The sequence below is a fragment of the Rana temporaria genome, chromosome 7 (genome assembly GCF_905171775.1).
Source record: "Rana temporaria chromosome 7, aRanTem1.1, whole genome shotgun sequence".
NCBI lineage: Eukaryota > Metazoa > Chordata > Amphibia > Anura > Ranidae > Rana > Rana temporaria.
Genome location: NC_053495.1, coordinates 209,231,698 through 209,375,128, shown reverse-complemented (window position 1 = coordinate 209,375,128; position 143,431 = coordinate 209,231,698). Strand labels below are relative to the sequence as shown.

Genomic DNA, 143,431 nt, shown 5'->3' with positions numbered 1-143,431 from the left:
GCAGGCAGTGTGAAGCCGTCACTCTCTCTGTGCAGGCAGTGTAGAGCCGTCACTCTCTCTGTGCAGGCAGTGTGAAGCCGTCACTCTCTCTGTGCAGGCAGTGTAGAGCCGTCACTCTCTCTGTGCAGGCAGTGTGAAGTCGTCACTCTCTCTGTGCAGGCAGTGTAGAGCCGTCACTCTCTCTGTGCAGGCAGTGTGAAGCCGTCACTCTCTCTGTGCAGGCAGTGTGAAGTCGTCACTCTCTCTGTGCAGGCAGTGTGAAGCCGTCACTCTCTCTGTGCAGGCAGTGTGAAGCCGTCACTCTCTCTGTGCAGGCAGTGTAGAGCCGTCACTCTCTCTGTGCAGGCAGTGTGAAGCCGTCACTCTCTCTGTGCAGGCAGTGTGAAGCCGTCACTCTCTCTGTGCAGGCAGTGTGAAGTCGTCACTCTCTCTGTGCAGGCAGTGTAGAGCCGTCACTCTCTCTGTGCAGGCAGCGTGAAGCCGTCACTCTCTCTGTGCAGGCAGTGTGAAGTCGTCACTCTCTCTGTGCAGGCAGTGTGAAGCCGTCACTCTCTCTGTGCAGGCAGTGTGAAGCCGTCACTCTCTCTGTGCAGGCAGTTTGAAGCCGTCACCCTCTCTGTGCAGGCAGTGTGAAGCCGTCACTCTCTGTGCAGGCAGTGTAGAGCCGTCACTCTCTCTGTGCAGGCAGTGTGAAGCCGTCACTCTCGCTCTGTGCAGGCAGTGTGAAGCCGTCACCCTCTCTGTGCAGGCAGTGTGAAGCCGTCACTCTCTCTGTGCAGGCAGTGTAGAGCCGTCACTCTCTCTGTGCAGGCAGTGTGAAGCCGTCACTCTCTCTGTGCAGGCAGTGTGAAGCCGTCACTCTCTTGTGCAGGCAGTGTGAAGCCGTCACTCTCTCTGTGCAGGCAGTGTGAAGCCGTCTCTCTGTGCAGGCAGTGTGAAGCCGTCACTCTCGCTCTGTGCAGGCAGTGTGAAGCCGTCACCCTCTCTGTGCAGGCAGTGTGAAGCCGTCACTCTCTCTGTGCAGGCAGTGTAGAGCCGTCACTCTCTCTGTGCAGGCAGTGTGAAGCCGTCACTCTCTCTGTGCAGGCAGTGTGAAGCCGTCACTCTCTCTGTGCAGGCAGTGTGAAGCCGTCACTCTCTCTGTGCAGGCAGTGTGAAGCCGTCACTCTCTCTGTGCAGGCAGTGTGAAGCCGTCACTCTCTCTGTGCAGGCAGTGTGAAGCCGTCACTCTCTCTGTGCAGGCAGTGTAGAGCCGTCACTCTCTCTGTGCAGGCAGTGTGAAGCCGTCTCTCTGTGCAGGCAGTGTGAAGCCGTCACCCTCTCTGTGCAGGCAGTGTGAAGCCGTCACTCTCTCTGTGCAGGCAGTGTAGAGCCATCACTCTCTCTGTGCAGGCAGTGTGAAGCCGTCACCCTCTCTGTGCAGGCAGTGTGATCCTGTCACTCTCTCTGTGCAGGCAGTGTGAAGCCGTCACTCTCTCTGTGCAGGCAGTGTGAAGCCGTCTCTCTGTGCAGGCAGTGTGAAGCCGTCACTCTCTCTGTGCAGGCAGTGTGAAGCCGTCACCCTCTCTGTGCAGGCAGTGTGATCCTGTCACTCTCTCTGTGCAGGCAGTGTGAAGCCGTCACTCTCTCTGTGCAGGCAGTGTGAAGCCGTCACTCTCTCTGTGCAGGCAGTGTAGAGCCGTCACTCTCTCTGTGCAGGCAGTGTGAAGCCGTCTCTCTGTGCAGGCAGTGTGAAGCCGTCACTCTCTCTGTGCAGGCAGTGTGAAGCCGTCACTCTCTCTGTGCAGGCAGTGTGAAGCCGTCACTCTCTCTGTGCAGGCAGTGTGAAGCCGTCACTCTCTCTGTGCAGGCAGTGTAGAGCCGTCACTCTCTCTGTGCAGGCAGTGTGAAGCCGTCACTCTCTCTGTGCAGGCAGTGTGAAGCCGTCACTCTCTCTGTGCAGGCAGTGTAGAGCCGTCACTCTCTCTGTGCAGGCAGTGTGAAGCCGTCACTCTCTCTGTGCCATGTCCCTGCACAGAGAGAGTGACGGCTTTGCCGATATCGATTACCGATACTTTTTTTTAAATGCAGCCATGTCCCTAGATGCAGCCATGTCCTTAGATGCAGCCATGTTCCTAATGCAGCCATGTCCCTAGATGCAGCCATGTCCCTAATGCAGCCATGTCCCTAGATGCAGCCATGTCCCTATATTTAGCCATGTCCCTAGATTTAGCCATGTCCCTAATGCAGCCATGTCCCTAGATGCAGCCACGTCCCTGATGCAGCCATGTCCATAGATGCAGCCATGTCCCTAGATGCAGCCATGTCCCTAGATGCAGCCATGTCCCTGATGCAGCCATGTCCCTAGATTTAGCCATGTCCCTAGATTTAGCCATGTCCCTAGATTTAGCCATGTCCCTAGATGCAGCCATGTCCCTAGATTTAGCCATGTCCCAAGATTTAGCCATGTCCCTGATGCAGCCATGTCCCTAGATGCAGCAATGTCCCTAGATTTAGCCATGTCCCTAGATGCAGCCATGTCCCTAGATTTAGCCATGTCCCAAGATTTAGCCATGTCCCTAGATTTAGCCATGTCCCCTAAGAGAAAGCCGCCCCCCCCCCCCCCCCACCGACATCTAGTTGATCAGCGCTGGGGGAACATAACAGCTTTCATTTGAATAGCTGTGTGTTCCCCGCCGCGCCTCGTCATGTATAGACACAAGTACTCGCGCAAAGGCTCAGTATCGGTATCGGGACAACCCTAATCATAATGTAAGCGCCGGTAACAGCGTGCTATCCCACGGCTCTCCTCTTCCTCCATGCTCCCGATCAACCCTGCCGGTGGTGCTCCCCCCCCCCCCCCCTCCCAGACAGGCAGCCCAGCTCGCAAGACCTCATTTTCCACTCGCAAAATACGAGTATGGTATACAGTATCTTACAAAAGTAAGTACACCTCTCACAAATAGACGTATGAGTGCTGCCAGCATTGCTGCAGAGGTTTAAGGGGTGGGGGAGGGGTCAGCCTGTCAGTGCTCAGACCATACGCCGCACACTGCATCAAATTGGTCTGCATGGCTGTCGTCCCAGAAGGAAGCCTCTTCTAAAGATGATGCACAAGAAAGAGCCGCAAACAGTTTTCTGAAGACAAGCAGACTAAGGACATGGATTACTGGAACCGCGTCCTGTGGTCTGATGAGACCAAGATAAAGGTATTTGGTGTCAGATGGTGTCAGGCGTGTGTGGGGGGGAGGGGCCAGGTGAGGAGGACAAAGACAAGTGTGTCTTGTCTACAGTCAGGCATGGTGGGGGGGAGGGTCATGGTCTGGGGCTGCATGAGTGCTGCCGGCACTGGGGGGCTACAGATCATTGAGGGGACCATGAATGCCAACATGTACTGAGGCAGAGCATGATCCCCTCCCTTCAGAGACTGGGCCGCAGGGTAGTATTCCAACACGATAACCACCCCAAACCCACCTCCAAGACCACCACTGCCTAGCTCAAGAAGCTGAGGGTAAAGGTGATGGACTGGCCAAGCATGTCTCCAGACCTAAACCCTATTGATCATCTGTGGGGGGGGGAAGGGGGAGGAGCGCAAGATCTCCAACATCCACCAGCTCCGTGATGTCATCATGGAGGAGGGGAAGAGGACTCCAGTGGCAACCTGTGAAGCTCTGGTGATCTCCATGCCCAAGAGGTGTGATTAATGATCGGTGTGATATTTTCTTGCCATAGACAGAGATGTCCATTCTGGATACAATGTAATCCTTTTCACCTACAGGGAGAGTTTCATCGCCGACTTACCCCTAAAAGAATGCTGGGGGTAGGGATGGCAGCCCCAGAATCACGTCAGGGTGGGGGTGACAGTTCCAGAGTCATACCTGGGTGGGGATGACAGCTCTAGAGTCAAGCCAGGGTGGCAGCTCCAGAGTTATGCCAGGGTGGGGGTGGGGATGGCAGCTCCAGAGACATTCTAGGGTGGGGGTAGGGATGGCAGCTCCAGAGTCATGCCAGGGTGGGGGTGGAAGCTCCAATCATGCCAGAGTGGGGATGACAGCTCCAGAGACATGCCAGGGTGGGGATGAGGATGGCAGCTCCAGAGTCATGCCAGGGTGGGGGTTGGGATGGCAGCTCCAGAATCACACCAGAGTGGGGGTGGCAGCCTCAGAATCATGCCAGGGTGGGGATGACAGCCCAAGAATTACGCCAGGGTGGGGGTGACAGTTCCAGAGTCAAGCCAGGGTGGCAGCTCCAGAGTTATGCTAGGGTGAGGATGACAGCTCCAGAGTCAAGCCAGGGTGGCAGCTCCAGAGTTATGCCAGGGTGAGGATGGAAGCTCCAGAGTCATGCCAGGGTGGGGATGGCAGCTCCAGAGTCATGCCAGGGTGGGGTAGGGATGGCAGCTCCAGAGTCATGCCAGGGTGGAGATTGGGGGTGACAGTCCTAGAGTCATGCCAGGGTGGGGGTAGCAGCTTCAGTCATGCCAGGGTGGGGGTAGCAGCTCCAGAGTCATGCCAGGGTGGGGGTAGGGATGGCAGCTCCAGAGTCATGCCAGGGTGGAGAGTGGGGGCGACAAGCCTAGAGTCATGCCAGGGTGGAGAGTGGGGGCGACAGGCCTAGAGTCATGCCAGGGTGGAGAGTGGGGGCGACAGGCCTAGAGTCATGCCAGGGTGGGGGTGGCAGCTCCAGTCATGCCAGGGTGGGGATGAAAGCTCCAGAATCACGCCAGGGTGGGGATGGCAGCCCCAGAATCACGCCAGGGTGGCGATAACAGCTTCAGAGTCATGCCAGGGTGGGGGGGTGGGGATGGCAGCCCGGCTGTCTCCAGAGACGACCCGCACCCGAGGTAATAAAACATTTCCAGCAATCCTCGAAAAAACAAGAAATCCGAATCAGAAATACCAAAATAAACGTTTATTTCATGAATGTCACCCGGGGTTGTCAGAGGAGTCACAGAGCCTGTCCTCGGGGGCGGGGTTCCCCTTTAGGGTGGTGGTGGGGGGGTGGGGTTCCCCTTTAGGGTGGTGGGGATCGGAGTTCTTCCTTAGGTTTGGTGAGCCGCTTTCCCCAGGCCGCTCTGCTCCAGCGCCGACACCACAGACATGTACTTGAAGTTGTCTGGGGTGTGATTGAAGCTTTCCACCAGATGAAACCACTCCCCTCCATAGAAAAGCTGCACCTGATTGGCCAGACATTGCGCCTCCGGAACACTCTGCAGGAAACAAATAGAAACCATCAGATCAGGAAAATAGGAGGAGGAGCCAAACATCCCCCCCCCCCCCTGTATTGTGACCACAGAGGTGACCCCTATGTATAACAGGAGGAGGAGCCAAATATCCCCCCGCCCCCCAGTATACAGACCCCAATGTATGATAATAGGAGGAGGAGCCAAATATACCCCCGCCCCCCCCCCCCAGTATACAGATCACAGAGGTGACCCCAATGTATGATAATAGGAGGAGGAGCCAAATATCCCCCCCCCCCCCCCCCCAGTATACAGACCCCAATGTATGACAGGGAAATCTCCAGTCCAGGCCACACCCACATCCCCTCATTCACATATTGTGACAACCAGTGAAGTGACAGACCACACCCACATTTCTACATATGGCGGCCCCGTACCAGGAATGTGGAGTCCATTTCCGAGTTCATCAGAACGATTCCCTTCTCCTTCTGGAGGTCGGTGTAATGATGGAAGATCAGCTGACTGGGCGCCGCGTCCCCCGCACTCTGCACCGGAGAGAGAACACCAATTATCATTCCATGTGCATCCAATCAGGTAACAGCGCACAGTGTGAGGTCTGGTGGGGATCATCCAATCAGATTACGGTGCACAGTGGGAGGTCTGTTAGAAGTGCAGGGTTGTCCAATCAGGTGGCAGTGCACAGTGGCAGGTCTGGTAATGGGCGAGGGGTCATCCATCAGGTGGAAGTGCAATGTCTGTTGGGGGGGTCATCCAATCAGGTGAAGAGTAATGTCTGTTGGGCAGGGGGGGGGGGAATCCAATCAGGTGACAGCGCACAGTGTGAGGTCTGGTGGGGATGAGGGGGATCATCCAATCAGATTACGGTGCACAGTGTTAGAAGTGCGGGGTTGTCCAATCAGGTGGCAGGTCTGGTAATGGGCGAGGGATCATCCAATCAGGTGGAAGTGCAATGTCTGGTGGGGAGGAGGGGTCGTCCAATCAGATGACCTCACCTGGATATTGATCAGAGAGGTGAAGTGGAGCGCCGTTCCTGACCACTGACCCACATAGAACTCGTAGCCCTCCGCCCGCGGCACCGCATACAGGAACTGGAAGAGACAAGAAGACGAAAGTAAAAGAAGGCGATCCCAGAACACGGGAGCCAATCACATCAATCTCTGGGAGTGGCAGTCCACGAATGGGGGCGGAACGGCCTCACAGATTAGGACAACTCACCGCAGGGCAGCTCTGGGCCCTCGTCCAGATCACGTCGAAGGTTTCCCCCTGGAGAAAAATAAAAAGGAGGTCAAAGCAGTTCCACTGCAGGAAGGAGACCACCAGAGAAATGAGGCCATCGGGGGAAGCTCTGAAGACTAGAGCTTTACAAGCTGCAGGACTTCAATCTCACCTGCAGGTGGAGCCGTTTTATCTACCAGTAAATACTGACTCCGAGGTCTACACAATGATGGCGGAGATGGAGTCCATGGACTGACCCTATTGGTCGATGTGCAGAGGAGGATGCTGGGAAGGGACAGACCAACACACCAATAGGAGGAGTCACTTTGTTTTTGCTCAATGAAAATACGGATCCCGAATCCCCCACACAGACCTTCGACATGGTGTCACTGCCCCTCCCATACACACCCCATGGAGTGTCACTGCCCCTCCCATACACACCCCATGGAGTGTCACTGCCCCTCCCATACACACCCCATGGAGTGTCACTGCCCCTCCCATACACACCCTATGGAGTGTCACTGCCCCTCCCATACACACCCCATGGAGTGTCACTGCCCCTCCCATACACACCCTATGGAGTGTCACTGCCCCTCCCATACACACCCCATGGAGTGTCACTGCCCCTCCCATACACACCCCATGGAGTGTCACTGCCCCTCCCATACACACCCTATGGAGTGTCACTGCCCCTCCCATACACACCCCATGGAGTGTCACTGCCCCTCCCATACACACCCCATGGAGTGTCACTGCCCCTCCCATACACACCCCATGGAGTGTCACTGCCCCTCCCATACACACCCCATGGAGTGTCACTGCCCCTCCCATACACACCCTATGGAGTGTCACTGCCCCTCCCATACACACCCCATGGAGTGTCACTGCCCCTCCCATACACACCCTATGGAGTGTCACTGCCCCTCCCATACACACCCCATGGAGTGTCACTGCCCCTCCCATACACACCCCATGGAGTGTCACTGCCCCTCCCATACACACCCTATGGAGTGTCACTGCCCCTCCCATACACACCCCATGGAGTGTCACTGCCCCTCCCATACACACCCCATGGAGTGTCACTGCCCCTCCCATACACACCCTATGGAGTGTCACTGCCCCTCCCATACACACCCTATGGAGTGTCACTGCCCCTCCCATACACACCCTATGGAGTGTCACTGCCCCTCCCATACACACCCCATGGAGTGTCACTGCCCCTCCCATACACACCCCATGGAGTGTCACCGCCCCTCCCATACACACCCCATGGAGTGTCACTGCCCCTCCCATACACACCCCATGGAGTGTCACTGCCCCTCCCATACACACCCCATGGAGTGTCACTGCCCCTCCCATACACACCCCATGGAGTGTCACCGCCCCTCCCATACACACCCCATGGAGTGTCACTGCCCCTCCCATACACACCCCATGGAGTGTCACTGCCCCTCCCATACACACCCTATGGTGTCACTGCCCCTCCCATACACACCCTATGGAGTGTCACTGCCCCTCCCATACACACCCCATGGAGTGTCACTGCCCCTCCCATACACACCCCATGGAGTGTCACTGCCCCTCCCATACACACCCTATGGTGTCACTGCCCCTCCCATACACACCCTATGGTGTCACTGCCCCTCCCATACACACCCTATGGAGTGTCACTGCCCCTCCCATACACACCCTATGGAGTGTCACTGCCCCTCCCATACACACCCCATGGAGTGTCACTGCCCCTCCCATACACACCCCATGGAGTGTCACTGCCCCTCCCATACACACCCCATGGAGTGTCACAGCCCCTCCCATACACACCCCATGGAGTGTCACTGCCCCTCCCATACACACCCCATGGAGTGTCACTGCCCCTCCCATACACACCCCATGGAGTGTCACCGCCCCTCCCATACACACCCCATGGAGTGTCACTGCCCCTCCCATACACACCCTATGGAGTGTCACTGCCCCTCCCATACACACCCCATGGAGTGTCACTGCCCCTCCCATACACACCCTATGGAGTGTCACTGCCCCTCCCATACACACCCCATGGAGTGTCACCGCCCCTCCCATACACACCCCATGGAGTGTCACTGCCCCTCCCATACACACCCCATGGAGTGTCACTGCCCCTCCCATACACACCCCATGGAGTGTCACTGCCCCTCCCATACACACCCCATGGAGTGTCACTGCCCCTCCCATACACACCCCATGGAGTGTCACTGCCCCTCCCATACACACCCCATGGAGTGTCACCGCCCCTCCCATACACACCCCATGGAGTGTCACTGCCCCTCCCATACACACCCCATGGAGTGTCACTGCCCCTCCCATACACACCCCATGGAGTGTCACTGCCCCTCCCATACACACCCTATGGAGTGTCACTGCCCCTCCCATACACACCCCATGGAGTGTCACTGCCCCTCCCATACACACCCCATGGAGTGTCACTGCCCCTCCCATACACACCCCAGGGAGTGTCACCAGATATGTGCACTGCCAAAAAAAGATTTTTTGTTTTCGTTTTATTCATTTTTTTTATTTTTCGGGTCATTTGTTATTTCGAATAAATTCGTAAATTCTATATTCGAAAAATCAAAAAATCTGAAAATAATAACTATAAAATTCTAGGTATTGGAATTTCCTTAGAAATTTGGCTGTTAGTGAACGCAACGAATACGAATTTATCCGAAATAACGAATGGCGCATTTTAAACGCATGGAACTGAACAAATTTATAATGAATAATAATAATAAACGTTTTTATTATTATTAATTTGTTACATTCCATGCGTTAAAATGCGCCATTCATTGTTTTGGATAAATTCGTATTTGTTACTTTTACGAACAGCCAAATTTCAAAGGAAATTCCAATACCTAAAATTGTATAGTTATTATTAGCTAGTTCGTTATTATTTCAGATTTTTTCATTTTCGGGTGTTCTTACTTTCGTTCTTTTGAATAATCGAATTTCCAAATCTTTTTTGAATTAACGAATGTTTCGATTTTCGGATTTTAGAAATTAAAAATTTCCGAAACTTTGAACTTCAGAATTTTTGATTTTCGGATCCGGGGATTAAACGGTCACACCTCGTGTATATATATTGGGGATCCCCTCACCTACAATCATTCCAGATACATGATCGGCGCTGGGCTCCGCTATGTACTAAGACTTCTGTATTGGGGGGGGGGGGGGGGGAGAAGATCACCAACAATAAAAGATGGAACTCACCGGAATGACGGCGTACACCGCGTCCTTCACCGAGAAAAACTCCTTCCAAATCTGAGGACAAAACAATCGTATGAAAATGAGACTCCTCCTCCCTGCATGCCCCGCCTTCTTTTGTGCGACTATAGACTCCCCCTTGCATGTCCTCTCCTTACCCATATGACTACAGACTCCTCCCTCCTGTGTCCCTGCCTTCTTCAAGTGACTATAGACTCCTGAGTGTCCACGCCTTCTTTGTGACTATAGACCCCTCCCTGCCTTCTCCATGTGACTATAGACCCCTCCCCTATGTTCTTCGTGTGACTACAGACTCCTCCCCCCGTGTGTCCCCCGCCTTCTTAATGTGACTATAAACCCCTCCCCACCTGTCCCTGCCTTTTCCATGTGACTATAGACCCCTCCCCTGCCTTCTCCATGTGACTATAGACCCCTCCCCCGCCTTCTCCATGGGACTAAAGACCCCTCCCCCGCCTTCTCCATGGGACTAAAGACCCCTCCCCCTGCCTTCTCCATGTGACTTTAGACCCCTCCCCTATCTTATTCGTGTAAATATAGACTCCTCCCCCTGTGTGTGTCCCACTTCTTCATGTGACTATAAACCCCTCCCCGCCTGTCCCTGCCTTCTCCATGTGACTATAGACCTCTCCCCTATGTTCTTCGTGTAACTACAGACTCCTCCCCCCGTGTGTCCCACGCCTTCTGTGTGACTATAGACCCCTCCCTGCCTGTCCCTGCCTTCTCCATGTGACTATAGACCCCTCCCCTATCTTCTTTGTGTAACTACAGACTCCTCCCCCCGTGTGTCCCCGCCTTCTTAATGTGACTATAAACCCCTCCCCATCTGTCCCTGCCTTCTCCATGTGACTATAGACCCCTCCCCTGCCTTCTCCATGTGACTATAGACCCCTCCCCTGCCTTCTCCCTGTGACTATAGACCCCTCCCCTGCCTTCTCCATGGGACTATAGACCCCTCCCCTGCCTTCTCCATGTGACTATAGATTCCTCCCCTATCTTATTCGTGTAAATATAGACTCCTCCCCCTGTGTGTGTCCCACGCCTTCTGTGTGACTATAGACCCCTCCCCTGCCTTCTCCCTGTGACTATAGACCCCTCCCCTGCCTTCTCCATGGGACTATAGACCCCTCCCCTGCCTTCTCCATGTGACTATAGACCCCTCCCCTGCCTTCTCCCTGTGACTATAGACCCCTCCCCCGCCTTCTCCATGGGACTAAAGACCCCTCCCCCTGCCTTCTCCATGTGACTTTAGACCCCTCCCCTATCTTATTCGTGTAAATATAGACTCCTCCCCCTGTGTGTGTCCCACGCCTTCTGTGTGACTATAGACCCCTCCCTGCCTGTCCCTGCCTTCTCCATGTGACTATAGACCCCTCCCCTATCTTCTTTGTGTAACTACAGACTCCTCCCCCCGTGTGTCCCCGCCTTCTTAATGTGACTATAAACCCCTCCCCATCTGTCCCTGCCTTCTCCATGTGACTATAGACCCCTCCCCTGCCTTCTCCATGTGACTATAGACCCCTCCCCTGCCTTCTCCCTGTGACTATAGACCCCTCCCCTGCCTTCTCCATGGGACTATAGACCCCTCCCCTGCCTTCTCCATGTGACTATAGACCCCTCCCCTGCCTTCTCCCTGTGACTATAGACCCCTCCCCTGCCTTCTCCATGGGACTATAGACCCCTCCCCTGCCTTCTCCATGTGACTATAGATTCCTCCCCCTGTGTGTCCCCCACCTTCTTTATCCAATTATAGACCCCTCCGCTCCGCCCGTCCCCTCCGTATCCATGTGACAATAAGCCCCTCCTCCCGCATGTCCCATGCTCATCCATGTGACAATAGGCCCCTCCTCCTGCATGTCCTCTCCTTACACATATGACTGCAGACTGCTCCCCCCCCCCCCCCAGAGTGTTCTCCTCCAAACAGGTCTCCTCCTCCACATGGCTGCAGACCCTCCTACCATGTGCCCCCTATAACCACAGACTCCTCCCCCTTTGTGTCATCACCTGATTTATCTCTTCAGCACTTCTCTCTCTCACCAGATCCAGATTCAGGACGGAGTTCAGAGTCTGCAAAGGAAATACACCATCAATCCATCTGGGGCAGTACATTCCATCCAGCCGGGGGGGGGGGGGGGGAGTACATTCCAGTCTGGGGGGTAAGTACATTTCATTCCGGGGGAGGGGGGCAGTACATTCCAGTCTGGGGGGGGGGTCAGTACATTCCATTCCGGGGGGGGGGGGGACAGTACATTCCAGTCCTGGGGGGGGGGGGCAGTACATTCCATCCAGCCTGGGGGGGGGGGGGGGGGAGTACATTCCAGTCTGGGGGGGGGGGGGGGGGGGGGGGAGTACATTCCAGTCTGGGGGGTAAGTACATTTCATTCCGGGGGAGGGGGGCAGTACATTCCATTCCGGGGGGCAGTACATTCCAGTCTGGGGGGTAAGTACATTTCATTCCGGGGGGGGGGGAGTACATTCCAGTCTGGGGGGTAAGTACATTTCATTCCGGGGGAGGGGGGCAGTACATTCCAGTCTGGGGGGGGGTCAGTACATTCCAGTCCTGGGGGGGGGACAGTACATTCCATTCCAGGGGGGGGGGGGGGAACAGTACATTCCAGTCTGGGGGGGGTGACAGTACATTCCAGTCTGGGGGGGTAAGTACATTCCATTCCGGGGGGGTAGTACATACCAGTCTGGGGGGTGGTACTCACAGTTGAGAGCACAAGCAACTCAATGAAGGAGCCAACCCGTGTGCCAGGGCCGACGGGGAGGAGCCAGCGGGGAGGAGGGGGCGGGTTATTCTATGATATGATTAGTGACGGTCACATGACGGGGGGCGGGGTTATCATCTTATACGGTGAGTGACGGTCACATGACGGGGGGGGCGGGGTTATCCTCTTATACGGTGAGTGACGGTCACATGACGGGGGGCGGGGTTATCATCTTATACGGTGAGTGACGGTCACATGACGGGGGGCGGGGTTATCATCTTATACGGTGAGTGACGGTCACATGACGGGGGCGGGGTTATCTTATACGGTGAGTGACGGTCACATGACGGGGGGCGGGGTTATCTTATACGGTGAGTGACGGTCACATGACCGGGGGGGCGGGGTTATCTTATACGGTGAGTGACGGTCACATGACGGGGGGCGGGGTTATCTTATACGGTGAGTGACGGTCACATGACGGGGGGCGGGGTTATCATCGTATACGGTGAGTGACGGTCACATGACGGGGGGCGGGGTTATCATCTTATACGGTGAGTGGCGGTCACATGACTTACCTTATTCCTTGTGAAGTTTCCTCGGGGTGATCCCACCTGCGGGGGAGGGACAGACACAGATTGTTACATAGAAACACTCACACCCGCGCCACCATCTAGGGAGGTGATATTGGAGGACGCACCCTCTCCTCCACCCTGCGGGCAAACTCAGCTTGTCTGGAGGCGCCCAGGGGCCGCGACGTCACCTCCGCCCTCTTCTCCATCCGAGTCTCATACACATCCGGGTCCGACCTGAGAGGAGAAACAAACATCTCATTCTGGATGTGCCGGGACTCCGCCCACAACTAAGGAGGCTGGAGAACCCCGCCCATAACTAAGGAGGCTGGAGGACTCCGCCCATAACTAAGGAGGCTGGAGGACCCCGCCCATAACTAAGGAGGCTGGAGGACTCCGCCCATAACTAAGGAGGCTGGAGGACTCCGCCCATAACTAAGGAGGCTGGAGGACCCCGCCCATAACTAAGGAGGCTGGAGGACTCCGCCCATAACTAAGGAGGCTGGAGAACCCTGCCCATAACTAAGGAGGTTGGAAGACTCCGCCCATAACTAAGGAGGCTGGAGGACCCCGCCCATAACTAAAGGAGGCTGGAGAACTCCGCCCATAACTAAGGAGGCTGGAGGACTCCGCCCATAACTAAGGAGGCTGGAGGACTCCGCCCACAACTAAGGAGGCTGGAGAACCCCGCCCATAACTAAGGAGGCTGGAGGACTCCGCCCATAACTAAGGAGGCTGGAGGACTCCGCCCACAACTAAGGAGGCTGGAGGACTCCGCCCACAACTAAGGAGGCTGGAAGACTCCGCCCATAACTAAGGAGGCTGGAGGACCCCGCCCAAAACTAAGGAGGCTGGAGGACCCCGCCCCTAAGGAGGCTGGAGGACTCCGCCCCTAAGGAGGCTGGAGGACTCCGCCCATAACTAAGGAGGCTGGAGGACTCCGCCCATAACTAAGGAGCCTGGAGGACTCCGCCCATAACTAAGGAGCCTGGAGGACTCCGCCCATAACTAAGGAGCCTGGAGGACTCCGCCCATAACTAAGGAGGCTGGAGGACTCCGCCCATAACTAAGGAGGCTGGAGGACTCCGCCCATAACTAAGGAGGCTGGAGGACTCCGCCCATAACTAAGGAGGCTGGAGGACTCCGCCCATAACTAAGGAGGCTGGAGGACTCCGCCCATAACTAAGGAGGCTGGAGGACTCCGCCCATAACTAAGGAGGCTGGAGGACTCCGCCCATAACTAAGGAGGCTGGAGAACCCTGCCCATAACTAAGGAGGCTGGAAGACTCCGCCCATAACTAAGGAGGCTGGAGGACCCCGCCCATAACTAAGGAGGCTGGAGGACTCCGCCCATAACTAAGGAGGCTGGAGGACCCCGCCCATAACTAAGGAGGCTGGAGGACTCCGCCCATAACTAAGGAGGCTGGAGGACTCCGCCCATAACTAAGGAGGCTGGAGGACCCCGCCCATAACTAAGGAGGCTGGAGAACCCTGCCCATAACTAAGGAGGTTGGAAGACTCCGCCCATAACTAAGGAGGCTGGAGGACCCCGCCCATAACTAAAGGAGGCTGGAGAACTCCGCCCATAACTAAGGAGGCTGGAGGACTCCGCCCATAACTAAGGAGGCTGGAGAACCCTGCCCATAACTAAGGAGGCTGGAAGACTCCGCCCATAACTAAGGAGGCTGGAGGACCCCGCCCATAACTAAGGAGGCTGGAGGACTCCGCCCATAACTAAGGAGGCTGGAGGACCCCGCCCATAACTAAGGAGGCTGGAGGAACCCGCCCATAACTAAGGAGGCTGGAGGACTCCGCCCATAACTAAAGGAGGCTGGAGAACTCCGCCCATAACTAAGGAGGCTGGAGGACCCCGCCCATAACTGAGGAGGCTGGAGGACCCCGCCCATAACTGAGGAGGCTGGAGGACCCCGCCCATAACTAAGGAGGCTGGAGGACCCCGCCCATAACTAAGGAGGCTGGAGGACTCCACCCATAACTAAGGAGGCTGGAGGACTCCACCCATAACTAAGGAGGCTGGAGGACTCCGCCCATAACTAAGGAGGCTGGAGGACTCCGCCCATAACTAAGGAGGCTGGAGGACTCCGCCCATAACTAAGGAGGCTGGAGAACCCCGCCCAAAACTAAGGAGGCTGGAGGACTCCGCCCATAACTAAGGAGGCTGGAGGACCCCGCCCATAACTGAGGAGGCTGGAGGACCCCGCCCATAACTGAGGCTGGAGGACTCTGCCCATAACTAAAGGAGGCTGGAGGACCCCGCCCATAACTAAGGAGGCTGGAGGACCCCGCCCATAACTAAGGAGGCTGGAGGACTCCGCCCATAACTAAGGAGGCTGGAGGACCCCGCCCATAACTAAGGAGGCTGGAGGACTCCGCCCATAACTAAGGAGGCTGGAGGACTCCGCCCATAACTAAGGAGGCTGGAGGACTCCGCCCATAACTAAGGAGGCTGGAGGACTCCGCCCATAACTAAGGAGGCTGGAGGACTCCGCCCATAACTAAGGAGGCTGGAGGACTCCGCCCATAACTAAGGAGGCTGGAGGACTCCGCCCATAACTAAGGAGGCTGGAGGACTCCGCCCATAACTAAGGAGGCTGGAGGACCCCGCCCATAACTAAGGAGGCTGGAGGACCCCGCCCATAACTAAGGAGGCTGGAGGACCCCGCCCATAACTAAGGAGGCTGGAGGACTCCGCCCATAACTAAGGAGGCTGGAGGACTCCGCCCATAACTAAGGAGGCTGGAAGACTCCGCCCATAACTAAGGAGGCTGGAGGACTCCGCCCATAACTAAAGGAGGCTGGAAGACTCCGCCCACAACTAAAGGAGGCTGGAAGACTCCGCCCCATAACAAAAGGAGGCTGGAAGACTCCGCCCCATAACTAAAGAAGGACTTTGCAGCTCCTCCCCTGATCCCGGGTGCAAAGCTTCACCGCGACCCCCCGAGTGACGCTCTGCAGACCTTCCCCCGATCCCGAGTGCGACGCTCCGCAGATCCTCCCCTGATCCCGGGTGCTACGCTCCGCAGATCCTCCCGTGATCACGGGTGCTACGCTCCGCAGATCCTCCCGTGATCCCGGGTGCTACGCTCCGCAGATCCTCCCGTGATCACGGGTGCTACGCTCCGCAGATCCTCCTCTGATTTTGGGTCCAACGCTCCGCAGATCCTCCCCCGATCCCGGGTGCGACGCTCAGCAGATCCTCCCCTGATCCCGGGTGCTACGCTCCGCAGATCCTCCCGTGATCCCGGGTGCTACGCTCCGCAGATCCTCCCGTGATCCCGGGTGCTACGCTCCGCAGATCCTCCCGTGATCCCGGGTGCTACGCTCCGCAGATCCTCCCCTGATTCGGGGGGGGGAACGCTCCGCAGATCCTCCCCTGATTTCGGGTCCAACGCTCCGCAGATCCTCCCCTGATCCCGGGTGCTACGCTCCGCAGATCCTCCCCCGATCCCGAGTGCTACGCTCCGCAGATCCTCCACCGATCCCGAGTGCTACGCTCCGCAGATCCTCCCCCGAGTGCAACGCTCCGCAGATCCTCCCCTGATCCCAGGTGCTACGCTCCGCAGATCCTCCCCCGATCCCGACGCTCCGCAGATCCTCCCCCGATCCCGGGTGCGACGCTCAGCAGATCCTCCCCTGATCCCGGGTGCTACGCTCCGCAGATCCTCCCGTGATCCCGGGTGCTACGCTCCGCAGATCCTCCCGTGATCCCGGGTGCTACGCTCCGCAGATCCTCCCCAGATCCCGGGGCCACGCTCCGTAGATCCTACCCTGATCCTGGGTGCTACGCTCCGCAGATCCTCCACTGATCCCGAGTGCTACGCTCCACAGATCCTCCCCTGATCCCGGGTGCAACGCTCCGCAGATCCTCCCCTGATCCCAGGTGCTACGCTCCGCAGATCCTCCCCTGATTTTGGGTCCAACTCTCCGCAGATCCTCCCGTGATCCCAGGTGCTACGCTCCGCAGATCCTCCCCTGATTTTGGGTCCAACTCTCCGCAGATCCTCCCGTGATCCCAGGGGCCCCGCTCCGCAGGAAATAAATGCTGATTTATTTTACCAGCAATGGGCCAGATTCAAGAAGCAATTGCGCCCGTGTAACCATAGGTTACACGGCGCAATTGCTTACTTGCTCCAGGGTAATGCGAATGCTCCTGATTCAGGAACATCGCTATGCCGACTGCAGCCTAAAATCTGCGCGGCATAAGGCTCTTGTTTTAGGCTGCATTCTAGCGAAAACCGCTAGGGGGCGCTCCCATTGTGATCTGTGTATAGTATGCAAATTGCATACTAACACCGATTCACAAACTTGCGCGGGCCCTGCGTACGCAAATTACGTAATTTGCGTACGTCGGGTTTCGCGTAACGTTACACATCCTAATAGCAGGCGCAGCCAATGCTATAGATGGCCACGTTCCCGCGTTGCGACGTTCAAATTTTACGTTGTTTGTGTAAGTGGATCGTGAATGGCGCTGGACGCCATTCACGTTCACTTTGAAGCAAATGACGTCCTTGCGACGTCATTTGCCGCAATGCACGTCGGGAAAGTTTCCCGACGGAGCATGCGCTCTACGCTTGGCGTGGGAGCGCGCCTAATTTAAATGATCCCCCGGCGGGATCATTTACATTAGGCGCCCTTACGCCGGGCAAGTTAACACAGCGCCCCCGCAATTTACAGAGCTTCTGCTCCGTGAATCGCGGGCAGCGCAGAAAATTTGCGCGGGCGCAGGGCAAAAACGCTGCCCTGTGCCTGCGTAAGAAAGGCGCAGATTCTTACTGAATCTGGGCCAATGAAGACAGAATTGATTATCATTTGTGTATAAAGGTGACTTTCTCCTTCATCTCTACATTGGGAAGATTTATCTAGCGCCCCCTTGTGGAGGATTCCGTGTACTGCACCCCACACACCTTCTCAGATCTTCGATCTTCCGCCGATATTTGTTGTAAAACGGATTTTCGTCTACCGAGAAGACCCTCATCTGTTGCCACAGACCCCCCAGGGGCCCCGGACCCCCAGCCCGGCTCCTCACTGCCAGGAAACCCCGGAACCCCAGGCTCATCTGCACCAAGGCCGCCGCCATTTCCCCCTCCCGCCACATCCGGTCCGACCGGAAACAGCAGAGGGTGCACAAACGTTCCGCTTCCAGCCTGTCCCTGCCTGTACTTCCCCTGCCGGCCACCGGGGGCGCTGAGATCTCTGTGTACTTCCACTGCCGGCCGCCGGGGGCGCTGAGATCTCTGTGTACTTCCACTGCCGGCCGCCGGGGGCGCTGAGATCTCTGTGTACTTCCCCTGTCAGCCACAGGGGGCGCTGAGATCTCTGTGTACTTCCACTGCCGGCCGCCGGGGGCGCTGAGATCTCTGTGTACTTCCCCTGTCAGCCACAGGGGGCGCTGAGATCTCTGTGTACTTCCACTGCCGGCCGCCGGGGGCGCTGAGATCTCTGTGTACTTCCACTGCCGGCCACAGGGGGCGCTGAGATCTCTGTGTACTTCCCCTGTCAGCCACAGGGGGCGCTGAGATCTCTGTGTACTTCCCCTGTCAGCCAAAGGGGGCGCTGAGATCTCTGTGTACTTCCACTGCCGGCCGCCGGGGGCGCTGAGATCTCTGTGTACTTCCCCTGCCGGCCACAGGGGGCGCTGAGATCTCTGTGTACTTCCCCTGCCGGCCACAGGGGGCGCTGAGATCTCTGTGTACTTCCCCTGTCAGCCAAAGGGGGCGCTGAGGTCTCTGTGTACTTCCACTGCCGGCCGCCGGGGGCGCTGAGATCTCAGTGTAACTCCACTGCCGGCCGCCGGGGGCGTTGTGTTCTCAGTGTATTTCCACTGCCGGCCGCCGGGGGCGCGGAGATATCAGTGTCATTCCCCTGCCGGCCGCCGGAGGCGCTGAGATCTCAGTGTATTTCCACTGCCGGCCGCCGGGGGCGCTGTGTGATCTCAGCGTTACGGGGACGCACAACTCTGTTGTCTAGACGCTGTGAACCCCCCCCCCCCCCCCCCCGCCGTTTCCAGGGCAATGCATTCCGCTAGTTGCAAATAGCCAATCAGAAGCCGCCGAGGAATCCGAACTGACCAATAGGAGCCGCCGCCGGGAGACTTAAACTGGGAACCGGAAACTGATGACCAAACATTCATTGCCTGAGATCCGGAGCGTAACGGCCGAGAGACATCGAGCAGAACCCGAACTAGCGAGACGATACCGAATTTTTCCCGAGATAATACCGAACTACCACCGAGCTGATACAGAACCGACACCGAGCCATGTCTCTCCGCATCACCCGGGTGAGTCCATCCGGCACAGCCTGCCAATGATGTGTATATCCCTCTATATACTGTGTCTCCTCCATGTATCCTCCTATATACAGTGTGTATAATCTCTATACTGTGTGTCCCTCTCCTCCTATATACACTGAGGTGTGACGTGTATAATATAAATCCTTCTATATCTTAAAGTTCCCACCTCGTCCCTTTAAACCCGAACACATAATAATAATGACACCGGTTCCGGGGCTGATTAGGTTGCTGATTTAAAGCGGGAGTTCACCCATTTAAAAAAAAAAATCTCCCCTTAGCTTCCTGCTCGTTCGGTCTAGGGGAATCGGCTATTTATATTAAAATATGATCCGTACTTACCGTTTTCGAGCTGCATCTTCTTCCGTCGCTTCCGGGTATGGGTCTTCTGGAGCGGGCGTTCCTTCTTGATTGACAGTCTTCCGAGAGGCTTCCGACGGTCGCATCCATCGCGTCACTAGTAGCCGAAAGAAGCCGAACGTCGGTGCGGCTCTATACTGCGCCTGCGCACCGACGTTCGGCTTTCGGAAAAATCGTGACGCGATGGATGCGACCGTCGGAAGCCTCTCGGAAACCTGTCAATCAAGAAGGAACGCGCATTCCCGCAGCCCATACCCGGAAGCGACGGAGAGGATGCGTCTCGTAAACGGGTAAGTACTGCACATATTTTAAAATAAATAGCCGATTCCCCTAGTAATAACGAGCAGGAATCTAAGGGGGAAAAGTGCCCTCTAAGGGTGAACCCCGCTTTAACTCGGTGTCCTCATTATTTATCCTCAGAACCGGGTAATTCGTGTTTTTGGTTTAAAGGGATGAGCTCTCCCTCCCCCCCCCCTGTGTACATGTGATGTATGTTCTGCACATGGGGGGTAAATTGCAGAATCTCCCCCCCCCCCCCCCCCCCCATATGATATGTAGAGTAACTGCACCCTGTATACAATACAGTATGTACACCCCCCCTACAGATCACATGGGGTGGGGGGTTTCCATAAAAGAAATCCCCCCCCCTTACTATACAGTGTATTCATGTCTATATGATGTGTTTTCCTCCCCCAATATACAATGTTTGTACCCCCCCCCCCCCATAGAAATAGGATGTTTACATCCCCTCTTCTATAGTGTGTGTGTCCCACCTACAGATCACATGGGGGTATCCAGAGACATCACCCCCACTATACAATGTGTCTATATCCCCCTGACCTTATAGACATATGATTTATACACATCTCCCCCCCCACACAGATCACATGGGGTTGTCCAGAGGAGGCTTCACCCCCATGTAGACATATGGTGTACCCCTCCCCCACTATACTTATCTCCACCCCACCCATATAGACATATGATGTATACACCTTCTCCAGATCACATGGGGTGTCCATAGCCATCACCCCCACTATACAATGTGTCTATACCCTCCCCACCTTATAGACATGATTTATACACCTTCTCCCCCCTACAGATCAAATGGGGTTGTCCATAGAGAAGGCTTCACCCCCATATAGACATATGTGTACCCCTCCCCCACTATACAGTGTATCTCTCCACCCATATAGACATAGATGATGCATACCTCCCCACTATACAGTGTATACCCCCCCACTCATAGACATATATGATGTGTACTCCTGATTCTGATCCCTCCCCAACTATAAAATGTGTACCCCCCCCTAGACATATATGATGTGTACTCCTTCTGATCCCTTCCCAAGTATACAATGTGTATCTCCCCCCTCCCTACAGATCACATGGGGTGTCGATAGAGGAGAAATCACCCCCCCACTATACAGTGTATATATGATGCATACACCTCACCCTACAGATCACATGGGGGTGTCCATGAAGGAGACATCACCCCCATAGACATATGATGTGTCCGCCTCCCCCACTATACAGTGTGTATCTCTCCCACCCATATAAACATATGATGTATACACCTTCCTACAGATCACATGAGGGTGTCCATAGAGGACACATCACCCCACTATACTTATGTGTACACCCTCCCCTTACAGATCACATGGGGGTCCATATAGGAGCAATTGCACCCCCATATACAATGTGTACACTTCCCCCTCCAATACATCAGAGGAGAAATCGCCCCACAAAGTATATACACCTCCCATATAGATCACATTGGGGGGGGGGGGGGGGGTCCATAGTTTAGGAAATGCTCTCACCCCCTACAGATCACATGGGGGTATTCATAGAGCAGATATCACCCCCATATAGACATGATGTGTACACCTCCCCCTACAGATCACATTGGGGGTCCATGGTGTAATCACACCCCCATGTACAATGTGTGCCCCACCCCCTTCCCCCATATCAAATGTATACCCTCTCCCTATAGATACATGAGGGTCTATAGATTAGAAAATACTGTAACCTCCCACTACAGATCACATTGGGGTTCATAGAGAAGGCTCCTACCCCCATACAGTGTACATCTTTTCCCCCACTGTACTTTAGCATTGTGCATACCTTTCCCTCCCCCTACAGTTTACATTGGGGGAGGTGTCCATGGACGCAAAAATCACCCCCCTATATAGACATGTGTACACCTTATTGCCTCTTCTCCACAGCCACCTAAACTATATACAATGAATATATTGCTCCCTCCAGATGACATTGGGGGGGTTCATAGAGTATTTGCACCCCCATTATACAACTTGTACACCTCTAGTAGCTCTCTGATGGTCGCTCTCTCTCTACAGAACATGCTGTCCAATGCAGAGAACAACGTGAAGAGTGGAGTTGTCGGGAAGATGGCAGCTAAGCCGGCACTGCGTTCCCGTGCTGCCCTGGGCGATATTGGGAACAAAGCGGAGACCAAGATGCCCCTAAAGAAGGTAATGTTTGGGGGATGGGGTGCATGTTCCTCCAGGGAATTGTGGAATCTCCTGATGGGGGTGATGGATCTTCTGCAGGACTCACCACAATCTCCTCTTTTCTAGGAACAAAAACCGGCTGTGAAACTTGTAAAGAAAGTGAAGCCGGCAGAGAAGATTCCGGAGCCAAAGAAAGCGAAGGAGGAAGCCGTCTGTATAAAGCCACAGCCTGTGCCGGTATGGTGGGGGTGTGGCCTGACACCTGACTTTTTGGGGGGGGGGTTCATGTCTACTTGCACTTGGGTACTTTGGGGGGTGTGACCTGACCATACCATTGGGGGTTCATGTCTACTTGCACTTGGGTACTTTGCTTGGGTGTGTGACCTGACCATTGGGGGTTCATGTCTACTTGCACTTGGGTACTTTGCTTGGGGGGGGGGGGGTGTGACCTGACCATTGGGGGAGATGTTCCCTGACCATTGGGGGTTCATGTCTACTTGCACTTGGGTACTTTGGGGGGTGTGACCTGACCATACCATTGGGGGTTCATGTCTACTTGCACTTGGGTATTTTGCTTGGGGGGGGGGGGGGATGTGACCTGACCATTGGGGGTTCATATCTACATGCACTTGGGTACTTTGGGGGGTGTGACCTGACCATACCATTGGGGGTTCATGTCTACTTGCACTTGGGTACTTTGCTTGGGGGTGTGTGACCTGACCATTGGGGGTTCATGTCTACTTGCACTTGGGTATTTTGCTTGGGGGGGGGGGATGTGACCTGACCATTGGGGGTTCATATCTACATGCACTTGCATGCACTTGGGTACTTTGCTTGGGACATTGGTGGGGGTGCAGTGTAAGGAGACCTCATGGGCACTCCAGCTGGCTTTAGATTGAATTGGGTCACCCCTAACCATCTTCTCCACTTGCAGGTAGAGGTCCCCAGCTCTCCCAGCCCCATGGAGACATCGGGCTGCCTCCCAGATGAGCTTTGCCAGGCCTTCTCAGATGTCCTCATCCAGGTGAAGGATGTTGATATCGATGACGATGGGAACCCCATGCTGTGCAGTGAATATGTGAAGGACATCTACTGCTACCTGAGGAGTCTGGAGGTGAGCTGGCTCTGTCGGCTGCAATGGCCATAAAGAAGAGTAGTTGGCCTGCAGGTTCCAGGAAGATGGGAATATGTATTGATGGTGTGACGGGAGTCACTTTGGGTGGGGGGTTTGTGGACCTCAATGTGACTCGGCTCTCCTCTTCTGTCTCCAGGAAGCTCTGGCGGTGAGGCCACATTATCTCCAAGGCCAGGAGGTGACAGGCAACATGCGGGCGATTCTCGTAGACTGGCTGGTCCAGGTGCAGATGAAGTTCCGCCTTCTGCAAGAAACCATGTTCATGACAGTTGGAATCATTGATCGGTTCTTGCAGGTGAGGACTCCTAGTGGGAGGAAGGGGGGGGGGGGGTGGAGATCAATGTGGAACTTCCAGGTGTCTAATTGCCCATTTCCTCTGCTCAGGATAACCCAGTTCCCAAGAACCAGCTCCAGCTGGTGGGGGTGTCGGCCATGTTTCTTGCTGCCAAGTACGAGGAGATGTATCCTCCAGAGATCGGAGACTTCACCTTTGTGACAGATCACACCTACACCAAGGCCCAGATCAGAGAGATGGAGATGAAGATTCTTCGCGCCCTGAATTTCGCCATGGGCCGGCCCCTCCCCCTGCACTTCCTCCGAAGGGCCTCCAAGATCGGCGAGGTAATTGGGTAATCTGGGTCGCTCTGTCAGTCCATTGGAGGTGGGAAATTGCAGGATGGAGCTGCTTTGGATTTTATTCAGTTGTCAAACTAGTCATTCCCGTGTCCTTGCATCACTTTAAAACCTTTTCAAATGGGCTACTTTGATCCCGGGCAGGGGGGGAAGGCATATTTGCCACTGCTGCCTGGCTATATCTACACAGTAAACTGGGGTTGGCAGCCCATCGCTCACAAGCTACAAGTCAATGGTTACCTCATGGAACGCGTGCAGTTTTGTTGACCCAGTCTTCACCTTAAAGCTCCAGTGCACTTAATCTTGGGTTCCCAAGAAAGCCCCCCACCAAAGCTCCAGTGCACTTAATCTTGGGTTCCCAAGAAAGCCCCCCACCAAAGCTCCAGTGCACTTAATCTTAGGTGGCCAAGAAAACCCCCTTGCATCCACTCGGCTGCAGGGGAAAGCCTTGAATTGCTTGGGCAGGTTCTTCTCCGGAGCTCTTGCTCTTCTGTGGTCATCCCCACTGACACCAGGAGATGCTGGGAATTTTACCACCGATCACTGTCATGTCGCAGACTTTGCGGTGATGACTGAATCACTGCAGTTACAGGCATCAGTGAGATCTTCTACAGCCGCTGATTCCCTTCACAAGAACAATCACAATGGCTGAGTTGCTTGATCGTTCTTACAGGCAGCTCGACACCACCCTTCAGTGCTTCTACCGGCTCGCCTGTGCAATCGGTGAGTTGGAAAAGGAATCGGCCGGCGCCAGAAGTTGACCATAGAGACTGGCAGGCCAGATCTTGCCCTGGAAGTCTCTATGACCTTTCGGAATCCAGGCCCAATGGTATGATGTCGCCTTGGCTGGGAACCCAAAATCATCATTCTAAAAAAATATTGGGCTTCCCAGCCTAGAGGAAAGATCCAGGGACTTGTAGACCCAAGATCTCACTGCAAAGAGGACCTGTCATGTTTGTTTCAAGGAATGATTATGTTCCTTGTAGATCACAAATTTTATTTTTGACCATATAGATTGCGCTCACATATGTAAACGGCATTCCAACCAAATGTTGTGTATCACTGAACGTTGACACGAGCAATAATGCATTAAACCTCTAACCCCCCCCCCCCCTTCCTGTTACACAACATTTCCCCCATTAAACCTCCCCAGAGAAACTAATACTAAACAGAACATTGGGGGGGGGGGGGGGGGAATTCATACTAAGTTTGGTACCATTCCACAACTGCGCAATTTTTAAGCATTATATGTTTGGTATCTTTTTACTCGGTGTAAAATCATTTGCATTGTGCAAAAAATGGGCTAACTTCTAATGCATGACACTTTTTACAAAATTTGCTGTGCAAGATTAAGTTGCATCGACCACCATTTATTCCCTAGGGCAGTGGTCATCAACCCTGTCCTGCAGGGCCCACTAACAGGCCAGGTTTGAAAGATAACTAAAATACATCACAGCTGATATCACTTGCTCCTCAGTGATTGCCGTATTCTAGTCTGCATCTCCCCAAGGTAATACATAAAACCTGGCCTGTTAGTGGGCCCTGAGGACAGGGTTGATGACCACTGCCCTAGGGTCTCTGCAAAAAAACGTTTGGGGGTTCTGAGTAATTTTATAGCAAAAATTATCTTTTTTTACATGGAGAGGTCAGAATTGGCCTGGGTGGTTTAAGGGTTCTGCATCTTTGATCTCAATGTTGTCCAGGTAGATCTTATCTCAAAGGCTGCCTAGCCCTGCTTTGTATGTAAATGAGATGATGGGGGAGGGGTGTTGTCTGGTTGGGCCTGTTTTTCCTTTCGGTGACCTTTCATGTTCATCTCCTCCAGGTTACAGCGGAGCAGCACAGTCTGGCCAAATATCTGATAGAACTGGTCATGGTGGACTATGAGATGGTGCATTATCCTCCCTCACAGATCGCAGCTGCTGCTTCCTGCCTGTCCATGAAGGTCCTGATTTCTGGGGACTGGGTAAGTACCTGCATCGGCCCCTGATGCGTAACGATCTAATATCGGTCATTCTGCTGCCTCGCGCTGAACAGAGAAATCTCTTCCAGACACCAACGCTGCAACACTACACCTTGTATTCCGAAGACTCTCTGCTTCCCATAATGCAGCACATGGCCAAGAACGTGGTGAAGGTCAACAAAGGACTCACAAAGCAATTGGTGAGCTTACTAATGCTGGATATTTGGGGGGGGGGGGGAGATGTACCCGTTGGGTTGACTGAATTGTGCATTGTGATAACATTTCTGTTAACCTGGTGGGTTTCCACGTCTTGGTTGGTCCCACCTGTAGTGACCATGGCTTTTCCCATGCAGCACAACATGGGCTGGGCCTTGTAGTTGCCTTCTAACCACCCCATTATTCACCTTGGAGGTGAGTACCAGTACTGGTATGTGGGGGTGGCTGCTTCCATGTCAGGGCTGGTGATTGGCTGGTTTCCATCTCTATATGGGAACATGGGTCTGCCATGCTCAAGATGGGCTCAGGGCCAGTCATTGGCCTTCATTACATGAGCTCACTGCCCTGGAACAAGCATATGTATAGCCACATTTAAAGGCAAAGTTCACTTTTTTTAACCTGTTGCACCCTAAATATGGGTGAATGTATTTTATGCAGACTCTTGGGGCAGCGCGCCCTCCCCATACCACCCCACTGCACACGGCCATGTCGTTCTGTCACCACAACGGGCAATCTTTAATCTTCATGGACTGGGCATTATGGTTGACAAATTCCTAGTGCATTCACACTTCCTCTGACCAGATACTCTGTACAGAGCCTGACATTGCACCCTAAGACTGGCCATACACCTATAGATTTTTCTATGGTTAGATGGAGCAGATTCCTCCATCTATATCAGGGATCTGCAATTGGCAGACCAGCTGCTGCAGAACTACAAGTCCCATGAGGCATTGCAAGACTCCGACATCCACAATCATGACACCCAGAGGCATGATGGGACTTGTAGTTTTGCAACAGCTGGAGGTCTGCTAATTGCATATCCCTGAACTGTGGATGGAATAATCTCCCACTGGCCCAAGCTTCCATATCTTGCTCGTTGGCCCCACTGGCCTTAATACCTGAACATTCTGGGTGCAGGCATTGATTAAATTGAGAGCCAGCAGGGCCAACTGCCAAGATACTGAAGCTTGGCCCAGTGGGAGATTCCTCCATCCACACAATTGGCGTACATGGAGAAATCTCGCACTTTTTCCACCTAACCTTAAACTGGATAATCTATAGGTTTATGGCCAGCTTAAGCCAGGGATGGCTCCTCTTTGCACCTTTCCAAAACTTTTACATAAAGGTGAACTTGCCCTTATTAATGGATCAATGCTGGTTTTGGGTTGGCAAAGGATATGAACTGTCCTGAGGCTGACCAATGCTGGCTCTCTCCAGTCCCATTCTGGGTCCTCAATCTGTATCTGCTGGGCATTGTATAGTGTAAACCCCTCCCCTGAGGTTCCATTGCTGTTTCTGAGATGAAGGTGATCTCTCTCTTCCTACAGACTGTGAAGAACAAGTATGGCAGCAGCAAACAGATGAAGATCAGCACCATTCCCCAGCTGAGGTCAGAGGTCCTTGCCGGTCTGGCGCGGGCTGTCATGCCATAGAACTCTCTGTACAGACGTTGACGTTTTTACTGTGTTGGCACTGTGTGCTTTTGTAAATAGTTTTTATTTTTAATAAAGTTGTTTTTTGATTTTATTGGTCATGGAGTTTGTAGCTTTTGTTCTATTGAAGCCTTGTAATGGCATGGGCAGACCTTGGCACCCACTATCATAGCACTGTGGTTGCTTTTCTTCCCTGGTTTGGGTTCTTGGGTGGCGGGAGAGAGATGTGTTTACATATTGAGGTATCATGGATGGAACCAAACCAGGAGAGAGGTGGGACTAAAGCCTCGTACACACAATCGGGTTTTCAGACGGGAACTGTCAGAAAATCCATCCGTTTTGTATGCTCCATTGGACAATTGTCTGCACAAAATCTGACAAATGTTGGCTTTGGAAAAACCCAGACTGTTTGTACACGATTAAAAAAAATCTTTAAACACGCAGGTAGGTGCCCAAAGGGTGGCGCTAAAGAGCTGAATGTACATATCTACATTCGTGTTTGTTAGACAATTGTGTGCTGTTTGTATGCAAGAGACAAGTTTTTTGGCAAATGCCCCTCAAGTCTGAGGAAAATCCAATTGTGTGTACGAGGCTTGGCAGTCTTTGTGCAGCATTGATGTCTTCTAATCCACTCCACCTGCCAGACAAGCAAGTGTCCCTGTCCCCCCCCCCCCCCCCCCCCATATTGCACCCATTGCCTGTAAATTCATTATCTTGGCATATAGGACGCTCCAGCTGGCGACTGCCATCTATCGCCTCCCATTTGTATCCTACCAAGTTGGGGGAAATCCTTGCTTGTTATGGAACATGGGCACTCTTGTAGAACCAAAGATTGTCTGAAATTCTCAAATTGGGGAATGGAACAGTTTCAAATGAGGCCCACATCCTCAGGATATCAAAAGAACCTCAACTTAACACAGATGGTGGCTGCAAGCGGTGCGGGGGAGGAGCTGGACGTCTGACCTCGGGTATATTCCTTCTAAGCTCTCGTCTCCTTTGCCCTATTATCTGATTTTTCTCCTTGACCTACTGACATTGAGAGACCTGGAGGCCCTGGCTGGTTGAACAGACTCGCTGCCAGGGGGCAGCCCGGCCATCTGGGGTTGGGCACTTGTTTTGCCACCCCGGGACGGATACATTGGCCACTGTGGGGGTCGGTTGGAGTTGTTGCGGGTGGGGAGGTAAGATGGAGAGGCCCCCTTCCCTCACAGGCACTCGGCCGACTTACCTTTTTATTTTGCACTATGTATACTGTTTTACTTGTTGTCCAATAGATTGGCTGGTTTGGCCTCCAGTCCTCGCCCCTCCTTCAGCAAGTATCTCTTTTTTTTTTTTTTTTTTTTTTTTTTAAATTATATTGCTGGAGATGTGTCGCCCCTATACTTAAAGTTCCAGTTTTTGTATGTTGGGGACATCTCCACTATACAGGAAAAGGCCACCAGTTTACAAACATGGCTGACAGGCAGAATCACTACCAAAAAGGCCACTTTGCTGGCGAGAACCTCCAGAGGGAATATCCCTGATGGGTTATTTCTGGAAGACAGAGATCCAAATTAGGATTTGGGGGGGAGCACAGGGTGCTGCAAGGGGGTCCTCATACAAGAGACACTTTGAATAAAGTAGTTTCAAAAGCCTCTGGCTTCACATCTTTGTAAAGGGGATACTTGCCATTTAACCACTTCCAATACTTTGTGCTATCACAATTGTGCGGTCATACAACACTGTACCCAATTTTTTTTCTTACAAATGGAGCCTTTTGTGGTATTTAATCACCACTGGGGTTTTTGCTTGCCAATACTTTTTTTTTTTTTTTTTTTTTTTTTTTTTTTCTTGGTGTCACTCATGAGGCTACACTGAATCGGTGTAAAAAATGTGCGTCAGCCTTGCCAGTTATCGCCTCTCCTTTGCGCACACAGACGGCGAGTGAGGAAAGGAATGCTGATGACTGACAAGTCTGTTTACATGAGATTGGATCCAGATGAGCACATGGTGAAAGGGCCGCTGTGGTTGGCCCTTTACCACAATCTGAGATCAGCTGTGTCCAAAAGATACATTGGTCACAGGGTGCACCAAAGGGGGCATGCAGGGCTCCAAGGATGCCCTCCCATAAGTGGACTGCTCCTGTAGCGCAAGTGGTTAAAGCGGAGTTCCACCCACCCGTTCTGGTTCTCATTTTATAAATTGTCAGTAAAACGCTGCTTTATTTCCTGTTTTGTTTTTTGTTTTTTCCTCAAACGAACCTTTGAGCGTTTCCATCTTGCTTCTGGGCATGTGAAGCGCGGTGGTCGCTTTTCTGGGATAAGGCGCATTACACACAAGGGCACAGCAAAGGGATTGTCTCTGGTTGCCATTGTGATGCTAAGAGGCTGTCTTCTATCAAAGCTTAGTCGAAGGTAGGGTTGTCCCGATACTAGTATCGGGACCGATTCCGAGTATTTGCGGGAGTACTCGTACTCCCGCAAATACCCCCGATACCAATATAGAATACTTGCACCCCCCCCCCCGTGACGCCGCATCCCCGCCGCCAATTCGTCGCATCCCCGCCGCCATTCGCCGCATCCCCGCTGCCGCCGACTGTGTAATACACCGGGAACATTAAAGCTTTGAATAGCTGTAATGATTTGCACCGCGCATAGACACTCCCCCTCGCTCGGGTGAACTGTCCAATCCCGAGCGAGGGGGAGTGTCTATACACGGCGCCAATCATTACAGCGATTCAAAGTTGTAATGTTCCCGGCGTATTACACAGTTGGCGGCAGCGGGGATGCAGGTAAGCGGGACATGGCTGCATGGGGGGGGAGACAATGGCTGCATGGGGGGAGACAATGGCTGGATCTGTGGACACATTTTAAAAAAAGTATCGGTATTCGGGATCGGCGACTACTTGAAAAAAAGTATCGGTACTTGTACTCAGTCCTAAAAAAGTGGTATCGGGACAACCCTAGTCGAAGGGTTCAGGGAACCCCCGTAGACCCTGAAACACCAACACAAAGGGGTGGGCGGGGAGGACTATAGCGATACTAGATAAAGTGAATCTACTCAAACCAGAGCTGTCACATAAGTAAATTTAGCAAACTGTATTGGCATGATGTACATAAATTAAAATCCTACATAGACCATTTAAAGAAAGAAACTCGAGATTTTCTGTTTCGTGGCTCCGAGTTTCGCGATTACTATCGCTTCGTCAGGAGACAATCTAAAGGCACAGTGTCCCAGAGAAATCCAAAGTGACCAGAGTTGATGACTCGCACAGAAGCCAAGATAAAGATCTTGACGAGCACCTGGTTACCCTATAGGTGAAACATATTGAAGTGATAGGGGGGTCCCAGGACCAATGGTCCCAATCAATAGGACTAGTAGGGTAAATTGCGTGATCCAACCATGGATAGTGAGCACCAAACTGCAGAATGCACTTGTCCTGGGACCTGGGCTCAATTGCAATTGAGCCCGGGTCCCAGGACAAGTGCACTCTGCAGTGCTAGCGCTGTGACCAGTAGTACTTTGGTAACTGATTATTTTTTTTATACCCACACTTTGGTGCTCACTATCCATGGTTGGATCACGCATATTACCCTACTAGTCCTATTGATTGGGACCATTGGTCCTGGGACCCTCCTATCACTTCGATATGTGCCTTTAGATTGTCTCCTGACGAAGCGATAGTAATCGAAACTTGTAGACTCGATTTTCTGTTTCGTGGGCAGGCTGCAATATAAGCCCTACCCCAAAAATAAGCCCTAGTTAATCTCATTAAAAACCCTTTTTAAATGTTGGCATAACAAATGTGTTTTACACCCACCGCTGACCTCTCCTCCTGGCTGATGTCTGCTTCCGCTGCACGTCAGCCGAGATCTCGGATAGTCTCTTGCCGCCCCTCCTCCCACCAGATATCTTTAGCATACTGACGTCAGCGGCAAGCTCGGTTCTTTTTCCTCCTCTCCTCGCGCTGACGTCTGCGCCCCTCCCTCTTTAGTGCACGGAGCGGGCTGACGTCACCACAATCACGGCACTTTACTTCTCATCACCTCAGAGAAGAATAAAATGGGTTAAACAGGTACTTTTTTTTTTTATATAAAACTGCACTGAACCTCATACTGTACCAGAAAAACATTACAATCGTTTCATGATGATGCAAAAAACGGACTCCTGACCAATGGAGGGGGGGAGAATTGATTGGCAGACAGAGGACACAGAATTTTTAGATTTTAACAGGTTTTTGAGAAAATAGAGAGGGATAAATGACACGGCACAAACACTGTGTTGTCTATTAGGGGGGATATGATCCACATGTACAAATATATAAGGGGTCCATATAGTGAACTTGGTGTTGAGTTATTCACTTTACAGTCATCACTGAGGACAAGGGGGCGCTCTTTACATCTAGAGGAAAAGAGATTTCATATCCAAATACGGAAAGGTTTCTTCACAGTAAGAGCTGTGAGAATGTGGAACAGACTCCCTCCAGAGGTGGTTCTGGCCAGATCAGTAGATTGCTTTAAGAAAGGTCTGGATACTTTCCTAAATGTACAGAATATAACTGAGTACTAAGATTTGTAGGTAAAGTTGATCCAGGGTAAATCCGATTGCCTCTCGGGGGATCAGGAAGGAATTTTTTCCCCTGCTGCAGCAAATTGGATCTCATGCTCTGCTGGTTTTTTTTTTTTTTGCCTTCCTCTGGATCAACTGTGGGTATGGAGTTGGGTGTATTGGGATTGTACTGTGTTTTTTTTATTTTGTTTGTTTATTTTTTGTGGTTGAACTGGATGGACTTGTGTCTTTTTTCAACCTGATTAACTATGTAACTAACTATGTAACTATTACGGTATGCTTTAATGTTTTTAAATGTTGTTTAACCACTTAAGCCCCGGACCAAAATGCCGCTAAAGGCCCAGGCCAGGTTTTGCGATTCGGCACTGCGTCGCTTTAACAGACAATTGCGCGGTCGTGCGACGTGGCTCCCAAACAAAATTGGCGTCCTTTTCCCCCCACAAATAGAGCTTTCATTTGGTAGTATTTGATCACCTCTGCGGTTTTTATTTTTTGCGCTATAAACAAAAATAGAGCGACAGTTTTGACAAAAATGCAATATTTTTTACTTTTTTCTATAATAAATATCCCCCAAAAATATATAAAAAAATTTAGGCCGATACGTATTCTTCTACCTATTTTTGGTAAAAAAAATCGCAATAACCGTTTATCAGTTAGTTTGTGCAAAATTTATAGCGTTTACAAAATAGGGGATAGTTTTATTGCATTTTTTTTTTTTTTACTACTAATGGCGGCGATCAGCGATTTTTTTCGTGACTGCGACATTATGACTTGCGGACACTTTTGACACATTTTTGGGACCAGTGTCATTTTCACAGCAAAAAATGCATTTAAATTGCATTGTTTATTGTGAAAATGACAGTTGCAGTTTGGGAGTTAACCACAGGGGGCGCTGTAGGATTTAATGTTCACTTAGTGTGTGTTTACAACTGTAGGGGGTGTGGCTGTAGGACTGACATCATCGATCGAGTCTCCCTATAAAAGGGATCACTCGATCGATACGCCGCCACAGTGAAGCACGGGGAAGCCGTGTTTACATACGGCTCTCCCTGTTCTTCAGCTCCAGGGGAGCGATCGCGAGGGGGTGGCTAGAAACTAATAGCCGCGCCGTCGTCCCGGATCGCTCCCAGACAATTTCCGACCGCCGCATGTACCGGGGGGGGGGGGGGTCCCGACAGGACCCCCGACCCACGTCTAGGCAGAGACGTACGGGTACGCCCATCTGCCTGTATGTGCCATTCTGTTGACGTATAGGTACATGCGGCGGTCGTTAAGTGGTTAATGTACATACCGTAAATAAGCCCTACCCTAAAAATAAGACCTAGTGTGTTTTTTGTGACTAAAATGAATATAAGACCCGGTCTTATTTTCGGGGAAACACGGTATATAAGCCGAGTTTACTTTTGAAAATGACTGTGAAAAAGCAAGACTGGGGTGTATAAAGATGTCCGCTTGCCAACATCGAACTCTAGGCTTACTGCGGACGAGTGCGGGTGTACCAAGATGGCTGTGACGCAATGTCACTTCTGTTGGATATAGCGGCGATGCCCACTGACTCCTGGGATTAATGACACATCCCCCCAGGAGCCAGTGCGCCTCAGGAGGTGACGTAAATCGCCACGGATGGGGGGAAACGGGAAGCTATCAATAAAGCCATGGAAACAAGGAAGAGAAAAAAAAAATGCCCAATGCTGTTTTTTTTGGTGAATTCTGAAGCTGATGGTGTTCAGATGAAAAAGTGGGTGCAACTCCACTTTAAGGTCTAAGATCTGGTTGAGGTTTCCAGGAAGGTCAGAATGCGGGGACGGAGTAATCTTTTTCGGAGTGAATTGATTGCCTTCACATCCGGCGCAATAAGATTTCCAGGTATGATAAAAGATCTTCCTGGAAGAGGCTTTTGATGCTTTTTAGTAAGGAAGGAGTCACCGAATCAGAATTTTCTCTACCCTTTAGGACCGGGGGTTACAACAGCCATGCCATTAAGCCAGACTGAGCAGCAGGATGGAAGAGAAGGCCATGAGATTGCAGATCTGACCAGAGGCGTTGCTAGGGGGGTGCGGTCCGCACCGGGTGACACCCGCTAGAGGGGTGACACCATCTCGTTTTTTTTTTTTAAGCTGACATGCCCAGCCTGCCCTGTGCAATCCCAGCCTGCCCTGTACCACCCCAGCCTGCCCTGTACCACCCCAGCCTGCCCTGTGCCACCACAGCCTGCCCTGTGCCACCCCAAACTTTCCCATGCCACCCCAACTTGCCCTGTGCCACCCTAACTTGCCCTGTACCACCCCAGTCTGCCCTATGCCACCATAACTTGCCCTATACCACCTCAACCTGCCCAATGCCACCCTAACTTGCCCTGTACCACCCCAACCTTTCCCATGCCATCCCAACTTGCCCTATGCCACCCTAACTTGCACTATACCACCCTAACTTGCCCTATACCACCCCAACCTACCCTATGCAACCCTAACTTGCCCTATACCACCCCAAACTACCCTATATCACCCCAACATGCCCTATACCACCTTAACCTGTCCTATACCACCCCACTACACCAATCTGCCACTATACCACTCTATACTACCCTAACCTGCCACTATACTATCATTTACAGAGGCTGGTTTGGGGTGTGCTGCCTGCTTGGTGCTGGGCAGCCTAGACAGAGGGGGGGGGGGTGACACCATGTTTTACCGCACCGGGTGACACCAACCCTAGTGACGCCACTGGATCTGACCCTTGGGGAAGGGGCCGGGATTGTCTGCTGGAAGTCGGAGTGTCCCAGTTTTGTACCCGCACAACCAACGCTTTACTCTCTTCCTCTATCTTGTGGAGCAGACAAAGCAGAATTCACACAAGGAAGCCAGAAATCGGCCTGACCTGAGACCTGGGGATTATCGGGGTATCTGAAGCCACAGCTAGAGGGTCCCCGTTTCCATCAGATTGAACACAGAGTCTTGTGAAAAGGCTTTCCCATTATTCTGACGGTCCAGACCGGCACAATGGGCACCTTGTACTCCTAACTAGATGATCTGTTTGCAGACACTCCATTACGCCGCTTCCTGTCCAACCAGATCCTCCATCCTGCTTCTCAGTCACAGGGCCGGATTCAGATACATTGGTGTATCTTTCTGCGGGGCGTAACGTATCTCAGATACGTTACGCCGCCGTAAATTAGGGCGCAAGTTCCGAATTAAAAAAAAAATTGAGCCCTATGTTACGGCGGCGTAACGTATGTGGTCCTGCGTAAGCCCGCCTAATTCAAATGTGGATGATGTGGGCGTGTTTTATTCAAATTTAGTGTGACCCCACGTATTTGCCTTTTTTTTTCGAACGGCGCATGTGCCGTTTGTGAAAGAATCCCAGTGCGCATGCTCGAAATTACGCCGCAAATCGTCAATGCTTTAGACGTGAACGTAACTTACGTACAACCCTATTCGCCCTGTGCCACCCCAGCCTGCCCTGTACCACCCCAGCCTGCCCTGTATCACCCCAGCCTGCCCTGTACCCCCCCCCAAACAGCCCTGTGCCACCCCAGCCTACCCTGTGCCACCCCAGCCTGCCCTGTACCACCCCAACCTTTCCCGTGCCACCCCAATCGCGAACGACTTACGCAAAATTTTCAAAATTCGACGCGGGAACGACGTCCATACTTAACATAGGATACGCCTCATATAGCAGGGGTAACATTATGCCGGAAAAAGCCCAACGTAAAAAAAAATGCGCCGGGCGGACGTACGTTTCTGAATCGGCGTAACTACCTAATTTGCATATTCCTCGCGGAAATATACAGAAGCGCCACCTAGCGGCCAGCGTAAGACACTTACGCTGGTCGGATCTTAGGGAAATCTTTGCGTAACTGATTCTATGAATCAGTCGCATAGATACGACCCCGCACACTCAGAGTTACGACGGTGTATCCAGAGATACGCCGTCGTAACTCCGTTCTGAATCCGGGCCATAGGCTTTAAAATATACCCAAATCCAAGAACAAAAATGTCACATAAGGCAGCTTATCAGCCCGTGGATGAATTCCTTTTATTTTTTAAGGCTATGGCCACTATATTCAAGAAAAGACAAAAAGTCCATCTAGTTCAGGGGTCTCCAAACGTTTCAAACAAAGGGCCAGCTTACTGTCCTTCACACTTTAGGAGGGCCGGATTGTGGCCAGCGAGGGCGGAAAATTTCCCAGGCCCGGCATCAGTGAGAATAAATATGGCCTCAGGGTCGGTGGTCAATAGGAAGAGGAGTAATGCCCCTATTAGTAGAATGAATGGTATCCCATCAATGGAGGAAATAGTGCCCTATTGTTGGTTTCAGTGGGAGGAATATTGCCCCAAGGGGCAGGTAAAAGGCAAGCAACGGGCCACAGTTTGGAGAACCCCCCCCCCCCCTGATTTAGTTCAACCCAAAAAATAGGATGAAGGGAAGGGAGTAACCGCTCCAGGTGGGTGTGTTGGGAAAATCTGCACCGGTTCAGGAAATCAAGGGTTCTGGCAATGCACGAAGCAATTGATATAAGGAAAGACGGGATGGACAGCCGCACTCCAAAAAAAGGTTGTCTTTATTGTAAAAAAAATGGATAAAAAATGCACTACAAAACAAGCAGAAAACGGCCTACGCGTTTCACACTCCGATTAGTGCTTAGTCATGGCTGAGCACTAATCGGAGTGTGAAACGCGTAGGCTGTTTTCCTTGTTTTGTAGTGCATTTTTTACAATAAAGACAACCTTATGTTTTTTTTTGGAGTGCGGCTGTCCATCCCGTCTTTCCTTATATAAAAAAAAATAGGATAGGGCAGTGATGGCGAACCTTGGCACCCCAGATGTTTTGGAACTACGTTTCCCATAATGCTCAGGCTATCCTGCAGTGTGCGTGAGAATCATGGGTTATGTAGTTACAAAACATCCGGGGTGCCAAGGTTCACCATCACTGGGATAGGACAACTCATTATGCAAGCTTATGATCTCAAGTATAAGCTACCTCCAGCGCTTCTGCGTGCTCACGCCATCTCTCCAAGTTCTACCGGGTGGATGGCCAGTACTCTGCGGATGCCCACTGAACTTTCAGTAGCACCCCAAGTTGGGTCTTTGACCCTCGTTATTGTTGGGCCTGTTGGCACAGTTCACTTTGCTTTGTTGTTGCCCACCCTTCTTTTGTTCATTGGTTGGAGATGTCCCGGGGCCTGTGTCCTGTACTATACTCCAAGAGACGGAGTAACTATCCGTATATACTCGAGTATAAGCCGAGTTTTTCAGCAAATTTTTTTTGTTCTAAAATTTCCCCCTCGGCTTATACTTGAGTCTTATTACCTCCTGGCGTTGTGATATATTCAGTCTAGTCCGCGGCTATGCAGTGTACCAAAGCCCCACCTCCTCCTCGTCCGTGATAGGCTGAACACTGACTCACGGCTGGGAAACCGAGTCAGTGTTCTGTCACGCAAGAGGAGGAGACGGGGCTTTGGTACACAGCATAGCCGCCAACTAGACTGAATATATCACAAAGCCGGGAGATCATAACACCGGCACAATGGCAGATGCCGATCAGGTACTTGAGGGCGAGGCTTTCTCCCTGGTGTGGAGTGTCGTGCTCGCCCCCTCCATTGGACTACAGGAGAGTCAGGACGCCCACTAACACACAGCTTCTTTCTCTATCTGCAAAGAAGAGAGCGTCCTGACTCTCCTGCTCGCCCCCTCAAGGGAGGGGGCGAGCACGACACTCCACACCAGGGAGAAAGCCTCGCCAGGGAGAAAGACAGAAGAACAGGAAGTGAGGATTTCTCAGAAGAAATAAGGACATTTAAAAGCAAAAATGGAAGGATGAGGTAAGTGAAGGAGGACGGCACTAAGGGAAAGGAAGATATTTAGGGAAAAAAAAAAAAAATTGTACCTTTAAAACACCTGAAAAGTGAATAAAACTACAAACATTCCCGGCAAATACTAATATACTGAAATTAATGGAGGTATTAAAGTGGAGGGTGCAATATTTAGGCTGGCCGCTAGGTGGCGCTCCCATTGCGTTTGGCGTAGAATATGTAAATCACTAGATACGCCTATTCACGAACGTACGTCCACCCGTCGCAGTAAAGATACGCCGTTTCCGTAAGAGATAGGCCGCCTAAAGATAAACATGCCCCCTAGGTGGCGTAGCCAATGTTAAGTATGGCCGTCGTTCCCGCGTCGAAATGTGAAAATTTTACGTTGTTTGCGTAAGTCGTCCGTGAATAGGGCTGGACGTAATTTACGTCCACAGCGAAACCAATACGTCCTTGCGGCGTACTTAGCCGCAATGCACACTGGGATATGTACAGGGACGGCGCATGCGCCGTTCTTAAAAAACGTCAATCACATCAAGTCACACTTTATATACATAAAACACGCCCCCCACATCCTCATTTGAATTACGCGCGCCTACGCCGTCCCCATTTACGCAACGCCACTGTAACTTTGCAGGCAAGTACTTTGTGAATACAGTACTTGCCTTGCAAACTTACGGCGGCGTAGTGTAAATGCCATATGCTACGCTGCCGCAACTATGCGCCCGCCATCCTGAATCCAGCTAACAGTATCTGTCCAAGGCTGCTGATCCCTGTAGGGCAGGAGTCTCCAAACGGCGGCCCTTATCTGGCCCTTGGGGGCACTATTCGTCCCACTGATGCCAACAACAGAGCGCTTTTTCTACTACCAATACCAATGATGGGATACTATTCCTGCTACTAATTAGGGGTACTCCTCCTCCTATTGACCACCAACTCTGGGGCCATATTTCTTTTCACTGATGCCGGGCCTGGACATTTTCTGCCCCCCCTGGGCACACTCCGGCCCTTCTAAAGTCTGAAGGACAATAAACTGTCCCTTTGTTTGAAAAGTTTGGAGACCCCTGCTGTAGGGTCCCAGGCTTTGCCCATCACAGTGGGCTCACTCCCGAAGGGTTCTGGGCTCCAAAGGGATGGAGAGCCAAGGTGAGCGCCCACTCGTGACCCAGTGCAACATTACATGGTGTGGGATCCAGCTATGGCACCCCCCCCAAAGGTTTTATCATGCTGTGTGGGGTGTACAGGACTGAAGCTGGCTCATGTACAGTTCATGGTGGCCTTCAGGAAAAGAACGCGTCACCAATGGGCCAAATTCCTTTCCTGAAGGCCAGAAATTCAGTTATCTGCAATTTTATTGAGTTGATACTAAAAAAATAAAAATTATAGCAGATGACTGAATTTCTGCAGACAGATCCTCAACTAACAACCCAGTTACTCCCCCGATCCCTCATTGCGTCGCCCGCTAGGATTACCAACCAGGGCTCGACAAATCCCGGTCGCCAGGTTGCAATGGCAACTAGAAATAGAGTCTTGGCGACTTGGCTTGGAAGGTGGGCAAAAAAAAAAAAAAAAAAAAAAAAAAAAAAAAATTTTTGTGAGCTGGCGCCATCTGGTGGTGGCCTTGGTATTACAAGTTAAGCATTACAAGTTAAACAGCAATTCTAATGTAATTTTTCAATATTTTTCACTATTTTCACTTCCATCTTCTTCCCTCTAATTAGAACCCCCAAACATTATATATTTTTTTTATCCTAACACCCTAGAGCATGGGTGCTCAACCTGTGGCTCTCCAGCTGTTGCAGAACTACAATTCCCATGAGGCATTGGAAGCCGCTGACAGTTACAAGCATGACTCTCGAAGGCAGAGGCATGATGGGACTTGTAGTTCTGCAACAGCTGGAGAGCCACAGGTTGAGCACCCATGCCCTAGAGAATAAAATGGCGATCGTTGCAATACTTTCTGTCACGCCGTATTTGCGCAGAGATCTTACAAGCGCGCTTTTTTGGGAAAAAATTAAAAAAAATTTAATTAAAAAATAAGACAACAGTAAAGTTATCCCCATTTTTTTTTTATATTGTGAAAGATAATGTTACGCCGAGTAAATTCATACCCAACATGTCACGCTTCAAAATTGCGTCCGCTCGTGGAATGCCGACAAACTTTTACCCTTTAAAATCTTCATAGGCGACGTTTAAGAAAATTCTACAGGTTGCATGTTTTGAGTTACAGAGAAGGTCTAGTGCTAGAATTATTGCTCTCGCTCTACCGATCGCGGCGATACCTCACATGTGTGGTTTGAACACCGTTTACATATGCTGGCGCTGCTCACGTATGTGTTCGCTTCTGCGCGCAAGCTCGTCGGGACGGGGCGCGTTTTCTGGCTCCTAGATTCCAAGCAAATTTGTCAAACCCTGTTACCAACAATCATCTAAATATTAGGAAACGGCATTATCCCCTCCCCCACAGAACACGTTTTATACAAATCTCTTTATTGGAGAAATTATTATTAATTCACATTTTTAGATTTCGGAAGTTTGGAAGACCAGAATCATCATTTTCGTTCCGCCCCGTTCTGAGGGCCGGGTCATGCTTCGGAGTTCTTCGCGTTCTGTAAAATATCCTCAAAAGCGTCGTTGGCCCAGAAAAGGCCGATTCAGTTCTCGCCGCCCACCCGGGTGCAGATCTTACAGATCATTAGTTCTATCAGGTTACAAAGTTACATCTAAAAGTTTTTAACTCTAAATTTAAAAATATTTTCTGAAATTAAGTCAGATTTTTTTTTTCTCTCCACTACTAGTGGGGTCACCGGCGCCTGGAAAACAAGACAAAGTAAAACTCCTCCGAGGACGGACGGTCGTGCCCCGACATGAAGGTCATCACTACATTCCATTCTAGGAGGATCGGTGCTCTTCGCAGTCCGCTCTTCACACTTGGTGCTCTTGGCAGTGCGCTCTTCGCAGTCCGCTCTTCACACCTGGCGCTCTTCGCAGTCCGCTTTTCACACCTGGTGCTCTTCGTAGTCCGCTTTTCACACTTGGAGCTCTTCACAGTCCGCTTTTTACACCTTGTGCTCTTCACAGTCCGCTTTTCACACCTGGTGCTCTTCACAGTCCGCTCTTCACACTTGGCGCTCTTCGCAGTCCGCTCTTCACACTTGGCGCTCTTCGCAGTCCGCTCTTCACACTTGGCGCTCTTCGCAGTCCGCTCTTCACACTTCCCGGCTGCTGCAAATTAAAAATAAACGAACCGCTCAGTCCTTCATTGAACCCTTTTCCTTCCAGGTAAGAAGCGTTGGTCCTGCACTCAGAAATCCACCATGACAGACCCTGAGAGGCTCCAGAAAGTTGTTGTCGTCTTCATTGGTGGCACCATTCTCTTCTTTCCTGGAGGGGTTCATGGTGGCTGGGATGGGGGGGGAGGGGTGCTACACACAACATAAAGTGCAATCCTCAAACTTAAGGCAAGCTCATGTAAAAACTACAAAACAACAAAACTTTAGTCTCTGACACAAAGGAGGAGGGGGGGAGTCGTCGCTGGATGTCGGGGCTCCAGAGGCTGCTCTGTCAGGTCTCTAGTGAATGATCCCCACTAGTGGGGGGAAGCCGGGAAGAATCTGCAGCAGAGAGGACGACGCAAGTCACAAAATTTAATGCGCTATACGCGAACCAGCGGACGCAGTTCTGTGAGAGAGAAAAGACCGTCTCCGTCTTCATCGTATTCCTCCAGCGAATGGAGACCCGGCAGACGAACGCCAAACTCCTCCTTCAAATCCTGAAATGTCAGTTTTCCACCGACGCCCTGAGAAGACTTCCGGAACGCTTCCTCCAGATCTAAAAAAAAAAAAAAGACAAAAAAATTACTGCGAGGAGGTCACATGGGATGTCAACACAGCTACTTCCTGTCTCAGCCCAACCCCCACAGTCACACATTATTATACATTTGTATAGCTCTGACATATACCGCAGCGCTGTACAGAGAGCACTGAAAGTCACATCAGTCTCTGTACCAGAGGAGCTTACACTCTAATGTCCCCTCCCCCACAGTCACACACTATTATTATATAGTATTGACACATACCGCAGTGCTGTACAGAGAACACTGAGCCAGTCCCATCAGTCTCTGTACCAGAGAAGCTTACACTCTAATATCCCCTCCCCCACAGTCACACACTATTACTATTAGAATACCTCTAGTGGGATGAGCACTTACCGTCCCTCCCTATTGTTGCGGAGGACAGTCGAGACCTTCGTTTCCTCTTCGGAGATCTCGGATACTTTTTCGGAGGAGAACTTTGGGTTATTATTGGATCTTTTCCATCTAGAATGGTAACAATAGAAAAAAAATAAAAAAGTTAAAAATGATGCAAGAAAAACATTTCAATAGTGAAATGAACCTGAATACTTCAGACACGTGAAGGTTCCACTAATCTTAGAAGAAGATGCGAGTTGGTTGCACAAGTATTCACCCCCTTGAGTCAGTATTGGTCCTGATGGGCCCCCCCCCTATGGTCCTGGAGGTGCATTCTGGGTATCACAGAGAGAGCTGATCTGCATATGATCCGCCCCTCCCTCCTATTCAGTGACCCAAAAAGCTCTGCCATTGGCCACCACCAATGGACACAACAAAACCCCTCTGCCATTGGGCACTATGGGACTGGGCCACCATTAGCCATGACAGAATGCCTCCACTATTGGATATTACAGAACAGCTCTTCCATTGGCCGTGAGAGAATGGCTTCGTCATTGGACACTATGGTAAAGGTCTGCCACTGGACAGACAGAATGGCTATCCTTTGGGCTGGGCCACCATTGGTCCTGGTAGAATGGCTCCAATATTGGATATCCATTGACCATGACAGAATGGCTCTTCCATTGGGCACCAAGGGAAGGGTCTGCCACCGGACAGAATGGCCCTTCCCTTGGGCACCAAGGGAAGGGTCTGCCACCGGACAGAATGGCCCTTCCCTTGGGCACCAAGGGAAGGGTCTGCCACCGGACAGAATGGCCCTTCCCTTGGGCACCAAGGGAAGGGTCTGCCACCGGACAGAATGGCCCTTCCCTTGGGCACCAAGGGAAGGGTCTGCCACCAGACAGAATGGCTCTTCCATTGGGCACCATGGGAAGGGTCTACCACCAGACAGAATGGCTCTTCCATTGGGCACCATGGGAAGGGTCTACCACCAGACAGAATGGCTCTTCCATTGGACACTAAGGGAAGGGTGTGCCATCGGACAGAATGGCCCTTCCATTGGACACTAAGGGAAAGGTCTGCCACCGGACAGAATGGCCCTTCCATTGGGCACCAAGAGAAGGGTCTGCCACCGGACAGAATGGCCCTTCCATTGGACACTAAGGGAAGGGTCTGCCACCGGACAGAATGGCCCTTCCATTGGACACTAAGGGAAGGGTGTGCCACCGGACAAATTGGCCCTTCCATTGGACACTAAGGGAAGGGTCTGCCACCGGACAGAATGGCCCTTCCATTGGACACCAAGGGAAGGGTCTGCCATTGGACACTATGGGAAGCAGGGTTTGACAAATTTGCTTGGAATCTAGGAGCCAGCTAAAAAAGTTAAGAGTCAAAAAAACGCACCCCGTCCCGCCGAGCTCGCGCGCAGAAAAGAAACGCATACGTGAGCGGCGCCCGCATATGTAAACGGTATTCAAACCACACATGTGAGGTATTGCCGCAATTGGTAGAGCGAGAGCAATAATTTTAGCACTAGACCTCCTCTGTAACTCAAAACATGCAACCTGTAGAATTTTTTTAAATGTCGTCTATGAAGATTTTAATGGGTAAAAGTTTGTTGCCATTCCACGAGCGGACGCAATTTTGAAGTGTGACATGTTGGGTATCAATTTACTTGGCGTAACATTATCTTTCACAATATATAACAAAAATTGGGCTAACTTTTTTTTTTTTTTATTAAAAAAATAAGACCAGTAAAGTGTATTTTTTCCCCAAAAAGTGCGCTTGTAAGACCGCTGCGCAAATACGGTGTGACAGAAAGTATTGCAACGACCGCCATTTTATTCTCTAGGTTGTTAGAATAAAAAATATATATAATGTTTGGGGGGTTCTAATTAGAGGGAAGGAGATGGCAGTGAAAACACACATTAGAACTGCTGTTTTTTTTTTGCTACTTGTAATGTAACCTGTAATGCCAACGGCCACCACAAGATGGCCACTCCTAGATTCCTTCTGCAGGCCTCAGCTTCCTTCTGTGAAGGCCGCAAAGCCGCGGCCTCAATTACTGGCCGGCACGGGCCCGCTGCGATCGCGCGCCGGCCGGTAATTGAGGCCGCTGCTTTGCGGCCTTCTGCAGCCCTAAGCTTCCCCAGGTCACAATTTCTTGTCGCAATTGCGACCGGGCGCCCGGATTTTGTCGAGGCCTGATGGGAAGGGTCTGCCACCGGACAGAATGGCTCTTCCATTGGGCACCATGGGAAGGGTCCAACACTGGACAGAATGGCTCTTCCATTGGGCACTATGGGAAGGGTCTACCACTGGACACCATGGGAAGGGTCTACCACCAGACAGAATGGCTCTTCCATTGGACACCATGGGAAGGGTCTGCCACTGGACATCATGGGAAGGGTCTACCACCAGACAGAATGGCTCTTCCATTGGACACTATGGGAAGGGTCTACCACCAGACAGAATGGCTCTTCCATTGGACACTATGGGAAGGGTCTACCACCAGACAGAATGGCTCTTCCATTGGACACTATGGGAAGGGTCTGCCACTGGACAGAATGGCTCTTCCATTGGACACCATGGGAAGGGTCTGCCACTGGACATCATGGGAAGGGTCTACCACCAGACAGAATGGCTCTTCCATTGGACACTATGGGAAGGGTCTACCACCAGACAGAATGGCTCTTCCATTGGACACTATGTGAAGGGATCTGCCACCAGACAGAATGGCTCTTCCATTGGTCACCATGGGAAGGGTCTGCCACCAGACAGATTGGCTCTTCCATTGGACACCATGGGAAGGGTCTACCACTGGACAGAATGGCTCTTCCATTGGACACTATGGGAAGGGTCTAACACTGGACAGAATGGCTCTTCCATTGGACACTATGGGAAGGGTCTAACACTGGACAGAATGGCTCTTCCATTGGACACCATGGGACGGGTCTGCCACCGGACAGAATGGCTCCTCCATTGGGCACCATGGGAAGGGTCTGCAACAGGACAGAATGGCTCTTCCATTGGACACCATGGGACGGGTCTGCCACCGGACAGAATGGCTCCTCCATTGGGCACCATGGGAAGGGTCTGCCACTGGACAGAATGGCTCTTCCATTGGGCACCATGGGAAGGGTCTGCCACTGGACAGAATGGCTCTTCCATTGGACACAACGGGACTTGTTCCACAATTGGCCCCTACAGAATGATGTCACTACTGGACACTCAGGAAAGACTCTCTCTGTAATACCCACCAGTATTTCTAGTGGAGGTCGCTTTATCGCCGTCTGGTTTCGTCGTCAAGGCGTGAATGAGTTGCAGCTGCTCCTGGATCTCGGCGACTTCTTTAGGATTCTAGATGAATAAATGAAGGAAATAAAATTGCTGTACAGCCCCCTCCCCCCCTTCATGTCCCACCACCAAACACAGATCAGCCAACCTATACAGAAATGGGAAGGACCCAAAGGCTCTCGGCTTATATGGATGACAAACCAAAAACAAGACCAAGCTGTAGATTGTGTGAACGCTAGGCTCCGCCCCAGAGGAGCTGCAACCAATGGCATCAGGTAGACCAGGGATATTCAATTAGTGGACCTCCAGCTGTTGCAAAACTACATGTCCCATCATGCCTCTGGGTGTCAGGCTTGTGGCTGTCAGAGTCTTGCTGTGCCTCATGGGACTTGTAGTTCTGCAACAGCTGGAGGTCCGCTAATTGCATATCCCTGAGGTAGACGATATCTTCTCGCTATTCAGACCAGCTCTTCAGGATTTCCAGACAATTGGCTTTCCTGAACCTGATCCACCTCTTCTACCGTCCCCATGAAGGGTTAAATCTGCGAGCCTCTATATAAGGCTCTGTCCACATCTAGGTGTTTTTCTGCTCCAAGCCCCAGACTCACCCACCCTCCACCTCTCTTCACCCATCCCCCCCCACAGACTCTTCTCTCTCACCCCCCCCCCCAGACTTTCCTCATCTCTCCTCTCCTACCCTCACCTGATCTCTCCTCTCTCTCACCCCCCCCCCCCATACTTTCCTCATCTCTCCTCTCCTACCCTCACCTGATCTCTCCTCTCTCTCACCCCCCCCCCATACTTTCCTCATCTCTCCTCTCTCACCCCCCCCCCCCCCACAGACTTTCCTCATCTCTCCTCTCCCACCCTCCAGACTCTCCTTTCCCTCCCTCTTCTCATACCAATGAGGTTCCAGCAATACAAGCGTGGCAGCACTGTGCATAGACAGTCATTAACCACTTAAAGGGGTTGTAAAAGGGTTCGTGCTTTTTTTCACCTTAACCACTTAAGACCCGGACCTTTAGGCAGCTAAAGGACCCGGCCAGGTTTTGCGATTCGGCACTGCGTCGCTTTAACAGACAATTGCGCGGTCGTGCGACGTGGCTCCCAAACAAAATTGGCGCCCTTTTTTCCCCACAAATAGAGCTTTCTTTTGGTGGTATTTGATCACCTCTGCGGTTTTTATTTTTTGCGCTATAAACAAAAATAGAGCGACAATTCTGAAAAAAAAAATTCAATATTTTTTACTTTTTGCTATAATAAATATCCCCCAAAAATATATATATAAAAAAAAAAAAAATTCCTCAGTTTAGGCCGATATGTATTATTCTACCTATTTTTTTGAAAAAAAAAAAAAAAAAATCGCAATAACATTTATAGCATTTACAAAAAAGGGGATAGTTTTATTGCATTTTTATTATTTTTTTTTTTACTACTAATGGCGGCAATCAGCGATTTTTTTTCATGACTGCGACATTATGGCGGACACTTCGGACAATTTTGACACATTTTTGGGACCATTGTCATTTTCACAATAAACAATGCATTTTAAATGCATTTTTTTGCTGTGAAAATGACAATTGCAGTTTGGGAGTTAACCACAAGGGGGCACTGAAGGGGTTATGTGTGACCTCATCTGTGTTTCTAACTGTAGGGGGGTGTGGCTGTAGGTGTGACATCATTGATTGTGATTCCCTATAAAAGGGATCACACGATCGATACGCCGCCACAGTGAAGAACGGGGAAGCTGTGTTTACACTCACCTCTCCCCGTTCTTCAGCTCCGGTGACCGATCGCGGGACTCCAGCGGTGATCGGGTCCGCGAGTCCCGCAGCCACGGAACTTCGGGTCGCGTGCACGACCCCACGGCTGGGCTTAAAGAGCCATGTACGTGGATGTGCCCAGCCGTGCCATTCTGCCGGCCTTAAGTGGTTAAAGGGGTTGTAAAGGTTCGTGTTTTTTCACCTTAATGCATCCCATTGGTAGCCGAGTAAAGAGGAAGTGACGTCGCTTCCGTGTTCACCGAGAGAAGACTGGAAAGAAGCCGTTTCCGCCTTCGTGCCAGTCTGTCTCTAGCCGCCGGAAGTGCAGAATCGCATCTCCCGGTGGAACAGGAGGCCCGGTAAGGGCGGCGGAAGAAGGGGGGGGGGGATGTCCCCTCCCGCTCCTCCGGGATAATTACCGAGAGGCTTTTTAGCCACATCGGTTGTTATCCTTGGAAAGCCGATCGCCCGCTCTTAAAAAAAAAAAAACACACAACAGTACTGGGGTGAGGCCTGCAGCTGCGGGTATCATCCCGGTATAACCTCTTAAAGCGGAGGACGCATGTATGCGTACGCTCGGCACGAAGGGGTTAATATTGCTTTAAATGATAACGAACTTCCGAGGCCAAAACTGAAGACGGATCTCATCTGCCAGCGTGGCGTCTGCCGACAACCTTTGTCCTGAAGCTTCCGTCTCCCCCCTCCCCCCCACCCATGAGATAACGGGACCGCTCTCCTCTCTTCTCTGAAGGCTCCTTCCCGGCGTTCTCCTACGTGGCATTTCAGAAGAGCGAGGATTACATTCCGATATCCTCCACCTCTCCTCTGACGTCTCAACACCAATAGGGTGCTCTATCATTTTTTTTTATCATAGGTGTATTTTATATGATATAAAGAAGATCAACCAAAAATCCAGAAAAAAACACAAATGTTATAAATGTTGCAGTTCAGCGAGTAAAATAAGTATTTGATCCCCAACCAACAATAATTCTCCCCTCACAGACTGGCTACAGGGGGCGCTCATGTGGTATATATATGGAGTATATAGAGAGTGTATATAGTATATATGGGGGGGTATATAGACTGGCTACAGGGGGCGCTCATGTGGTATATATATATATATATGGAGTATATAGAGAGTGTATATAGTATATATGGGGTGTATCTATGGGGGGTATATAGACTGGCTACAGGGGGCGCTCATGTGGTGTATATAGAGAGTGTATATAGTATATATGGAGTATACATATAGCTAGATTCAGAAAGAGTTAAGCCTGGGTATCAGTAGATACGCCGTCGTAACTCTGAATCTGCGCCGTCGTACATTTAAGTGTATTCTCAAAATTGAGATACACTTAAATGTAGCTAAGATACGACGGCCTGCGCCGTCGTATCTTAGCTGTCTAGTTCCGCTGGCCGCTAGGGGGCGCGAACGCTGATTTACGCCTAGAATGCGTAAATCAGCGAGATACGCCTATTCACGAACGTACGCTTGCCCGTCGCAGTAAAGATACGCCGTTTACGTAAGGCGTTTTCGGGCGTAAAGTTAGTCCAACAAAAAGCTGGCCTAGCCAATGTTAAGTATGGACGTCGTCCCCGCATCGAATTTTGAAAATTTTACGTTGTTTGCGTAAGTCATCCGTGAATGGGGCTGGACGTAACTTACGTTTACGTCGAAACCAATACGTCCTTGCGGGTACTTTGGAGCAATGCACAATGGGATATGTCCACGGACGGCGCATGCGCTGTTCGTTAAAAACGTCAATCACGTCGGGTCACGATTCATTAACATAAAACACCCCCCCCCCTGTTCCTCATTTGAATTAGGCGCGCTTAGGCCGGCACATTTACGCTACGCCGCCGTAACTTAGGAGGCAAGTGCTTTGTGAATACAGCACTTGCCTCTCTGACTTACGGCGACGTATCGTAAATACGATACGCTGCGCTGGCTGACACATACGCCGCCCTATGTGAATCCAGCTAATAGACTGGCAAAAGGTGGGGGAATCAGAACGCAGCCATTCCAGGGTGAACTGTACAGGGGGTCCCCCTACCCGATACCATTGCCCCTTCCTCCACCTCTCTGCACAGGCCTGTGTACCCCAAAGGGAGAGGAGCATCGGCCATGATCAGAACACCTGTGTGGCAAGGTATCCCCCCCAAAACAAGGGCACCCCAAACCTCTCTGTGCCCAGAGAAAGGTGACTGTGGCTGTAAAGAGTGGGAGGCAGAGTGGTGTAGAGGTAGGTTGGGTCGGTGTGTGCCGTCCAGGAGCTCAGGAAATAGACTGGAAACCAGAACAAAATGGCGCCCACCCAGACAAGTGTGATGATGTCATTGCATGCGTGGTGCTGGACCTCCCCTGCCCAATGGCAACGACTAGTTATAATCCACCTCAAAATGCCCCAATAGACCTCCAGGCCCCGGAACACCGCCAACCGGGGACCTGTCACATCCTTACTATATCCAATCTGCACCCATCATGGTGGGATTTCCCCCGCGGGTCCTTTAGGAAATACATTTTTGTACCAAATACATACTTCTGGATCGTTCTCCAAATGTAATGACCCCCAATTGTGAAATAATCGAACGTCGATTAATTTCTATAACTCCACCTTCAAGTTTCCTTCCGAAATCCCAACTATCAACAAATTACATCATCTACAGGGGGGCGGAGAACATCATACAAAGCCAAGCTCCTCGGGGGCGGGGCAGTACTCACCTGGGATGAATCAGCTTTTGTTGAATTGAGCGGCTGGTTACCATCTGCGGAGTTCTGTGAACAAAAAAAAACAGACAATAAGTACAGATCCTCCCCCAATGTCCGCCAACCCAGCTCACCAGCCAGGTGGCCAACATGGACAGATCTACACGCAGAGAGGTACGCACTGATCCGGAGACGTTCTCCCTCCTCTCGCTCTGGTTGAGGAGTAGAAGGTTGGACTCCAGGCTGGAGACTCTTTGGCTTATGTTGGAGACGGCGGAGTCAACGCTGAGAAAATGGAGGTCGGTCAGCTGCTGATGGTAGAGGATGGTGGAGTTCAGTTCCTCCAGGGAGTTCTCCACCTGCAGGACAGACAATTGTAGGGACTGGAAATTAAAGGAGGACTCCGATCATAAACTACAGTGACAACCTACAAACCTGAAGCCCAACGCTGGGATTGGCAGCTTTGTGGGGTCAGGTTAGTAAATCTTCATCAGTGAGAATAATGATCTCATTCTATTCCCCTGAATGATCATCAGTTCCTGTCCGCGTGAGACGTCAACTCACACAAATGTCACACAACCCCCCCCCCCCCCCCCCCATCATCATGTACAGCAGGACATCCAACAGCCACCCTACTTGTCAGTAGGTACAGGATGTGTCCCACCCCCCCCAACCAGTATGTACAGGACATCCCCCAACCCCACCCTCCCCTACTTATCAGTATGTACAAGACGTCCCTCAACCCCCCCCCCCCCCCATCAGTATATACAAGACGTCCCACAACCCCCCCCCCCCCATCAGTATGTACAGGACATCATACAACCCCCCCACTCATCGCTATAAAGTTAGCGGAAGCCTTACCTGTACAGTGCTGTGTGTCCCAGGAGCTGGAGAGGGGGATGGGGACAGCGCTGAGGTCACACCGGCCTGCAATACAAGACATTCTGCTGTAACCATCTGCAGGACCCGATACCCTTCATCCCATTCATTATTATACAGGGAGTGCAGAATTATTAGGCAAATGAGTATTTTGACCACATCATCCTCTTTATGCATGTTGTCTTACTCCAAGCTGTATAGGCTCGAAAGCCTACTACCAATTAAGCATATTAGGTGATGTGCATCTCTGTAATGAGAAGGTGTGTGGTCTAATGACATCAACACCCTATATCAGGTGTGCATAATTATTAGTCAACTTCCTTTCCTTTGGCAAAATGGGTCAAAAGAAGGACTTGACAGGCTCAGAAAAGTCAAAAATAGTGAGATATCTTGCAGAGGGATGCAGCACTCTTAAAATTGCAAAGCTTCTGAAGCGTGATCATCGAACAATCAAGCGTTTCATTCAAAATAGTCAACAGGGTCGCAAGAAGCGTGTGGAAAAACCAAGGCGCAAAATAACTGCCCATGAACTGAGAAAAGTCAAGCATGCAGCTGCCAAGATGCCACTTGCCACCAGTTTGGCCATATTTCAGAGCTGCAACATCACTGGAGTGCCCAAAAGCACAAGGTGTGCAATACCCAGAGACATGGCCAAGGTAAGAAAGGCTGAAAGACGACCACCACTGAACAAGACACACAAGCTGAAACGTCAAGACTGGGCCAAGAAATATCTCAAGACTGATTTTTCTAAGGTTTTATGGACTGATGAAATTAGAGTGAGTCTTGATGGGCCAGATGGATGGGCCCATGGCTGGATTGGTAAAGGGCAGAGAGCTCCAGTCCGACTCAGACGCCAGCAAGGTGGACGTGGAGTACTGGTTTGGGCTGGTATCATCAAAGATGAGCTTGTGGGGCCTTTTCGGGTTGAGGATAGAGTCAAGCTCAACTCCCAGTCCTACTGCCAGTTTCTGGAAGACACCTTCTTCAAGCAGTGGTACAGGAAGAAGTCTGCATCCTTCAAGAAAACCATGATTTTCATGCAGGACAATGCTCCATCACACGCGTCCAAGTACTCCACAGCGTGGCTGGCAAGAAAGGGTATAAAAGAAGAAAAACTAATGACATGGCCTCCTTGTTCACCTGATCTGAACCCCATTGAGAACCTGTGGTCCATCATCAAATGTGAGATTTACAAGGAGGGAAAACAGTACACCTCTCTGAACAGTGTCTGGGAGGCTGTGGTTGCTGCTGCACATTGCAATGTTGATGGTGAACAGATCAAAACACTGACAGAATCCATGGATGGCAGGCTTTTGAGTGTCCTTGCAAAGAAAGGTGGCTATATTGGTCACTGATTTGTTTTTGAATGTCAGAAATGTATATTTGTGAATGTTGAGATGTTATATTGGTTTCACTGGTAAAAATAAATAATTGAAATGGGTATATATATATATTTTTTGTTAAGTTGCCTAATAATTATGCACAGTAATAGTCACCTGCACACACAGATATCCCCCTAAAATAGCTAACACTAAAAACAAACTAAAAACTACTTCCAAAAATATTCAGCTTTGATATTAATGAGTTTTTTGGGTTCATTGAGAACATGGTTGTTGTTCAATAATAAAATTAATCCTCAAAAATACAACTTGCCTAATAATTCTGCACTCCCTGTATAGAGAAGATTAAGTTGCTGCATTTGAAGAATGTTGAACCCTTTCTCCGCGCCTCGATATCTGACACAATCCATATTTCAGAGCCCCCTGTCTGTCTGCTGTGATCCTGATCGGTGTGGGCCGGAGAACCCGTCACATCCTAGAGGACATCCCCCCAAAGAGCTGCTTCCCAATACTCATCCCACGTACCATCTGCCTGTCAGGGGTTCCCAAAATCTGGATATCTACCTCCACAATGATTCCTATAAGTAAGGGTTGGGGGTTGGAGCCTTCCTCCTATAAGGGTCAGGGTTAGAGGCTTCCTCCCATATGGGAGGAAGACCCCCAACCCTTACTTATGGGAGGAAGCCTCTAACCCTGACCCTTATTTATAGGAGGATCAACCCTTACTTATGGGAGGAAGCCTCCAAACTCCAACCCTTACTTATGGGAGGAAGCCTCCAACCCTTACTTAAATAAGGGTTGGAGTTTAGAGGCTTCCTCCCATAAGTAAGGGTTGGGGTTTGGAGGCTTCCTCCCATAAGTAAGAGTTGGGGTTTGGAGGCTTCCTCCCATAAGGGTTGGAGCCTTCCGCCTATAAGCAAGGGTTGGTCCGCCCATAAGCAAGGGTTGGGGTTTGGAGGCTTCCTCCCATAAGTAAGGGTTGGGGTTTGGAGGCTTCCTCCCATAAGGGTTGGAGCCTTCCGCCTATAAGCAAGGGTTGGTCCTCCCATGAGTAAGGGTTGGGGGTTTCGAGGCTTCCTCCCATGAGTAAGGGTTGGGGGTTTCAAGGCTTCCTCCCATGAGTAAGGGTTGGGGGTTTCGAGGCTTCCTCCCATGAGTAAGGGTTGGGGGTTTCGAGGCTTCCTCCCATGAGTAAGGGTTGGGGGTCTTCCTCCTATAAGTAAGAGTTCGGGGGATCTGTGTGTCATGTATAAATGTTGGATTATAAAAGGTGTCTCGGGGGGATCCCTCAGTTGTGTTTATTTTTAGGGTCCCATTTCTAGAAATAATCGATTTATGAACGTACCACGTCTTTCTGCAGAGCCTCCACCAGCTTCTTCTGCTCCTCCGAGGTTGTCTGTAGAGTCTCCACATCATGGTGGACGCTGGTCAGTGTACTCCCCAGGGTGGCAACACTCTGCAATGTAGGAGAGACGGGGGGGGGGTGAGACCACTGGAGAAATGGAAGAGGGGAGGGGAAGGTGGGCAACAGACAAGGGGGGAGGGGGTATCCAGATTGAGGGGGTACACAGTAGATTGGGGTCGAGGGTACACAGATGGAGGGGGAGGGGTGGTGGGTCACACATTGGGGCTCATCCATTTACCTTCTGCAGCTCCTCCATCTTCTTAGGTAGGTTGATGAGGTCGGAGGCCGACTTCAGATTGGCCTTCAGCTGGCTGACCGCACTGCTGAGCTGAGAGATCTGAGAGAGGAACAAACAATAACCTGAAACGATTGGCCGGGCGGAGATGGTTCGGTGTGGGGGCAACGCCACATCTATATCAGTACCATACTGGCGACCAACCAAAGCCCTTATCATGTGGTTTCTATGGGGATCGGTTTGGCAATCAGCGAGATATGAGCCCCCCCCCCTCTAGTCTGGGGCCCTGGTGAGCGGGAGACACTAGAAGGGGGATCAGGGAGGGACTGTAGCTGCTCACCTGCTTGTTCATGTCGGTGATGTTGGCCCAGAGTTTATGGAGGCCGAGCTCCCCGCCCACCACGTCATCCAACTGCTTCTGCTTCCCGATCAGATCTTCCTTCATCTTCGGGATCTCCTGAACACAACTCCGCTGATTGGACTCCACTGGAAGGGAAATAACGATGTGAGCCAGACCCGCCCACATTCAAGGCACAGCCTATCATATACAGGCAGCCTCCGCAGTAAGTCCTCTAGCTGCCCACAGTACCCCGGAGTGCTCCCCCTTTGCACACAGTACCCCGGAGCCCCCCCTGCACACAGTACCCCAGAGTATCCCCCCCCATTGCACACAGTACCCCAGAGTATTTCCCCCCTTTGCACACAGTACCCCGGTGCACTCACCCCCTCCCCTTGCACACAGTACCCCAGAGTATCCCCCCCCCCTTTGCACACAGTACCCCAGAGTATTCCCCCCCCCCCTTTGCACACAGTACCCCAGAGTATTCCCCCTCCCCTTGCACACAGTACCCCAGAGTATCCCCCCCCCTTTGCACACAGTACCCCAGAGTATCCCCCCCCCCCTTTGCACACAGTACCCCAGAGTATTCCCCCCCCCCCTTGCACACAGGATCCCGAAGTGCTCCCTCTCCCCTCCTTGCACACAGGACCCTGGATTGCCCCCCCCCCCCCCCACACACAGGACCACGGAGCGCTCACCGGCTCTCATTTGCTCTCTCAGCAGGTCCAGGTTCTCTTTCAGGGCGATCTGCATCCAGACGAGGCCGATGGACGCCATGACGCAGGCGGCGAGGAAGATAAACGCACACACCGGGGAGCAAACCTTACAGCATTGCAGAACTCCGCCCCTGCTGGAGACATAAACCAATCAGTACACTCACAGCATTTTCCTATATCCAATGGAGGAAGATCATTGTCAGGTTCGGGGGGGGGGGGGGGGGGCAGTTCTTATAGCATCAGAAAGATACTGAAGAGGTAGTGTTACGGGGGTGCATAAAGGAGTATACAGGAGCATAGAGGCGTGTACAGGTGTATACAGTTAGGGGGAAAAGTATTTGACCCCCCTGCTGATTTTGTATGTTTGCCCCACTGACAAAGAAACGATCAGTCTGTAATTTTATTGGTCGGTTTATTATAACAGTGAGAGACAAAATAACAAAAATATCCAGAAAAAACACATTTCAAAAAAGTTATAAATTGATTTGCATTTTATTGCGTGAAATAAGTATTTGATCCCCTATCAATCAGCAAGATTAATGGCTCCCAGGTGTTTTCTATACAGGTAACAAGCTGAGATTAGGAGCACTCGCTTACAGCGAGTGCTCCTAATCTCAGCTTGTTGCCTGTATAAAAGACACCTGTCCACAGAAGCAATCAGATTCCAATCTCTCCACCATGGCCAAGACCAAAGATCTGTCCAAGGATATCGGGGAGAAGATTGGAGACCTACACAAGGCTGGAAGGGGGTACAAGACCATCGCCAAGCAGCTTGGTGAGAGGGTGACAACAGTTGGTGCGATTATTATTATAATGGAAGAAACACAAAAATAACGGTCGCTCTCCTCGGTCTTAGGGTTGCCACCTCATCCCTTTAAACCCGAACATAAGAATTACACGGGTTCTGAGGATTTAATTCAGATAAGGCACCATGGGAGTTTAATCAGCACCTAAATCAGCCTCAGCGCCTGTGTACTTCATGGCTACATTCTCCCCCCACTTTAATTCTTTGGTCCCCAAAGAGGTGAGGATATTGAACTAACCATACATTAATGAAGAAAAAGAAGGTGTTCAGGCTTAAAAGGGATGAGGTGGCAACCCTACTCAGTCTGGGGCTCCATACAAGATCTCCCCTCATGGAGGTTCAATGATCATGAGAACGGTGAGGAATCACCCAGAACTACACGGGAGGATCTTGTCAATGATCTCAGCTGGGACCAGAGTCACCAAGAAAACAATCGGTAACACACTACACCGGGAAGGACTGAAATCCTGCAGCCCCCGCAAAGTCCCCCTGCTCAGGAAATCACATACTAATGAACATCTAAATGATTCCGAGGAGAACTGGGGGGATGGGTTGTGGTCAGAGGAGACCAAAATCGAGCACTTTGGCATCAACTCAACTTGCCGTGTTTGGGAGGAGGAGGAATTCTGCCCATGACCCCAAGAATGCCAACCCCCCACCGTCATCCATGGAGAACACCATCCCCCCACGTCATCCATGGAGAACGCCACCCCCCCACCGTCATCCATGGAGAACGCCCCCCCCCCCACGTCATCCATGGAGAACGCCACCCCCCCCACGTCATCCATGGAGAACGCCACCCCCCCACCGTCATCCATGGAGAACGCCACCACCCCCCCACCGTCATCCATGGAGAACACCATCCCCCCACCGTCATCCATAGAGAACACCACCCCCCCCCCCACCGTCATCCATAGAGAACCCCCCCCCCCCCCCCACCGTCATCCATAGAGAACACCACCACCCCCCCACCGTCATCCATGGAGAACACCACCACCCCCCCACCGTCATCCATGGAGAACACCACCACCCCCCCACCGTCATCCATGGAGAACACCACCACCCCCCCACCGTCATCCATGGAGAACACCACCACCCCCCCACCGTCATCCATGGAGAACACCACCACCCCCCCACCGTCATCCATAGAGAACACCACCACCCCCCCACCGTCATCCATAGAGAACACCACCACCCCCCCACCGTCATCCATAGAGAACACCACCACCCCCCCCACCGTCATCCATAGAGAACACCACCACCCCCCCCACCGTCATCCATGGAGAACACCACCCTCCCCCCACCGTCATCCATGGAGAACACCACCCTCCCCCCACCGTCATCCATGGAGAACACCACCCTCCCCCCACCGTCATCCATGGAGAACACCATCCCCCCACCGTCATCCATGGAGGGGGAAACATTCTGCTTTGGGGTGTTTTTTGCTGCTAAGGAGACAGAACAACTTCACCGCATCAAAGGGACGATGGACGGGCCCATGTACCATCAAATCTTGGGTGAGACCCTCCTTCCCTCAGACAGAACACTGAAGATGGGTCTTCCAGCGTGACAATCAACCCAAAACACACCGCCAAGGCAACAAAAGAGTGGCTCAAGAAGAAACACATTAAGGTCCTGGATGGAGGTCGATCGATATTTGCCCTTTTTTAACAAATCGTCATATTATTATGCACATGAGGCCGATTAAGGGGATCAGAGGCAGGGGCGGGCGGAAATTCTCCCCCAGGCCGCCTACATTCTATGCGGACATTTCGGGACGCCGACTGGCTGTTAACGGCTGCGCCGCATTCTGGGAGTTGTAGTCTGGAGGCAGAGGCGGGGCGCACAGCATCACAGGGGACAAATGGAGCTCCGGCTTCTATTCTTGGCCAGGAAAGGGGCCGGAACGGAGCCTTTTTGACAGGTTGGACTTTATGACAGAACACTGGGAGAGCTCTGCTGGTGAGCACTGATGAGGTGCCACTGATGGGCTGCAGTTGCACTGGTGGGCACTGATGGGCTGCACTGGTGGCCACTGATGAGGTGGAACTGATAGACACTGATGGGCTGCACTGGTGGACACTGAAGGTCATTGATAGACTTGGTTGCACTAGTGGGCACTGATGGACTGCACTGGTGGGCACTGATGAGGTGGCAGTGAAGGACATTGATAGGCTGAACTGGTGGGCACTGATGGGCTTAGTTGCACCGATGGACACTGATAGGCTGCACCCCGCCTCTCCACCCTAAACAATAAACTCTTCCCCGCCTCTCAATCCTAGAAAAATAGAGGTTGACCGATATGGGTTTTTCTCTGGCCGATGCCGATATTTGGAAATTGGGGCGGCCGATGTATGATGCCGATTTTTGCGGCCGATATTTTTTTCCCCCCTCATCTCAAAAAACCTGGGGTGGAGAGGTGGGGAGGAGATAATTGTTTAGGGTGGAGTGCAGCCTGTCAGTGTCACATCAGTGTCCACCAGTGCCACCTCATTAGTGCCCACCAGTGCAGCCCATCAGTGCCACCTCATTAGCGCCCACCAGTGCAGCCTCATCGGTGCCCACCAGTGCAGTCCATCAGTGCCACCTCATCAATGCCCACCAATGCACCCCATCATTGCCCACCAGTGCATCTCACCAGCGCATCACCTCATCAGTGCCAACCAGTGCATCACCACATCAGTGCCAACCAGTACAGCCCAATGTCATTTACTGCCACAGTGCCACCTCATCAATGCCCACCAATGCACCAGTGCATCCCATCATTGCCCACCAGTGCATCTCACCAGCGCATATCACCAGTGCATCACCTCATCAGTGCCCACCAGTACAGCCCAATGTCATTCACTGCCACCTCATCAATGCCCACCAGCGGAGCGCTCCAGGCATCTCCTAGCACAAGAAAGCTCCATTGTCCCTGGCCCTGACGTGCTGCCCCGCCTCTGCCTACAATCCCCAGAACGCAGAGCGGGCCTGTAACTGCCGACATCCTCCACTCTGAAAAAAAAACGTCCCCTGACGTGTTGCGCGCCCTGCGCAGGTCCAGTTACCGGCCCGCGCTGCATTCTGGGGTTTGTAGGCAGAGGCAGGGCGCGCAGCACGTCAGGGGACGTTTTTTTTTTTTTACAGTGGAGGATGTCGGCAGCGGTGGCCGCCGATTGGCTGTTACAGGCCTGCTGGTTGGCTGCCGCGCTGGGTGTACCAAGATGGCCGCGGCTCCGGAGCTAGGCCTAAGCCGTGGCCTTTCCTGATGCTGTGACTGCGGCGGCAATCCGCGGATTGCCGCCGCAGTCACAGCATCGGGAAAGGCCTCGGCCTAGCTCCGGAGCCGTGGCACCGCTAGCGGCCATGTTAAATATCGGCCTAATTTTGGATACAAAATCGGCCGATGCCGATTTCTCCAAAACGGCCAAATATCGGCCGATATATCGTCTGCCAATAAATCGGTCGACCTCTAAGTCTAAAATATCATTCGCAATAAATTGGCAACATATATCGGCCATCGACCTCCCCGATTTCTAAATATCGTCATCGGCCAGAGAAAAACCGTATCGGTTGACCTCTAGTCACGGAGTGGCCTAGCCAGTCTCCAGACCTTAATCCCAGAGAAAAGATGTGGAGGGAGCTGAAGGTTGGAGTGACAAAACGTCGGCCTGGAAACCTCAATGACTTGGAGAAAATCCCTCCTGAGATGTGTGAGAACCTGGAGGCCAACTCCAAGAAATGTCTGACCTCTGTGATTGCCAACAAGGGTTTCTCCACCAACTACTAAGTCATGTTTTGCGAAGGGGTCAAATACAGTAAAACCTTGGTTTGAGAGCGACTTGGTTTGAGAGTGACTTGGTTTGAAGGCGTTTTGCAAGACAAGCAAGATGTTTTAATAAATGTTGCCTTGATATACAAGCGATGTCTTGATATAAGAGCAGCGTCATGTCACCACAGGGCTAGATTCAGGTAGGGGTGCGCAATCTAACGGCGGCGTATCGTATTTACGCTACGCCGCCGCAAGTTACAGGAGCAAGTGTAGTATTCACAAAGCACTTGCTCCGTAAGCTGCGGCGGCGTAGCGTAAATGGGGCCGGCGTAAGCGCGCGTAATTCAAATGTGTAAGGGGGGGGGGCGTGTTTTATGTTAATGTGTGTTGACCTGACGCGATTGACGTTTTGTACGTGTACATATCCCAGTGTGCATTGCTCCAAATGACGTCGCAAGGACGTATTGGTTTCGACTTGAAAGTAAATTATGTCCATCCCTATTCGCGAACGACGTTAAAAAAAAAAAAAAAAAAAAAAAATCGAAGCGTGAACGACGTCCATACTTAATATTGCGTACGCCTCATAGAAGCAGGCACAACGTTACGCCGAAAAAGCCTTACGCAAACGACGTAAAAAAATGAACGCCGGGCGCACATATGTTTGTGAATCGGCGTAACTAGGTAATTTGCATATTCTACGCCGAAAACGACGGGAGCGCCATCTAGCGGCCAGCGTGAGAATGCACCTTAAGATACGGCGGCGTAACAGACTTATGCCAGTCGGATCTTAGGCTAATGTTGGCGTATCTTGCTTTCTGAATACAGAAAGAAGATACGGCGGCGCAGCTTTAAAAATTATGCGGCGTATCTATGGATAGTTGTGTTAAAATATGATCCGTACTTACCCGTTTACGAGATGCATCTTCTCCGCCGCTTCCGGGTATGGGTCTTCGGGAATGGGCGTTCCTATTTTGATTGACAGTCTTCCGAGAGGCTTCCGACGGTCGCATCCATCGCGTCACGATTTTCCGAAAGAAGCCGAACGTCGGTGCGCAGGCGCAGTATAGAGCCGCACCGACGTTCGGCTTCTTTCGGCTACTCGTGACGCGATGGATGCGACCGTCGGAAGCCTCTCGGAAGACTGTCAATCAAGAAGGAACGCCCGCTCCCGAAGACCCATACCCGGAAGCGACGGAAAAAGATGCAGCTCGAAAACGGGTAAGTACGGATCATATTTTCATACAAATAGCCGATTCCCCTAGACCGAACGAGCAGGAATCTAAGGGGAAAAGAGGAAAAAAATAAATAAATGGGTGAACTCCCGCTTTAAAATGCAAATCAATCTATAAACTTTTGTAAAATGCGTTTTTCTGGATATTTTTGTCGTTATTCCGTCTCTCGCCGACCATTAAAATTACAGACCGATCGTTTCTGTGTCAGTGGGGCAAATGTACAAAATCAGCGGGGGGGTCAAATACTTTCCCCCCCTCACTGTACAGGAGTGTAGCAGGTATGTGGGAGGGGCAGGATTCTGAATGGGGCAGTAATGAGGGGGAGGGGTAATTATGATGGTGGAGGGGTAGTAGTTGTTATGAAAGAAGAGGGGTAGTAATAAAGGGGAGGGGTATTAATGAAGGGGGAGGAGGGGGCGTAATTATAAAGGGGAAGGGCAGTAATGAATGGAGAGGGGTATTAATTGAGGGGGCAAAGGGCAGAAATGAAGGGAGGAGGGGTAATTATAAAGGGGAGTAATGAAGGGGGAGGGGTAATAATGATGGGGAGGGGCAGTAATGAAGGGGGAGGGGTAATAATGATGGGGAGGGGCAATAATGAAGGGGGAGGGGTAATTACGATGGGGAGGGGCAGTAATGAAGGGGGGGTAATTATGATGGGGGGGCTTTAATAAAGGGGAGGGGTAATAATAAAGGGGGAGGGGTAATTATGATATGGATAGGGTAGCAATGAAGGTTGAGGGGAAATAAAGGGGAGGAGTAATTATGATGTGGGAGGGGCAGTAATGAAGGGGGAGGGGTAATTATGAAGGGAGGGTAGTGATGAGGGGAAATAATGGAGGAGGGGGTAGTAACGAAGGGGTAATTATGATGTGGGAGGGGAAGTAATGAAGGGGGAGGGGTAATTATGATGTGGGAGGGGAAGTAATGAAGGGGGAGGGGTAATTATGATGTGGGAGGGGCAGTAATGAAGGATGAGGGGTAATTATGATGTGGGAGGGGTAATTATGATGTGAGAGGGGTAATTATGATGTGAGAGGGGCAGTAATGAAGGGGGAGGGGTAATTATGATATGGATAGGGTAGTAATGAAGGAGGGGCAATAATGGAGGAGGGGGTAGTAACGGAGGGGTAATTATGATGGGAGGGGGGGATTATGATATGGATAGGGTAGTAATGAAGGATGAGGGGCAATAACGGAGGAGGGGGTAGTGACGGAGGGGTAATTATGAAGGGGGAGGGGTAATTATGATGGGGAGGGGTAGTAATGAAGGGGGAGGGGTAATTATGATATGGATAGGGCAGTAATGAAGGATGAGGGGCAATAACGGAGGAGGGGGGTAGTGACGGAGGGGTAATTATGAAGGGGGAGGGGTAATTATGATGGGGAGGGGTAGTAATGAAGGGGGAGGGGTAATTATGATATGGATAGGGCAGTAATGAAGGAGGGGCAATAACGGAGGAGGGGGTAGTGACGGAGGGGTAATTATGATGGGAGGGGGGATTATGATATGCATAGGGTAGTAATGAAGGGGAAGGGTAGTAATGGAGGAGGGGGTAGTAACGGAGGGGTAATTATGATGTGGGAGGGGTAGTAATGAAGGGGGAGGGGTAATTATGATGTGTGAGGGGCAGTAATGAAGGGAGAGGGCAATAATGGAGGCGGGGGTAGTGACGGAGGGGTAATTATGATATGGATAGGGCAGTAATGAAGGGGGAGGGGGTAATTATGATGTGGGAGGGGCAGTAATGAAGGGGGAGGGGTAATTATGATACGGATAGGGTAGTAATGAAGGGGGAGGGGTATGGATAGGGTAGTAATGAAGGATGAGGGGCAATAACGGAGGAGGGGGTAGTGACGGAGGGGTAATTATGAAGGGGGAGGGGTAATTATGATGTGGGAGGGGTAGTAATGAAGGATGAGGGGCAATAATGGAGGAGGGGGTAGTGACGGAGGGGTAATTATGATGTGGGAGGGGTAGTAACGGAGGGGGAGGGGCGATCATGAAGGGAGAGGGGGCGGAGACTGACCTCCCGCAGCGGCCCGGCCTCTCGGTGACGCTCCCGTAGTCCTCGGTGTCGGTGTCGCTCTCGGAGTCGGGAGCGCGCAGTAGCGGGTGGTGTCCCCCTCCCCCCTTCTTCTTGCCGTCCCCGGACAGACCGATCAGCGCGTTGAGCTCCTTCCTCTTCTTCATCTTCTTATGGGGGGTGGAGGGGGGAGGGGGCCCGGCGGACAGAGCACCGGAGCCCATCGCATTCCTCCTGCCGGATCCCCGGCTGTCACTCATCTGTGCCCGCCCCTCAGCCCTCCCTCTGCCCTATTGGACGCCCTCCCTCCTCCTTCCCCCTGCCCCTCGCCCTATTGGATGTTCGGATGTCACTCATCTTTCCCTGCCCCCTAACTTCCGCCTGCTGTTGCCGCCCCCTTCCAGGCTTTTACGTACGTCTTCAGTGTCTCCGCCCTCCCGGGGCGTGGCCGCAACCGACAAACTCCTGAACCTCCGCCTACTAGCCTCCCGGCCAGTCAGGAGAGACCTTGTCTATGACTCCGCCCATCGCTATACCGAAAGAACAAATGTGTAGCTCCGCCCACATAGTCTCCAAAGAGACCGAAAGAACCACAGGAGCTTACACTCTACTGACCCCGCCCCCTCCAAAATACATCCGGACAGTCATACAGTGTGGGCCAGATTCAGAGACAAGATACGCCGTCGTATCTCTGAGTGCCGGCCCTCGTATCTATGCACCTGATTCAGAGAATCAGTTACGCATAGATGGGCCGGATTCAGATACCAGAGCGTATCTGTCCGGCCCGCGCAACGTATCTCCGATACGTTACGCCGCTCTAACTTTGGGCGCAAGTTCTTTATTCAGAAAGAACTTGTGCCCTTAGTTACGGCGGCGTAACGTATGTGTTGCGGCGTAAGGCCGCGTAATTCAAATGGGGATGTAGGGGGCGTGTTTTATCAAAATTTTTGTTGACCCCGCGTTTTTTACATTTTAGTTGAACGGCGCATGCGCCGTCCGTAAAATATCCCAGTGTGCATTGCTCTAAATGACGTCGCAAGGACGTCATTGGTTTCAACGTGAACGTAAATTACGTCCAGCCGTATTCGCGAACGACTTACGCAAACGACGTAAAAATTTCAAAACTCGGCGCCGGAACGACGGCCATACTTAACATAGGATACCCCTCACATAGCAGGGGTAACTATATGCCGGAAAAAGCCGAACGCAAACGACGTAAAAAAAAAGCGCCGGGCGGTCGTTCGTTTCTGAATCGGCGTAAATACTCATTTGCATATTCCTTGCGTAAAAATACAGAAGCGCCACCTAGCGGCCAGCCTGAAATTGCAGCCTAAGACACTTACACCTGTCGGATCTTAGGGAGATCTATGCGGAAACTGATTCTCTGGGGTAGATTCAAGTAGCTTTGCGCATTTTTTACGTAGGTGCAGGGCACCGTTTTTGCCCTGCGCCCCCGCAAATTTTCTGCGCTACCCGCGATTCACGGAGCAGTAGCTCCGTAAATTGCGTGGGCGCTCCAGGAAAATGCCCGGCGTAAGCGGGGGACGGGAATCATTTAAATTAGGCGCGTTCCCGCGCCGATCGTAGAGCGCATGCTCCGTCGGGAAACTTGCATTGCGGCAAATGACGTCGCAAGGACGTCATTTGCTTCAAAGTGAACGTGAATGGCGTCCAGCGCCATTCACGATTCACTTACGCAAACTACGTAAAGTTCAAATTTTGCGACGCGGGAACGACGGGTATACGTAACATTGGCTGCCCCTGCTAATAGCAGGGGCAGCCTTATGCGAAAACCGCCGTACGCAAACGATGTAAACTGAGATCTGATTGGTGGGATGGTAAGTGTCAGGGCTGGGGGTTTCCACCATTAATAAGTCCCTGTATTTGCAGAGTGTGATCACCAGGGGGCATTGCTGTGATTTCTATCCAGATGTGACGTATTATTTATATCTAATCCCAGAAGACGGCTGTCATGGAGTTCTCTGCGGATCTTCCGCGTCTCTTCCGCCTCGCTTCTCTCTTCTGTCTGACACTACTGATAGTCAAGGTCCTCCAGATGTTCCAGAGGAGGAGGAGCCTGCTGAGGGCCCTGGAGGCCTTTCCGGGGCCCCCAACCCACTGGCTGTATGGACACAGCAAGGAGGTAGGCTGTGTGTCACTATATACATGGGGGTGCTATAGAGTAATCGATACTCCGGTACTGATACTGTATTCATCTGTATGGACACACCCAGGTGGGTAATGTACATAGTACAGGGGTCAGTGGTGGGTAATGTACAGAGTGCAGGGGTCAGTGGTGGGTAATGTACATAATACAGGGGTCAGTGGTGGGTAATGTACATAGTACAGGGGTCAGTGGTGGGTAATGTACATAGTACAGGGGGTCAGTGGTGGGTAATGTACATAGTACAGGGGTCAGTGGTGGGTAATGTACATAGTACAGGGGTCAGTGGTGGGTAATGTACAGAGTGCAGGGGTCAGTGGTGGGTAATGTACATAGTACAGGGGTCAGTGGTGGGTAATGTTCATAGTACAGGGGGTCAGTGGTGGGTAATGTACATAGTACAGGGGTCAGTGGTGTGTAATGTTCATAGTACAGGGGTCAGTGGTGGGTAATGTACATAGTACAGGGGTCAGTGGTGGGTAATGTACAGAGTGCAGGGGTCAGTGGTGGGTAATGTACATAGTACAGGGGTCAGTGGTGGGTAATGTTCATAGTACAGGGGGTCAGTGGTGGGTAATGTACATAGTACAGGGGTCAGTGGTGTGTAATGTTCATAGTACAGGGGTCAGTGGTGGGTAATGTACATAGTACAGGGGGTCAGTGGTGGGTAATGTACATCGTACAGGGGTCAGTGGTGGGTAATGTACATAGTACAGGGGTCAGTGGTGGGTAATGTACATAGTACAGGGGTCAGTGGTGGGTAATGTACATAGTAGAGGGGTCAGTGGTGGGTAATGTACATAGTACAGGGGGTCAGTGGTGGGTAATGTACATCGTACAGGGGTCAGTGGTGGGTAATGTACATAGTACAGGGGTCAGTGGTGGGTAATGTACATAGTACAGGGGTCAGTGGTGGGTAATGTACATAGTACAGGGGGTCAGTGGTGGGTAATGTACATAGTACAGGGGTCAGTGGTGGGTAATGTACATTGTACAGGGGGTCAGTGGTGGGTAAAGTACATAGTACAGGGGTCAGTGGTGGGTAAAGTACATAATACAGGGGTCAGTGGTAGGTAAAGTACATAGTACAGGGGGTCAGTGGTGGGTAATGTGCATAGTACAGGGGTCAGTGGTGGGTAATGTACATAGTACAGGGGTCAGTGGTGGGTAATGTACATCGTACAGGGGTCAGTGGTGGGTAATGTACATAGTACAGGGGGTCAGTGGTGGGTAATGTACATCGTACAGGGGTCAGTGGTAGGTAATGTACATAGTACAGGGGTCAGTGATGTGTAATGTACATGGTACATGGGGTCAGTGGTGGGTAATGTACATAGTACAGGGGTCAGTGGTAGGTAATGTACATAGTACAGGGGTCAGTGATGTGTAATGTACATGGTACATGGGGTCAGTGGTGGGTAATGTACATAGTACAGGGGTCAGTGGTGGGTAATGTACATAGTACAGGGGGTCAGTGATGGGTAATGTACATAGTACAGGGGTCAGTGGTGGGTAATGTACATAGTACAGGGGTCAGTGGTGGGTAATGTACATAGTACAGGGGTCAGTGGTGGGTAATGTACATAGTACAGGGGGTCAGTGGTGTGTAATGTACATAGTACAGGGGGTCAGTGGTGGGTAATGTACATAGTACAGGGGGTCAGTGGTGGGTAAAGTACATAGTACAGGGGTCAGTGGTGGGTAATATACATAGTACAGGGGTCTGTGGTGGGTAATGTACATAGTACAGGGGTCAGTGGTGGGTAAAGTACCTAGTACAGGGGGTCAGTGGTGGGTAATATACATCGTACAGTGGTCAGTGGTGGGTAATATACATCGTACAGGGGTCAGTGGTGGGTAATGTACATCGTACAGGGGTCAGTGGTGGGTAATGTACATCGTACAGGGGTCAGTGGTGGGTAATGTACATTGTACAGGGGTCAGTGGTGGGTAATGTACATAATACAGGGGTCAGTGGTGGGTAATGTACATAGTACAGGGGTCAGTGGTGGGTAATGTACATAGTACAGGGGGTCAGTGGTGTGTAATGTACATAGTACAGGGGTCAGTGGTGGGTAATGTACCTTGTACAGGGGTCAGTGGTGGGTAATGTACTTTGTACAGGGGTCAGTGGTGGGTAATGTACATAGTACAGGGGTCAGTGGTGGGTAATGTACATAGTACAGGGGGTCAGTGGTGGGTAATGTACATAGTACAGGGGGTCAGTGGTGGGTAATGTACATAGTACAGGGGTCAGTGGTGGGTAATGTACATAGTACAGGGGGTCAGTGGTGTGTAATGTACATAGTACAGGGGGTCAGTGGTGTGTAATGTACATAGTACAGGGGTCAGTGGTGGGTAATGTACATAGTACATGGGGTCAGTGGTGGGTAATGTACATAGTACAGGGGTCAGTGGTGGGTAATGTATATCGTACAGGGATCAGTGGTGGGTAAAGTACATAGTACAGGGGGTCAGTGGTGGGTAATGTACATAGTACAGGGGTCAGTGGTGGGTAATGTACCTTGTACAGGGGTCAGTGGTGGGTAATGTACTTTGTACAGGGGTCAGTGGTGGGTAATGTACATAGTACAGGGGTCAGTGGTGTGTAATGTACATAGTACAGGGGGTCAGTGGTGGGTAATGTACATAGTACAGGGGTCAGTGGTGGGTAATGTACATAGTACAGGGGGTCAGTGGTGGGTAATGTACATTGTACAGGGGTCAGTGGTGGGTAATGTACATTGTACAGGGGTCAGTGGTGGGTAATGTACATAATACAGGGGTCAGTGGTGGGTAATGTACATAGTACAGGGGGTCAGTGGTGGGTAATGTACATAGTACGGGGGTCAGTGGTGGGTAATGTACATAATGTAGATATTGACAGAACACCCCATCAGAAGACGGCTGTGTGCTCCGCCCAGGAGGAGCAGTAGGTGCACTCCCATTAGGAGAGGTGATCCACTCGAGAGACTGCCTTTCATGTTGGAGAGATTCCTTCCCCATAGGGCTGAGAAAGTCAGGACAGCTGGGAGAGGTGAAGAGGGGAGTCCAGAGGAAAGAGAGAGCCTGGGGTGTTAGGTGAGGCCAGGAGTGGGAGGACCTGCAATCTACGAGGCAGGAGAGTTCAGAGAGCCGGGGCTAGGGGGGGCCAGAGCCGCGATGCTGCTGAAAAGAGAGCCAGGTGGCTTTGCATTTTCTGTTGGAAGCTGACACCACAGACCGGATGACCCACTAAGAAACCCCCAAAACCGCCAAGCTCAACATCCCCCTATCACTCTATCTGTTTGTCTATCTGATTATCTCTGCCCCTCCCCCACAGTTCCTCCATGATCGGAGTCTCATGCAGAGAATGATAGAATGGTCTCTTCAGTTCCCGTACGCCACGCCCATCTGGTTTGGGAATTTGGTTGTGTATCTGAACATCACTCACCCGGAGTACGCCCGCACCTTACTCAACCGGACAGGTAATAACGGATAATCTATAGGGAGTGGTATATGTTGTGGGGGAGGGGTGTGAGGGATGAGGAAGGGTGACCTACTCCAGTATAGGGGGGGAGGGGTGAATAGGTAACATACTCCGAGGGTGGGGGAAGGGAGAGGTGTCATATACAGTGTAGGGGGAAGGAAAGAAGAGGTGACATACTTGAGGGACTTGGCGGTCAGCACTGGGACTTCAGTTCCATCACTAAATCTTCTTACATGGGACGTGGGTTGTTCTCTGTTTTCCAGATCCCAAGGATAACATCGCCTATCGATACTTCGTTCCTTGGATTGGTAAGTGGGCATCTATGTTTCCCGCAATGGTCTTTGTAGACACGTTCCTTTACAGGCCACTCCCCCCTTAGTAGACCTGCCCCTTTCCAGACCACCTACCACTTAGTGGACATGCCCCGTTCCAGACCACCTACCACTTAGTGGACATGCCCCTTTCCAGACCACATACCACTTAGTGGACATGCCCCTTTCCAGACCATTATCCCTTTTTTATGTACCCACCTTCTAGGGCACCTCCCCCTTAGTAGACAAACTCTCCTTTCCAAAGGCTACCTTCCTATAGTATACATACCCCGTGGTCAAGGAAGTGGCTGGTGCAGTATAGTCCCTTTATGTATCCACCACTGAGATTACTTGGGGTGAAGGAAGCCAGGTGAATTGCATGATGAGGCCACTTGCGTATGTGCATATTTAAGAGCCATTGACTTACAGAAAGTGTCCCACCGCCCTCTTTCTGAAGGTCTAATGATCGAAGCGTTCCCCTCCTATGTCGCAGAGCAGCGTTCCCCTCCTATGTCCTCCACCATCCCACTTGGATCTCAATAGAGAGATTAGGCCAGTTGTCCTTCTAATATGGTCTGATGCCTGCCTATGAGGGAGAACTCCCACCGGCCAACGTGGATATAGGGATCTATCAATTTGGTGGGCTGAGAGAGGATGTTTCCCTGTTAAGGCAAGACTTGCAGAAGATTAGAGAACGCACGACCGCAGTGGAAAGCAGGGTGAGCGACATTGAAGATAAACTCCCCCCAGTTGCTCGGGAGGCCCATGCCGCTTATCAGCTTGCCAAAGACACTAATATTAGAGCAGATGACATGGAAAATCGCCTGCGACGCAACAATATCCGTATAGTAGGATTTCCGGATATAGGAATCTATTGCAATTGATCAATGGAATTGGTTTGTAATTGGCGACATCACTTGGAGTGTTGTTGGGGATCATGTAAATGTGGGTCCTGTTAGAGTCCGTATCTAGAGGCAAGCCCTTATGAAGCACGGTAAAGAATTTCTACTAAACGAAAAGTAAATAGCAGCAGTTGTCCTTAGGTTGGGTATAGGAGAGCCCTTACCCCAGCACCACCGATTGCACACAGATATTGGGGTCAGCCAGGCTGAGTTCTTTTGGATGAAAAAATCCGCTGACCCCACAGTTGTGGGATAGCCATATACAATGGGTGAGGGTTGAGGCTCCTAGCTAGCAATGAACTCCTATGTAACCCAAAGGCAACCGACTAGAGATAAAAAGACTCTTCTCCGCAAACATTCAACTCCAGCTTAGCAGGATATATCGGACTTCTAAGATCCAGGACAGCACTTAATTTCTTCTCCTTCAGTGATGCGGTCAGAGCTCGTTGTCTCAGTATGTTTATAGCGAGAGGCAATCTGCATTAGTCTTCCCTATACCATAGCGCTGAAATTGGGTAAAAGGGTTTGGGACTTTAAATGAGGCACATGACAGTATACCATAGCGTTGTGGGGAAAAGCTCCACCTTTATCATTACAAAGCTGTCCCTAAGCTCCAGTCAGTCACTCTTCCTAGGCTGAGATTTTGCAGGGAGGAGGAAGCATTTCCTCAGTCTCCCCTCCCCCAGTGATCAGACTGTACGTTGTAACTTTGTAGAAGGAGGAAGTGTTAGACTGACACATTACTGATGACGAATGAGGATTTATTTCTGATTTTGCTCCTTGTTGTTTCCGGCAGGCCGCGGTCTCCTGGTCTTGTCTGGACAGAAATGGTTCCACCATCGGAAGCTGCTGACCCCCGCCTTCCATTACGACGTCCTGAAGCCGTACATCCAGCTCATGTCAGACTCCACCCATATCATGCTGGTAATGATAGAGAACTCCACCCACATCATGCTGGTAATGATAGAGAACTCCACCCACATCATGCTGGTAATGATAGAGAACTCCGCCCACATCATGCTGGTAATGATGGAGACTGTGGAGACATTTATATTGAGTAGTATTGTCCATGTTCTTCTACTGACAGAACTATTCTTCTGGTGGCACCCAGTGTGAGTGGCTATCCTGAGTGCTGCATGGAGGTCTTCCGCTCAGGGCAATATGAGGAGGCCAGGACCTCAGACCACATTGTACAATCGGGGGTATATGAGGAGGCCAGGACCTCAGACCACACTGTACAATCGGGGGGATATGAGGAGGCCAAAACCTAAGACCACACTGCCCATACGGGGGGGGGATATGAGGAGGCCAGGACCTCAGACCGTGCTGCAGACAGAAGGATATGAGGAGGCCAGGATCTCAGACCACACTGCCCATACGGGGGGGGGGGATATGAGGACGCCAGGACCTCAGACCATGCTGCAGACAGAGGGATATGAGGAGGCCAGGACCTCAGACCACACTGTCAAGATGGGGGGATATGAGGACCTCAGAACCTAAGACCATACTGTACAGATGGGGAGATATGAGAAGGTCAGGACTTCAGACCGCACTGTACAGACAGGGAATATGAGGAGGCCAGGACCTCAGATCACACTGTCCAGATGGGGGGATATGAAAAGTCCAGGACCTCAGATGAAACTGTACAGACAGGGGGATATGAGGTGACCAGGACCTCAGACCACACTGTCCAGACGGGGCATATGAGGGGGACAGGACTTTAGACCACACTGTCCAGTCGGGGGAATATGAAAAGGCCAGGACCTCAGACCACACTGTCCTGTCGGGAGAGTAAGTAGAAAGGTTGTGTCAGACAATAGATGTCTTATATAGATGATGAGATTTGAAATGATGAACATTCATTTTCTTTCATTAGAACCGCTTCCAGAAAGAGGTGACCAGAGGGACATCAGTGGATATCTACCCCTATGTCAGCGCTATGACACTGGACACCATCATGAAATGTGCCTTCAGCTGCAATAACAACTGCCAGACAGACAGGTGAGAACATGTAGAAGAGGACAGAGAGGTGAGAACACGTAGAAGGGGACAGAGAGGTGAGAACAGGTAGAAGGGGACAGACAGGTGAGAACACGTAGAAGGGGACAGACAGGTGAGAACATGTAGAAGGGCACAGACAGGTGAGAACATGTAGAAGGGCACAGACAGGTGAGAACATGTAGAAGGGGACAGACAGGTGAGAACATGTAGAAGGGGACAGACAGGTGAGAACATGTAGAAGGGCACAGACAGGTGAGAACATGTAGAAGGGGACAGACAGGTGAGAACATGTAGAAGGGGACAGACAGGTGAGAACATGTAGAAGGGGACAGACAGGTGAGAACATGTAGAAGGGCACAGACAGGTGAGAACATGTAGAAGGGGACAGACAGGTGAGAACATGTAGAAGGGGACAGACAGGTGAGAACATGTAGAAGGGCACAGACAGGTGAGAACATGTAGAAGGGGACAGACAGGTGAGAACATGTAGAAGGGGACATACAGGTGAGAACATGTAGAAGGGGACAGAGAGGTGAGAACATGTAGAAGGGGACAGAGAGGTGAGAACATGTAGAAGGGGACAGACAGGTGAGAACATGTAGACGGGGACAGACAGGTGAGAACATGTAGACGGGGACAGACAGGTGAGAACATGTAGAAGGGGACAAAGAGGTGAGAACATGTAGAAGAGGACAGACAGGTGAGAACATGTAGAAGAGGACAGACAGGTGAGAACATGTAGAAGGAGACAGAGAGGTGAGAACATGTAGAAGGAGACAGACAGGTGAGAACACGTAGAAGGGGACAGACAGGTGAGAACACGTAGAAGGGGACAGACAGGTGAGAACACATAGAAGGAGACAGACAGGTGAGAACATGTAGAAGGAGACAGACAGGTGAGAACACGTAGAAGGAGACAGACAGGTGAGAACATGTAGAAGGGGACAGACAGGTGAGAACACGTAGAAGAGGACAGAGAGGTGAGAACACGTAGAAGAGGACAGACAGGTGAGATCATGTAGAAGGGGACAGAGGTGAGAACATGTAGAAGGGGACAGAGAGGTGAGAACATGTAGAAGAGGACAGAGAGGTGAGAACATGTAGAAGGGGACAGACAGGTGAGAACATGTAGAAGGGGACAGACAGGTGAGAACATGTAGAAGGGGACAGACAGGTGAGAACATGTAGAAGGGGACAGACAGGTGAGAACATGTAGAAGAGGACAGACAGGTGAGAACATGTAGAAGGAGACAGAGAGGTGAGAACATGTAGAAGGGGATAGAGAGGACAGACAGGTGAGAACATGTAGAAGGGGACAGACAGGTGAGAACATACAGAAGAGGACAGATAGGTGAGGTGGTTTTCTACCAGGTACATACACTATGGTCCATACTAACAGACCACAGTTTGTAGATTAAGCGTTTGTGGGGGACTGTATAAAATGCTTTTGCAAAATCCAGATACACCACATCCGCAGCACTTCCCTTATCTACAGTAGATGGGAGCTCACTTCCTCGTAGAATGTGAACAGATTGGTTTGGCAAGAATGACCTTTTATAAACTCATGCTAATTACTACTAATGATCCCGTTTTGATCCACAAATTCTTGGATAGAGTCCCTTATCATCCCCTCCAATAATTTACATACTATCGATGTTAGACTGACTGGTCTGTAGTTTCCAGGAATTTATCTTGGCCCTTTTTGGAATATTGGTACTACATGGGCTAATTTTGCCAATAAGCTGGTATCGTTCCTGTCAGTATGCTGCCCATAAAGATTAGGAATTCCTGTCCCCAAGAGATTACAATCTAAGGAGAGGAGCCAAGCAACTCACCTGCATTTTCTTCTCATTTCTTTCTTGTAGAGATAATCCGTACACTCAGGCAGTCCTGGCACTCACTTACCTGGTGAACGAGAGGCTCTGCTATTTCCCGTATCACAGCGACCTGATCTTTAATCTCAGCAAAGACGGACAACGTTTTCACAAGGCTTCTAAGATCGCCCATCAGTTCACAGGTAACCCCCGAGCTGATCAATGACCACCCTGCATAGTGATCTGTGTATGAATGGATTGGCCCCTGTGCTGCTCCTATGTATGGTACGGGATAGACCTCCCCGAATCTCAGATACATGTATGGCCCATTGCTACAGATCCCAACATTCTGAATCACATAATGAGTTATGGGGAGTCCACGTCCCACCGCCACCATTTCTCAGCAGACAGTGGTGGGTTGTTGCCTCTCCATACACCGGAACAAAGGAGGATTGGGGGAGGAAGCACAACCAACTTATCTTTTTAGAGTTCAGTGGCTTGAAGAAATCTTACAAAGTACAATGATTGGTGGGTATGGTGGAAGGTAGGTGTCCCGACTCCCTACAGAACATGGCTCATTGGGACACGCCTATTCACATCTTCCAGCAGTATGTAATGGTGAACAAATGCGTCGTTGACTGCTGGTCTAACCTGAAGCTGTATACAGGTGCCCCCCGCTCCCAGGATACACAAACCTGCTAAGGGTGTAACATTTTAAAGGAGACACCACAGAGCAGTGACACGTTCTCCCAGTCCAGCTTGACTCTGCCACCCATCTCCCACTGATAGAGCGGGAACCGTCGCAACCCATGCACACGCATTAACTCTACACTCTCCTGTACCGTACAACTAGGTTCCTAGGGTCTCCGCAACGTGGGTCCAGTCCTAGTTTCTGGGGCATCAACCACTCAGGAGGTAGGCTATGATCAGATATACTTAGGACATGAGACCCATCACCCTAGCCGGTACCGCTCTCCCGCTGTCATATCGTCCTTCTTTTGGTACTTGTTGCCCCTAGCAACGGAATCTGACCACTTCACCTCGTGTGTGCATCACAGCCCTGTGCTTTTATTACCAACATGCACTCCTTTAATTAACTTCAGACCAGGCATGGAAACGTTTCAAAAGCTTTACTGGAATAGTGCAGCATGATGAGAAACACATGACAACAGTTCAACATTAAGTGCAGTCTTTTCCCAACATCCCAAATCACTAACTGCAGGCTTATGTACTGCCCTGGCATACCTGCTAAGGAAAGAGTTCATTGCTGACATCTTCTGGGAGGACTGCAAGTCCCAGCAATCCCCCAACATGTGGAAGGCTCCAGGACACAGGTTCGTAGCAGCCTAGCTGGAATCAGGAACAGGAATACTTTCCCACTTCTTGCTGACTGTCTGTGTCTGTTATTCCCACGCAACAGGCTGTGTGTTATGGGACCACAGGTCTCAGCAACCCCCAGGTGTGTTGGCAGACTCCTCAGGCAGGAGATCTACAGTGAGGACAGTCAGGATGAGAAGGTAGCTGAAGGCAGAGAGGGACAGAGCCCTCAAGTTTATAGCAGCAGTCAGTCTGTCATTGCTCCCACGTGGCTGGAACTCCCTGAAAACAGCTCCCTTGTGATCTATATGAACAGAGAAGGGAAGGCAGAGAGGGACAAAGCCCTCGGGTTCATCGCAGCAGTCAGCCTGTTCTTGCCCCCACGTGGCTGGAACTCTCTGAGCTCTGCTCTCTCATGATCTATATCAGTGGTCTCCAAACTGCGGCCCGGGGTCCAGATGCGGCCCTTTGCTTGATTTTATCCGGCCCTTGGGGTGCTTTTTTATTCATTGACACCAATGAAGAATTCCTCCCAATGACACAATGACGGGGCAGAATTCCTCCCAATGACGGGGCAGAATTCCTCCCAGTGATGGGGGCAGAATTCCTCCCAATGACGGGGCAGAATTCCTCCCAATGACGGGGCAGAATTCCTCTCAATGACGGGGCAGAATTCCTCCCAATGACGGGGCAGAATTCCTCTCAATGACGGGGCAGAATTCCTCCCAATGACGGGGCAGAATTCCTCCCAATGACGGGGCAGAATTCCTCCCAATGACGGGGCAGAATTCCTCCCAATGACGGGGCAGAATTCCTCCCAGTGATGGGGCAGAATTCCTCCCAATGACATCAATAATAGGGCAGAATTCCTCCCAATGACACCAATGACGGGGCAAAATTCCTCCCAGTGATGGGGCAGAATTCCTCCCAGTGATGGGGCAGAATTTCTCCCAATGATACCAATGATGGGGTTCAATGACACCAATGATGGGGGATTTTGTACTCCTGATGGCCACAGTCCGGCCCCCATAAAATCTGGAGAACAGTAATCCGGCCCTTTGTTTGGAAAGTTTGGAGACCCCTGATCTATATGAACAGAGAAGGGAAGGCAGAGAGGGACAGAGCCCTCGGGTTCATCGCAGCAGTCAGCCTGTTCTTGCCCCCACGTGGCTGGAACTCTCAGAGCACTGCTCCCTCCTGATCTATATGCACAGAGAAGGGAAGGCAGAGCCCAGCAGCAGCCTGCCAAGTGAAAAGACTGGGGAATATGATAATCATTTCCGCCAACAAAAGATTGAGAGCAGGTTCTCTATTTTTCCGCCGGAAAAAGTTCCTATCGGAAATTTTGATCGCCTGTATGCAATTCCAGCGCGCAGGAAAAACACGCATGCTCAGAATCAAGCAGAAGAGCCGAACTGCCTATTGAACTTCATTGATCTCGACTCGTCGTACGTGTTGTACGCCACCACGTTCTTGACGGTCGGAATTTTCAACAAGATTTGTGTGACCGTGTGTATGCAACACAAGTTTGAGCTAACATTCCGTCGGAAAAAATCCACGGTTTTCTTGTCGGAATTTCCGATCGTGTGTATTAGAGTTGCATTAGAGTTGTCCCTAGAACAGGAGGTGACAGGAAATCTTCTGATGGGGACACCCATTCTGGTAAAAGCTAAAAGGGAATTTCCAATGTCTGGGGAGATTTTCTTAGTTTCCTGAAACATAACAGGTAGTGAGGAGAAGTCTCTAAAGTAGGGGTAGGCAACCTTGGCACTCTAGCTGTGGTGAAACTACAAATCCCATCATGCCTCTGCCTTTATGAGTCCTGCCTGTGATTGTCGGGTTTTTTGCAATGTCTCTTGTAGTTTCAAAACAGCTGGAGGGCCGAGGTTGCCGACCCCTTTCTCTAAAGGGACACAGACAGCAAAACAAACTGACAGGGGTTAAAGGGGTTTTTCACCTTTTTTTTAAGTTTATTAAAAGTCAGCAGCTACAAAAAGTGTAGCTGCTGGCTTTTAATAAACAGACACTTACCTGCTCCACGGCTCCAGCGACGCGCCGGCCGGGGCTCCGCTCCTCGCCCCCCCTCGCCGGCCGGCGTCTTCATTCTTAGTGTGGGCACCCGGCAGTGACAGCTTTCGGCTTCACGGCCGGGCACCCACTGCGCATGCGCGAGCGGCAGTGCGCGAGCGGCGCGACGCCGTCCGATTGGACAGGCGCTCGCCTACAGGGAGGGGCTGTGAAAAGGCGATTAAGCTAATCGCCTTTCCAGCCCCTCGGCGGAAGGAGGAAGTGGGACAGGAAGTCCCCGTCTCCTGAAGCCCCCCCAAAAAAATTACATGCCAAATGTGGCATGTAAGGGGGCGAGGAGTGGGTTAAGCGGAAGTTCCATTTTTAGGTGGAACTCCGCTTTAACCCCTCACTACTCTGAATCTCACCGTAGCGTGGACCTTTTATTTGGAAGCCCTTTTCTTACGCAGTTCTGAATTCCGATGTTATAGGGCGGCAAACACACAATTCATGTTTTGTAGAACAAGAGTTCTCCAGTTCTGCCTATCTTCGGGACCTTGTTGTTGGGACATGAGATGAGTCCCTGGAGGTGAGCCCAGTACCTCCCCGCCAAGCGCTTTGCGTCTAGGCGAGCAGCCAGAGGACACGAAAGGGTACTTTAGAGCTCAGTGCAGAGAGTACAACCTTCATTTATTGATTGATCTCTGATAATAAATAACTTATAAAATATTCAGAAGAGAATAGCGCTCCCTGGAGTTGGCATCAGGTCTATGTTGGCTCACAGACCTACGCCGGCTTCATTCAGCCAAAGCCCGAAGGAAGGGCTGAGTGTGAATAGATGTCCTTATCAGATTAAACAAGTAGCAGCAGAGCAGTGCGAAGCAGACATGAACAGAGAGCAGCACTGACATCTGTCTGTGATCAGGACCGCCATCAGGAATTATGGGGCCCCTTACAATTATGGGTCCCCTGGAGCAGAGAACCGGGGGGGGGGGGGCTGCCGCCTCAAATTGAGAAGCAGGGGGGCAGCTGCAAATTTAAAAGGGGGGGGGGTGCCGTCGCTAATTGAGAAGCGGGGACCTCTGGGTCCTTTAATAAAAACAAAAAAGTTAAAAAAAAAAATAATTATATATAAAAAAAATATAAAAAAAAGGGGGATTGCCATCTGGGAACCTCCGGGCCCCTTACAGGTGTACTGCCCTGATGGCGGCCCTGAATGTGATGAACGTCAGATGCAGATCACCATACCTCCCAGCTTTTCAACTTCAAAATGAGGGACAAATGAGCATACCCCCCAAAAGAAGTTGTTGAGCGGGGGGGGGGGGGTCCGCGGATCAAAGTTGTTGAGCGGGTGGGGGGTCCACGGAACAGAGTTGTTGAGCGGGGGGGTTTGCGCGGGAGAGGTTCACGGATCAGAGTTGTTGAGCGGGGTGGGGGGGATGTCCGCAGATCAAAGTTGTTGAGTGGGGGGGGTCCAGGGTTCAATGTTGTTGAGCGGGGTGAGCGGGGGGGGGGTCCTCGGATCGGAGTTGTTGGATTCGCAGGACCGCGAATCACGGTAAACACGGGGGGGTGTTGCTAAGTCCCGGGACAATATCACTGCTTGCGGGACCGGCGGTATTTGCCCCGAGTCGCGGGACATTACCGCGAAATCCAGGACGGTTGGGAGGTATGGATCACACAATCAGTTCTTATCGAAATCTCATCCGCGTACACACGATCGGAAATTCCGACAAGAAAACCGTGGATTTTTTTTCCGATGGAATGTTGGCTCAAACTTGTGTTGCATACACACGGTCACACAAAATTTCAGACGCGGTGACGTACAACACTACAACGAGCCGAGAAAAATGAATTTCAATGATTGCGATTGAGGAAGAAGTTCATAGGATCAGAAAGGGTTTAGGGCTGAGGATGGTGAAGGATTTGGGCCAGAGGACAGGAAATGCTTTTAAAGCCATGACTTGGAAAGGGTGTGGTGTTAGAGTGTGTACAGAGCGCTCCGTTTGCACAGCAGTGAGCCCCGTGCATGAGTTGCAATGTAAAGGCTAGGGAGTCAGTGGCGTGTGTATAGGGCGGCATTTATAAGCACCAGTCTTGTCAATATTCCTATCGTACAAGTTCCTGGAAAGTAAGGCTCATAAAATGGTGTGTCCTGTAGTGATTACCAGTTGGGTCCTGGAAACATCAAGCAAGTAAACAAATTCGCCAGCACACCATGGATCAACACTTCCGTCCAAAGGTTTTTTTTATTTAGAAGGATCACATCACAAAAATAGGTGCAATGTTTCGGAGCCGCGCAGGACCCCTTCGTCAGGCATATAACTACGCGGCTCCGAAACGTGGCACCTATTTTTGTGATGTGATCTTTCTAAATAAAAGAAATCTTTGGACGGAAGTGTTGATCCATGGTGTGCTGGCGAATATGTTAATTTATTTATAAGCACCAGTCGCTGCATTTTCCTCCACTGTCTGATGTCTCCCTATACACGGAATCTGTGACTCCCCAGCTAGGACTTTATCAGTGTGTGTCAGTTCTTAGGACGAGTATCGGGAGATGGGGAAGACACTTCCAGGCTGCTCTGTGTATTGTTCATAGGAGAGGAACACAGATCTCTCCATACTGACGGCTGTGGAATGTGCTACCAACTACCATCCGACTGGAGTCGGACCACTTGGCCTTCAGGAGAAAGATTAAAACCCATCTCTTCTGAGGTCAAGGGGTTTTCCTTACCCATGAAATGGAAACAGCGCCCAGAGGCGATTCAGTTCGCATGTGTTGCGCTTTAGAAGTTTTTCACTCACTCACTCACTCATACACATGTATAGGTAGATTCACAAAGAGTTAGGCCGGCTTATCAGTAGATAATCCGGCCTAACTCTGAATCTACGCCGGCGTTTGTTTAAGCATATGCTCAAACAGAGATACGCTTAAACAAAGCTAAGATAGGACGGCTTGCGCCGTTCTATCTTAGCTTGCAATTTTTTGGATGGCCGCTAGGTGGCACTTCCATTGCGGCCGGCGTAGATTATGTAAATGAGCTTTTACGCCTATTCTCCGAACGTACGCGAGCCCGCCGCAGTCGATTAACGTCGTTTCCGTAAGGCCTTAGGCGGCCTAAAGTTATTCCACCTATGAAGTGGAATAACAATGTTATTAAAGTATGGCCGCCGTTCCCGCCGCGAGGTTCGAATTTTTTACGTCGCGCAAGTCGTCCGCGAATCGGGAGCTACGTCATTTACGTACACGTCGAAATCAATAGGCCTGTACGGCGTCCTTAGCCGCAATGCGCACTGGGAAATGTAGGCGCCCGGCGCAGTAGCAAAAAACGTAAAAAAACGTGAGGTCAAGCCTAGTTTCCATACAACACGCCCCCCTCCAACCAATTTGAATTGGGCGCCCTTACCCCTGCTCGTTTGAGGCTACGCCGCCGTAGATTAGCAGGTAAGTAGATTGAAAATCACTACTAGCCTAGTTAATTTACGTCGGTGTAGCCTAAACAGGCTAGGCTAGGTCACCCTAAAGTTAGTCCAATCTCTCTGAATCTACCTAACGTAGTGCAGAGCGGCTCCACCAAAAATTGTCTGCTTCTGCTCCAGTGACTGAGTTGCGCGGTTTCCGCACTCCTCCCCCCTCCTCACGTTTGTCTGCCCTATCAGACTGACAACCGGCTCTACACACAAGGCTGCTGTCATTTCCACACGGTTGCACCCTAAGTGGCAGTGCGCCCTAGGGGGCCGCCTATTGGTATCGCCCGGCCCTGGATGGAGATTGATTAGGATGGGTGGAGTGTTGAGGTTTTTTTTTTTTTTGACAGTAAAAGGAGTGTTGAGGTTTGTTAAGGCCTTAGGGTCGGAGAGCAGGAAGGTTTTAGGGTCATGGATTATAGAGGGTTCAGGTCTGAGAATGAGGAAAAATTTAGGGTTGGGGACTGGGAATAGTATGGGGTACAGGATAGTGACGAATTTATGGGCAGGAATCAAGAAGGGTTTAGAACCAGGGGTCAGGAAAGGTTTAAAACTGAAGATGGTGAAAGGTTTAGAGTCGAGGATTGGAAAGGATTTGGGGTCAAAGACCATAAAGGGCTTGGGACCAAAGATTAGAAAGGTTCATAAAGGGTTTAGGGTTGGGGATCAGAAAGAGTTTAGGGCTGAGTATTGGTAAGTTTTTAAAGCCATGGATGATGAAGGATTTGGGGCAGAGGATGAGAAAGGGTTTGAAGTTGAGGATCTGGAAGGGTTTATGGCCGAGGATTAGGAAGGATATCAGGTCAAGTATCGGAAAGGGTTTAGGGTTGAAGATCAAGAAGAGTTTGAGGATTAGGGTTAGGTTACAGTTGAATGGGTTAGGATCAAGGATCAGCATGGTTTAGAGAAGAGTTTAGGAAGGGGAGGGGGTTAAGGAAAATTTGAGGGCAGAGGATCGGAAAGGTTTAGGGTTGTGGACTAGGAAGGTTTGGAGTAGAAAATTGGGAAGGGTTTAGGGTTGAGGAGCTGGAAGGTTCATAAAGGGTTTAGGGTTGGGGATCAGAAAGAGTTTAGGGCTGAGTATTGGTAAATTCTTAAAGCCATGGATGATGAAGGATTTGGGGCAGAGGATGATAAAGGGTTTGAAGTTGAGGATCGGGAAGGGTTTATGGCCGTGGATTAGGAAGGATATTGGGTCACGTATCGGAAAGGGTTTAGGGTTGCAGATCAAGAAGCGTTTGAGGATTAGGGTTAGGTTAGAGTTGAATGGGTTAGGATCAAGGATCAGCATGGTTTAGAGAAGAGTTTAGGGGGGGGGTCTAAGGAAAAGTTGAGGGCAGAGGATCGGAAAGGTTTAGGGTTGTGAACTAGGAAGGTTTGGAGTAGAAAATTGGGAAAGGTTTAGGGTTGAGGAGCTGGAAGGTTTGTGGATTGGTAAACATTTTTGGGTGTTTAGGAAGCGTTTAGGGTACGGTATCGGGAAAGTTTAGTGTTGAGGATTGGGAAGAGTTGAGAGCTGAAAGGTTTTAGGGTTGTAGATTGGGACATTTTAGCATCATGGACTGAGAATGGTTAAGGGTCAGGCCCCGTACACACGACCGAGTTTCTCGGCAGAATTCAGCCAGAAACGCGATCGGAGCCGTATTCTGCCGAGAAACCCGGTCGTGTGTACACTTTTGGCCGAGGAAACCGACGAGGAACTCGTCGAGCCAAATAGAGAACATGTTCTCTATTTCCTCGTTAGTCAATGAGGAAACTTGGCTCGCCGAGATCCTCGGTGGCTTCACAAGGAACTCGACGAGCAAAACGATGTGTTTTGCCCGTCGAGTTTCTCGGACGCGTGTACGGGGCCTTACAGATTGGGGAGAGTTTACAGTAGGGGATTGGAAAGGTTTAGGGGTGGAGGGCTGAGGATCAGGAAGGGTTTAGGGTCGAAGAACAGGACGGTTTTAAGAGCGAAGATCAGGAATAGAGGGTGTAAATCCTATTTATCAAACTGGGATTTATGCTGCTACCATATTGGTTCTTGGACCAATCAAAATTATATATAAATTGAGTCATGATAAAGCTGATTGGTTGCTATGGGTTACCATCCTTTGGTAATACATATACCTATGATCCCTGTGGTCCTCCCTGATATGAATGTTCTGTCTTTAGACACGGTGATAAAACAAAGAAAAGAAAGTCTCCAGAAGGAGGAGGAACTGGAAAAGATTCAGCAGAAGAGACACCTGGATTTCCTGGACATCCTTCTCTGCGCTCGTGCAAGTAGTCTACAACAAGCCTCCCTCTCTGTACCTGACTCTCCGCTCCAGGATACGCTCTATAGGGTTCTCCGCTGTCTCATCTCTCTTCTGCACCTTCTTCCCCCTTTCCTGTATTTAGGTACATCGTAGAAATGGATGTAAAGTAGAACTTGCTTGCAGGAAGGCTTCTTGTTGTACGAGAGACACTGCCTGGTGTCTTTTGTATTGTAAACTAAAGCTGGCCACAGAGGCGGCTCTGGGCTTTGTGAGGCCTTAAGCAAAACTTAGACACGGGGGCCCAACTCATGCCCATAATGGGTAAAAAATATTCAAGCAAATAAAAATGGCTGCATGGATCTAGCACACGGTGATAGGCAGCCGTGAGGCCCCTGTGAGTGCGAGGCCTTAGGCGATCACCTAATTAAAGAGCCGCCTCTGGCTGGCCATAGATGGATTGTAAACTAAGGCACACCCGCACTGCTCAGGGCTTTCTATATACTCTTCTTTCTGCTAGCCCTTCCCCCACCTCTCTTATGTCTCCATTCCATCTATCCTCCACCTGTATGAGGAGCCGTCGGTTCCATGTGCACTCCGACAGTTACCTTGGATAATATTTTTATTTACATCAAGGAGTAATAAAGGCTAGGTGATTGACACAAAGGGTACTAGAAATTAGGTGACCCACACAAGAAGTACTAGAGATTAGGTGACCCACACAAGAGATAGTAGAGGTTAGATGACCCACAAAAGGTATTCTAGAGACTAGTTGACCTACACAAGGGGTACTAGAGATTAGGTGACCCACACAAGGGATACTAGGAATTAGGTGACCCACACAAGGGATACTAGGAATTAGGCGACCCACACAAGGGGTACTAGAGATTAGGTGACCCACACAAGCGATAGTAGAGGTTAGGTGACCCACAAAAGATACACTAGAGAGAGACTAGTTCACCCACACAAGGGGTACTAGAGATTAGGTGACCCACACAAGGGATACTAGAGATTAGGTGACCCACACAAGCTATAGTAGAGGTTAGGTGACCCACAAAAGATACACTAGAGACTAGTTGACCCACACTAGGTGTACTAGAGATTAGGTGGCCACACAAAGAGTACTAGCGATTAGGTAGCCACACACGATGTACTAGAGATTAGCTAACCTACAGAAGGGGTACTAAAGAGTAGGTTACCCACACAAGTGTAGCCGGACATTCCTTGTTTCAGAATGCATCTGGCTGCTATCCCTCCCTAAATTGTTATGCTGTTGTCAAATCCTCTCCCTACCAGCCGGGGAGATCTAAACTACCCTAAGCCTACAGACTCTAATACCAAGCTTATGGGGTACTGGCAGATGTAGTCCAAGGCAACAGCCATGTTATAGGGCAACAGCTGCTCTAAACTACAAATCCAGATGGCATGTGCAGTAGGAGGAGCCAGGGGATGTCTTTTCTATTCTCTGCCGCCCGAGAAAAGCCCCCTCTCCTGGCATTATGGGAGCCAAGCAGTGCAGACTTGGAGTGAGCAGACCCGTGTGAAGGCTGAAATTGACTGGGTTCAGAATATTCTCGTGCAACCCACCAATTGGGGTGGTTACCATGAAGTCTCTACATTCTCCACATGAACTGTTCTACCTGCAGCCTAGAGACCTGTTGATCCTCGAGACCGGCTGAACTTCTAAACAAATCACCACTACCATAGACACCATTTCAGGGTCTGCCTGTGACGGGGGCCCCCTTTTCAACACAAGACTATAGCATCCCCTGAGAAGATGGTGAGCTGGCCACTGGCCCACCTGCACTTAACATCTGATCAACCGCTAAGAGCTGAATGTTGACCTCGTTCCCCACTCTCTTGTATAATCGGATCCTTACTGCTGTTGTCCTTACAAATTTAACTTCTCCTCACACATTGCAATCTTAGGGCGCAGTTCTAATACAATTCGCTAAGCATTCTTTTGGCTAATGAGTGTTGGCACAGCATAGTGAAAGTAGAGTGATACTACGTCTTTACTGCCTGCAGGATACAACCACCAACCTTGGTGCACCAACGTTAACCTACAGGGCCCCAACGTTAGCCGGTGAAGATCTATCTTTAGAGACCGCGCCTCTTGCTCAGGTTATACTCCCCCATTCTAGGTAGTTGGTACTGCCGTGTCGTGTCTCAAGTTCCCCTAACCAGTCTAGGCCCAGCACTGTCACCATATGGACACACAAGCAATATAGTCCTATTTTTTTTATTATCAAACCCCTTATTTTAGCCCGTTGGGTGCTCATGGTGGTATTGCTACTGTTTATGCTGATTTGGGCTAACACATTAAATAGGTTGTCTTTTCTTTCTAGGATGAGAATGGTCAGGGTCTGTCCGATGAGGACCTCCGAGCTGAAGTTGACACGTTCATGTTTGAAGGACACGACACAACAGCTAGTGGCATCTCCTGGATCTTGTACTGTATGGCCCAATATCCAGAACACCAGCAGAAGTGCCGGGAGGAGATCCGGGAGGTCCTGGGGGATCGAGACACCATGGGATGGTGAGTAAGCAGCAATTTCTGATGATTGAACTAAGCTCAGAACGAAGTATGGGGGGGTGGGTTGGCGTTGTTTAGATGTTTTAGGAAGAGTTTCCATTTCTTATCCCAGAATCCAACTAACTATACTCAATGGGCCAATGTGGGCTTAGTAAGTACTCACAAGTAGGAAGAGTATATATAAAAGACTTTCCAGATTTATTAATACAGTTTCCAGGTCCATAGTTTTTAGATATGAACAGTGTCATTAGCATACACAATCAAAGGTCTTAGGAGCCAGGCTTAATTAACACAATAGACCATAGAATGCAATCACAGCTTTCATCACTACAGCCAGGTGGACTTAATTAGCATCTCAACGGTCTATGTTACACATTGTATGAATCACTCTCTTATTGACCTGCTGTGGACAGAATTAACCAAACTGTAATATTCCAAGATATCCTGCAAAACATGAATTATCATTAATGTCCCATCTCATGTAATCCGAGATATCAGTTCTCAGTCATCCTCTGCCCAAAAGGGACATAGGATGACCCTAGACGCAAGAGCCATTAGTGAATCTGGCACAGGAGTACCCCACATCCTTCAAAAGTCTCTGGGTGTCACGGGCCATTCCGTTACAGAGATTATCAAAAGGGCACTTTGTATAGTATGTGGTCCAAAATATGGCATTCATTCCGTTAACACAGATACCTCCTGTCTCAACGCGTTTCGGGGCAGGTGATCCCCTCCTCTGTTGTTTCTGGGAGGACCGCATACTGTTCCCCTCCGACACACATACAATCTACATCCAAAATCCCAGTGCTAGTAATATTCTTCAGGATGAGACCTCTTCTGTGTCCTCTGACCATGAGCCTGGCCCATTAGAGTACTGAGGAGGATGTCCGCTGCATGTGTGTCGGGATTTTCACTTTTATAAGCTGTGGTAATAAATCTGGAAAGATTTCTCCTCCTCCTCCGTGGAGGTTTTATGGAACTAAACTGAGCACCTAAAAACCCCCATATTGGCCCCAAGTTGACCTTTGTCTAGCCACTTGCCGACCGCGCTCTGCATTTCAGGGTAGGGGGCACACTTGCGTGCCTGTCCACCCGGCTGTGCTGTCACTGGCCTTCAGCAAATGCAGATCACGATTTATGGCCGGGACCCGCCAATCGTTGGAGCGAGTGACAGGAGAGACCTCTTTGTATGTAAAAAACACAGAGCTCTCTTCTGACAGCGGCCATGTGCTGGTTTTTGTTTCCCTGCAAGGCAGGCAATAAAGACCAGAACATCCCTTAATAAAAGCACCACACAGTAAACAGTTCAGATAGTTAGGCACACATTTAACCCTTTGATTGCCCTAGATGTTAACCCCTTCTAAGCCAGTGTCATTAGTACAGTGACAGTGCATATTATTAGCACTGATCACTGTACTAGTGTCACTGGAGATGTCAGTGGCAGTTAGTCAGTTCCCACAAAGTGTAATGCCGCGTACACACGATCGGACATTCCGACAACAAAACCGTGGATTTTTTTTTTCCGACGGATGTTGGCTCAAATTTGTCTTGCATACACACGGTCGCACGAATGTTGCCGGAAATTGCGAAAGTCAAGAACGCGGTGACGTACAACACGTACGACGAGCCGAGAAAAATGAAGTTCAATAGCCAGTGCGGCTCTCCTGCTTGATTCCGAGCAACAGAGCCGGACTTACCATTGGGCTTGGGGGGCAATAGGGGGCCCCGGGAGGAGGAAGCAGCCATGCCGCTGCTGATGAAGAGGTAAGACGTCCCCTTCACCCCCCCCCCCCCCGCTTAACAACTGTGACCCCCCCCCCCCTCAACAACTTTGAGATCAATCGGCGAAACCCCCCCCCGCTCAACAACTCGGATCGGCAGAATACATTTTTGCATTTTGGCCACAATTTATGAAGACATTTAATTTATTTTATTTTTTATTGGATATGTTTTATAGCAGAAAGTAAAAAAAAATATATATATTTTTTTTGTTTATACCTAAAAAAAATAAAAATGCAGAGGTGATAAAATACGACCAAAAGAAAGCTCTTTTTGTGTGAAAAAATGATCTAATGAGCAAATCTTTTGTTAATTTATACTCTATTTTTGTTTATAGCTAAAAAAAATCAAAAGCAGAGGTGATAAAAGTACTACCAAAAGAAAGCTCTGTTTTGCCTCGTACACACGTACGGGTTTCCTGCCATGAAAGCTTTTGGCCCTGCCGTGTGTACGCTCCATCGCAGTTTTCCCGACAGGAAAACCGCCAGGGAAAAAAAAAAGAGAACCAGCTCTGTTTTTTCCCGCCGGGATTCCTGGCGGTTTTTAAGCCGGCGGTTTTCCTATGGGAAAAGACTGCGGTGGAGCATACAAACGGCTGGGTTTCCCGACCAAAGCTCTCATCGCAGTTTTCCTGTCGGAAAAAAACCTTGTCATGTGTAGGGGGAAAAAGTAACACAGCAGGTTCTTGGTTTTCCCCTCGGGTTTCCCGCCGGTAAAAAGTCCGCCGGGAAACCCGTACGTGTGTACGAGGCATAAGTGTGAAAAAATGATCTAATGATCCGTTTTTTTTTTGTTTATAGCTAAAAAAAAAAAAAAACGCAGAGGTGATAAAAATACTACCAAAAAAAAGCTATTTTTAAAAAAAAATGATCTAATGATCAAATTTTTTTTTAAAATCTATGCTCTTTTTTTTGTTTATTGCAAAAAAAACAAAAAAAAAAAACGCAGAGGCGATAAAAATATTACCAAAAGAAAGCTCTGCTTGTGTGAAAAAATAATCTAAATATAATTTGGGTAAAGCGTTGCATGACCGCACAATTACCAGTTAAAATAGTGCAGTGCTGAATAGCAAAAAGTGGCCTGGTCATGAAAGGGGGCGTGGCTATAAAGGGTTTGGTGCCGTACAAGTTCCTTTCATGATATCGCTATAGAATACGTGAAATATTTTTACGCCCGGAAGGCGGGCGACGTGCAGTATATGTCACTCTCTGTATTGTTTCGCTGGTATAAGTCGGTGACCTCGTCCTGTCTGTATGTTCAGGGAGGACCTGAATCAGCTTCATTACACCACCCTGTGCATTAAGGAGAGTTTACGCCTCTGTCCTCCGGTACCGCTCCTGGCCAGGCAACTCAGCAAGCCAATCACATTCTGCGATGGACGTTCAGTGCCAGAAGGTGAGTGCTAAGGGAATGTGTGATTGGCTCATTGTGCTGCTTCTCTCTCTCTCCCTGTCTGAGCTGTGCTGTAAAGGGACTGCAAGTCGCTGACGCAGTGCCGATCCTAGGGTCACAGACGCCTGGGTGCAGAAATATTTCTGGCGCCCCCCACATGGGCGTGGTCATCGTACCAACTCAAATGTTTCTATGGCTACGACTCAAACACAGAGATGCTCCCCTAAGAAGTCTTCAATAGTGTCCCCCATCAGAGTCCCCCCCAGCAGGTGTCCCCCATCAGAGTCCCCCCCAGCAGGTGTCCCCCATCAGAGTCCCCCCCAGCAGGTGTCCCCCATCAGAGCCCCCCCAGCAGGTGTCGCCATCAGAGCCCCCCAAGCAGGTGTCCCCCATCAGAGCCCTCCAGCAGGTGTCCCCCATCAGAGCCCCCCCCCAGCAGTTGTCCCCCATCAGAGCCCCCCCAGCAGGTGTCCCCCATCAGAGCCCCCCACAGCAGGTGTCCCCCATCAGAGCCCCCCCACAGCAGGTGTCCCCCATCAGAGCCCCCCCCAGCAGGTGTCCCCCATCAGAGCCCCCCCAGCAGGTGTCCCCCATCAGAGGCCCCCCCCACAGCAGGTGTCCCCCATCAGAGCCCCCCCAGCAGGTGTCCCCCATCAGAGCCCCCCACAGCAGGTGTCCCCCATCAGAGCCCCCCCACAGCAGGTGTCCCCCATCAGAGCCCCCCCCAGCAGGTGTCCCCCATCAGAGCCCCCCCAGCAGGTGTCCCCCATCAGAGCCCCCCCCAGCAGGTGTCCCCCATCAGAGCCCCCCCCAGCAGGTGTCCCCCATCAGAGCCCCCCCCAGCAGGTGTCCCCCATCAGAGCCCCCCAGCAGGTGTCCCCCATCAGAGCCCCCCAATCAGGTGTCCCCCATCAGAGCCCCCCAAGCAGGTGTCCCCCATCAGAGCCCCCCCCAGCAGGTGTCCCCCATCAGAGCCCCCCAGCAGGTGTCCCCCATCAGAGCCCCCCAAGCAGGTGTCCCCCATCAGAGCCCCCCAAGCAGGTGTCCCCCATCAGAGCCCCCCCCAGCAGGTGTCCCCCATCAGAGCCCCCCAGCAGGTGTCCCCCATCAGAGCCCCCCAAGCAGGTGTCCCCCATCAGAGCCCCCCACAGCAGGTGTCCCCCATCAGAGCCCCCCAGCAGGTGTCCCCCATCAGAGCCCCCCAAGCAGGTGTCCCCCATCAGAGCCCCCCCAGCAGGTGTCCCCCATCAGAGCCCCCCCCAGCAGGTGTCCCCCATCAGAGCCCCCCAGCAGGTGTCCCCCATCAGAGCCCCCCCCAGCAGGTGTCCCCCATCAGAGCCCCCCAAGCAGGTGTCCCCCATCAGAGCCCCCCCCAGCAGGTGTCCCCCATCAGAGCCCCCCAGCAGGTGTCCCCCATCAGAGCCCCCCAAGCAGGTGTCCCCCATCAGAGCCCCCCACAGCAGGTGTCCCCCATCAGAGCCCCCCAGCAAGTGTCCCCCATCAGAGCCCCCCAGGCAGGTGTCCCCCATCAGAGCCCCCCAGCAGGTGTCCCCCATCCGAGCCCCCCAAGCAGGTGTCCCCCATCAGAGCCCCCCAAGCAGGTGTCCCCCATCAGAGCCCCCCAGCAGGTGTCCCCCATCAGAGCTCCCCAAGCAGGGGTCCCCCATCAGAGCCCCCCCACAGCAGGTGTCCCCCATCAGAGCCCCCCACAGCAGGTGTCCTCCATCAGAGCCCCCCACAGCAGGTGTCACCCATCAGAGCCCCCCCAGCAGGTGTCCCCCATCAGAGCCCCCCAGCAGGTGTCCCCCATCAGAGCCCCCCAGAAGGTGTCTCCCCATCAGAGCCCCCCAAGCAGGTGTCCCCCATCAGAGCCCCCCACATCAGGTGTCCCCATAGATCAGTACTTGTCCAATAGATCCATGTAGCTCGGGCGTGCTGGGAGCAGAAGGGGGCGGGGGCATATGTGGCATCTTTAGTTACTTGGAGGGTGGCACTTGGAGAGCATTTCTGGGAGTGCACAGGATGATTGGCAGCAGCTCCAGCAAACCCAGAAGCCTCTCATCACAGGGCCTATGGGAGAAGAGCCAACACACGCAGAGGGGGCGGGTAGACAGGAGACTGCTCCATGCACACTGGACAGAATTAATTAGTGGAGCCTAGTACCGGAACGTGTTCCAGTACTAGGCTCCGCTGCGGTACCCAGCCCGGATTCCGGGGAGAGCGGGAGGTATGCGCTCTTGTCAGTTGCCAGTGGAGAGAGCAAGCGGGATGGGGAACCGCAGGACCCGATATTTGCGCTCCGCCTCTAGACACAGACAGGGAGGAGGGAGGGGAGCACTTTGGAGCTTCGGCGCCCCCAACTCTGCGGCGCCTGGGTGCGGAGCCCATGCACCCTGCCTAGGATCGGCCCTGGGCTAATGCCAGGTCACATTCAGGGACTTCTGTAAAAAAAAAATGACGAGTTCAGGCCTGTGTACCCCAATCGCTGTCAGATTGGGGGCAGCGGCTTTGTAGGTGCAGCCAATTGACATGATCGGGACTGCCGTATACAGAACACGTGTGCATCCCCGTGTGGGAAATCATGGCCTTGCACGTGTATAGGCTTAACTACGCCCACTGGAGTGAGGCCTTACTTGGCATGTCCCGACTGTCAAGATGGCAGGGGGAGCAGTACTAGCAGGCTGGGGAGGGGGGTGCACTAGATATGCCGTGTCTGACGATTTATTTTATTTTGGGTGTATGTTGCACGCCTCGGGTCCGAAACAGATGATTAATGAATACAGAGCTGCATTCATCTGCCCCGAGTTCGGCTTCACAAACTGGCCTATAGGCAGGGCCGATCCTACGGTCACAGACGCCTGGGTGCAGAAATATTTCTGGCGCCCCCACATAGGCGTGGTCATCTTACCAACTCCTCCCCTTTACAAATGTTTCTATGGCAACGACTCAAACACGAACAAGGAGAACACGTCAGGCACGGACTGCTCCCCAGCGACGTCACTGCACGGCTGATCTCTCTCCACACAGAGACAGCCGCTGCTTCGCTCTCCTCCTCTGACAGGAGGAGGGAGGGGGGACGGGCTTGGCCAGGAAAGTGCCCCCACCTCTGTGGCGCCTGGGTGCACTGCACCCCACGCACCTGCCTAGGATCAGCCCTGCCTATAGGTACCTTTTAACGCCGGAATTTTCTGGTTTCTGCCCCATACAAATGTCCGCTCCTGCTAGAGTGGGTGGGGCTAATCTTGATGATACTGAGGATGGGAGTGGCCAATCTCTTCCTCCGATGACAATGCTGTATGATAAATGTGTCCTCTTGTTTCTCCCCAATAGGCTGCCTGGTGTCGGTATGTGTGGCCGGGATCCACATCAACCCCGAATTCTGGCCGGATCCAGAGGTGACATCTTCTTCCTGTTTTCTTTGGCCTGATGGGCCCCAATAACCCCCCGCCCCTTCCCATTACTGTCCATGAGAGCTTGCTGGTGCCTGCACTGGTTCCCAGTCTTCTGACAGCTATTAGACTAGGGTGACCAGACATCCCCGGTTTTTGGGGACAGTCCCCGGATTGAGGACACTGTCCCCGGACCAAGTCTGTCCCCCGTTTTTTCCCCGGATTGGATTTGAATGTCAATGGCAATGTCAAAGACAGTGGGCCGGATTCATAAAGAAGATACGACGGCGTATCTCCTGATACGCCGTCGTATCTCTGAGTCCGGCCGTCGTATCTATGCGCCTGATTCTTAGAATCAGGTTCCGCATTGATCTCCCTAAAATCCGCCAGGTGTAAGTGACTTACACCGTCGGATCTTTGGCTGCAATCTCACGCTGGCTGCTAGGTGGCGCTTCCCTTTGTTTACGCGACGATTATGCAAATGAGGAGTTACGCCGATTCAGAAACGAACGACCGCCTGGCGCTTTTTTTTTATGTCGTTTGCGTTCAGCTTTTTCCGGCGTATAGTTACCCCTGCTATATGAGGCGTAGCTAATGTTAAGTATGGCCTTCGTTCCCGCGCTGAGTTTTGAAATTTTACGTCTTTTGTGAATACGGATGGACGTAATTTCCGTTCCCGTCGAAACCAATGACGTCCTTGCGACGTCATTTAGAGCAAGGCACTCTGGGATATGTACACGGACGGCGCGTGCGCGGTTCGTAAAAAAAAGTCAATCACGTCAGGTCAACACACATTAGCATAAAACACGCCCCCCCTCCACATTTGAATTACGCGGCCTTACGCCGCAACACATACGCTACACCGCTGTAACTAAGGGCGCAAGTTATTTGTGAATAAAGAACTTGCGCCCAAAGTTAGAGCGGCGTAACGTATCAGAGATACGTTACGCGGGCCGGACAGATACGCCAATGTATCTAAATCCGGCCCCGTCAGTGCAGAATAAAAAAAATATCTGAATTAAAGCCCCCCGCGCTCCGCCGCTCCTACTAGCTTAGGAGGTGTATTTTTTTCCATTATCTGTGCCCCTTTCTGATGATCATGTGTTGGTCGGAGCGGAGGGAATATTTCTTCAGTTTCGGGCGCATGCCCGTTCAGCTCCGCTCACATGTTCTTCTGCCTTGGCTCAAATCCCGGCCAGCCGCCTGCCTATCTCCTTGCCTTCCCTGGCAGAGTGATCTTCCTCCGCTCCCCATCCAGTAGTAGCCGGGGCCTCGGAGAGTAAGACTCGACAGGCTGTGAGGCGGGCAACGGGCAGAGAGTCGCTGATTGCCGCCATTGCTAGTAAAAATAAAATATGTCCCTGGATTTCACTTTAAAAATCTGGTCACCTCCAAAGTGTGCGGGGGGAGTATGAGGGCCAGATTCACATAGGTTAGCGGATCTTTAGATCCGTGTAACCTATGTGATTTAAGATCCGCCGGCGCAAGTTTTTGAGGCAAGTGGGTAATTCACAAAACACTTACCTCAAAACTTGCGGCGGCGTATCGTAAATCCCCCGGCGGAATTCAAATTCCACGGCTAGGGAGAGTGTACTATTCAAATCAGGCGCGTCCCCGCGCCGATCGAATAGCGCATGCGCCGTCCGGAAATTTTCCCAGCGTGCATTGCTCCCAATGACGTCGCTAGGACGTCATTGGTTTCGGCGTGAGCGTAACTTGCGTCGAGCGCTTTTGAGAATCGACGTACGCAAACAACGTAAAATTAAAAAATTTGACGCGGGAACGACGACCATACTTAACATTGGCTGCGCCTCATAGAAGCAGGGGTAACTATACGCCGGGAAAACCCTTACGTAAACGGCGTAAAGTGACTGCGTCGGGCCCGCGTACGTTCCTGAATTGGCGTATCTCACTGATTTACATATTCTTGCCGTAAATCAGCGCGAACTCCCCCGCGGCCATTTTAAAAATGCAGTTAAGATCCGACGGTATAACACAGTTACACCTGTCGGATCTTAGGCATATCTATGCGTAACCTGATTCTATGAATCAGGCGCATAGTTACGACCGACGAAACTCAGAGATACGACGGTGTATCAGGAGGTACACCATCGTATCGCTCTCTGAATCTGGCCCATCGTGTCTACAGCCTCCTAATATCTCTTGTCTTCCAGGTGTTTGATCCATCGAGGTTCTCCCCAGAGAATTCACGACACAGACACTCCCACGCTTACCTCCCCTTCTCTGCCGGAGCCAGGTGGGTAACTGGATGGATGGATGGATAGATAGGGGGTGGCAAGCTCAGAGGTTGCAGTTCTGGATTTCACTGCCACCCTTAACTGCCCATCTAGTTGGGGTGGTGAAAGTAGTGCAGGAAGACCTAGACAGTTGGTGGTAATCGGGGATTTCTATAATCAGAAGGACTGACAGAATAATTTGTCACCAGGATCGCCTTAACCATATGGTTTGCCTGTCTCCCTGGTGCCAGGGTTTGGCATATGGTGGACCGGGTTGATAAATTACTGGGAGCAGTGGCGGTGCGTCCATAGAGGGCGCAGGAGCGCCGGCCCCCTCTCTCACCTGCACCACCACTGATCAACAATACATCGATTCATGCATTGCATTGTCGCTGCCGCCAACTATTCAGCCTGGTTAGCGCCGGCCATCTGAATAACGGCAGCTGGTGGGCTGTGTGGAAGTGTCTATCAGGGCCAGCATTTAGGGGCTCAGTGCCAGCCGCCACTAAGGTGGCTGGCATTGAAAGAAAGCGGCGCAACGTAGTCCAGTTGCGGTGGCAGGGGGACCCTGGTCGTGCTCCGGGGAGGGAAGCGGTGGTGGATATGGTGCTGGCACTTGGCTTTGGAGTGCCGGATATTTTTGCCATTATCCATCCTGCTGGCTCCCCGGAGTATGATGTGAGCTTCACCACCCCTGTGCTCATGGAAAGCTTTATTTCTAAGCGGGAAGTGGTGAAGTCTCAGTTGGCATGGAAACCGTTTAAGATGATTTCGTTGTCCAGACAGGAAGAAGTAAAGAGAGTGACAATTTTAGTTCGGAATGAATCAATACCTGCAGAGGATATTGCCACCTGGCTGGGGCGTTACGGTCAAGTGATGTCCCCACCCAAGAAGGATCTAGATGCCAAGGGGATTTGGACGGGTGGCTGGTCTGTCCCAGTCAGGTTGAAACGCACGGGAATGTCCGTATCTCATGTTCCTGCATCAGGATATATTGGGAGGGACAGGATCCTTGCGTTTTATCTGGGACAGCCGAAGCTCTGCTTCAAGTGCAATAGCCCTCTGCACTTTAGTGCCAGTTGTAAATTATCCCGGTGCTCAAGGTGTAATGAGGTGGGGCACTTGGCGAATGGGTGCAGGAAAATGCAGTGTAATCTATGTGGAGTCATGGGTCATGCTTTCGGTCACTGTCCCGCAGCTTTCCGGGCACAGGATGCTCCCGGGGGGTCTGGTGGATTGGTGGCCCTGGCAATTGTGCCAATTACCCCCCTTCCGCCACTCCAGCTTGCTGGTGCCTTACCAGTTGAGGCCCAAACATTTGTGATGGGTTCTAAGAATTTGGAACCATCATTGGATAGAGGGACAACTTCCAAACCCAGTTGCTCTAAGGTTTCCCTCCCCAAACAGAACCCTATTAAAAAGGTGTCCCAAAAAGGGAAAGTTAGGCTGATACAGGCGCCTGGGGAGATCTGGTGCCCCCCAAAAGATCAAGACTCACAGCCCATCCCCACTTGGACCTAGGAAGGGTTTGGTCTGGAGGTGGTCCATAGTTCGGAGTCTGACTCCCCGGATACTGTATCGGCCCGTAAGGGGAGAGGGAGGAAAAAGGCAACAAAAAAAGATTTTCAGCCAAAAGTTGGGCCACCTACCCAGTCACTTAGTCAGTCAGTTAAAAATAGCAAAGAGTGGGTGACTGTGTGTAAGAAAAAAGGCTCTAAGCCTACCATCTTGCCCAGTTCTGGATCTGGTCCAGGCCCAGGCGTGGCTCCCCCAAATCCAGGGGCTGGGGTGCCTTGTGGTGCCCAGGCTTTTTTTCCCCCTACAGTTCCAACACAAAATATGTTTGCAGCCCTGGATCCCACGATCTCTGATGGGGACCCAGGCGGGGGGATGGATATTGGGGTGAGTGTCTAAATAAGGAAATAAAATTTATATTAATTTATGTAATATGATAAATGTGGTACAGGGTTTTGAGTAAAATACGTTATAAGATTTCTTGTGCAAAGTTGATAAATATGTATCGTGGAAGTTAGTAGTATTGTGTTGGTGTTAAAATATTGAATAGTCATCAGTGTTATAATATTGTAAAGATGGATTATGTTATTTTGTGTTTATGGCCAAATGAGGCATGTTTTTTGTTATATCTGTTCTTTTGGAATGTATGGTAGCAGTCTTTTAATAAAAAATTTCCATAGAGGGCGCAGGAGCGCCGGCCCCCTCTCTCACCTGCACCACCACTGATCAACAATACATCGATTCATGCATTGCATTGTCGCTGCCGCCCACTATTCAGATGGCCGGCCCCCTGGTTAGCGCCGGCCATCTGAATAACGGCAGCTGGTGGGCTGTGTGGAAGTGTCTATCAGGGCCAGCGGCTCTGATAGGCTTTCCGATTACAGCCTGAGGGCTCTAATCGGCTTCCAAATAGTTATCCAGGGAACGCAGGGGGGGTGCGTTCCCTGGTTAACACTGACAGGCGTCTCAGCCAATCAGGTTCACCGGTAACCTGATTGGCTGAAGCGTCATCGAGGGCGGGAGAAGACATCGAGGGACGGTGGAAGGAGGGTGGCTGACCCAGAAAGGTAAGTGCCGGGCGGGGGCAATCTGGCAGTATTTTACAGGGCACAGTGGCGACAATTGATGGGCACAGTGGCGACAATTGATGGGCACAGTGGCAACAATTGATGGGCACAGTGGCGACAATTGATGAGCACAGTGGCGACAATTGATGGGCACAGTGGCAACAATTGATGGGCACAGTGGCGACAATTGATGAGCACAGTGGCGACAATTGATGGGCACAGTGGCGACAATTGATGAGCACAGTGGCAACAATTGATGAGCACAGTGGCGACAATTGATGGCAAAGTGGCTGCATTTGATGGCATGGCACAGTGGCTGTGTTTGATGGCACAGTGGCTGCGTTTGGCATGTCACAATGGCGACAATTGATGGGCACAGTGGCGACAATTGATGGGCACAGTGGCGACAATTGATGGGCACAGTGGCGACAATTGATGGCATGGCACAGTGGCTGCGTTTGATGGCACAGTGGCTGTGTTTGGCATGTCACAGTGGCGACAATTGATGGGCACAGTGGCGACAATTGATGGGCACAGTGGCTGCGTTTGATGGCACAGTGGCTGCGTTTGATGGCATGGCACAGTGGTGACAATTAATAGGCACAGTGGCGACAATTGATTGGCACAGTGGCGACAATTGATGGCACAGTGGCTGCGTTTGATGGCACAGTGGCTGCGTTTGATGGCATGGCACAGTGGTGACAATTAATAGGCACAGTGGCGACAATTGATGGGCACAGTGGCGACAATTGATGGGCACAGTGGCTGCATTTGATGGCATGGCACAGTGGCTGTGTTTGATGGCACAGTGGCTGCGTTTGGCATGGCACAGTGGTGACAATTAATAGGCACAGTGGCGACAATTGATTGGCACAGTGGCGACAATTGATGGCACAGTGGCTGCGTTTGATGGCACAGTGGCTGCGTTTGATGGCATGGCACAGTGGTGACAATTAATAGGCACAGTGGCGACAATTGATGGGCACAGTGGCGACAATTGATGGGCACAGTGGCTGCATTTGATGGCATGGCACAGTGGCTGTGTTTGATGGCACAGTGGCTGCGTTTGGCATGTCACAGTGGTGACAATTGATTGGCACAGTGGCAACAATTGATGACACAGTGGCGACAATTGATGGCACAGTGGCTGCGTTTGATGGCATGGCACAGTGGTGACAATTAATAGGCACAGTGGTGACAATCGATGGCACAGTGGCTGCGTTTGGCATGGCACAATGGTGACAATTGATGGGCACAGCGACGATAAATGATGGCACAGTGGCTGTGTTTGATGTCATAGTGGCGACAATTTATGGCATGGCACAGTGGCGACAATTGAAGGCACAGTGGCTGCGTTTGATGGGCACAGTGGCTGCGTTTGATGGGCACAGTGGCTAAAATTGATGGGCACAGTGGCTGCGTTTGATGGGCACAGTGAGGCTGCCATTTTCTGAGGGATTTGGAGGTTAGAAGATCTGGAGGATCCCCCGATAGCCGGTCACATTCTCTCCGGTGTTGTCTCTCGATGTTCCTCCTGATCTGGAATGATCCAAAGTTGCGTTTCTTTCTAGGAATTGTATCGGTCAGACCTTCGCTATGAATGAGATGAAAGTCGCCGTGGCGTTGACTCTGAAGACCTTTGAGGTGACACCAGATCCCGACAAGGTCCCCATCAAAGAGGCCGTTCTGGTGCTGAAGTCTAAGAATGGAATCCATCTCCAACTACACCAACTTCGCGACTGAGACTGCGATCAGAACGGCGAGGAATCGGAACTCTGCGTTTTTTGTATTCGGGCTTCCTTATATCTCATGTGCTGACATACGTGATATCTTCTGATCAGGAAAGGATGGACGTTGCTATATATTCAGTGCTTTTCTATGATTATTATATACACAAACCTCCTACCGCAGCCAATCACAAGTCAGTCCCTGATCATTCTTCAGTCCATAGAAATCTGATTGGTTGCTCTGGGTGATTCGCACTCTCGTATGTTTATAAACTACACTATATCACCAAAAGTATTGGGACGCCTGCCTTTACACGCACATGAACTTTAATGACCTCCCAGTCTTAGGCCCAGATTCACGTAGATCGGCGCATCTCTGCAGGGGCGTAACGTATCCGATTTACGTTACGCCGCCGCAACTTAGACGAGCAAGTGCTGTATTCACAAAGCACTTGCCCTTTAAGTTACGGCGGCGTAGCGTAAATGGGGCCGGCGTAAGCGCGCGTAATTCAAATGAGGGGGCGTGTTTTATGTTAATTCTTGGTGACCCGACGTGATTGACGTTTTTCCCGAACGGCGCATGCGCCGTCCGTGGAATTTCCCAGTGTGCATTGCTCCAAAGTACGCCGCAAGGACGTCATCGGTTTCGACGTGAACGTAAATTACGTCCAGCCCTATTCGCGAACGACTTACGCAAACGACGTAAAAAAATTCAAAATTCGACGCGGCAACGACGTCCATACTTTACATTGCGTACGCCTCATAATAGCAGGAGCAACCTTACGCCGAAAAAGCCTAACGTAAACAACGTAAAAAAATTGCGCCGGGCGTATGTAAATTTGTGAATCGGCGTATCTAGGTCATTTGCATATTCTACGACGGAAGCGCCACCTAGCGGCCAGCGTAAATATGCACCCTAAGATACGACGGTGGAAGAGACTTACGCCAGTCGGATCTTAGGCTAATTTCGGCGTATCTTGCTTTCTGAATACAGAAAGAAGATACGCCGGCGCAGCTTTGAATTTACGCGGCGTATCTATAGATACGCTGGCGTAAATCCTTGCTGAATCTAGCCCATGAACTTTAATGGCATCCCAGTCTTAGTCCGGAAGGTTCAATATTGAGTTGGCTCCGCCCTTTGCAGCTATAACAGCTTCAACTCTTCTGGGAAGGCCGTCCACAAGGTTTAGGAGGGTGTCTATGGGAAGGTTTGACCGTTCTTCCAGAAGAGCATTTGTGAGGTCAGGCACTGATGTTGGACGGGAAGGCCTGGCTCATTATCTCCGCTCTAATTCATCCCAAAGGGGTTCTATCGGGTTGAGGTCAGGACTCTGTGCAGGCCAGTCAAGTTGCTCCATCCCAACCTCGCTCATCCATGTCTTTATGGGCCCTGCTTTGTTCACTGGTTGAAATCATTTGGTGGAGGGGGGATTATGGCATGGAGGGGGGGGGGAGATTATGGTGTGGGGTCGTTTTTCAGGGGTTGGGCTTGGCCCCTTAGTTCCAGTGAAGGGAACTCTTAAATACTATAGGTTTGTTTTAAAAATAAAACAAAAATAACATGTCACACTTGCCTCCACCGTGCAGCTCGTTTTGCACAGTGTGGCCCCCGAACGCCATTTTCTGGGGTCCCTCGGCTCCTCCCCGCTTCAAATAACCCCCTATGGGAAGCGCTCTCCCAAGAGGGTTACCTTGCGGGCGCGCTCCTGAGCCCTGCATTCAACGTCCATAGCCGCCGAGTGCAGGACTTAGCCCCGCCCCGGCATCATTGGATTTGATTGACAGCAGCGGGAGCCAATGGCTGCGCTGCTATCAATCTATCCAATGAAGAACCGAGAACCCGGGGGAAACATCAAGCACGTTCTCGGCGCGGGACTTTCCAGGGCTCAGGTAAGTAAAACGGGGGGCTGGGGGGGTGGTAACTGTCAGATGTTTTTTTCACCTTAATGCATAAGGTGAAAAAAACATGAGGATTTACAACCCCTTTAAGGCGTCGGCATACCAAGACGTTTTGGACAATTTGATGCTCCCAGCTTTGTGGGAGGAGTTTGGGGACGGCCCCTCCCTGTTCCGCCGTCACTGCGCACCAGTACACAAAGCAAGGTCCATAAAGACATGGATGAGCGAGTTTGGGGTGGAGGAACTTGACTGGCCTGCACAGAGTCCTGACCTCAACCTGATAGAACACCTTCGGGATGAATTTAGAGCGGAGACTGCGAGCCATTTGGGGGAGTATTTTACATCGGCAAAAAAAAGGACATTTTGGTGTAGGATACACGACCGTGTTTAGACTCGGTTCACACTGATGCGACAATCGCTCCCCCGACTTTGGTGCACTCGCCGCATCAGAAGTCGGACCCCAGTTGGCCCCTATTCTGTGCAATGGAACCATTCTAAATCGGTGCAACCTGAGCCGCCTTGACTTAGAGAAAAGTTCCTGCGCTACTTTTGGTACGACTGGAATTTGCTTCTGTTAATGAAGTCCCATCAGGGATGGACAGGCCATAGGGACTACAGGGAGTTTCCCGGTGGGCCGATGTCTCAGTGGGCCGTTTAAAAAAAAAAAAATTTAAACGGAAACTCTCTCAGACCCCCCCTGTCTCTCAGTCCCCCCCTCTTTTAGCCCCCTCCTCTATCTCTCAGACCCCCCCCCCCCACTATCTCTCAGACCCCCAAATATCTCTCAGATCCCCCTCTATCTCTCAGACCCCCCTCTATCTCTCAGACCCCCCTCTATCTCTCAGACCCCCCCCTCTGTCTCTCAGTCCTCTCTCTGTCTCTCAGTCCCCCCCTCTTTTAGCCCCTCCTCTATCTCTCAGACCCCCCACTATCTCTCAGACCCCCAAATATCTCTCAGATCCCCCTCTATCTCTCAGATCCCCCTCTATCTCTCAGACCCCCCCTCTATCTCTCAGACCCCCCCCCCCCCCTCTGTCTCTCAGTCCCCTCTCTGTCTCTCAGTCCCCCCCTCTTTTAGCCCCCTCCTCTATCTCTCAGACCCCCCTCTATCTCTCAGACCCCCCCTGTCTCTCAGTCCCCCCCTCTTTTAGCCCCCTCCTCTATCTCTCAGACCCCCCCCCACTATCTCTCAGACCCCCAAATATCTCTCAGATCCCCCTCTATCTCTCAGACCCCCCTCTATCTCTCAGACCCCCCTCTATCTCTCAGTCCTCTCTCTGTCTCTCAGTCCCCCCCTCTTTTAGCCCCTCCTCTATCTCTCAGACCCCCCACTATCTCTCAGACGCCCAAATATCTCTCAGATCCCCCTCTATCTCTCAGATCCCCCTCTATCTCTCAGACCCCCCCTCTATCTCTCAGACCCCCCCCCCCTCTGTCTCTCAGTCCCCTCTCTGTCTCTCAGTCCCCCCCTCTTTTAGCCCCCTCCTCTATCTCTCAGACCCCCCTCTATCTCTCAGACCCCCCCTGTCTCTCAGTCCCCCCCTCTTTTAGCCCCCTCCTCTATCTCTCAGCCCCCCCCCCACTATCTCTCAGACCCCCAAATATTTCTCAGATCCCCCTCTATCTCTCAGACCCCCCTCTATCTCTCAGACCCCCCTCTATCTCTCAGTCCCCTCCTCTTTTAGCCCCCTCCTCTATCTCTCAGACCCCCCACTATCTCTCAGATCCCCCCTCTGTCTCTTAGCTCCCCTGTCTCTCAGCTCCCTCTCTCTGTCTCTTAGCTCCCCTGTCTCTCAGCTCCCCCCTCTGTCTCTCAGCTCCCCCCTCTGTCTCTCAGCTCCCCCCTCTGTCTCTCAGCTCCCCCCTCTGTCTCTCAGCTCCCTCCTCTATCTCATTCACTCCCTAACTCTTAGGCTGCTTTCACACTGGGTCAGGCATTGACAGTAAAACACTGCTAGTTTTTGGCAGCACTTTACTGTCCTTTTAGCTGCACTATTCGGCGTCTAGCAGGTGCTTTTAACCCCTGCTAGCAGGCAAATTCAAGGTTAAATGCGCCCGTGTAGCGCTGCTGCCAAAGTGCTTTGCAGGCGCTTCAGCAGCAGTTGCCATTCATTTCAATTGGCAGGAGCGGTTTGTACGCCGCTCTTCTACCGCCCCAAAGATGCTGCTTGGAGGACTTTTTTTAACGCCCTGGCAGCGCCCCAGTGTGAAAGCACCCAGGCTTTCACACTGGGACTGCAGCGGAGGCGTTTTTTTAAGGCGCTATTTTTATTGAATTAAAGTGGGCCGGTCTGGATGAAGTCCAGGGCCAAATTTTTCTCCCAGTCCAGCCCTGAGTCCCATGCAAGTGGCGCCAAAGTCGCGCAGGGAGGGTCTGACTTCAAAGCGATCCTGGGCTGAGGGTATGGAGGTCGGTGATTTAAGCTCTCCTATTGGGAGGCATATAGCAAAGCACCATATTTAAAAAAAAAAGCAGAATATTAAATTTGTGGCATTAGATGGGGGTGTGTTTGGATGTTCAAGGTGGTGATTGGGACAAGAGCTTATTACAGGTGGAGGTGAGATTTATTTTTGTATCCCGGACTCAATAAATTTGTCAGCTTTAAGCCCCGCCTGTCATGTCTGCTGAATATTCTGGTAATTTGCAGTTGCCGTTATTACTACATAATGGCAACCTTGTATTTCGTGGTCATTCAAGTATTTTTGTATTTAGATTTCACCCCTAGGTGGTGCTGTTTGATCACCAGGCACACACTGTCCCGTTTACCTTTAAGAAGAACTTTATTTTTTTTTATTGTGAATAGAGCAAGGGGAGGGGTTATAACCCCTGTCAGGTTTAATTTTTTTTAACCCCCTGTGTCCCATTGGGGAGTTTTCCTTAGAAAGTGACCATCCATATCTATTACCTCATCAGAAGGTGTCCATTCATATCTATTACCTCATCAGAAATTGATCATATTTATCTATTACCTCATCAGAAGGTGTCCATCCATATCTATTACTTCATCAGAAGGTGTCCATTCATATCTATTACTTCATCAGAAGGTGTCCATCCATATCTATTACTTCATCAGAAGGTGTCCATCCATATCTATTACTTCATCAGAAGGTGTCCATCCATATCTATTACCTCATCAGAAGGTGTCCGTCCATATCTATTACCTCATCAGAAGGTGTCCATTCATATCTATTACCTCATCAGAAGGTGTCCATCCATATCTATTACCTCATCAGAAGGTGTCCATCCATGTCTATTACCTCATCAGAAGGTATCCATCCATATCTATTACCTCATCAGAAGGTGTCCATCCATATCTATTACCTCATCAGAAGGTGTCCGTCCATATCTATTACCTCATCAGAAGGTGTCCATTCATATCTATTACCTCATCAGAAGGTGTCCATCCATATCTATTACCTCATCAGAAGGTGTCCATCCATGTCTATTACCTCATCAGAAGGTATCCATCCATATCTATTACCTCATCAGAAGGTGTCCATCCATATCTATTACCTCATCAGAAGGTGTCCGTCCATATCTATTACCTCATCAGAAGGTGTCCGTCCATATCTATTACCTCATCAGAAGGTGTCCATTCATATCTATTACCTCATCAGAAGGTATCCATCCATATCTATTACTTCATCAGAAGGTGTCCATCCATATCTATTACCTCATCAGAAGGTGTCCATCCAAATCTATTACTTCATCAGAAGGTGTCCATCCATATCGATTACCTCATCAGAAGGTCTCCATCCATATCTATTACCTCATCAGAAGGTGTCCGTCCATATCTATTACCTCATCAGAAGGTGTCCATCCATATCTATTACCTCATCAGAAGGTGTCCATCCATATCTATTACTTCATCAGAAGGTGTCCATTCATATCTATTACATCATCAGAAGGTGTCCATCCATACCTATTACCTCATCATAAAGTGACCATCCATATCTATTACCTCATCAGACGGTGTCCATTCATATCTATTACCTCATCAGAAGGTGTCCATTCATATCTATTACCTCATCAGAAGGTCTCCATCCATATCTATTACCTCATCAGAAGGTGTCTGTCCATATCTATTACCTCATCAGAAGGTGTCCGTCCATATCTATTACCTCATCAGAAGGTGTCCATTCATATCTATTACTTCATCAGAAGGTGTCCGTCCATATCTATTTCCTCATCAGAAGGTGTCCATCCAAATCTATTACCTCATCAGACGGTGTCCATTCATATCGATTACCTCATCAGAAGGTGTCCGTCCATATCTATTACCTCATCAGAAGGTCTCCATCCATATCTATTACCTCATCAGAAGGTGTCCATTCATATCTATTACTTCATCAGAAGGTGTCCATCCATATCTATTACTTCATCAGAAGGTGTCTGTCCATATCTATTACCTCATCAGAAGGTGTCCGTCCATATCTATTACCTCATCAGAAGGTGTCCATCCATATCTATTACCTCATCAGAAGGTGTCCGTCCATATCTATTACCTCATCAGAAGGTGTCCATTCATATCTATTACTTCATCAGAAGGTGTCCATCCGTATCTATTACCTCATCAGAAGGTGTCCATTCATATCTATTACTTCATCAGAAGGTGTCCATCCGTATCTATTACCTCATCAGAAGGTGTGCATTCATATCTTTTACCTCATCAGAAGGTGTCCATCCTCATCTATTACCTGATCAGAAGGTGTCCATCCATATCTATTACCTCATCAGAAGGTGTCCATCCATATCTATTACCTCATCAGAAGGTGTCAATCCATATCTATTACCTCATCAGAAGGTGTCCATCCATATCTATTTCTTCATCAGAAGGTGTCTGTCCATATCTATTACTTCATCAGAAGGGGTCCATCCATATCTATTACCTCATCAGAAGGTGTCCATTCATATCTATTACATCATCAGAAGGTGTCCATCCATATCTATTACCTCATCATAAAGTGACCATCCATATCTATTACCGCATTTTATTGAATTAAAGTGGGCCGGTCTGGATGAAGTCCAGGGCCAAATTTTTGTCCCAGTCCAGCCCTGTCAGAAGGTGTCCATTGATATCTATTACATCATCAGAAGGTGACCACCCATATCTATTGCCTCAACAGAAGGTGTCCATCCTCATCTCTTATCTCCTTAGAAAGTGACATCCACATCTATTACCAGAGCAGAAGGTGACTCTCCATATCTATTATGATAAACGTACCGTGAGAGGGACCTTTCACTGGGATTGATCATGTTATAAGCGGGACGCACTGCACGCTCATTTCACAAAACATTTCTAACAGGTGGAATGTGCTGACATTCATTTCCATATGCATAGAACTGATACATTTATGTAAATTGATAACAAACCTGGTGGTGGATCTTATCTTTCATCTCAGTGACCTTCAGAATGTATGGAAAAAGATTTCCCAATGTTCATTAATGATTGTTGTTTATGACCTTTCCAAGGTGCGACAAAACAATCCGATCCTCGGTGTCATTGGACTGTGTTCAACCCTACACAGTCCGATCCTTGGTATATGTGAAGTGTTCAACCCTACACAGTCCGATCCTTGGTATATGTGAAGTGTTCAACCCTACACAGTCCGATCCTCTGTATATGTGAAGTGTTCAACCCTACACAGTCCGATCCTCTGTATATGGGAAGTGTTCAACCCTACACAGTCCGATCCTTGGTATATGGGAAGTGTTCAACCCTACACAGTCCGATCCTTCCTTGGTATATGGGAAGTCTTCAACCTTACACAGTCCGATCCTTGGTATATGGGAAGTGTTCAGCCCTACACAGTCCGATCCTTCCTTGGTATATGGGAAGTCTTCAACCTTACACAGTCCAATCCTTGGTATATGGGAAGTGTTCAACCCTACACAGCCCGATCCTTGGTATATGTGAAGTGTTCAACCCTACACAGTCCGATCCTTTTTATATGGGAAGTTTTCAACCCTACACAGTCCGATCCTTGGTATATGGGAAGTGTTCAGCCCTACACAGTCCGATCCTTGGTATACGGGAAGTGTTCAACCCTACACAGTCCGATCCTTTTTATATGGGAAGTTTTCAACCCTACACAGTCCGATCCTTGGTATATGGGAAGTGTTCAACCCTACACAGCCCGATCCTTGTTATATGGGAAGTGTTCAACCCTACACAGTCCGATCCTTGGTATATGGGAAGTGTTCAACCCTACAAAGTCCGATCCTTGGTATATGGGAAGTGTTCAACCCTACACAGTCCGATCCTTGGTATATGGGAAGTGTTCAACCCTACACAGTCCGATCCTTGGTATATGGGAAGTGTTCAACCCTACACAGTCCGATCCTTTTTATATGGGAAGTTTTCAACCCTACACAGTCCGATCCTTGGTATATGGGAAGTGTTCAACCCTACACAGTCCGATCCTTGGTATATGGGAAGTGTTCAACCCTACACAGTCCGATCCTTGGTATATGGGAAGTGTTCAACCCTACACAGTCCGATCCTTGGTATATGGGAAGTGTTCAACCCTACACAGTCCGATCCTTGGTATATGGGAAGTGTTCAACCCTACACAGTCCGATCCTTGGTATATGGGAAGTGTTCAACCCTACACAGTCCGATCCTTGGCATATGTGAAGTGTTCAACCCTACACAGTCCGATCCTTGGTATATGGGAAGTTTTCAACCCTACACAGTCCGATCCTTGGTATATGGGAAGTGTTCAACCCTACACAGCCCGATCCTTTTTATATGGGAAGTTTTCAACCCTACACAGTCCGATCCTCTGTATATGGGAAGTGTTCAACCCTACACAGTCCGATCCTTGGTATATGGGAAGTGTTCAACCCTACACAGTCCAATCCTAGGTATATGGGAAGTATTCAACCCTACACAGTCCGATCCTTGGTATATGGGAAGTGTTCAACCCTACACAGTCCGATCCTTGGTATATGGGAAGTGTTCAACCCTACAAAGTCCGATCCTTTTTATATGGGAAGTTTTCAACCCTACACAGTCCGATCCTTGGTATATGGGAAGTGTTCAACCCTACACAGCCCGATCCTTTTTATATGGGAAGTTTTCAACCCTACACAGTCCGATCCTTGGTATATGGGAAGTGTTCAACCCTACACAGTCCGATCCTTGGTATATGGGAAGTGTTCAACCCTACACAGTCCGATCCTTGGTATATGGGAAGTGTTCAACCCTACACAGTCCGATCCTTGGTATATGGGAAGTGTTCAACCCTACACAGTCCGATCCTTGGTATATGGGAAGTGTTCAACCCTACACAGTCCGATCCTTGGCATATGGGAAGTGTTCAACCCTACACAGTCCGATCCTTGGTATATGGGAAGTGTTCAACCCTACAAAGTCCGATCCTTTTTATATGGGAAGTTTTCAACCCTACACAGTCCGATCCTTGGTATATGGGAAGTGTTCAACCCTACACAGCCCGATCCTTTTTATATGGGAAGTTTTCAACCCTACACAGTCCGATCCTTGGTATATGGGAAGTGTTCAACCCTACACAGCCCGATCCTTGGTATATGGGAAGTGTTCAACCCTACACAGTCCGATCCTTGGTATATGGGAAGTGTTCAACCCTACACAGTCCGATCCTTGGTATATGGGAAGTGTTCAAGCCTACACAGCCCGATCCTTGGTATATGGGAAGTGTTCAACCCTACACAGTCCGATCCTTGGTATATGGGAAGTGTTCAACCCTACACAGTCCGATCCTTGGTATATGGGAAGTGTTCAACCCTACACAGCCCGATCCTTGGTATATGGGAAGTTTTCAACCCTACACAGTCCGATCCTTGGTATATGGGAAGTTTTCAACCCTACACAGTCCAATCCTTTTTATATGGGAATTTTTCAACCCTACACAGTCCGATCCTTGGTATATGGGAAGTGTTCAATCTTACACAGTCCAATCCTCTGTATATGGGAAGTGTTCAATCCCACACAGTCCGATCCTTGGTATATGGGAAGTGTTCAACCCTACACAGTCCGATCCTCGGTATATGGGAAGTGTTCAACCCTACACAGTCCGATCCTTGGTATATGGGAAGTGTTCAACCCTACACAGTCCGATCCTCTGTATATGGGAAGTGTTCAACCCTACACAGTCCGATCCTTGATATATGGGAAGTGGTCAACCCTACACAGTCCGATCCTTGGTATATGGGAAGTGTTCAACCCTACACAGTCAGATCCTTGATATATGGGAAGTGGTCAACCCTACACAGTCCAATCCTCAGTATATGTGAAGTGTTCAACCCTACACAGTCCGATCCTCAATATATGTGAAGTGTTCATTCCTGCACAGTCCATTCCTTGGTATATGGGAAGTGTTCACCCCCCTCCCCCCACAGTCTAATGCTCAGTATATGGGAAGTGTCTATCCCCGCACAATCAATGGAGCAGAGAGTCAGTGGTAATAGCCCCGAACTGAAGACAGCTCTTGCGAAGGAGTGCGGAATGCAGTCCGGCTGGTCCAACTCAAATAGGAGCTTGCTGATGTTGGTTTGGAGAAAACATGCTCCCTCCCTCCCTCCCCCGACCCGAACGTCGGTGCGCAGGCACCGACGTTCGGGTTTTTTCGGCAACCTGTGACGCGCACTATGCGCCGTTCGGAAGCCTGCCAATCACAGGCAGTGCTTGGGAACGCCCACTCCCGCGGGATTGCCGTGAGGTGAAAATCGGGATTAAGAGGTATGTGCTGAGAAAAAAAAAAACCACCAGCATTCTGTCGGTAGGATGGCTCGACTCCGTGTGATGTCAGAAATTTTTTTGAGGGTGAACCTCCATTTTAAGTAAAATTAACAATATATATATATATTTTTTAAAAGCGCCCCCTGTCCCCGGTAGCTCGCATGCAGAAGTGAACGCATACGTAAGTCTCGCCCACCTATAAAAACGGTGTTCAGACCACACATGTGAGGTGTCACCGTGAACGTTAGAGCGAGAGCAATAATTCTAGACCTAGACCTCCTCTGTAACTTAAAGCATGTAACCAGTAAAAAAAAATTAAAGCGTCGCCTATGTGGATTTTTAAGGACCGAAGTTTGGCGCCATTCCACGAGCGTGTGCAATTTTGAAGGGTGACATGTTAGGTATCTATTTACTCGGCGTAACTTCATCTTTCACATTATGCAAAAAAAATTGGGCTAACTTTACTGTTTTTTCTAGAAACATGAAACATTTCCCCCTCAAAAAACGCGTTTGAAAAATGTCTGCGTAAATACTGCGCGAGATAAAAAGCAACAACCACCATTGGATTCTATAGGGTCCCTGATAAAAAAAAAACATATATAATGTTTGGGGGTTCAATGTTATTTTCTAGATGTTGGAGAGAAATGTCAGATTTGGCCTGGTTGGCAAGCGGTTAAAGTGTATTTTTCTTCCCAAAAAATTGCGTTTGAAAAACCGATGCGCAAATACAGTGTGACATAAAATATTGTAATGACCACCTTTTTATTCTCTAGGGTCTCTGCTAAATATACATAGTGTTTGGGGGTTCTAAGTAATTTAGATTTAATCTTGCAAGCAACAAATGTCATAAAAAGACCTGGGCCCAGATTCAGGTACATTTGCGCTTTATTTGCGGAGGCACAGGGGACGATTTTGCCCTGCGCCCCCGCAAATATTTTGCGCTGCCCTCGATTCACGGAGCAGTATCTCCGTAAATTGCGAGGGCACGCCGGCAAAATTGCCCGGCGTAAGCGCGCGCAATGTAAATGATCCCGCCGGGGGCGTGAATCATTTAAATTAGGCGCGCTCCCGCGCCGAGCGTAGAGCGCATGCTCCGTCGGGAAACTTTCCCGACGTGCATTGCGGCAAATGACGTCGCAAGGACGTCATTTGCTTCAAAGTGAACGTGAATGGCGTCCAGCGCCATTCACTTACGCAAACGACGTAGATTTTAAATATCGCGACGCGGGAACGTGGGTATCATATAGCATTGGCTGCGCCTGCTATTAGGATGTGTAACCTTACGCGAAACCCGACGTACGCAAACTACGTAATTTGCGTACGCAGGGCTCGCGCAACATTGTGAATCGGTGTTAGTATGCAATTTGCATACTATACACAGATCACAATGGGAGCGCCCCCTAGCGGCCAACGCAAGAATGCAGCCTAAAATCTGCGTGGCATAAGAGCCTTATGACACGCAGATTTTAGGCTGCAGTCGGCATAGCGATGTTCCTGAATCAGGAGCATTCGCTACGCCGGAGCAAGTAAGCAATTGCGCTGTGTAACCTATGGTTACACAGGCGCAATTGCTTCTTGAATCTGGCCCCTGGTCTTCAAGTGGTTAAAATACACCTATGATAAAAATTATAGACCCTTCAACTTACACAATCTGCAGGGGATCAAATAATTATCCCCCCCCCCGTACAGTGTTGCCAACCATCCGTATTTTTACGTAAAAACGGGCACTTTTTTCCCCACGTTCGGAAATGTCCGTGGTTGCAGTGATGTGCCAGTAAAATTACCCGAGATTGGTTCGGCTTGGAACTGCGCATGGAGATTGGAGGCAGGGGGTGATGGTGGCTGCGGTGGCACCGCACAGGGGGATTGAGACAGGGGGCAATGGAGGCAGGGGGAGATTGGAGGCAGAGGGAGATTGTGGCACCGCAGAGGGGGATGGAGGCAGAGGGAGATTGGAGGCAGGGGGCCTGGGGGAATTGGAGGCAGAGGGAGATTGGAGGCAGGGGGAGATTGGAGGCAGAGGGAGATTGGAGGCAGGGGGCCTGGGGGAATTGGAGGCAGAGGGAGATTGGAGGCAGGGGGAGATTGGAGGCAGAGGGAGATTGGAGGCAGGGGGAGATTGGAGGCAGGGGGAGATTGGAGGCAGAGGGAGATTGGAGGCAGGGGGGAGATTGGGGGCAGGGGGAGATTGGAGGCAGAGGGAGATTGGAGGCAGGGGGGAGATTGGAGGCAGAGGGAGATTGTGGCACCGCAGAGGGGGATGGAGGCAGGGGGTGTTGGTGGCAGAGGGGGATGGAGGCAGGGGGTGTTGGTGCCAGAGGGGGTGGAGGCAGGGGGTGTTGGTGGCAGAGGGAGATGGAGGCAGGGGGTGTTGGTGGCAGAGGGGGATGGAGGCAGGATGTGTTGGTGGCAGAGGGGGATGGAGGCAGGGGGTGTTGGTGGCAGAGGGGGGTGGAGGCAGGGGGTGTTGGTGGTAGAGGGGGGTGGAGGCAGGGGGTGTTGGTGGCAGAGGGGGGTGAAGGCAAGGGGTGATGTGACTAAATAATTTGCCCTTATTATATCTAAAATAAAAAAATATGTTTTTTTACCTTAATATCTCCCTTAACCACTTGCTTACTGGGCACATAAACCCCCCTCCTGCCCAGGTGAAATTTCAGCTTACGGCACTGCGTCGCTTTAACTAACAATTGCGCGGTCGTGCGACGTGGCTCCCAAACAAAATTGACGTCCTTTTTTCCCCACAAGTAGAGCTTTATTTTGGTGGTATTTGATCGCCTGTGCGGTTTTTATTTTTTGCGCTATAAACAAAAAAGTGTGACAATTTTGAAAAAAATACAATATTTTTTACTTCTTGCTATAATAAATATCCCAATTTAAAAAAAAAAAACACATTTTTTTTCTCAGTTTAGGCCGATACGTATTCTTCTACATATTTTTGGTAAAAAAAAAAAAATCGCAATAAGCGACTGGTTTGCGCAAAAGTTATAGCGCTTACAAAATAGGGGACAGAATTATTATTTTTTATTATTATTTTTTTTTACTAGAAATGGCGGCGATCTGCGATTTTTATTGGGACTGCGACGTTATGGCGGACACATCGGACACATTTTTGGCGCCATTCACATTTATACTGCGATCAGTGCTATAAATATGCACTAATTACAGTATAAATGTGACTGGCATTGAAGGGGTTAACACTAGGGGGTGAGGAAGGGGTTAAATATGTTTCCTATGAAGTGTTCTAACTGTAGGTGGAGGGGGGGTGACTGGGGGTGACCGATCTATGTCCCTATGTACAAGGGACACAGATCGGTCTCCTCTCCAGAGACAGCACTGCTGTCTCTGTGTAAAACGGCAATGAGAGATGATCTCATATGTTTACATATGAGATCATCTCTCATTGGCTGCACAGATCGCAAACGGCCACTCTGATTGGCCGTTCGCGGTGATCTGTAATTGGCTGTGTCCAAGGGACACGGCCAACACAGATTTTCCCCGTCAATTGACGTCCTGTTGGCTTTTGGGATCCGCGCTGTAGCCGTCAATTGATGGCAGGCGGATCCCAAGTGGTTAAATCACATTGCTATTTGCCTAACGTACTTGTTTGTAGCCTAAATACTGAGATTTGCACCTAAAAATGTAATTTAGTAACTTTGTGAAATGCCAGTAAAAACGTGGCTGCGCCAGTAAATTTCGGGTGTCGTGTCAGTAAATTTCAATCTGGTAGGTTGGCAACACTGCCTCCATATATATACTATACACTTGTATCCAGAGTAGCGGGGGTTGGGCCGTGTTTTGAGGCTCTCATTGGCTCTCTACAATCAGCTGATCTCGGGTGAGATTTTCCATGCGGCGAGCTGAGGGTTAATGGTTGTTGGGAGGGGGTGGGGTTTGTGCGGCAGATGTCGCTGCATGGCGGTGTCGCAGTACAGTCCAGAGGACAATGACGCTCCCACATTCTCTGATTATGGCTTTGCTGAGTGGAGGAGAGGTGCTGTGAGCTGTCACCATGCTCCTGGCACTGTGGAAGGGTCTGCACTTCTCCTGGCTGTCAGTGCAATCTGTGGGGCTGCTGTGCGCTGGGCTGCTGCTGCTGAAAGCCATTTCCCTCCTCTACAGATGGAAGAAGCTGCAATCAGCTGTGAGGGACTTCCCGGGACCCCCCAGTCACTGGCTCTATGGCCATGTCAACCAGGTGAGGGTGTCTGCTGTCATTGTTTGTACCTGGAGGGTGAGAAGGAGCTCAGACAGTCCGCGCTTCAGGTGTCAAGTCTGGACTCAGCCCGGCATTCCCTGGAATTTGACCTCCATATAGTGTCAGTCCCCTATGTGGAGCCTCTGCATCGGGTTATGGCCGCCTCCGTGGTGATCTCTTATGTTCATCCATTATTAGTTCATCACACAGGCTCTCTCTCCCAGAATAAACTTCTTACTGGATTGGGAAAAGTGGATGGAAATGTTTTATCGAAGGCTCCAGGTCAGCTAATGGTGGAGACACGTTGTCAAGGAAAAGACAAAGTATGACAGGTCCTCCTAGCACTGTACAGTCATGGTATGACAGGTCCTCTTAGCACTGTACAGTCATGGTATGACAGGTCCTCTTAGCACTGTACAGTCATGGTATGACAGGTCCTTCTAGCACTGTACAGTCATGGTATGACAGGTCCTCCTAGCACTGTACAGTCATGGTATGACAGGTCCTCTTAGCACTGTACAGTCATGGTATGACAGGTCCTCTTAGCGCTGTACAGTCATGGTATGACAGGTCCTCCTAGCACTGTACAGTCATGGTATGACAGGTCCTCTTAGCGCTGTACAGTCATGGTATGACAGGTCCTCCTAGCACTGTACAGTCATGATATGACAGGTCCTCTTAGCACTGTACAGTCATGGTATGACAGGTCCTCCTAGCACTGTACAGTCATGGTATGACAGGTCCTCCTAGCACTGTACAGTCATGGTATGTCAGGTCCTCCTAGCACTGTACAGTCATGGTATGTCAGGTCCTCCTAGCGCTCTACAGTCATGGTATGACAGGTCCTCCTAGCGCTGTACAGTCATGGTATGACAGGTCCTCCTAGCACTGTACAGTCATGGTATGACAGGTCCTCCTAGCACTGTACAGTCATGGTATGTCAGGTCCTCCTAGCGCTCTACAGTCATGGTATGACAGGTCCTCCTAGCGCTGTACAGTCATGGTATGACAGGTCCTCCTAGCACTGTACAGTCATGGTATGACAGGTCCTCCTAGCACTGTACAGTCATGGTATGACAGGTCCCCTTAGCACTGAACAGTCATGGTATGACAGGTCCTCTTAGCGCTGTACAGTCATGGTATGACTGGTCCTCTTAGCACTGTACAGTCATGGTATGACAGGTCCTCTTAGCGCTGTACAGTCATGGTATGACAGGTCCTCCTAGCACTGTACAGTCATGGTATGACAGGTCCTCTTAGCTCTGTACAGTCATGGTATGACAGGTCCTCCTAGCACTGTACAGTCATGGTATGACAGGTCCTCCTAGCACTGTACAGTCATGGTATGTCAGGTCCTCCTAGCGCTCTACAGTCATGGTATGACAGGTCCTCCTAGCGCTGTACAGTCATGGTATGACAGGTCCTCCTAGCACTGTACAGTCATGGTATGACAGGTCCTCCTAGCACTGTACAGTCATGGTATGACAGGTCCTCTTAGCTCTGTACAGTCATGGTATGACAGGTCCTCTTAGCGCTGTACAGTCATGGTATGACTGGTCCTCTTAGCGCTGTACAGTCATGGTATGACAGGTCCTCTTAGCACTGTACAGTCATGGTATGACAGGTCCTCCTAGCACTGTACAGTCATGGTATGACAGGTCCTCTTAGCACTGTACAGTCATGATATGACAGGTCCTCCTAGCACTGTACAGTCATGGTATGACAGGTCCTCCTAGCACTGTACAGTCATGGTATGACAGGTCCCCTTAGCACTGTACAGTCATGGTATGACAGGTCCTCCTAGCACTGTACAGTCATGGTATGACAGGTTCTCCTAGCACTGTACAGTCATGGTATGACAGGTCCTCCTAGCACTGTACAGTCATGGTATGACAGGTCCTCTTAGCACTGTACAGTCATGGTATGACAGGTCCTCTTAGCACTGTACAGTCATGATATGACAGGTCCCCCTAGCACTGTACAGTCATGGTATGACAGGTCCTCTTAGCACTGTACAGTCTTGGTATGACAGGTCCCCCTAGCACTGTACAGTCATGGTATGACAGGTCCTCTTAGCACTGTACAGTCATGATATGACAGGTCCTCTTAGCACTGTACAGTCATGGTATGACAAGTCCTCTTAGCACTGTACAGTCATGGTATGACAGGTCCTCTTAGCACTGTACAGTCATGGTATGACAGGTCCTCTTAGCACTGTGCAGTCATGGTATGACAAGTCCTCTTAGCACTGTACAGTCATGGTATGACAGGTCCTCTTAGCACTGTACAGTCATGGTATGACAGGTCCTCTTAGCACTGTGCAGTCATGGTATGACAAGTCCTCTTAGCACTGTACAGTCATGGTATGACAAGTCCTCTTAGCACTGTACAGTCATGGTATGACAGGTCCTCCCAGCACTGTACAGTCATGGTATGACAGGTCCTCTTAGCACTGTACAGTCATGATATGACAAGTCCTCTTAGCACTGTACAGTCATGGTATGACAGGTCCTCCCAGCACTGTACAGTCATGGTATGACAGGTCCTCTTAGCACTGTAAAGTCATGGTATGACAGGTCCTCTTAGCACTGTACAGTCATGGTATGACAGGTCCTCTTAGCACTGTACAGTCATGGTATGACAGGTCCTCTTAGCACTGTACAGTCATGGTATGACAGGTCCTCTTAGCACTGTACAGTCATGGTATGACAGGTCCTCCTTGGATATTCCGACCGTGTGTACGCTCCATCGGACATTTGCTTTTGGAATTTCCGACAACAAATGTTTGAGAGCCGGTTCTCAAACTCGCTGGTGCCGTGCGGAACTTTTTACAGGCATTACAGACTGCCCGAGGAGCAGCGACTCACCCCGATTCTCCCTCCCTGCAGCCAGGATAAAGATGAGAGAGGGGGAGGCCGTCCCGCTGGTGTTAGTGCAGAGCCCTGGCATGAGAATATCGGTCTTGCACATCCGTAGGCAGTGCCATCATTCTTCCCGATGCTAGGCTCTCCCCTTCATTTGTCAGACAAATTAGGCGGCTGCGAGGCCGGTGGGAGCGCGAGGCCTTAGGTGACCGTCTAATTTGCCTAATTAAAGAGCCGCCTTTAATGTATGTATACATTGGGTCTGATGTGTGACGTCTCCTCTGGATCTGGAGCAATATATTATCGGCAGATGATTTTTGACGTCTCGTATACCGGTGAGATTTCTCATCTTGGTGTCCAAAGTTGTGGCAGCAGCTGCTGCCGTTACCGAGATATCCATCTTTAAAGTGCCACCGTAAAAAGACGTAAGGCGGTCGGCAAGTGGTTAATAAATATAAATAAAATAAAAATAAATAAATAAAGGGGGGTTGCCATCCAGGGCCCTTTAATAAAAAAAGAAAGAAAAAAATATATAATTTTTTTTTATTTTTTTAATAAAAAAATGGGGGTTGCCATAATAAATATATATAAAAAAATAAAAAAATAAACATTTATATAAAAAAAGAGGGGGGGGGGGGGTTGCCACATGGGGCCCTGGGGACCTCTGAGCCCTTTAATACAAAAAAAAAATTATAAAACAAAGAAATAAAAAGAAAGAAATATATAATTTTTTTTAATTTTTTTTTTGGGGACCTCTGGGCCCTTTATAAATAATAATAATAATAATAATAATAATAATAATTAAAAAAAAAATATATATATATATATATATTTTTATAAAAAAAAGGGGGGGGTTGCCATCCGAGGCCCTGGGGACCTCTGGGCCCTTTAATAATCATAATAATAATAAATAATTATATATATATATATATATATATATATATATATATTTATATATATATATATATATATATATATATATATATATATATATATATATATATATATAAAATAGAAAAATATATAATTTTTTATTATTTTTTTATAAAAAAAAGGGGTTTGTCATCCGGGGCCCTGGGGACCTCCAGACCCCTTACAAAAATAACTAAATTAATAAAAAAAAAGGGTTGCCATCCGGGCCCCTTACAGGTGTACTGCCTGTACCCCCCTGATGGCGGCCCTGTCCATAACTATCAAGATGAGGGTCACCTAAAACAAGGACCTCGTGTCTCTGGGAGTCCGGTGGATGTTGTTTAAAGATGGGAATGTTTTAGTATTGTTGACATAATTCTTGTTTTAGAAATGTCGGCGCGATGCATTGTTTTTGTTTTCTTTGTTTAGTAGAGTGTAGGAGGAGCATTGATATCTCTTTGTAAATTGTTTTACCATGACCAATTGACAATAAATTCTCTCTATCTATCTATTGATCGTCTACCTATCTTTACAGTTCCGCCGGGATGGAAGGGATTTGGATCGGTTGATGGTTTGGGTGAAGAAATATCCCAACGCCTTCCCTCTGTGGCTCGGAAAGTTTGTGACGAGTCTGGTCATCACTCACCCGGAGTACGCCAAAGCCGTGTTTGGGCGATCAGGTGGGAACCAAAACAAATTACCGTATATAAGTATAAGCCGAGTTTTTCAGCGACTGAAAATGCCCCCCTCGGCTTATACTTGAGTCACCTTTTTGCGCCTGATCTCCCGGAATTTGGGGACCGGCCAAACTTGGCACACATGTAGTCCAACTCTTCCTCTACAAATGTGCAAAGTTTGTTGTCCGGGGGACCTACGGCCGGGGAGCACCGATTTTTCAAAGCCGGGCACCCTTTCCATAGACTCCCATGTTAAACGGTAATTTCTCCAGTGAATATGGGGACCCGGTCTTGGCCGGTCGTAGGTCCCCTGGACCCGGGAACTTGTCACACATGTAGCTCCATTTCTCCTCTACAAGTGTGCAAAGTTTGTTGTCCGGGGGACCTACAGCCAGGGAGCACCGATTTTTCAAAGTCGGGCACCCTTTCCATAGACTCCCATGTTAAATGGTCATTTCTCCAGTGATTTTGGGGACCCGGTACCGGCCGGTCGTAGGTCCCCTGGACCCGGGAACTTGGCACACATGTAGCCCCATTTGTCCTCTATAAGTGTGCAAAGTTTGTTGTTTGGGGGACCTAGGACTGGGGAGAAACCGATTTTTTAAAATTGGGCACCCCTTCCATTGTTAAAGTCAGTCTAGGCATGGACACAGTGAGGCATGGGCACAGTGAGGCATGGGCACAGTGAGCAGGGGCACGATCAGCAATCATGGGGCCCCTTACACAGCTTCAGGCCCCCTGGAGCAGAGAACCGGGGGTGGGGGGGGGCCTTTATAAAACATTAAAGGAATAAAGAAAAATATTTATATAAAAAAAAGGGGGGGATAGTTATCAGGGGCCCTGGGGAGATCTAGGCCCCTTATATATGTCATACCATGACTGTATGTATATTTTATTTTATAAAAAAAGGGGACATCTGGGACCTATAATAATAATAATAATAATAATAATAATAATAAAAATATATATATATATATATATATAAAAAAATGTATAGAAAAAAAACAAAACAAAAATAAAGAAATAATAAAAAAAAAAACTTAAAATGTTTTTTTTAAATAAAAAAAGGGGGTTGCCATCCAGAACCTCTGGGCCCTTTAATAAAAAAAATATATATAAAGAAACAAAAAAAACAAAGGGGGGTTGCCATCCGGGGCCCTGGGGACCTCTGGACCCATTAATAATAATAATAAAAAATATATATATATATAAATAAATAAAAAATAAATAAAAAAAATATAGGCTTATACTCGAGTCAATACGTTTTCCCATGACACCCAGAGAATGGCCTGTGACACCCAGAGACTTTTGAAGGATGGGGGGTACTCCTGTGCCAGCGTCACTAATAACTCTTGGGTCTAGGGTCACCCTGTGCCCCTTTTGGGCATAGGGTGACTGATAAATATTAATTATAAATGACATGAGATGGGACATTACTGATAATTCATGTTTTGCAGGATATCTTGGAATTTTACAGGTTGTTAAAGTCTGACTCCAAATGGAGTGTTTTCATTCAATGGGGGGACACATGCTTTTGAGGTGTTAATTGCGTAGACTCCTGAAAGACATTCCATTGTCCATTGTGAGATGCTGAGTCGTAAAGGTCAGATGTTTAGCTTTTAGGTGTTAATTCAGCTTGGCTCCTAAAGACCTTTCATTATGAATGCTAATAATACTGTTTTGTGTGTGGAATGTGACTTGTCAAGCTGTAGTAATTACCTCCTCTAATGCGGAGACGGGCTGTCTGGATAATGTTTAGTAATTAGCCCATCTGAAGGTGTATTGAAGCCCCATTGTGTGATGCTGGGGGTGGAGAGTTCTTTGTTCCTTTGATTACTGTAACATGTTGTACTGTATACATAGGTGTGCACCCCAAAGCACAAACATTTGCATATGTGTGCAAGTGTATATACAGTATACTGATGGTGTCAGTAGAGTGGTGGACGGTATCAGTACGGCCGAGATTGGTGTCAGTAGGGCAGTGGACAGTAGTTTTTTATTTTTTTATTTTAGGAGCCCCATTAGGGAGCTTTGGTGAAATATCAGGGGTCTATTTCATGTGCGTTACTGCATGTTTAACGCAGTATATTTCTGTGCATTAGTGCACGTTTAATGCAGTATATTTCTGTGCATTAGTGCATGTTTAACGCAGTATATTTCTGTGCATTAGTGCATGTTTAACGCAGTATATTTCTGTGCATTAGTGCACGTTTAATGCAGTATATTTCTGTGCATTAGTGCACGTTTAATGCAGTATATTTCTGTGCATTAGTGCATGTTTAATGCAGTATATTTCTGTGCATTAGTGCATGTTTAATGCAGTATATTTCTGTGCATTAGTGCACGTTTAATGCAGTATATTTCTGTGCATTAGTGCATGTTTAATGCAGTATATTTCTGTGCATTAGTGCATGTTTAATGCAGTATATTTCTGTGCGTTAGTGCACGTTTAATGCAGTATATTTCTGTGCATTAGTGCACGTTTAATGCAGTATATTTCTGTGCATTAGTGCACATTTAACGTTGTATATTTCAGTGTGTTATGTGCCGTTTAATGCTGTATTTTTCTGTGCGTTAGTGCACGTTTAACGCAGTATGTTTTGGTGCAATCTACACCACACAGGGTGATTAGGGTGTGCCCAGGCAATACTCACAACCTTCCGGGGGCTTCAGAGTCATAGGAGGGGGGTGGAAATCATTGGAGGATGATGTGGAGACGAAGATCAGATTTTTATGTTCTCACCATAGATACAGCTTTACACTCATGAATGAAATATGAACAGCAGGTAAAAAACATTTTATTTGTTTTATCTGCAGATCCAAAAACACCAACCGGCTACAATTTCCTGATTCCATGGATCGGTATGTTCTCTGTGATTGTTTTACCTTCACCACCCTATCGGGTCTTCCATTCTCCTTTAGGCCATTCATTGAGAGATTTTCTTTCCTGCAATCCCTCCCATGGAGCCATTGTGTTCCCATTGGGGGGGGGGGGGGGGGGATGGGTTGGGGAAGCCACCCTCGCAGGGAGAACATAGGGATTATTGCTGGGTGCTATAACAGCTACTAGCAATAATGGCATGTAACATCTGACAGGCTGGTTGTTCTGGGTCTTGAATCATCACCTAAAACCCGGACACATTGTTCAAACCCGGACACATTATTTAGAGCAATTTGGCCACACCCACCGTTCACCACGGCGCAATATGAGCGCTGCATTACTACTCTTGTGTCCTCTTTGGGGACCTTAGCCACTTGCCGAGCACAATACATACACTATATTATCAAAAGTATTGGGACGCCTGCCTTTTCACGCAATGAACTTTAATGGCATCCCAGTCTTAGTCTGTAGGGCTCAGTATTGAGTTGGCCCCTCCCCTTTGCAGCTATAACAGCTTCACCTCCTCTGGGAACGCCGTCCACAAGGTTTAGGAGGGTGTCTATGGGAATGTTTGACCATTCTTCCAGAAGAACATTTGTGAGGTCAGGCACTGATCCCAAAGGTGTTCTGTCGGGTTGAGGTCAGGACTCTGTGCAGGCCAGTCAAGTTCCTCCAGTCCACCCCAATGTGCGTGTAAAGGCAGGTGTCCCAATACTTTTGGTAATATTGTGTATTTGTAATTGGATCCCCCTCCTAAACTGTCCATTTCAATTCACTTTCTGTATAACTTGCTGTATATCCACCGCACATAACGGGGGTCACTCTGAGGATTATTCTCTCTGTACAGGGAAGGGATTGCTGGTCCTTTCGGGGAACACCTGGTTTCAGCACCGCCGGCTCATTACTCCAGGCTTCCATTATGATGTTCTGAAACCGTACGTCAAACTCATCTCCGAATCCACCAATGTCATGTTGGTATGTACAGAGCAATGGCGGCTTTCCGTCCCTCCGATATCTCGCCGGCGGGATTCCTCCATCACACAGCTGACTCAGCATAAAGCTTAGCAGAAGAATGAACAGCCTTTGTATCAGTGTTGCCAACCTACCAGATTGAAATTTACTGACAAGACACCCAAAATTTACTGACATGACACCCAAAATTTACTGGCACCGCCACGTTTTTATTGGCATTTCACAAAAGTTACAAAGTTACTTTTTTAGGTGCAAATTTTAGTATTTAGGCCACAAACAAGTACACCGGGCAAATAGCAATGTGATTTAAGGTAAAAAGCATTTTTGTTATTCTCGACATAAGAAGGGCAAATTATTTCGTCCAATCACCTCCTGCATCCATTACCAGTCAGCATCGCCCCCTACCTCCAACACTCTCTGCCACCATCCCCCCTGCCGCCATCGCCCCCTGCCTCCAACACCCTACCCACCATCCCCCTCTGCCACCAGAACCACCTGCTCCATCCCCCTCTGCCACCCATCTCCCTCTGCCATCATCCCCCTCTGCCACCAGCACCACCTGCTCCATCTCCCTCTGCCATCATCCCCCTCTGCCACCGACACCACCTGCTCCATCCCCGTCTGCCACCGACACCACCTGCTTCATCCCCGTCTGCCACCGACACCACCTGCTCCATCCCCCTCTGTCACCCATCTCCCTCTGCCATCATCCCCATCTGCCACCAGCACCACCTGCTCCATCCCCCTCTTCCACCACCCCCCTCTGCCACCCATCTCCCTCTGCCATCATCCCCCTCTAACACCCATCCCCGTCTGCCACCAGCACCACCTGCTCCACCCCCCTCTGCCACCACCCCCCTCTGCCACCCATCTCCCTCTGCCATCATCCCCCTCTGCCACCAGCACCACCTGCTCCACCCCCCTCTGCCACAATCCCCCTCTAACACCCATCCCCGTCTGCCACCGACACCACCTGCTCCATCCCCCTCTGCCACCATCCCCCTCTAACACCCATCCCCGTCTGCCACCGACACCACCTGCTCCATCCACCTCTGCCACCAGCACCACCTGCTCCATCCCCCTCTGCCACCAACACCACCTGCTCCATCTCCCTCTGCCACCAGCACCACCTGCTCCATCCCCCTCTGCCACCAACACCACCTGCTCCATCCCCCTCTGCCACCAGCACCACCTGCTCCATCCCCCTCTGCCACCAGCACCACCTGCTCCATCCCCCTCTGCCCCCACCCCCCTCTGCCACCTGCTCCATCCCCATCTGCCACTAGCACCACCTGCTCCATCCCCCTCTGCCAGACTGCCACCATCCCCCTCTGCCACCATCACCTGCTGTCACCGTCGGCTGGGCTGTCACTCTTTCCCCCACTTCCCCCTGTTCCCCCTGAGGACTCCGGAATCTGGATTGCCTGGCCATGGATGCAGGCTCCTCCATTCCGCCGCTGCGTGCTGCTCAGCCTCCGAGTCCTGCTGCTCCAGTGCTCCTGGTTAGTGTTACAAATTTAAATGCGGGCGCGCGTGGCGAGATGTGCTAACGCATCACTCGCCTCGCCAGTAAAGCACGCCAGCGCCGCACAGCCTCTGAGATCCTTCCCCTCCCCGCCGTCCAAATACAGGATCTGTTCAGCAAGCTCCGGAACTGCGCACGCCGCATTCCCGCTATTACGGGCAGGAAAAAAAGTGCCCGTTTTTACGGGCTGCTCGTAAAACTTCGGGTGGTTGGCAACACTGACATCCCCCCCAAATATGTGATTTGGGGGATGCGATTTTAGGGGTAAACCTGTTCTAATGGGGCATGTCTGTTTTCTGGTATCTTTTTAGCTACTTTGTGATAAAGCAAGAAATTAAACACCTTGTAGTATACTCCGAGCCCCTTACAGGTGTACTGCCTGTACCCCCCTGTCTGTACCCCCCTGCCTGTACCCCCCTGCCTGTACCCCCCTGCCTGTAGTGCAGACCAAGCTTCCTAGTCACTAAAATTGTCCTTTCCCACTCACGTCCTTTATTATTGGCCTGTCCCTGTGATGGGCAGCCCTGCTAACCAATAGTAAAGCATAAGAGGAGGACTTAGAGCCAGTTTTGGGGATCCCCGGGCATTAGAGAGATATCTTCCTGACATGATGAGGGCAACTGATGCTTCATTCTTGTGTCTGACATCTCCTGGCAGGACAAATGGGATCCATTGTGCAACAAGGAGGAATCGGTGGAGCTTTTCCAGTACGTCAGTCTCATGACCCTGGACAGCATCATGAAATGTGCCTTCAGCTACACCAGCAACTGCCAGACTGACAAGTGAGTTCCATCAGCAGCAGCTGCTTCCTTCTATACACTGTCAATGCAAAAACGCCCCCTAGTGACGTCAATGCAAAAACGCCCCCTAGTGACGTCAATGCAAAAACGCCCCCTAGTGACGTCAATGCAAAAACGCCCCCTAGTGACGTCAATGCAAAAACGCCCCCTAGTGACGTCAATGGAAAAACCCCCTAGTGACGTCAATGCAAAAACGCCCCCTAGTGACGTCAATGCAAAAACACCCCCTAGTGACTTCAATACAAAAACACCCGCTAGTGACTCCAATGCAAAACGCCCCCTAGTGACGTCAATGGAAAAACGCCACCTAGTGACGTCAATGCAACAACGTCCCCTAGTGACGTCAGTGCAAAAACGCCAACTAGTGACATCAATGCAAAAATGCCCCCTAGTGACTCCAATGCAAAAACGCCCCCTAGTGACTCCAATGCAAAACACCCCCTTGTGACGTCAATGCAACAACACCAACTAGTGACATCAATGCAATGCAAAAATGCCCCCTAGCGACGTCAATGCAAAAACGTCCCCTAGTGACATCAATGCAAAACGCCCACTAGTGACGTCAATGGAAAAACACCCCCTAGTGACGTCAATGCAAAAACGCCAACTAGTGACATCGATGCAAAAATGCCCCCTAGTGACGTCAATGCAAAAACGTACCCTAGTGACATCAATGCAAAAACGCCCCCTAGTGACGTCAATGCAAAAACGCCCCCTAGTGACATCAATGCAAAATGCCCACTAGTGACGTCAATGGAAAAACACCCCCTAGTGACGTCAATGCAAAAACGCCAACTAGTGACATCGATGCAAAAATGCCCCCTAGTGACGTCAATGCAAAAACGCCCCCTAGTGACTCCAATGCAAAAACGCCCCCTAGTGACTCCAATGCAAAAACGCCCCCTAGTGACTCCAATGCAAAAACGCCCCCTAGTGGCTCCAATGCAAAAACGCCCCCTAGTGACGTCAATGGAAAAACACCCCCTAGTGACGTCAATGGAAAAACACCCCCTAGTGACGTCAATGCAACAACGTCCCCTAGTGACATCAATGCAAAAACGCCCCCTAGTGACGTCAATGCAAAAATACCCCCAAGTGGCGTCAATGCAAACACGCCCCCTAGTGACTTCAATGCAAAAACGCCCCCTCGTGACATCAATGGAAAAACGCCAGCCACATTAAATGTAAAACCTGTCACCTGTCCAGGATTCACCTGAACTGTGGCTAACTGTCCGGGGCAGAAGGAACACTCTACAACCCCCCCCCCCCTCCGCCTCTGCCCCCTCCAAAGAGTCGGGCAATCTGTTGATTCGCCACACAGAGCACTAATCAGAAATGGGCAGAGTTTTTGCATTCAGTCCACAAATCATAGGTATTGGAAGAGTTTTTTATTTTGTTAATTATTGTACTGAGGTTTATGCCTGTCTGTGAGAGTCTTACACAGCATTCTAAGCATATTTCATGGGTACAAGAATGTTCGAGATTGGCTTGTAGGAAAGGTGGCAACCCTACATACAGAGGGCCAGATTCAGATAGGTTAGCGGATCTTTCGATCCGCGTAACCTATCTGATTTACGGTCCGCCGCTGCAAGTTTTTTATTCACAAAGCACTTTCCTCAAAACTTGCGGCGGCGTATCGTAAATCCCCCGGCGGAATTCAAATTCCGTGGCTAGGGGGAGTGTACTATTCAAATCAGGCGCGTCCCCGCGCTGATCGAACAGCCATGCGCCGTCCGGAAATTTTCCCAGCGTGCATTGCTTCAAATGACGTCGCAAGGACGTCATTGGTTTCAACGTTTACGTAAATTACATCCATCCGTATTCGCGAACGACTTACGCAAACGACGTAATATATTCAAATTTCGTCGCGGGAACGACGGCCATACTTAACATTGGCTGCGCCTCATAGACCCAGGGGTAACTATACACCGGAAAAAGCCGAACCCAAACGACGTTAAAAAAAAGCGCCGGGCGGTCGTTCGTTTCAGAATCGGCATAAATGCTCATTAGCATATTCAACGCGTAAAAGACACGGAAGCGCCACCTAGCGGCCGGCCTGGAATTGCAGCCTAAGATCCGACGGTGTAAGTCACTTACACCTGTCGGATCTTAGGCATATCTATGCGTAACCTGATTCTATGAATCAGGCGCATAGATACGACCGGCGGAACTCAGAGATACACCGTCGTATCTCTTTGTGAATCTGCCCCAGAGTGTCATGGCGGCTTCTCTTCTTGGACCGTTGCGCTCGCGCACCTTCTGTATGGATTTCATTGTTTTCTGCTGTTTTTGGTTTTATTGAGATGTTGTCCCGTTTGATGTGATAATATTAATCGCCTGGATAATAATAATAAAGACGTTTTATTCCTGAATCTTGTCCCCTTCAGCGATAATTCGTACACCGGCGCCGTGTACGACCTCGCCAGTCTGACGCAACAGCGAATTCGGACCGTCCCCTATCACAGCGACCTCATTTACTACCTCAGCCCTCACGGCTTGCGTTTTCGCCGAGCCTGCCGGATCGCCCATCAGCACACCGGTAAAATGACGAGTTCTGACATTTTTATACATATAATTTACTTTTCAGCTTGTAGACCCGGACATGGAAGAGAACGGAGAAGAGGAGAAAATGGAGAGAAAGAATAGCGCAACAAGGAGATAGGGGGTAAGGGGTGAGCAGGAAGAAGGAGCACATGTGTGAGGTCAGGCGCTGATGTTGGATGAGAAGGCCTGGATCGCAGTCTCTGCTCTAATTCATCCAAAATGTGTTCTATCGGGCTGAGGTCAGGACTCTGTGCAGGCCAGTCAAGTTTCTCCACCCCAAACTCGCTCATCCATGTCTTCAGTTCAGAATATTCATTTGCTTTCCTAACACACCGCTGAGTGAACTGCGAGCGCCCAGCATGGCGCCCGCTGTTCACCCTTTTGGACATCTATTAGAGCCTATGATAGCTCTAATCAGGTGCTTCCAAAAAATACCTCGCCGCTGTAATTCAGGTGCCCGAAAAAGGGGGCGGGTACCTGAATAAGAGGTGGCAGCGGCGACCATAGATAGATTCATGCAGTGCATGAATCTATCTATGATAAAAGAGCGGTGCCAGGAGAGAGGGGGCGGCGCCCGTGTGCCCCTTATTGACGCACCGCCACTGAGTTAGTGTCTTTCCTGTGAGGATGTCTATCTATTGATCAGTTTGGAAATTGTTTTCCGATAAATTAATGTACTTTTCTGGGGCTTAGCGCCAGGACCAGAGTCTTATGCTGCGTGCACACGATCATTTTTCAACACGTATGACGGCACTATAAAGGGGAAGTTCCATGCGGATGGCGCCACCCTTGGGGCTGCTTTAGCTGATTTCGTGTTAGTAAAAGACGATTCGCGCTTTTCTGTCTGTTACAGCGTGATGAATGTGCTTACTCCATTATGAACGCTAGTTTTACCAGAACGAGCGCTCCCGTCTCATAACTTGCTTCTGAGCATGCGCGGGTTTTTAACGTCATTTTAGCCCACACACGATCATTTTTTACAACCCGAAAAAAAACACTTAAGGACCGCCTCCTGCACATATACGTCGGCAGAATGGCACGGCTGGGCACAAGCACGTACAGGTACGTCCTCTTTAAGTGCCCAGCCGTGGGTCGTGGGGCGCGCCCGCGACCCAGTCCGAAGTTCTGTGACCGTGGGACCCGATCGCCGCTGCGATCGGTCCCCAGAGCTGAAGAACGGGGAGAGGTGAGTGTAAACACAGCTTCCCCCTTCTTCACTGTGGCGCTGTCATCGATCGTGTGTTCCCGAATATAGGGAAACACAATCAATGACGTCACACCTACAGCCACACCCCCCTACAGTTAGAAACACAGATGAGGTCACACTTAACCCCTTCAGCGCCCCCTAGTGGTTAACTCCCAAACTGCAATTGTTATTTTCACAGTAAACAGTGCATTTTTAATGCATTTTTTGCTGTGAAAATGACACTGGGGTAGATTCAGTAAGATTTGCACAGTTTTTACGTAGGCGCAGGGCACCGTTTTTGCCCTGCGCCCCGCAAATTATTTGAATTAGGCACGTTCCCGCGCCGAACGTAGTGCGCATGCTCCGTCGGGAAACTTTCCCAACGTGCATTGCGGCAAATTGCTCTTTGAATCTACCCCAATGGTCCCAAAAAAGTGTCCGCCATAATGTCGCAGTCACGAAAAAAATCGCTGATCGCCGCCATAAGTAGTAAAAAAAAAAAAAATATTAAAAATGCAATAAAACTATTCCCTATTTTGTAAACACTATAAATTTTGCGCAAACCAATCGTTAAACGCTTATTGCGATTTTTTTTTTACGAAAAATATGTAGAAGAATACGTATCGGCCTAAACTGAGGAAAAAAAATGTTTTTTTTAATATCTTTTTTTGGGGGATATTTATTATAGCAAAAAGGAAAAAATATTGAATTTTTTTCAAAATTGTCGCTCTATTTTTGTTTATAGCGCAAAAAATAAAAACCGCAGAGGTGATCAAATACCACCAAAAGAAAGCTCTATTTGTGGGGGAAAAAAGGACGCCAATTTTGTTTCGAAGCCACATCGCACGACCACGCAATTGTCAGTTAAAGCGACGCAGTGCCGAATCGCAAAAACTGGCTGGGTCCTTTACCTGCCTAAAGGTCCGGGTCTTAGCCTAAGGTCACACTGCTGCGAATTCAAAATCGCGGTAAAATGCGCGATTTTACGGCGATTTAGCGGCTGCGATTTTGCCGCGATTTTGCCGTGACTTCGGCCGCAATTTAATGTAAATCGCGGCCCGAAATCGCAAAAAGTAGTACAGGAACTACTTTTTGAAATCGCAGATGCGGCGTCGCACTGATTAGGACAGTGCCATTGCCGACAATTGCCGCCGATTTGAGATGCGATTTGACATGTCAAATCGCATCTCAAATCGTTCCAAAACGTACCCAGTGTGAACCAGGGCTCAAGTGGTTAAAACGTCGTTAAAAAATGCAGCATGCTCGGAATTTTTTTTTTTGTCATTTTTCAGAACCCGAAAAAATGCTCTGAAGCCCACACACCATCATTTTAAATGATTTTTTTTTTTAAAACAATGTTTTTTTCATGCCGAAAAATGATCGTGTGTACGCGGCATTAGAACCGTGTACTGGTGGGAGAGGTCATCTCATATCTATAGGTAGATCTCATAACAGGAGACTGATGAAGATTCAGAGTATATTTTTATTTTCTCCAATCAGACAAAGTTATCGAACAGAGAAAAAAACTGCTGGAAAAAAACGAGGAGCTGGAGAGAATCCGGCAGAAGAGACACCCCGACTTCCTGGACATTCTTCTGTGTTCAAAGGTCAGTTTTTTTTTCTTCTTCTTTTTTCTTCTTTTCTTCTTTTCTTCAGTTTTGATCACTTCTCATTGGTATGTCCGGGGAAACCCTTTGTCGGAGCGTTGGACCTTCATTTCCAGATGAGCCTGGAATCCGCATCGCTCCTGAACAGGGCTGGACTGGGACAAAAATTTGGCCCTGGACTTCATCCAGACTGGCCCACTTTGACAGGTCTCTCCCATGGCGGCCGGACAACTCCTGCACCCCCCCCTCCTACTGGCCACCCAAGCCCCCCCTTCACTAGCCACTAGCCGTTCTACTTTATTAGAGTAGAACGGCTGGTACTGGTACTCTTATAGGCAGTACCAGTGGGGAAGCTAGACATTATTTCACCCGGGACAAGATTAGGCAGAAGTGAGAAACTCCCAGGCCATAGCTGTTGAGTCAGCTGTCTGTCCCCTCCCCCATGCTCCTCTGTCGTCCCCCCTGCTCCTCCCCTTGCTTCTCTGTTCCCCCAAGGTGAGCGCTGTGGGGAGGGAGAGGAGGTGAGCGCTGTGGGAAGGGAGAGACAGAGAAGCGGAGGGGGCAGCGGTCCGCTGTCACTGAAGCCGGCCCACCGGGAAACTCCCTGTAGTCCCAATGGCCAGTCCATCCCTGCTCCTGAATCTTCAGATAATCAATGATACTCCTGAAGGAAGTACAAATTCCAAAAGGAGAAACCCCAATGGGGCAGCAGGACTTTCACCACTTGCCGAAGCGGGTAACGCCGATATACGTTGGCAGAATGGCACGGCTGCGCAAGGCAACGTACAGGTACGTTGCTTTGAATTTGCCGCCATGCGGGCGCACGCCCGCTGCAAACTCCGTGACGTGCGACCCGCAGACTCCATGTCCGCCAGGGTCCCGCGATCGTGTCACAGAGCTGCAGAACGGGGAGATGCCTATGTAAACAAGGAATTTCCATGTTCTGCCTAGTGACAGGACACTGATCTACTGCTGTCATCGGGAGCAGTGATCACTGTCATGTCACTTGTAGCCCAACCCCCCCCCCCCACAGTTAGAATCACTTCCTAGGACACACTTAACCCCTTCCTCGCCCCTAGTGTTTAACCCCCTTCCCTGCCAGTGTAATTTACACAGTAATTAGTGCGTTTTTATAGCTCTGATCGCTGTATAAATGTGAATTTTTCCAAAATAGCATCAAAAGTGGCCGATGTGTCCGCAATATCGCAGTCATGATAAAAATTGCTGATCGCCGCCATTACTAGTAAAAAAAAAAAAATATTAATAAAAATGACATAAAACAATCCCCTATTTTTTAGACGCATAACTTTTGCACAAACCAATCAATAAACGCTTATTGCGATTTTTTTTTATACCAAAAATATGTAGAACTGATGTAAACTGATGTGATATTGATGTAAACTGAGGAAAAAATTCGTTTTTTTATAGATTTTTTTAGGGCTATTTATTATAGCAAAAAGTAATATAAATATTATTTTTATTAAATATAAAAAATATTGCTTTTTGTTTTCAAAATGTTCGCTCTATTTTTGTTTATAGCGCAAAAAAAAAAAAACGCAGAGGTGATCAAATACCACCAAATAAAAATCTGTTTGTGGGGGAAAAAAAGACGTAAATTTTGTTTGGTAGTCACTGTAACGGCTACCAAGGCTAGTGAGAGGGTCTCAGCCGTTGGAGACGTCCTTTTCCCTGGCAAGCTGCGATATGCAGGTACCGCCGGTATATCCCATCGAACACCCTTCCAAGAACGAGACGAGGCTACGTTGTGCAGAGTCAAGCAGGACTGACTTTTTAATGGTTCACTCTGAGATTTTATACAGTATTCAAGGCACATGAACAATCAAACTGTCCCCACCCACACATCACACCGTGGGGAAGCTTCAATCACCTTCTTTGAGCTAATTCTAAACATTTCTTCATTACCAGAACTCAAACACAATGATCTCCTTGAATCAATCAGTCTCTAGACTTTCCGGCACCGAGATCTACTTAACATGACCTGGCCGGGCACATTCCTTTCTCAATAGAATTCAATTAACCTTTAGAACAATATACACTCACAGATCATCACTTTAGCATACACCTGGCAGGAGGCTGTTACTACACAAAGGAGAGTCCATTAGCTATGTAAAGGGAATATTAGCATTCAGCAGTGAAAAAGTCCCTTGTATGATTAACCCTTTGAGCTCAGAATACAATGTGGTAAATCCAATTGTAACGAGCCATGCAGTTCTTTGTAGACCTCACTGTAGGAGTATTATAGGATGTCCCGGCAGAATAGTTCATACGTCCGTTACACTGCTCCCCTTTTGTGGAACACTCCGGCAGACCCGGATTGATCCTTTTCGGGTCAACTTGGGGATGTCCGGTCTGCTGTTAGGGTAAAAGTTCCGTTTGCCTGGACAGTCCGTCGGCCTTCCCATTGGCTTACCAGGTCGGTAGCTGGTGGTGAAGGTAAATAATGGAATTCAGTTCTGGAACAGTCACTTGCTTTGTTCTCTCAATGGCTCCCAAAACCTGTTGCTGATGCTCTTGGGACAGATACGGCACCACCTGGATGCAAATCCCATTTAATCTTTTGACAATTTCCGCCTGTTTGTGCATTTCAATGTTCAAGCCACGGGACATCTCATAATACAGGACGTAGTGTCGTTGCATCTCTGATTTCTCACTGGCCAACTTGTCACATTCCCATTTTAGACTGTGATATTGTGCCGGATCTACAGTACATGTCGGGGAAGGTAGTCTTACCCGGGTCTCAGCAGCAAGCAAGTTGATTCCAGCAACTCGGGTGGTCACAGGACAAGCAGCAGCAGGTGTAGGTAAATAAGCCGAAGTCAGAGGGCCAATGTCGTTGCCCAGCACAACTTAAGCAGGTAGGTTGTCCATGATACCAACTGTGGTCTTTCCTGACCCGGCTCCCCAGTCTAAGTGCACCCGGGCGGTGGGTACGCCAAATACAGCACCCCCTGCGACCCGGACGGCAACTGTGCGAGTGGACACGTTCTCTGGCTTTACCAGATGTTTTTGAATCAACGTGATTGTAGTCCCAGTGTCTCTTAGGCCTTGTGCTACTTGTCCATTCACCCGTACCTCCTGACGGTGATGCTGACGGTTATCCGGAGAGGCAGCTTGTATTGGGTCTGCCTCATACAAAATTCCCAGACATTCCTCAGGGCCCCCCTCGGTCTCTAGGCAGTGGGCCGCAGAGGGACGTGTTGGGTGTTGTACGTCTCCAGTTGGTAGTTGTAGCTCTCAAAGGGCAATAACGAGCAATATGTCCCGTGTTGCTGCAGTGATGGCACGTCACCCTCGACGAATCCCGGGGGTAGTTGTTAGGCCCCTGAGGGCGTGGTGGTCCTGGTGGGTCTGGAGCCCGAAACTCTGGGCGTGGGGTGACGGTTGGAGTACGCGGTTCTACCTCATGAGCCAGCCGTGTAGTACCCTGGCTTACTTTCCTTGTTTCCGCGTACTCATCTGCTAGCCGAGCCGCCTCGTTTAAGTTAGCGGGATGGCGATCTCGTACCCAGTCTTGTATGTCTGCGGCCAGGTCTTGGAAGAAATGTTCCATTAGGAACAGCTGCAATACTTCCTCCCCGGTGTTGGCCTTGCACCCTTGGACCCAAAGGGATGCCACCCTTTGTAACTGGTTGGCCCATTCCATGTGGGAGTCCACAGCCCCCTTCTTGGACTCCCGGGAGCGACGGCGGTAGGCTTCTGGAGTTACAGCGTATCGGGTTATCAGCGCCTTTTTAACTTGCTGGTATTGTAAAATATCCTCCGGAGCGAGAGCCCGAAAGGCTTCATTGTCTTTGCCCGACAATTTCCCCGACAAAATAGTGACCCATTGGTCTGGTGGTACCTGGTGTAGTGAGCACTGCCTCTCAAAGTCCGCCAAATATCCATCGATTTCCTCCTCACTTTCTACAAAAGCTTTAAATGCAGTGAACGGTATTTTCTTTCCTGTAGCCGCGGGTGGGGGGGTAGGAACTGCATGTGTAATGGGCTGTCTAGCTCTTAGCAGTTCCAGTTCTTGTCCCCTCTTCGTTTGTATCTCCTCCCTTGCTTCCCGGAACAGCTGGTTTATTAGTTCCACGGACGTTTCTGAATACAAGGATAATCTCCGCTGTACAATCCCAGTAATTACATCTTCTTCGCTGACCGGTGCAAGGGGCTCCGTTCCTTCCATGGATCCATCCATTTCGTCCAGCTCCAGCAGGTCAGCTATCAGCTCCCTCCGTGGTCTGTTGCTGGCGCTCCTACCACGACTCTCTAATAAATCTTTTAGTGTGGATCTTTTCAGCCTGGCGTACTGCGACTCCATTCAGAACTTGCTCTTTGGATAAAAGGACCATCCCGCTGCTGCCAACCAATGTAACGGCTACCCAGGCTAGTGACAGGGTATCAGCCGTTGGAGACGTCCTTTTCCCTGGCAAGCTGCGATATGCAGGTACCGCCGGTATATCCCATCGAACGCCCTTCCAAGAACGAGACGAGGCTACGTTGTGCAGAGTCAAGCAGGACTGACTTTTTAATGGTTCACTCTGAGATTTTATACAGTATTCAAGGCACATGAACAATCAAACTGTCCCCACCCACACATCACACCGTGGGGAAGCTTCAATCACCTTCTTTGAGCTAATTATAAACATTTCTTCATTACCAGAACTCAAACACAATGATCTCCTTGAATCAATCAGTCTCTAGACGTTCCGGCACCGAGATCTACTTAACATGACCTGGCCGGGCACATTCCTTTCTCAATAGAATTCAATTAACCTTTAGAACAATATACACTCACAGATCATCACGTTAGCATACACCTGGCAGGAGGCTGTTACTACACAAAGGAGAGTCCATTAGCTATGTAAAGGGAATATTAGCATTCAGCAGTGAAAAAGTCCCTTGTATAATTAACCCTTTGAGCTCAGAATACAATGTGGTAAATCCAATTGTAACGAGCCATGCAGTTCTTTGTAGACCTCACTGTAGGAGTATTATAGGATGTCCCGGCAGAATAGTTCATACGTCCGTTACAGTCACGTTGCACGACCGCGCAATTGTCTGTTAAAGCGACGCAGTGCCGAATCGCAAAAAGTGGCCTGGTCCTTTGGCAGCCAAATGGTCCGGGGCTTAAGTGGTTAAGCTTTGTTTTTATGTTTTATCATGGGGTAATATTTTGGATGGGGGTAGAAATTATGGGATGCCCAACATGATAGTGACAACACCAGGGACTCTGGTTCTCTTCACCAGTCTCCCCAACTGATTCTCTTCACCAGTCTACCCGACTGACTGTCTTCACCAGTCTACTTGACTGATTCTCTTCACCAGTCTACCCGACTGACTCTCCTCCTCACCAGTCTACCTGACTGACTCTCTTCACCAGTTTACCTGACTGACTCCCTTCAGCAGTCTACCCGACTGGCTCTCTTCACCAGTCTACCCGACTGACTGTCTTCACCAGTCTACCCGACCGACTCTCTTCACCAGTATACCCGACCGACTCTCTTCACCAGTCTACCCGACCGGCTCTCTTCACCAGTCTACCCGACCGGCTCTCTTCACCAGTCTACCCGACCGGCTCTCTTCATCAGTCTACCCGACCGGCTCTCTTCACTAGTCTACCCGACCGGCTCTCTTCACCAGTCTACCGGACCGGCTCTCTTCACCAGTCTACCCGACCGGCTCTCTTCACCAGTCTACCCGACCGGCTCTCTTCACCAGTCTACCCGACTGACTCTCTTTACCATTCTACCCAACCTACTCTCTGGAGATCTCAAAGGGCAAGGTAGGGAAGATTTAAGCACCCCGCTATCTTTCAGAGAGAGCTGCTACAGCTGTCAGTTTCTCCCTTTGTCTGTCCCTGCACCATGCTGTAGCACCTACACTGTACTCCCCATTCCCGTTGCCACTCAGGAAAGCCTTCTGACAACTTCTTCAGTGGTAGGAACCTTCCAGGCCAGCACCTGAGCCCTGGCCCGGGCTAGAGTCCCCCGTGGGCCACCGACATTCTTCTCAGCACTGCATCTCCATCTTCCAACTGACTCCCTGCCCAGTGTGACTCATCCATATTTAAGAGCTCACTTTGTCCCCTGCCAGGCCCACCGCCTGGGGATTGGCTAAGTTCCCCTAAAGACCGAGAGCAACCTTCCTGGCCTCCGCCCTCTAGTCTCTAGAATGTTCTCCAATTTTCTAAAACCAGGGGCAGGCACCAGAGAGCTCTCTGTATGAGTCATGCTGCCCTGAACTCTAATAACCCTGACCCAATTACAGACTCGCTAGTTAAGTATTAGTCAGGATATGGTTTACCTACTCTCGCACTAGTAGCACACTGGAGGGTGCTACAACTGCACCCCTCAATCTATGGGTGACTACAACTCTTGTGTACCTTCTCCTGTTGAATGTAATGTATAAATTGCTTTGTATTGTTTCTGTGTGACGTAGGATGAGAACGGACAGGGTCTGTCCGATGAGGACCTCCGAGCTGAAGTTGACACTTTCATGTTTGAAGGACACGACACAACAGCCAGTGGCATCTCCTGGATCTTGTACTGTATGGCCCAATATCCAGAACACCAGCAGAAGTGCCGGGAGGAGATCCGGGAGGTCCTGGGGGACAGGAAGATCATGGGGTGGTGAGACCCCTTTATTAGCCTTCATGTGAATGAGTATTGATGGGATGACAGAACACCTTCATTTCTGAAACCTGAACTTTGTTTTTGTTTTTTTCAGGGAAGACCTCAGCAGACTTCCCTACACCACAATGTGCATTAAGGAAAGTCTCCGCCTTTATCCACCCGTGCCCTCCGTGTCCAGGGAGCTTTCCAAACCAATCACATTCTTTGATGGGCGATCCTTACCAGCAGGTATGATCACCATTATTGGTGTCAGTGGGAGGAATAGTGCCCCATCATTGGTGTCAGTGGGAGGAAAAGTGCCCCATAATACTGGAACCCTGAGAATCCCAAATCCTGGGAGAAGACACCCCTGACCAGTGTGATGTAGTTGGTGGTAGAAGACACCCCTGACCAGTGTGCTGTAGTTGGTGGTGGTAGAAGACACTCCTGACCAGTGTGATGTAGTTGGTGGGAGAAGACACCCCTGACCAGTGTGCTGTAGTTGGTGGTGGTAGAAGACACCCCTGACCAGTGTGCTGTAGTTGGTGGTGGTAGAAGACACTCCTGACCAGTGTGATGTAGTTGGTGGGAGAAGACACTCCTGACCAGTGTGCTGTAGTTGGTGGGAGAAGACACCCCTGACCAGTGTGCTGTAGTTGGATGGAGAAGACACCCCTGACCAGTGTGATGTAGTTGGTGGGAGAAGACACCCCTGACCAGTGTGCTGTAGTTGGTGGTGGTAGAAGACACCCCTGACCAGTGTGATGTAGTTGGATGGAGAAGACACCCCTGATCAGTGTGATGTAGTTGGTGGGAGAAGACACTCCTGACCAGTGTGATGTAGTTGGATGGAGAAGACACCCCTGACCAGTGTGCTGTAGTTGGTGGGAGAAGACACCCCTGACCAGTGTGCTGTAGTTGGTGGGAGAAGACACTCCTGACCAGTGTGATGTAGTTGGTGGGAGAAGACACCCCTGACCAGTGTGATGTAGTTGGTGGGAGAAGACACTCCTGACCAGTGTGATGTAGTTGGTGGGAGAAGACACTCCTGACCAGTGTGCTGTAGTTGGATGGAGAAGACACTCCTGACCAGTGTGATGTAATTGGATGGAGAAGACAGTCCTGACCAGTGTGCTGTAGTTGGTTGTTGATAATAAGATGTCGTCTTTTCTTGAATGTTTTTCATTTTTTTTATGTACTTTTTAGGTTCTATCGTCAGTTTAAATATTTATTGCATTCAACGGAACCCGGCCGTGTGGGAGGACCCCGAGGTACAGCCCTTCGCCCTCACTACTACTACTACTACTACTACTACTACTAATACCACTACTACTACTACTACTAATACTACTACAAGAGCTCCTCCCCCGCAGAGCATAGATAACAGAAAGTGTAACTAGTAGGTTGTATGTTTTCAAAATGTACAAGCCACCCCCCCCTGCCATTCTGCACCCTCCCAACTCAAATAATAGATAGTACAATGCACCCCCCCCCCACCATTCTCTGCACCCTCCCAACCCCAATAATAGATAGTACAATGCACAACCCCCCCATTCTCTGCACCCTCCCATCCCCTATAATATACAGTACAATGTAGAAATACCTCCCCCCCCATTCTCTACCCTCCCAACCCCTATAATAATAAGGTACAATGTACAACCCCCCCCCCCCCCATTCTCTGCACCCTTCCAACCCCAATAATAGACAGTACAATGTACAACCCTCCCCCCTGCCATTCTGCACCCACCCAACCCCAATAATAGACAGTACAATGTATAAACCCCCCCCTGCCATCCTGCACCCCCCCCAACTCCAATAATAGATAGTACAATGCACAACCCCCCCCCCCGCCGTTCTGCACCCCCCATTTCCAATAATAGACTGTACAATGCACAACCCCCCCTGCCATTCTGCACCCCCCCAACTCCAATAATAGACTGTACAATGCACGACCCCCCCGCCATTCTGCACCCCCCCCAACTCCAATAATAGACTGTACAATGCACACACCCCCACCATTCTGCACCCCCTCAACTCCAATTATAGAAAGTAAAATGTACAACCTCTCCATTCTCTGCACCCTCCAAACCCCCATCATACATAATAAACAGTACAATGTACAACCCCCCCACCCTACACCCTCCCAACCCCAATAATAGACAGTACAATGTACAACCCCCCCCCCCCATTCTCTGCACCCTCCCAACCCCAATAATAGACAGTACAATGTACAACCCCCCCCCCCCCCATTCTCTGCCCCCTCCCAACCCCAATAATAATAAGGTACAATGTACAATCCCCCCCTCCTATTCTCTGCACCCTCCAAACCCCAATAATAAACAGCACAATTTATAAATCACCCCCCCCCCCCATTCTGCACCCTCCCAAACCCAATAATAGACAGTACAATGTACAACCCCCCCCCATTCTCTGCGCCCTCCCAACCTCAATAATAAACGGTACAATGCAACCCCCCCTCCCCCCACTCTGCACCCTCCCAACCCCAATAATAATAAGGTACAATGTATAAATCACCCCCCCCCAATTCTGCACCCTCCCAACCCCAAAAATAAACAGCACAATTTATAAATCCCCCCCCCTCATTCTGCACCTTCCCAAACCCAATAATAGACAGTACAATGTACAACCCCCCCTCCCCCCACTCTGCACCCTCCCAACCCCAATAATAATAAGGTACAATGTATAAATCACCCCCCCCCAATTCTGCACCCTCCCAACCCCAAAAATAAACAGCACAATTTATAAATCACCCCCCCTCCATTCTCTGCACCCTCCCATCCCCAATAATAATAAGGGGGGGGGGAGATCCGCGCTGCCCAACACAGGCCTGGATGTGCACCCGTTGTGGATCAGGGCCGGGGACGTCTTTTAGTCAGCAGTAAAAATTCAAAAAACTATTTTTAAAATGAAAACGAAACATTAACAATAAAATAACGATTTCCCTTCTGATGTCGGGAAATGTCACCTTCATTATCAGCGAAGCTTTGTGAAGGATTTGTCTTCTTACCTCCCCCCCTCCCCCCATGTGATATCATTTACACCGAGTAACATTCATCTCTGTATTGCAGGAATTCGATCCTCTTCGGTTTTCCCAGGAGAATTCTGCCAAGCGCCATTCCCACGCCTTCGTTCCCTTTGCAGCCGGACCCAGGTACGTCACAAATCCGTATGCCGGGTTTCCTCCTAACCCTATAGAGAATATTCCACGCAATCTCCAAAAAATGGACTGGACAAAATGATTGGCACCCTCAATTTAATATTTGGTAGCACACCCCTTGGGAAAAAATAACAAATCCATCATTTACCGTAACCATCAATGAGCTTCTTCCACCTTTCTTTTGGTGGCGGCCAGCGACTTGTAGTGGGACCGTGACATTGCAGCGGACAATCTAACACTAACTGACACTTCGTGGGAACCAGTGACTCTAATACAGTGATCAGTGGTAAAAAATATGCACTGTCACTGTACTAATGACACTGGCTGGGAAGGGGTTAAACATCTAGGGCAGGGGTCAGCAACCTTTTTCCACTTAAGGGCCGGATTCAATGTAAGTGAATGCATGAAGGGCCGTATTCACCTGCTAATAAATTAAGGTAATAATTTGGACCCCTTTACATTACACAGCCCCCCCCCCTTACAGAGTTACAGAGGAGGTCTAGGGCTAGAATTATTGCTCTCGCTCTAACGATCGCAGCGATATCTCACATGTGTTGTTTGAACATCGTTTACATTTGCGGTCGCAAATTACGTATGCTTTTTCTTACTTATTTCATAATTATTATTTTTTTACACTGTCCCTTTAAAATAAAAACATTCTGATCACTTTTATTGCTGTCAGAAGGAATGTAAACATCCCATGTGACAGTAATAGGTGGTGACAGGTACTCTTTATGGAGGAATCTGGAGTCTATAAGACCCCAAATCCCTCCTTTGCACTTAAAAGCATTTAAAACGCCAAGATTGGTTGTTTTAAATGCTGTAATTTTTTTAATTTGGCTCCTTTAAGCCTTCTGTAAACCGGAAGTGATGTCATGACATCACTTCCTGTTTACTAGATCTGAGACCTGATTAAAGCCATTTCCGGCTTTGTTCGGGTCTCCGGCCAGCTGGCGGACGTGGCCCGGCTGTTCGCTCGGGGTTCCCGGTGATACGGGAGATCCCGGGCAAGCCGAGGAAGGTGGCGGGGGAACTGCTGCTTGGGATAACAGCTAGACATTCGTTTCGTTTCCGAATTCGTTTTTAACAAATTTAGAAAAAATGTGTTTCTTCAGAAATATCGAAATGAACAAAAACCCGTTTCATTTTTCAGAATATTCATAAATTTGATTATTCGTAAATTCGTTAATTTGAAAATTCGTAAATTTGAAAATTCTGCTAATTTACGAATCTTTTAATTTACGAATCCTTTAATTTACGAATCTTTTAATTTACGAATCCTTTAATTTACAAATCTTCTAATTTACGAATCTTCTAATTTACAAATTTTCTAATTTACGAATCTTCTAATTTTACGAATCCTTTAATTTACGAATCCTCTAATTTACGAATCCTCTAATTTACGAATCCTTTAATTTACGAATCTTTTAATTTACGAATCTTTTAATTTACGAATCTTTTAATTTACGAATCTTTTAATTTACGAATCCTTTAATTTACGAATCCTTTAATTTGCGAATCTTTTAATTTGCGAATCTTTTAATTTGCGAATCTTTTAATTTGCGAATCTTTTAATTTGCGAATCCTTTAATTTACGAATCTTTTAATTTACGAATCTTTTAATTTACGAATCTTTTAATTTACGAATCTTTTAATTTACGAATCTTTTAATTTACGAATCTTTTAATTTACGAATCTTTTAATTTACGAATCCTTTAATTTACGAATCCTTTAATTTACGAATCCTTTAATTTACGAATCCTTTAATTTACGAATCCTTTAATTTACGAATCTTTTAATTTACGAATCTTTTAATTTACGAATCTTTTAATTTACGAATCTTTTAATTTACGAATCTTTTAATTTACGAATCTTCTAATTTACGATTCCTAAATTCGAATTTCAGAAATTTGAAAATTTGAAAACCCAGAAAATGTTAAATCTGAAATAATAACTAATTTAACTATTACTAACTTTTAAATTACAGGTATTGGAATTTATTTTCAAATTTGGCTGTTAGTGAACAGAACTAATACTAATTTATCCGAAGTTACTAATTATCTGAAATAATGAATGCCGCATCTAAACAAATGGAACGTAAAGAATTAATAGTAATAAGTAACAATAATAATAATAAAAACGTTTTTTTTTTATTATTATTTATTAATTTGTTCCGTTCCATTCATTTAGATGCGGCATTCATTATTTCGGATAATTCGAAACTTTGTATAATTTCCTATTCGTTACGTTCACTAACAGCCAAATTTGAAGGGGAATTCCAATATCTATAATTTAATAGTTAGTTATTATTAGTTAGTTATTCTTTCGAATTTTCTTTCTTATTTTCAGATTGCGATCATAACGAATGACCCGAAAAACGAATAAAAACAAAAACTAACACATTTTTCAACAGTGCACATGTCTAGGGTGATTTAAAGGGTTAACTGTGTTCCTAGCCAGTGTTTATGTGTATTATGTGCTTTGCAGGGAAAGTAAATCCATCACATCCCCCGCTGACAGGACGGAGCTCTGCATTGGTTACATAGACAGAGCTCTGTCCCGTGTCTCTCCTCGCCGATCAGATATTGCCGGCGGACATCCATTGGCCGAAACCCAACAGATTGGCTTGTGCTGTGAGTAATCAGTTTGACAGTTTAGTTGAGGACGCAAGCAGATGTGACAGTTGGCAATCCCGGCATTCCAGGAATTTAACTGCTTTTTGAAACCGTTAAATTGATGGGTTTAGTTCCGCTTTATTGTTTACTGCTGCTCGGGGCTTCAGCAAAATGGCCGCCTCTAGCAAGAAGAAACAGGAGCAATGCTGGAGGCAATTTACAGCAAACACTAATTTTGGTGGCAGAATTATTAACGTGGAATGGATGTTCCTTGTTATAGAACAGGGCTCAAAATTTCAAGTCCTGAGCTACTAGCCAGGCCTCAAAGCGTACTCGCCACCAGTTGCCCCCCAAACTCCTACCATGTCCCGCCCCTAGACATGCCCTCATAAATGATCTCATTAAATTACACTTAAATGATTTATGCAGAATTAAGTTATAAAAATAAATATTAACATGAACTTTATCCGTGCCCAAAAATGCAGCCATGTCTACCAATGCAGCCACGTGTCCCCAGTGCAGCCACGTGTCCCCAGTGCAGCCACGTGTCCCCAGTGCAGCCACGTGTCCCCAGTGCAGCCACGTGTCCCCAGTGCAGCCTACCTGTGCTGAGTGAGAGGAGCCGGAGCCGCCGCCTGGTTGTTCAAAGCGCGGGGAACATAACAGCTTTCAATTCAATAGCTGTGTTCCCCGCCGCGAGCCGTCATGTACAGCCCCTCCCCCTTGTCCAGGAAACTTTGATAGACAGATCACCCGTCCAATCCTGGGAAGGGTGATCTGTCTATCAAAGTGACCGGACAAGGGGGAGGGGCTGTATATGGCGGCTCGTGGCGGGGAACACAGCTATTGAATTGAAAGCTGTTATGTTCCCCGCGCTTTGAACAACCAGACGGCGGCGGCGGCTCCTCTCCTTGCTCGCCCCCCTTGCTCCCAGGCTGCCCACACTCGCCAGCCCTCAAAATTTACTCGCAAAATACGAGCAGGCGAGTGTAAATTTTGAGGGCGGTTATAGAACATTATTTTTTATCAAGTTGTTATGGGTAGAGTTCTACTTTAATGTGAAGCTTCTTTTTTTTTATCCTGCCCAGGAATTGCATTGGACAGAACTTTGCCATGAATGAGATGAAAGTAGCTGTGGCGCTGACCTTGAACCGATTTGAGCTGTCGCCCGATCTCTCCCAACCCCCCCTGAAACTGCCGCAGCTGGTCCTGCGCTCCAAGAACGGCATTCACGTGTTCCTGCAGAGAGCCGAGTGACGGAGGATTTAGCTGTCAGATCCACACTGGAGATTTCCTTTCAGTTTATTTCCCTGTAATGACACCCCAGCAAAGTACAATAAAGAAATCCTGTTGTTGGCTCTTCCCTGCGTCTGACCTTTCAGGCTTGATGTCATAGTTGCTCCTCCTTTCAGGGCTGCAATAAGAATGCTGTAACCTACCTGCAGTGTGTGTTAAGGTAAGTTTCTGCTAGAAGTGTGTAGCGCTACCACTACTCATTCCAGCATTCTGGTTTTGGCCGTGGCATTCTCCCTGTCTGTCCATCTGCAAGGTGATTGATGTGGCCAGTCTCTGGGTGGAGACCAAACCTGATATAAGCATGCAGTCTCATGCTTGAGATAGAGTGTATAAGACATGATCAAGCTGCCTGTTTGCCCTGCTCTGCTAGATTGGATTTCCCTATTCCCCTGTGTATGACCTCGGATCGGATGACGACTATTCTCTGAACTCTGCCTGCCTTTTGACCCTGACTATTCCGAACCTTGCCAGCCTTGTATCTGGACTGTCATTGAACCACTTTGCCTGTCTGACAATCGCAAGTACCTGTCGTGGTAGCCAGGCACTGTAGAATTGTGCATAAGTCCTGGGAGCAACCGAGTACGGGTAATACTGCTTGCCTTATGGCAAAGGGGGCTGCTATAGGTGAAGAATAGACATGTGCGATTCGTTTCATTCCAAATTAATATTCAGACAAATTTTTCTTAGTTTGGATATATCCGAATACCCGAATTACAATATAAACAAAGAGCTTCCCAGAAGGGGTTAACTTTAGCAGGGAGGAGCCGAGACAGCTGCCATAGGACCCCAGAACAGGGGGATCGGGGCCACTCTGTGCAAAACGAACTGCACAGTGGAGGTAAGTATGATATGTTTTTTATATATATATAAAATAAAATAAACTAACCCATACCCTTTAAGCTGCACTAGTGCCTTGTGTCTGTTATGTTTCTGAAGTAACTGTGTTGCTCACCCGTTGAAATCTGCCTGCACTGACCCCCAGCTTGCCCCCCCTCCCGGTCTGGTCTATGCTTCTGCCTTATCCTTCGTCTCATCTGCCTTGTCGTTACTGACCCTGGCCTGACTCCGACTTCGCTTTTGGTCTGTTATGTTTCTGAAGTATCTTTGTA

At 49.8% G+C, this 143,431-nt stretch overlaps 5 protein-coding genes across 6 annotated transcripts; 3 read left to right on the top strand and 2 right to left on the bottom strand.

Moving 5' to 3' along the window:
• Positions 1-4,875: 4,875 nt before the first annotated feature.
• ATPAF1 (ATP synthase mitochondrial F1 complex assembly factor 1) lies at positions 4,876-18,067 on the bottom strand. Its single transcript, XM_040360935.1, has 9 exons — positions 17,858-18,067; positions 13,061-13,169; positions 12,939-12,974; positions 11,657-11,719; positions 9,641-9,691; positions 6,398-6,445; positions 6,175-6,270; positions 5,599-5,706; positions 4,876-5,188 (listed from the first exon to the last, which is right to left on the bottom strand). Exons 1-9 carry the CDS (start codon positions 18,046-18,048, stop codon positions 5,021-5,023), a joined length of 870 nt encoding a protein of 289 aa, XP_040216869.1. The 5' UTR covers positions 18,049-18,067; the 3' UTR covers positions 4,876-5,020.
• Positions 18,068-19,072: 1,005 nt separating this feature from the next.
• Positions 19,073-27,541, top strand: LOC120946138 (G2/mitotic-specific cyclin-B1-like). Its single transcript, XM_040360934.1, has 9 exons — positions 19,073-19,230; positions 21,954-22,088; positions 22,194-22,304; positions 23,002-23,181; positions 23,339-23,497; positions 23,587-23,823; positions 25,661-25,801; positions 25,888-25,998; positions 27,343-27,541. The coding sequence occupies exons 1-9, from the start codon at positions 19,210-19,212 to the stop codon at positions 27,445-27,447; spliced, it is 1,200 nt and encodes a 399-aa protein (XP_040216868.1). The 5' UTR covers positions 19,073-19,209; the 3' UTR covers positions 27,448-27,541.
• Positions 27,542-40,917: 13,376 nt separating this feature from the next.
• EFCAB14 (EF-hand calcium binding domain 14) lies at positions 40,918-62,769 on the bottom strand. 2 transcript variants are annotated; one of them, XM_040360932.1, is made up of 11 exons: positions 62,500-62,769; positions 54,661-54,812; positions 53,963-54,108; positions 53,626-53,724; positions 53,328-53,438; positions 50,625-50,690; positions 49,946-50,122; positions 49,779-49,832; positions 45,257-45,356; positions 42,018-42,125; positions 40,918-41,638 (listed from the first exon to the last, which is right to left on the bottom strand). In XM_040360932.1, the coding sequence occupies exons 1-11, from the start codon at positions 62,754-62,756 to the stop codon at positions 41,463-41,465; spliced, it is 1,446 nt and encodes a 481-aa protein (XP_040216866.1). In that variant the 5' UTR covers positions 62,757-62,769; the 3' UTR covers positions 40,918-41,462. The 2 variants fall into 2 exon arrangements, with proteins under 2 accessions (XP_040216866.1, XP_040216867.1); XM_040360933.1 differs by having other exon boundaries at positions 54,661-54,809.
• Positions 62,770-64,417: 1,648 nt separating this feature from the next.
• Positions 64,418-98,179, top strand: LOC120946135 (cytochrome P450 4B1-like). Its single transcript, XM_040360931.1, has 12 exons — positions 64,418-64,639; positions 67,983-68,127; positions 68,393-68,437; positions 70,139-70,266; positions 71,219-71,343; positions 73,209-73,360; positions 82,107-82,213; positions 84,538-84,728; positions 87,766-87,899; positions 91,227-91,291; positions 93,460-93,542; positions 97,676-98,179. Exons 1-12 carry the CDS (start codon positions 64,469-64,471, stop codon positions 97,845-97,847), a joined length of 1,518 nt encoding a protein of 505 aa, XP_040216865.1. The 5' UTR covers positions 64,418-64,468; the 3' UTR covers positions 97,848-98,179.
• Positions 98,180-112,329: 14,150 nt separating this feature from the next.
• On the top strand, positions 112,330-142,389 carry LOC120946134 (cytochrome P450 4B1-like). Its single transcript, XM_040360930.1, has 12 exons — positions 112,330-112,648; positions 116,960-117,104; positions 119,919-119,963; positions 120,830-120,957; positions 123,137-123,261; positions 125,667-125,818; positions 128,510-128,616; positions 135,061-135,251; positions 135,349-135,482; positions 136,440-136,504; positions 138,323-138,405; positions 142,115-142,389. Exons 1-12 carry the CDS (start codon positions 112,463-112,465, stop codon positions 142,281-142,283), a joined length of 1,530 nt encoding a protein of 509 aa, XP_040216864.1. The 5' UTR covers positions 112,330-112,462; the 3' UTR covers positions 142,284-142,389.
• Positions 142,390-143,431: the final 1,042 nt, after the last annotated feature.

Coding starts and splice junctions, on each gene's coding strand:
- ATPAF1 (XM_040360935.1), bottom strand. CDS start 18,048: ATGTGGCGGGAGGGGGAAATGGCGGCGGCCTTGGTGCAGATGAGCCTG. Junction 9,692..11,656: donor GTGCTGAAGAGATAAATCAG/GTGATGACACAA, acceptor TTTTGTCCTCAG/ATTTGGAAGGAGTTTTTCTC. Junction 5,707..6,174: donor CCTCTCTGATCAATATCCAG/GTGAGGTCATCT, acceptor TCTCCGGTGCAG/AGTGCGGGGGACGCGGCGCC.
- LOC120946138 (XM_040360934.1), top strand. CDS start 19,210: ATGTCTCTCCGCATCACCCGG. Junction 19,231..21,953: donor TGTCTCTCCGCATCACCCGG/GTGAGTCCATCC, acceptor CTCTCTCTACAG/AACATGCTGTCCAATGCAGA. Junction 25,802..25,887: donor TCCTGATTTCTGGGGACTGG/GTAAGTACCTGC, acceptor AATCTCTTCCAG/ACACCAACGCTGCAACACTA.
- EFCAB14 (XM_040360932.1), bottom strand. CDS start 62,756: ATGAGTGACAGCCGGGGATCCGGCAGGAGGAATGCGATGGGCTCCGGT. Junction 53,725..53,962: donor TCACCGACATGAACAAGCAG/GTGAGCAGCTAC, acceptor TTCCTCTCTCAG/ATCTCTCAGCTCAGCAGTGC. Junction 42,126..45,256: donor GACCTCCACTAGAAATACTG/GTGGGTATTACA, acceptor TTACCATTCTAG/ATGGAAAAGATCCAATAATA.
- LOC120946135 (XM_040360931.1), top strand. CDS start 64,469: ATGGAGTTCTCTGCGGATCTTCCGCGTCTCTTCCGCCTCGCTTCTCTC. Junction 82,214..84,537: donor ACATCCTTCTCTGCGCTCGT/GCAAGTAGTCTA, acceptor TTTTCTTTCTAG/GATGAGAATGGTCAGGGTCT. Junction 91,292..93,459: donor AATTCTGGCCGGATCCAGAG/GTGACATCTTCT, acceptor CTTGTCTTCCAG/GTGTTTGATCCATCGAGGTT.
- LOC120946134 (XM_040360930.1), top strand. CDS start 112,463: ATGCTCCTGGCACTGTGGAAGGGTCTGCACTTCTCCTGGCTGTCAGTG. Junction 112,649..116,959: donor TCTATGGCCATGTCAACCAG/GTGAGGGTGTCT, acceptor CTATCTTTACAG/TTCCGCCGGGATGGAAGGGA. Junction 138,406..142,114: donor CCCTTTGCAGCCGGACCCAG/GTACGTCACAAA, acceptor TATCCTGCCCAG/GAATTGCATTGGACAGAACT.